Raw genomic sequence first — 127,355 nt, 5'->3', positions numbered from 1 at the left:
ATGCCATTCACGCGCGTGCGATGGTTTCCAAAAGCGTACTGTTTAGGGCCGTTCTCTTTCAGGGGAAGCACACCTTCACGCAAATTAAAGTCCGCTTTCCTTGAAGCTGCCATAAATTATCCTCTTAGAAAGGTTTTTAAGAGACTCAGGGACACAAGACCGTCCCTGACAAAAGACCGACCCCATTTTTAAATCACCGAGGTGCGGAAAAGCCCGTTTTCGAAAACCAGTGGAGGCCGCTGCGCGCTGACACCCGCAGGGCGAGCGGCCGGAGGTTTGGGCGCTTTCCCCGCCGCGCACACAGCGCTGGTCCCGGGAAGGACGCGCTCCCCCCGCGGGGCGATGCGGGCCCGGATGGGGCACAAGGAGGAGCCCCGCGGGCCTCAAGGGGTTAAAGCTCGGCGCGCCCCGCAGCGCGCCCCGCGGAGCCGCATCGCCCCGCTGCGGGGAGCCAATCGCCGAGCGGGCCGCTCGGAGGCTGCCCAATGGGAAGGCGGGGGGCCGGCGCTGTCAGCGCGGTGAGCGATGACAGCGCCGCCGGCAGAAAAAGGAGAGGGCGGGCGCGGGGCGGGACAGAGCGGGGCGGAGGCAGCCCCGCGCCTGCAGGGACCCGCGGCGGCGCCCGGCGGAGCGGCGGCCCCGGCGGCCCCGGCCCTATGGGCGGGCGGGCCGGCAGCGGCGCACACAGGCTGCCCCCGCTGGCGCCCGCCCTCCCGGCGGCAGAGAAGGGCCCGGCACCGTCGCGGCCGCGGCCGGCGATGCGGTCGCCCAGCTGAAGGCGCGGCGCGGTCCGCTGCAAGCCCGCGGGGGCCGCCCGCCAGCCGCCGGGCCATGGCCGTCCGCGGCGCCAACGCCCTGACGCCCTTCTCCATCCAGGCCATCCTCAACAAGAAGGAGGAGCGCGCCCGCCACGCCGCGGGGCGGCCGCCGCCACCCGGGCCGGCCGGTGGCTGGAGGCTGTGCGGAGCCGCCGAGGGCCCGCCGCTCCCATCGCCCGCACCCCGCGTCCCGGCACCGCGGACGCCAGCTGGCTGGGACTCGGACTCTGCGCTCAGCGAAGACCCCGAGGGCGAGCGGCGTTCCGAGGAGGAGAGCGCCGGTGCCAGCGCCCGCCCCGCCGAAGTCACAGGCGGCGGGCGGGCGGCGGTGGCAGAGGAGGCGCAACCCCCGGAGGCGGCGGAGCGGGACGCCGGCGGCCTCAGTGACAGCGAGATGTCGGCCGCCGTCTCGGGTAGGGGCAGTCCCGGCAGCGTACTCGCGCGAGGGGAGCGGGAGGGCTCGGGAGGCGTATGAGGGGAGATTTGAGAACGGGAGATGATCGGCAGTTTCCACCAGCCCCGCGGGTTTGTGCGGCGAGCTGTGCCGTGGGAAAGAGCACCCGAAACGTGTCCCGCGGGGAGAGGGAGGGCGGATCGGGGAGAGCCCTTTGCTAGGCCGAGCCCCCAGCCAGAAAGGGCGCCCGGCACTTAACGAAGAGAGGGAAACCCCCACTGCCCTGGCCCGCGGGGCGGTGGGCAGCTCCCCGCCCATCCCGTCGCCTCAGGCTGCCCGGCTGCACGGATGCAGTCCCTCCGAGGAGTGGGGATGCGGGTGTCCCAGTGCCCGCCTGCCCTGACCGCCGTGCTCTCGTCCTGCCTGCAGATCGCAGCCCCCCGGAGGCGGAGGACGGAGCGGGCAAGTGCGGGAATCTGTTGCCAGGAGAGGAGGAGGCAGCTGCGCCGAAGCCGCGGAAGAAGCGCTCCCGCGCAGCCTTTTCCCACGCGCAGGTCTTCGAGCTGGAGCGGCGCTTCAACCACCAGCGGTACCTGTCGGGGCCCGAGCGGGCCGACCTGGCCGCCTCGCTGAAGCTCACCGAGACACAGGTGAAGATCTGGTTCCAGAACCGGCGGTACAAGACCAAGCGGCGGCAGATGGCCGCCGACCTCCTGGCCGCTGCCCCCGCCGCCAAGAAGGTGGCCGTCAAGGTGCTGGTGCGCGACGACCAGAGACAGTACCACCCTGGCGAGGTGCTGCGGCCGCCCTCGCTGCTCTCCTTCCAGCCCTCCTACTACTACCCTTACTACTGCCTGCCCGGGTGGGCTCTGTCCACCTGCGCCGCAGCCGCCGGCACCCAGTGAGGGGCAAGCAAACATAACCCACAGCACCCTCCCCACACACACTGGCAGCCAGGAAACCCATCTCCCCTTCTGCCACCTCCTATCCCTCCATCTGCCTGTTCATCCATCCATCCAGCCAGCTTCTCAAATCCAGAGCCGCAGCTGCAGCTCTCGGTGCCTCGGACAGTATTTATTATTATTTTATTGTTGTTTTTATTGTTAATATTATTTGGATGGTTCCTCACTCTCTCCTCTTCCAACATAGGACTTGCGGGCCATCCCGCCCCGATCCTCACCCCGTCCCCACCCTGCCAGCCGAGGACTTGCGCGATTCGGCACGACTAGTTCATGGTATCCATGTTGTCAGTGTATTTGGTGTAGACTTTTTGTTTGTTTTATTTCACTTCGGATTGGTAGAGACTCGATCTTGTGTGGGACAAAGAGAGAGGAGGAAAAAAAGTAGAGGAGAAAAAAACCTCAAACAAAAGCAACCAACCCGCAAAACCAAACACAGCTCAAAAGAGGAGATCGAGGACTCCCTCGGTGGATTGTAAGGAAGATTATTTTTGACGTCTGTTTGAGTCCTTGGTCTTCCAACTTGTTGCAAACTGATTGCGCCTTGTATGGTGCTGAATGTAAGGAAGCCTCTTTCAGATCCCCCCTGCTCTTGTTGTCCATGTTATTCCTGTACTCCATGAGCCCTGGCAAAGGATAAATATGTCACAAAAGGGTGAGACTTACATTGAAACTCCAGACTTCTTCTTTTCCTTTTTTTTTTTTTTTTTTTTTCCGAGATCTTTCCGTGTTTGGGGAGGGAGCAGTTACGGATTTTTCGCACTTTCCAGTTGTATTAAAGTTGTTATTATTATTTTTATATTCAATGTGAATATTTCTAGTCAGGCTTTTTAAGAAATCGATGTAATGAGAAATCCTAATACCATCAGTGCCTTTTAGAGTTCTTCTGCAGCCCTCTCCTTCAGGGGTGTGGATTTCAGATCTGCTCAGCAATGTAATTACACTCACTCTCTTTCAAGGTAACTCCTTGCTTTCTACTTTTTTCCCTTCTTTTTTTTTTCTTTTTTACCCCCTCCCTTTCTCTTTCAACGACACTGTGCACTCAACTAGATTATTTACTTCAAATGAATTGTGAATGTTTGTAAGCTACCCGCTGTACTTTTGGGGTGGGTTTTTGGGTTTTTTTTTTTCCTTTTTAATTTATAAACTTTAGTTTATCACTTGGCTCTGCCGCTTGTGTCGTTTCTGAGAGTGGGCACGGATTTCCCCAGCGACCTTTTCCCCGCAGCTGACTTCAGGCTCTAGCACAGACCACATCCCTCCTTTCCCACTCGCTCGCAGGCTGGCAGCGGCTCCCCAGGGCCGCCTTGCCCGTCCTCACGGACAGCGCCGGAGCCGGCTCCCGGGTCGGTCCGGGCGCCTGGGGGATTTACTTAACGCGTGTCCGGGATGGAGCCGCAGAGCTGCTGGTATAGTTTGCGGCTGCACGGGTTGCAGTGAGCCGCAGGGACATCGGATCGGTTTTCCCGGTGAGGGCGGCCTCGCTGTGCAGGACGGGCAGTGCCCGCTGCCACGGGCCGTGCCTGTTTAAACACCCTGACGGCTCGAGTAAAGGTGTGCGGATCGGAGAGCGGTTCTCTCGTTGCTGGAGCCCGGGGGGTCGGGGTGGGTCTGAAGGATGGAGCTGCGCAGTCTGCGGAGAAAACGGCCGAAGCCGTTTGTATCCCGACACAACAGCGATAGCCGCTTGGGGCAGCCTCCCCCTTGGACCGAGCCCCTGCGGAGAGACCGGGCCCTCGGCGCGGTGCTGTCAGCGCACCCTGCCGCAGTCCGCTGTCCTCCGGCAGTCCCCGCCGGGGCCAGCGCGGCCATACGAGGAGGGCAGTCTGTGCTGTTGGCAACGGCGCTCGGAGGGACGGGACCCGGTGGTAGCTGTGGTAGGTTCTCCAAGAAGACGGAGCCCTTTCACAGGCAGCAGCGCTGTCCGGCGCCTCCGATCCTCCATCGCTGCCGGCTTCTCTCCCTCCGCAGGGGAAACGTCCCCAGGCTCGGGCTGCCTCTGCTCAGAGGTTGAGATGCCCCCGGCTGCGCTCAGCGGTGGGGAGACGAGTGACTGCGAATCTAGCCCTCGGGGGTGGAGTGGATCGGGGGGAGTACTCAGCTCCTAAAGCCATCAGCCGTCTTGGCACTGCGGGAACGCTTCGGGTTTGGTTTTGTTCCGCCGGCGGGTAGGCGAGAGGAGCACTCCGGGGGCAGACGTCCTGTGCGCTAGAGCCAAGACCTTGGCGGATGCGCAGGACTGATCCTTTTCCTTTTTTTCTTTTCCCTTTCTTTAACTATTTAATATCATCATTCCCCACCTCTTTCTCTGCTGGAAAAATTAAATGTTTGGATGTCAGCAGCACTGGGAAGATGAAGAGGAGTTTCTGCTGCCGCGCAGACAGCTCAGTTTGCTCCTTTTTTTTGTCCTTGGGGAAGTTCCTCTGCCCGCAGCCCCGTGTTCCCTGGTGAGGTTTGCAACCCCACAACAGACACCGGCCGCCGACTCCCATCTCAGCTTCGACGGGACAACTCATGCCAGGAGAGGTGTAGCCCCCGGTGGGGATGGGGAGGCAAGACTGTGGGGTAGCTTTAGGCGAGGCTGGTTACGCTTCCTATCGGGCTTCTCTTTCGAGAGAGAGAGGATTGTTTCGAAGCCTTCTTTTCCCCGTAGGTCGCCGTGTTCTGTTATTTTGCTTTGTGCTCGCTGTCGGATGCAGCGCTGGAGGGAACCGCCTGATATGAAAAGAAAGCGTCTGTCATGAGAACTTCCCCAGGGGGTAACACAGGAGAACAGGCTCAGAATAAAGCCTCGGACTATTTTCCCTTGAACCCGGTAAAACCATGATGCGTTTTACTCAAGATAGAAATTGCTGGAAAAGTTGATCCGAGTGAAGTTACTTGGAATTTTAGGATTGTGTTTAATATCGAATGTTGAAGCATCGAGGGTGTCTTCGTTTGCCGTTGGCGAAATCCAATATTTGAGAAACGGCAGTATTCTAGATCGGGAAAAATTAATCGATAATTTAATGGGATTCTATCGCAATTGGGAGGCGTTTCTATTCCTGTTTTTACTGATAATTTTACTATTTCAAATATAAAGCAAACGCTCTGAGGCTTTTTGTCTTTTATCAGTGACGAAATCCCTCGCAACCCGAGTGGAACTGTACCAAGACCAAAGGAATTAATCTGGATTTTCGAAGTTGAAATCATCAGTAAAACCTGGGCTCTAAAATCCCTTCTTCCACCCATGCTCTCTCACTCCCCTCCCCGAACACGCATTCAGCTCATCGGCACATATGGATGCAACACGAAAACAATGCCCCTAACGATATGTTCCGATTTCAGGCTCTCTCCCAAACCCCAAATCCATACAAAAGCCGTGGGAATAATTTTCCATCCGGACATGGACAAGCTCAAATCTTAAAAAAAAGGAAAAACGGTCGCAATAGAAAGAGCAAGAGAGAGAGAGAGAAACTGCCGTAGCTACGAGCAAGTCGGTTGTTGAAATGTAATGTAAATTGTGTATACCTTTGCATATGTCTCCATAGGCTCTTGTGTTTGTGTATTAAACACTAGCACAGGCGCGGAGACGAACTGCAACAGGGAAGCTGCCTATATTTAGATAGCTCCCGCTCGCTCGCAGGGTAATAAAACAGGAAACCACCGGAGATTTGTGTGCGTCCCTACACACTTGTCAGGTAGGAATCAGCAGCGCTTCCCCGGGAAGAAGGGGAGGAGAAGCGGTAGAAGATGCCGGAGCACAGCCCCCCCCCCCCCCCCCCCAGGCACACAGCACCTGCCCGACTTCCCAGGGGCTCCGGAGAGCAGGGGGCAAAGGTGGCCCGGAGGTTAAGGGCCTCTCCACGGCAGGCCTGGGGCTCTGGCAGCCAGTTTTCCGCTTCTTTTCTCCTGTCAGTGGGGGGAGCGACGCGCCCCGAGGGTGGCCCCCAGGCCGGGGCACGGAGAACCCGGCGGCTCCCCTGGGTCTGCAGCACCCAACCGGAGCGGGAACTTCCCGCGGCTGGGATTGTCCTCCCCGCGCATAGGGGAACACTGGGAATCTGGCGGAGCTGGGCAGCCCCAGAGCTGGGGCCTGAAGAGAAGCCTGAATGTGGTGGCAGTGGTGGCCCCAGCGAGCAGCCCGGGGCCATACTTTTGCTTAAGTGATGGGGAAAATAAAGGGCAGGTCTTTCTTTCTGCCCCGGCAGCACCACCGGGGATGCCACCGCTGCCAGCCTGTCCGAAAGCCTCCCCAAAACGGGCCCTTCCTTCTGCTCGGGGTTAATATGATTGCCTGGGGAGCAAGGTAAACCAGGGAGCAAATGAAACGTCCCAGCCAAGCCTCACACCATCAACCCGGGCACCCCGCACAAGGCTGCGACAGGGCCGCGATCCCAACGCCAGAGGCGAGCGGGGGCGCTGGTAGGTGAAGAGGCTCATCCCAGAGACCCCCGGCCCGGCTCGTCCCCGCGCACCGCTCTGCGGTGTTCCCCCGCTCCGAGACCACTCCGGTGCCTGGCAGAAGGACCGGGGAGCAGGCGGACTCTCATCCGCAGGTGGGACTTGTCGTTTTGTAACTTATGGTTTGTATGTGTATTATTTCGTTTCTTTCAGTCTTATTTTCTTTAAAGGAGGGAGAGAATCCCGGCAATCCCTACACAAACCCCCTCTCCCTCCGGAGGGCGAGTTCACTCCGCGACCGCCCGGGAGGGGGATGCCGCAGTGCCCGGGGCAAGCCAGTGCCGACGGATGCTGCCACAACCCCGGCAGCGAGGCCATCGGCCTGACCGGAGCCCAGCCGGCTCCAGTGGGCCAGAGGGGACAGACCCGGCCGCGGGCTGAGGGTTTTGGCTCCGCTGCCTCGGGGCGGCTGAAGAGCAATCCACACCTCTTTCCCTGGCTGTTTCCCCAGCTCTGTACCGGCTGGTCCCCAGTAATGCTGGGGACGAGCACAATCGCTGGGGAGCTTCTTGGAAAACTAACAGAGGGGAGCTGTGGCTGCAGAGCTTTCAGGTGCGACAGGGGCTTTTCCCCTAAAATCTGGCTCGGTAGAAAAGAGGCCGGGACTCGGGCTCCCCAAAGATGCTGCTGACAGCCAGCACGGACCCTCCACGGGGGCATAACTGCTGGTGACCAGGGGAAGTCTTCTTCTTCTTCTCGGCTCGGGGAGCGCATGCGAGGGGCGGCCGCGGGGCTGCTGGACACGGTGGAAGACGACCTGCAGGGACTGCCTGCTGTCTGCAAAGGGGTGCCACCAGGACTGGTGACTGATGTCCCTCCCACCAGAGTAGGGACACAGCTGTTAATAAAAATACATATCTAGGTAATAGTGCTCATAGGTATTTCAAACTTCCTTTTTTTTTTTTTTTTTCCTTTGTTATTAGAAAAAAAAAAAAAAAAAAAAAAAGGCCTGGGAGCCAAAAAGGCCACACGCAGCCTTTTCATGCACGGCCGACTGACAACCAAAACAGTGCTTCCACATCGAGAGAGAATGGTCAGAAACCCATAAACCGAGCGAAAAGGCACAGGAGGGGCTCATTTTTAGCCTCCCGGGGCTGGACGGCACTGGCGAGTGCCTCGGGGAACCGGCGGCAGGGGCGGTGGGACCGGGGGGACGTCGACACGGGAACATTGCTCGGAGGTCGCTGGTTGCTGTTTTGCTTCCTAAATTGCTCTGTGGGGAAAGTAAGTCCTGCCGGCCGGAGGGGATGGCTCTGAAAGACGCTGCCTACCCTGCCCGGGGCTCCAGAGCCTGCCACAGCCTTTCGGCTCTAGCGGCTTGAGGACCCCGTTCGGCGCCGGTGACCGGGCTCTACTCCCCGTTAAAGCCATCCGAAGGCGAGACACACACACCCCACATCCCCCCGTTTTTTTTCCCGGTAAAGGGTAAAGCACTTTGCTCTTGGATCTGCGCTACGTTGCCCTTAAACCTGCCGGGGAAAGCCTTTTTGTCGCAAAGGACTCGAGTGATAATTAGGGATGAAATGCGCGTGGAGAGGACTAATATTATTTTTGGCTTGTGCGGGAATAATACAGATTTGCAAACCGTACGCATAAAGCAAGGCTGGCTGGGACGGGCGGGAGGCAGTTCTGCCGGCTGCCGGCATTGCTTGGGCTTGTGCCGGCTCTTCTGCTCTGGATAGGGAAACGAAGGAAGGGTCGGGTCCGGGCTTTGCCTGTTTAGCACTGGGTGCCCTGGGAACGGGCGACAGGCTTGGGTCACAGCCGCAAATTCATCGCCGGGGACCCGCGGGGCCGTGAGCGGATTTAGGGTGTCGCGAGCGGATTTACCGAGGTGGCTGAGTGGCCGCTGTACCCTGCACAGGGGCACAGCACTGCAAAATGAACACAGCCAACAAGGGATTTTTATTCGGATGATTAAAAAACATAAAACAAAATAACGATTCGCGGTTCCTTCATTCAGTTAAAAATAAAAAATAATCGCAAACATGAAACTTCTACCGACGTACAACTTAGTTCCAGAGAGCGCAACAAGAAAAGCACATCTGCACTCATTCGCTGGTTGCAGGGGTGCGGACTGTTATTTTGCCAAGTGACTCTGAAGGTTCCTTTTGTTTTCTGAAAATTTACTAATTCATCGGAATAAACCAATAAAATCTCTGGAACAATCGGGTTTCCTTGCCTGCAGGGAAAAGCTTTTACGTTTTGCTTTAAAACCTGCCGTCTGCGCCGCGGATTCGCGGACCCCGGGACGTTGTGCTTAGATGTCCGTGTGAGTCTGTGGCCCGGGACATCACAATGGCATTGCTTTACTGAAAATACCTCCGCAGGACACTGAAATATCCGCTTCGTTTTTGCGAACAATTTCGCTGAAGAAGCATCAGTAACGAAGGAGCAGGGGGAAAAAAATGAAACCCTACCACAAGCCCTCACCGTAAGAGGTGAACTTTGTGAGGAAAACCCGACATTTTATTTTAGGAAAAAATATATGCAACCTTTCCAACGTGGGAATTGCTGGAGAGCTGCTCTCGCCCCGGCAAGAGTATCGTTTTCAGGGCGACGGCACGGTCCGTTCGTCAGGCGGGTTTGGCGGTGCCGGGGCGCTCTGCACCCCCTCGGGAGCAACGGTGGAGCAGGTCCCCGAACGGCCCCTTCTGCCAAAGCCTGGGACAACACGGGAGGGTCAGACTTGTCCCTTACAAAAGAATCACTCCCCACCACTTCTCTCCTCCGCTAGGTGCCTGCTGGCTACTCGGGACAACCGCATGCCGCACGGCTCCCTGCCCCTCTCCTCCCTCTACCAGCAACACATTCTCCCACCGCCCAAGCGCCTCTCCCTGTCTCCCCGACTTGGGCAGGACATGCGGGATCGGGGCAGAGCCCTCGCCCCGGGCCACCCCAGCCCAGCCCCGGCAGCGTGGTCTCCCCGGCGCCTCTCCCAGGCCGCTCCCGGCCTCCCGCGGCCCAGCGGGGAGGGTCTCCTCAATGCCAGGCCTGTGTATTTGTAGTTTGATTTCGCACGTCAAGGATAATTTCTTCATACAACTTAATGGACGCGGCTTGACATCCATAATGATCGCTAATCATTCAAATTATTTTTGCTAGTGCCCAGACATGTTCCAGTTGTTGTGATAGATCGCGTTTCACCCATAATGACGGACAATTACCATTTCTAATTCCCCGGCTTTTGACACCTAAATCCACCCACCATATGTGGCTGAAACGCGCCGGGCTCGGCGGCGAGGCCCTGATGACATTTGCAGCAAGCTCCTCTCCGGAGAGCGGGACACCTGGGGTGACACCCAGACCACCAGCCCCCGGGCCCCTGCTCTGTCCGAGGCCGCCGTTTGCTACCGCAAGTTGGCAACTCCGCAGCTGCGGGCAGACCTGGAGCGAGCCGGCAGGGACAGAAGTGAGCCCTGCGGGTTCGCTGTGCTCGGCTTCGGAGCGGTCACACTCGAAGAAAGCCCCGCTCCCGGGAGAGCGGCCTGAGGCTGTGGACAGAGGCGTCCTGCGGGATGTAAACCGCCCGCTGCCTCACCGCCAGCGCGGCCAGGGAACCCCCGCCTTTACTCGTGCTTTCAGCGCAGGCGAGAAGTCCCGATCATCCTCGACGTGGGGACACATGGCCTTGAACTACCCCATACGGGAGAGACAGAGAAGGGTGGCGGGGAGGTTCAGCTGTTGAAAGTGCCTTTCCATCGTATCCATCGTTTTCCTGGGGCGTTTATCTCCGCGTTTCCCCTGAAAATCCGGTGCACACGATGGAAGGTCTCTGAATGAATCCTACGGACGCAGGACCGGTCCTTCCGACCGCCACTGTCCCAGCCCCAGCCCCACTTGCCCAGACCGGCCCGGCCATAGGGTCTCCCTCCCGCTGCACGGCAAACGCGCCTCGGTGTCCCCGGCCCCTCCGCACCGGGACACGCTTTGCCAAAGCAACCGGGTGTGGATTTACCCTCGGCGATTCCTTTTAAATTTTGAGTGAATGAAGGAACGAAGCCGTAGCGTTTGGGTTTACCTCCCGCACGACGGAAGTGCCGCCGAAACGTCCACGGCACAAAGCTCCTGCCAAGTGCTACAAGGCGAGAAATCCCCCGCTCCCACAGACCAGCAGGCATCGCTTGCTTTTTAGCCCCCCAAATATTTCTGCTGCACTAATGTTTAAAGAACTACATGGAACATTTCCTTCGGCAGGAATGACTGACTGTGGCTATCCCAGTCAGAGCTGCGAGGAAGGGCAGACAGGGAGCAAACAAGGTCCTGCCGCAGTGCTGCAGGGCGCAGCCCAAAGCGTAGTGAGAGCGACTGACAAACACAGGTTCACGCGAAGACATGCAGGTTTCCGCTGGGAAAGGCAGATTGGGCTGGTGATCACCAGTGAGGGTGAGGGTCACACGTCCGAGCTTGTCGCGGTATCATGCGGGGCTTCGTAGCGCGTTCATCCCGTTACTGCACTCCTTGAGAGCCTCTGCAAAACGCACTCATGATCTCCTCATAGAGACCTTCCTCACTGTCTTGGGTATCGTTTCTCTTCATCTCAAATGCTTAAAACCCACCCAAACCCGACAGCTACGGTTTTTATTTTATTTTATTTATTTATTTTAATTATTTTTTTTATTCCCCCCCCCCCCCCCAGCTGTTTCTTCCCTGGGCACCTGCTAAAAAGCTTCCGCCGGCGGCATAGAGAGAGCATACCGTGCCGCGGCCAGGAAGATGCTGCAGGGATGCAGGCAGGGGAGCGGCCGGGCCGGACCTAGCTCAGGGCGGCAAGAGGGAACTATCACTGGCAGGCCAGTGCTGAATTTGGACCGACCGCCGGCCCGGCCCGGCCCCGTTATGACCACAGTGAAATCGCCCTGCAAAGAGCAAAAGACACTGAACCCCGCTTTGGGCATTTGTGAGGCAGGACCTGTGTCTCTCCTAGCCTTTCTAACGGAGAAAGCAGAAGGATTTCTCCGTAGATGTGATTTAAAATAAGGACTAGAGGGATTGCCTGCCTGAGTTTCTCGGTTCCCGGCAGGTATTTTGATTAAAATGTTTATTTCTAGTTAAAGTTTCACTGTATGTCTCTGTTAGCAGTTTCCCCAAGAACTAAACAACTTACTTTCTCAGCCCTCTATTTCGAGGTAAAGACGATGGAAGAGAACATCAGCCCACCACATGTTACAAATGAGGGCACTACGAGTCACCTTTTACAGACTACCAGGGCGAGGGCTGCTCCGAAACGCGCCGGTCCTCAGGCAGATCCAAGCACACCGCAGGGGAAAAGGGAAAGCGAAGGGATGGGCAGGGAGTTTGGGAGCCGAGTCCCTCTCCTGTACCCTCGCTTTCTTCCTTCATGCGGGATTCCAGCCCGGTGTCTTTGCCATCCCCTCCCTGGGTGCTTTATCCCTCCAGCTCGCTCTTTCTGCAGGGCCACCAGCACCTCTAAGCTCTTGGACCTGTATCCGCACCACCTGGATCCTAAAACGCCTTCTTTTCCACCCCCGTCTCGCCCCAGGGGATCTTCCCGGTCCGAGGTCAAAGGGAGAAGGGCTCGACTTCAGTGTCCAAGGACACCCAGCGAAGTTCTGCTTGGTTGCTCGTGGGAGGTTTGGGGTCCAGAGCTGCATCGTTCAGGGGAAGACAGCCACGTCCATCGGAGGGAGCAGGGCTGGGGCTCAGGCGCTCTGAAAGTCATCGAGGACACCCCAGTAAGAACCCCCCCAAAACTCAGCAGGACAATAATTGTTAATGACCTCCCCCCGGGTTTGGACATACTGGCGTGATTAAAGGGTCTTTAAAGAGTATTTCCCCACCGAGGCTCTGCCAGGTGTCTGAACTGCAGATATCTCAATTTCTGCTGGGTTTTGCCTGCAGCTTTTGCAAAGTTTTAGATCACGTTCACACCTTCTCCACTCTGATCTTCACATGCTCACCCTCACGGATTACAGTGAGCTTCCTAAACAAGCAACAGGACAAAGCCATTCTTGAACAGAACTAATAAATGCATTTTCCTGTATGTCTTTGATAATGATTAGGCTTTTAAATATGTGTCACTCTAGCCACTACAGAGACTAGTGATGCATGAACTTGGATAAAAATCTCCCAAACCACGGTCAAACACAATTCTCCCCCCCCCCCCATGTTTCCATTCTCTGTTAGGATAACTCCAGTGGAAGAAAAACAGTGTTTCAGAAGGTCTGTTTTCCTCTGTAACTTTTCAAGTCATACATTATTTTGTGTCTTAAAACACTGTCTTAAACCTGGAGATCTCGGAGATCTGTACGGGAGCAATGCCTGCTCCGCAGGGAGTACCGTTTCTGTATTCCTTCTACAGGACATTTTCTAGGTATTTTTGGAACAGAAAGTTCTCTTATCTTTCTAGCAAGAGTTCCATGGGAGTATCAAGCAAAGCACGAAGCCCCCAGTGCTGTTTGCTTCTGTCCCCCTGCCAAGTGACCCAGTGGAACCGCCTGCAGTCCCCCGCTGGCTTGGTACGTGGTGTCTGACACTGCCATCTTGTGTTCCAGAGTTTCAGCTATTATTTACAAAACCGTTTTAATTTGCACCGAAAAAGGTGTAGCTGGGCCTGCAGAGTTTAACACATGCCTTCAAAGTGCCAGGTGCCCGTTTTATGTAACACGCTAAATTTCAACATTTTAGCTTCTAGCTAAAGAGCAAAATTAAACTGAGCCTGTTGGATCTTCTTGAAGGATAAGCAGGGTTTTTTTGTGTCTGTCAAGGTACAACTCTGGTTTTTCTGATCTCTGAGGTCTCTCCAGCGGCACTTTTCTCCTAGTCATGGTTACCATTCTCTAGGAACAAACTAGTAGAGTTTATTTATCCTTTGTAGACACAAACACGAAGGTCTTGTCAACAGTTTCCTGCAGATTTTCTGTCTTTGCTATCACCACTGTAACCTCAGACAAATGTCTGCAGACTCACCATGAAATTTTGGTGAATGGCAAACTTCATGAGAGGTGAAACTTCATGAAAAGAAAAAAAACTAAGGAAAATAATTCAAATGAGGCAAGACAAGGAAATTTTACCCTAGCTTAATGATTTGAACTGACTGGCACACACATCTGGACAGTGAGGACAGATGGAGGTAAACTTAGGGTGCTGTACCTTTTATACCCACTAATAAACATAAAAACCTTCTGGGGAGCTGTAAAGGGAAGGGTAAAATGGGGACAAAAGAAGTGTCTCTGGAAATGCAGAAAAGCTGTCAAATCACGTCTTTGTGATCTATCTTTTTTTTTTCCTCAGAGAAGGCCTAGTGGCATGTTAAAGATAATGACCCAAAGTTTATTTAATGTTTTCTTTCCCCCCCCACCTATGTTATGACCTAGATTACTTAAACACAGTTTTCTTTCTTAATTAAAATAAGTATAGATTGCAAATTACTGTATCCTTTTAAAAGTATTAAAGTCATATAAGAATGGTGTAGTTAGAGTAAGTGATGAAAACTTTCTGGTCAGGACTTCAAAACATGTCAAATTAATAATGAACAACTCGACTAAGGTGTTGCAAATAATGTTAATTAAAAATGTCCACGTGCAGTCCCTTTGAGGGCATGTGAATAAATATCTAGCAGTTTCTATTAGGGTCTCAGTTTATACTGAAAATGAGGAAGTCTTTATAATTCATAAATATTACAGAGTCTTTATGAATGGTCTTTCTTATATTTCCCACTGGAAACCATTAGATAATCTGTTTTTATTGTAAGAGCCAAACATTTGGCTTAATATTTTTGTTTCAGAACAGACCACAGAATCGTGGGGATATTAACCTTCTCATAATTTCTAGGGGTGCCTTAAAACCATGTGCATTTATTCCTGTCTTGAGAATTTCTTAAAGTTACAAACTTTGATCCTTGTTCTCCTAAAAATGTTACCCAAGATACATATAAAACAGGTATTCAAGGAGTTTCCTACTCCATGTTTCTTCATTAACCATCTACCTTACCACCCACCAATGCTATGGATTTAAGAGTCTGCATAATTGAGTCTGTAAATTAACAAAAAAATCCAGACAGCTGAAGCAACCAAGCTGTAGATGGTACATTGGCCTTAATGTTCTCATATTAGCACATTAAACAAGCAGAAATAGAGCTTTTAATTATGCCTATTTATTATTTTATTTTTAATGGTAACAAGATACATGTCTTTCCCTGACCTTTCAGCAAAGCCAATATGTTTTTGGGGCCAAAGCTGAATTAAGAGAGACAACAAAAGTGTGTGAATTGAAGTATTATTCAAAGTATCTGAAAAAGACTGTAAGTACGAAGCAGTGAACTTCAGGTGCAATCAGGTTCGGTGTTCTAAACTATGAGTTATTCAGTGTTTCAAACTGACAGCTTGTAAATGTAAATTTTGTTAAATGCAGAGCAATAAAATTTTGTAAGTTTCTGTCATTTTTAATTTTAGTGGCTCAGATTGAAGCCTCCAGCCTTTTAAATCACAACTTGTACCAGCACAGCTCTAAAGCATTCACCATTCTTAAACGTGTGCTTTTCAAAGCCTCATTACTGCCTTTGGTCACAAAATGTCCCCGTCAGGATTCAGGTATGCATGTCTCATGTCAGTGACAGGCTGACAGGCTCATGCTCTGTTGTGTTTACAGTGTATATTGTATAAAGCTTTCTTCTCTTCATTCTCACTAGGCAGAAAATGAAACAGGGTTAGCAGTGATTTCACCCTTCAGACAAGTCAGATTTTCTCCTTTGATCTCCTCAAAATTTCTTATGCCTGTGCATGGCAAGAGTCTGGTTGAAGGGTCCTTGTTTTGCATTTGAGACAGACACTGACTGATTCAGGACAAACAAAAACATACTAACACCTACCAGTTCGGGCTGAAATCTAGCAGGGAATATTCTCAGAAAGTTTTTGCGTGACAAAGTGAGGTCAGTGGGGATCTCTGGTAACATTTTAATGGATAACAGAGCCTGAGGAGAAGGCAGTTTTGTGTAGGCAAAGGATTGCAGGAACTTGGCCAAACAGCTCAGACATTTATGAGACCAAATTTTCTTTTCCAAAAGATTACAGCTGTCACTGAAGCACCACAGGGAAGTGACAGAATTGCATAGCATCCAACAGGTTTGGTTTTGCCAGTGGGGATCTAAAATCCAGGCACTTCACTTGATGTGCTTCAGCAGTCACATATACATACATCAGTGTGGGTGGCTGTGGGTGTGAGTGTACATTTGTCCATTTAGAAGGAACACTACTCGAATACTGTGTTTTCTTCTAAAAACGTGTACTTTAGTTGCAAATAACCAAAGAAATTTACTGCAAACATTACATATTGTGTTGCATGGTGAGAAAGATTACAGAGCTAGCACATTTAATTTTAAGTCTGAACCTTGATTCATCTGGTTCTAAGTCTGAATCTCTATTCTCATATGCTCTAGATGTGTATTTTTAATAGTATTTCATCAGGTCCATGCAATAAGCTGTGTAAGATCTTAATTTATTTAACGTATTGCCAAACTGAACATGAATTTTAGTCTATTATTAACCAGCACAAATTTTGCTTGAGTGAAGCAAAACCAACAGGATCTGATCCAATATTACATGCTAAAAAGGGTATGTGATGGTATATCCTTAGTATTAGGTAATCTCTGATTAGTAATAGTTGAATATTCCTTATTCTCAAAACCTTAACTGTAAGATTTCATCTTGATCTACCTGAGTACAGAACTAGACATGTAAACTGTTACAGGTGTTATTTTTATTTTTGCCTGGTGTGCTTCTCCTAACTATTTCTTCCTTACTATTTCCTTTATTCACTGGGTTGCTACTATCTCTATAGTTTAGCTAAACATAGACCTGCGATAATCATGCCATAAAATTACTTCAGATTCCTCAAGAACACCTATAGTTTTGGCAGTGGTAAATGAACTACTCTCAAAGATGTAAAATTTCCTGTGAGGAATTTAGTTTGGGAGCATGTAGGCTAGTGGTGACTGAAAGCATTTTGTGTGAGTCATAACTTTTGATACCACATCAAAAGAAAATCAATACAAATCAGGGTATTGAAAATCAGTTATCCCAGATCTGTAACTCTGCTGGTCATATTCACTTATGGATTATTGACAGTTAGTTCTGATTTTAGTTTGTCATGTGCAGTAAGATAGACAAGAAAAGTATATGAAATTTTAGCCCTTTTTCATTCCAGCTGTGAGTGTTACTGTGCTAAATAATATCAATAATATCCAAAAGAATATGTTTATTAGAGCTACGACAGGCCAGCTGCTGAATCAGATTGTGATGCCCAACTGACCAGCCAGGACATCTGCTCCCCAGTTTGCTGGATGTCCCAGCAGCTGAAGTGGCAGAAGGGATTTGTGCCTGGCCTTGCTGCTTGTATCATGGCTTAAGTCACTGATGAAGGTAAGTTCACATGCAGGCACGAGGCTGTGGTGTGGGTGAGGTCCGGGTGCACATTTGTGGCTCCCAAATCTCTTGCTGTGATGGTAACTGCGGGCAAAGGTGTGGTAGCAAACAACTGAGGGTGTGGGAATGATAACATCATGAACTGCTGCAGCTGTTTGCTCTCTGAACGTGAGTCAGAGCTCTCTGCCACACTGGGTAATGACACAAATGCCTGTCGGGCACATTAGACATTTCGAAGCTGATTATGACATATTACATTCAGTTATCCAAACAGGGATCATTTTCTGGCAAAGTATACTGGGGTGGTTCATGCTTCAGTCATCTTTGCCTTCATTTGCTGACATGCTGCACTGAAATGGCACCGCTGATGAATGGCTGGATAGTTTGTGGGGGTAACAAGGCTTCTTCCTCTCTTGCCCTGTATCTTATATAGACTTTAACAGCTGTATATATCTAAGTAGGAGGCTACTGAATGACAACTTTACAGCCATTTCAAATTCATTTTGGACTAGGATAGTTGCCTACTCAAGAAAATCATGCTTTGGTGTCTGCAGTCAGTGCAAACCTATCTCTCCTGTGAAAGTTTCACAGGGAAGTGTGCATCCAGCTGAGTAATTCCAGACTGAGGTTCACACCTGACTGTACTGCCCGTATATCCACAGCATCTAAAAGCTGTAGCCAACCATGAGGATCTCAGCTCACTAGGTGATGTACACAGGTATAGTCAATATATCATATCTATTCCTTAAAAATGGCAAATTGCAATCTAGGGATAAAGAAAGAAACAAAAACTCGTTGCAGTCATGGGGGAGAACCAAGAAACAATGAGACAATTTCATTCAGTACAACACACAACTGTACTGGATCATCAGTATCTTCCAGTAATTACAAGGAGGTTGAGCAGTGAAGGAGCAGAGGAGTAGTCTCTCGTCTCTTCACATCTGAGTCCTTGTGTAATCAGACTGGTAACGTTTTTTCACATACAGTATGGGAGCTTCTTGAAGAGCTATGTAGATGCATAACTGAAATAATTCAAGATCTAGAGAGATCTTTCTGGAAGAAAAGCTCCTGGAACAGAGATGCAGGTTTTACCAAGTGGATCACAACACAGAATATTTTTTTATGCTATTCAGAGACCCTAAAATAAAGCTTAGAGGTCTGGGGAACTAATTAGGTTTGAACATACTGAAAGCATGGTTGGTATGTGCTGCAGTGAACACAGGCATGTTTTGGTATAACAGTCATGACTATAACATCTGCAGTTTAGTGTTTAAGATAAATGTATTTTTTGAGAGGTTGAGGTAGGAAACCCCGAGCTCTAATCTTACGTTTGAGGCTGACACCACAGATGTCAGGTGAACACTTCCAGGGATAGGGCATCCACAAGTTCTCTGGACAACGTGTTCTAGTGTCTCACCACTCTCTTAGTGAAGAATTTATCCTAATATGTAATCCAAATCTCCTTTCAATTTAAGGCCATTCCCCCTTGTCTGATCACTACTTGCTCTTATAAAATGCCCCTCTCCAGATTTCTTGCGAGCCTCTTTTAGGTAGTGGAAGCTGCTCTAAGGTCTCCCCAGAGCCTTCTCCAGCCTGAACAACCCCAACTCTCTCAGCCTGTCCCCATAGCCCATATTGGACTGGTAACAGGTCAACACTGTGAGAAAGACAGCTTTCTCTTCTTCTAGCAAGCGTGGTGGTTTGGAGGCAAGGAACAGGAGTTCTCAGTGTTTGGGCAGGAAATCTCAAATTTGCACGATGCTCTCAGTAGAAGTTAGATATACTCTGTGTGAATCCCAGTTGCCCATTCTTACAGATTAGTTCTTGTTCTGAAGGTCTCTTTGACCCCTTCTCTTTCTTTAACTGTTGTTATTTACCTGGACTGTTGCTGGGTTTTTCTGCTCTGAGCTGGCTAGCACTTTCCTTCCACAGTGAGAAAAAGTGTTTACCACCACTGAAGATGTGGTGTGGCTTTACTAGTAAATTTGGCTAGTGGAAAGACCAGAGAACTTGTTTGTGCATACACACAACTGGAGAGCAAGTTTCCAGTGTGGGTTTTACATGTTAGCTGTGGCCAGAATTACTGTTCATGCTTTAAAATACTAGCCAGGTGTTGGTTAGCAGGGAAAATTTAGCACCTTACACAAAGGAAAAAGCTACTACTTACTTGACTCTTCTCTCCCCAGCACAGACAGGGTAGAAGGAGATACTTTGCTTGGGACCACCAGCCTTGGTCACTTTTGCGGGAGGGAGGATGCGGTTAGCCTTCTCTTAAACATTTAGCTTGGCCTCCACAGTCCTGTGTTTGGTGAACCTCACTGGTCCTGTTTTACTGGGTAGTTTGTGGAGAACAGCTGGCTAGCGGTTCTTCCCTGTTTTATTAGGCAATGCAGTTCATAAAAGTTGAGGCCTTTGGCTTAACCATATTCATGTGTGGAAAGTCTTGTTCACTGCAGCGTCTGGGCCAGAGGCATTTACATCACTGTAATCAACAAGCATTTAAAGCAGTTATTCCTTAAATGACCTTAGATTAGAAGGAAGCAAGATGGAAGAATGCCCTTCAAAAAGCAAGGATTTCCAACATGAATAGGAACTGTTGTTTTTACATGTATAAAAACAAGTGATTATTTAACATTTCCACTCAGTTGTCAGTCTAGTCCACCACATTAATCACCAAGTCTCACTCAAGCAGTACAGAAGAAAAGACTATCTGGTAAAGACATTAGAGATGGTACTGATGAAGAAGAAACAGTTTGGGTTTTATTTGCAAATCTCTAGTGCAATTAAAAGTAACAGCTGCTTTCTACTCTGCTCCAGGGCTGAGTGGCAAAATCAACACAATAATGCAAGTAAATCTCTTAAAGTTTTTTTTTTTTTAATACACATTCCACTTTTTTTGGCAATAGTTTTGCTTTTCTTTTCCAAGGACACTTTCCTTGTTCAAACGGATGTAACGGCAATTTCCACCCTGAAGAAGAGGAGCATCTATGGATCCCAGCTACAGAGACTTGAAATAAAAAACCTGGTATGAATGAAACACAAAGAGAAATGCATGTGTTTGCATAAGCACAGGGGGAGAAAATGCAGAGCAAAAGTTAAAATAGTGATTTTTATTGGTAACAGAGGACACAGCTCCTGTCAGTCACTCTGAGAAATGTGTTGTTTCCATCAAGCGCTGAAGAGGACAGCAGAGATGCCTCTCTAGCTAACGACCCTGCATTCCTGAAGAGGATGGCAGAAAGGTTGATGGCCCTCACACATGCCATTCCTTTTCCTGTCAGCCCAGAATCCCACATTATTCAGCTTGACTCACACCTTTTCTCAGAGCTCATAAGAAGCATGCGGCTATTTCCTATGTAGGTCATTATTTTTGGATCTTTAATGGACACTTGCATGTAGGAAATTCAACTTTATTCTAGAAAAATCACACACCCACAAAGATCCCACTATCCCTGAGAATATTATCAGCTACCAGTGGATTATTAGTAAAATGTCTTCACAAAAAAATAATCATGAAAAACAAGAGAGCAAATAGCAACTAACTGAATGCTCACTAAATAATATGTTTTGCTTCCTGTGCCATCGAGCGACAGTCATTTTTCAGTGAAAGCTCTATTCAAAGGCCGTGCTTGGGGATTTTTTTCTTAGTATTCTAAAAATGCAGAAGAGCTTAAAATTATCCATGTACTGCCACCAATAGAAAAAAATAAATGACTGCAGTGTGTTCTGTTTGTTAATTCTAGCGCTTTTCAACATGCTTAGTATATTTTCATTACCTGTAAAGTATCAAGCAGTTCATTACTAGCTTCCTTTAATCTATAAAATTAATATTAAGTGTATGAACATATTATACTCATATAGCTATATTCATATATTTACCAAATAACAAACTAGTAAAGACTGTGCTAAAACATTACAGTTTGAAAATCTCTCTAAAGGGGATGTGGTGGTACCAATAATCTGTACCACTGCATGTAAAATAACCACACCATGCTGTTAACGTGCTTGCTGAACACTGATAAATAAGATGTATACAGATTTGCAGTCTGATTGTTTGCTCCGTTGTGCTAGTATAAAGTGAAATAATGGTAGTTTTGATGGTTTTATTGCTAATTAAAGCATTAACTCCACCAGGCAGCTTTAATCTTGTACACTGATTTTTTTACAATTAACAACTGCAAGGAGGCTCTTGGAGGGCTGAGCTGTCTGGTTATGTTACTATGCTGTCTCCTGGGGTATTTTCCATTCACCCTTTTTGGTAGTCAATAGCAAATGTGCATGTTTATCCACAGCAAGTAATCTTTGTATTTCCCAAATTAGGCCTTAATATGTAAGTGCTTATTTAAACAGATCAGCTGCACAGCCTCAAGGCAACTTTAAGCCTGCAAATGCCATATTCAAGATGAAACAGTTCTTTCTATATTGTTCACTCATTTAGATGATTACTTTCTAAACTTTTAATATGCTTGGGTGATTTGTGGAGAAAAAAAATATTATAATCTAAGGAGAAAATTAAGTCTGGGGACGTGTATTATAACTCACACTTTTTTTTTTTGTTGTATTTCAAATGAGAATACATGTGGCCCTGAGACCAGGAGCCCTTGCTCTCTGGTCATCCTGGTTTTGTATGTGCAACCTGAATACTCCTAATTCTTGTTTTGGGGGTTGAATAGAATCCTGATTCTCCCCCAAAGCATTGGGAAGATCTGAATTAATCTTTTATGTTCTTTCTTACTGTGATTGAGGCAGCATTGACAGGAATAGGAACAGTTCCCTCAACAGTGGTTTATCAATCATCAGTCTGCCTAGTGTGAGATGTGGAGCTTTTAAATGTCTAATGCCAATTGTACAACCCTTCAGTATGTCAGAAATCATAAAGGAAAATTCCGTGTTTGCCCTGTTGTAATTCCTTCCAAGAAATGCTGTTCAGCTGAGCCCTGGTGATCTTGTTGAAGTCCCTAGTTAAGAGAACTTGCAGTATAATTAGGCTAGATGATCTTAAGTGGAAAACAGTTGATGAGTAACACATTTAATTTGTTTTGAAGTACGAAGAAAGTTACAAAGATGTGTGTCTGCTTTTCCATTTGAAATTAAGGTATTTTCTGGGTTTTTTTGTTTTCTTTTTTTTCACCCCCCTTTTTTCAGAATGTCATTGGGAAAGCATTTGACCTCAATTCTGCAAACACTTGAATACATGAGTAATAAGGAATCTTGATCCTGCTGAGGATTGAGTGAAACAGTGTACTTGTAATACTGGAAATTTCTGTCACACATTTCAAAAAGAAAACCTGAAGGAGACTGAAACGGGAATTTTTTTTTTTTATTCAGGCATTACACAGAGTTGTTCTACACATTCCTAGCTTGATATTGAACCCATTAAAATACGTCTATACTTTAAAGAGTTCTAGCTGTCTCTTTAGTTCAAACTGTTTAAACTATGCCCAAAGAATTGTTATAACTTGTTGGAAAGATACGTCAAACAGGGGATTGCAGAGATCTGGTACTATTGGATATCTTTATGAATTACTTTGGGACAGAGAATACGGTTCTTAAGGTTGCAGATACAACTGAGTTGGAAGGGATAGCATGCATTTTGGAAGACAAGATTATAAATAAAATTACATTAACGAATTGTGTGAGTAGCCTGAAATATAGTATAAAATTCAATACAGGCACGCAGGAAAATACATTCAATACAGGACTACAGTTGGGCAGGAATAAAACCTGGGAAAGTGTATGAAATTCTGATAACAGGAGGGGATTCAGAGGTGTTTTAGTAAATCAGAAACAGTATGAGTCAGCAATGTCATACTGTGAAGAAAGCAAACATCATACTGGAATATATAAACAAGAGTCTCATATGTAAGACACATGAAGTAATACTTCCACTCTACTCAGTACTCATAAGGCCTCAACCAAAGTACTGTATCCAGTTCTTGGCACACCACTTCAAGTAAATGGAGAGACGCCAAAGGAAAGGAACAAGAATAATCAGAAGTCTAGAAAAGCCAACCTAGGGAAAGACTGAACGAAGAGGAGTTGTTTAGTCTACAGAAAAGACAGACTGAAGCCATGGTAACAGTATTCAAATACGTGGAAGGCTGCTATGAAAGGGGAGGCTACAAGCTGCTCTCCATGGTCAATGTGCATAATAAAATACTGATTTAAAATTCAGTTAGAACTATGTAGACAAGTTTTCTTACTAACTAGATGGATAGAAAGGTTCCGAGTAGACCATGTAAGAAAGCAGCGGCATCCCTATCTGGTGGGGTAGGAGGGTTTAGGAGAAATTTAGCCAAGAACGACTGTGCTACAACACAGGGATATTAGGACTCGGTGCAGTACTTGCCACCGTTATGAGCTTTCAGTGTTAGCTCACTTCTTTAAAAACACTGATGTATTTTGCTGCCGCGCGGAAACGCAGCGATAAACGTGACCTGGTCACGGAGGCGGGTGCAGCTAGCACGGAAATGCAGCCCCCCGGTGAAGCGCCGCAAGCGGCCTGTTCCCTGCTCCCAAAGCACGATCCTAAGGGACCGCCCCGCTCGCAACTCCTCGCCCCAAGCCCTCAGCCACGGGAGGATCACCGCCCGGACAGCCGCGCGGAGATAAACCCTCCGGCAGCCCGCCCCGCGCCCTCTGACCTCCACGCTCCCTAGTTACCGCGCGGGGCGTCACTTCGGGGCTAAACCATCGCTGCGCGCAGCAGACAGCCGGGTTGAACCATTCGCCCAGCCGCTGGGGGGGTGGTGGTGGGGGAACACAGAAGTGAGGGCTTCGGGAGTGCCTCCTGCTTGCGCCCGTAGCGGCTGTTGGACTTGTTGCTATAGCTCTCGCCTCCGAGCTACCCTCTCCCCCTTTTCTCTGGTCTCTCGTTGGTTTCGTCCCGTGCGGGCTATAGCGACGGTGGTGCGCTGAAGGAAGATGGCGGTTTTGGCCTTTGCATTGCTGCCGGTTCTGTGAGGGCTGCGCTCACACCTTTCCCTCTTCTCCTCCTAGCTGTCGCACCCCGTCCCTCCCGGCTGCCCTCCGCCTCTTCTCCTTCCCCGTCGGGGACGTAGGGATCATGTCGGAGTCGGAGGAGGAGGAGAGCCCAGACCACCAGCTCAAGCTAGTGGTGCTGGGGGACGGCACCACTGGCAAGGTCAGTGCCAGCCCCGGCCAGCAGCGCCCCACTCCTCTCCGTAGCCTCGGTGTCCCGCGCCCCTTTCCTGGTATTCCGCCTCAGCGCTCCCTCCGGCTCTCCCGCTGAGGAGTAGCAGCCCGCGGCGGCTTCCATTCTGCCGCGCTGCGTTGTCGCGATACCCGGTGCCGTGATGCCGGCTGACTGCTCCACTTTCACTCCCGGTCCTGTATTCTCCTCCGTGGTCTCCCCCTCGTGTGTGTGGCGGGGAGTAGCGGAGAGCCGGGACGGGTTCCTCGTCGGGGAGCTGCGCCGGGACCGCCTGTGTTCGCTCCGTACTCGGCAGCGAAACCCTCTATCGGCGTTTCGGTACCCTTGCGGGACCCGTCGAGACTTGGTCAACAAATAGATGCATACGGCTTTAATCCCATTTTCTTGAGCCTTAATGAAAGGAGCCGCTAATAACGTAGTGACTGTGATGCTGCTTGGTCCTGTTCTCCGCAGTGATGCTCTGCTGGCAGCGCACTGGCGGCGGATGGTCGCCAGGCTGAGGTACCCGGAGTTCTCCGTGTCTGTCAGTGCCCGGGAGGCGGCCGGGGCAAGGGCCTGCCATGTGAGTTCGACGTTCCCGCCGAAAGGGAGAGCAAGGAAGGTTGCCCAGGTGGATCAGTAGGCTCTCTTCGCTTCGGCCTCAGAGCTGGTTGCCTCTTGAGGTAGACAGACCAGCGTGCATCTGAGTTTCTGTTCAGAGTTTGGAAAGGCACTTCTGAGTCAATTTAGTTTTCGTTTGTGGCTTTTACAAGGTTTTTCTTCTGTCAACATAACGAAGTACTACTTATAAAACTTTGTTTATAAGCAAGTTGCATTTTTAAAAGAGAAATTTTGATAGACCAGAGAAGGCAAAAGAGATACTGCTTTCTTACCCATTAAAATACTGATCTTTGCTATGTAGAAGTGAACATCAGTGCTATATGTAGCCTGAATCCTTTTGCGAGATACACCTGAAAATAGTAATTTTATTGAGTGTTTGAAGGATACAGTTTTTCATTTATCATTTACTTTTGAAAACATGGGGAGGCAGGTCTGCCTGATTCCAGTTCATATGAAAAGTAGAAGTGTACTTAGTACTGGCCTAAATGAACTGCCTGCCATTAGTAGAAATAAGGTCCTGTTGAAAGTATGTGCATGGTTTAGCTCACTTACTTGTGCAGAACCTGTGAAGAAACTAAACTTCTTTCTTTTAGTCTCCAGTGGTTATAAACTCAATATGAAGTGGTACTGTACTCATCTGAGTCAGTAGATAGGCAATTCCAAGTGACTGTGTGATGAGAGCATAATAAATGCAAAGGATTGACAGCTGAAGTCCTGTTTCACTGGTAGTGTTCCCCAGGAGTTTTCCATTCAACCTGAGGAATCCTTTCACTACCGCTATTCAGCACCTTGTGGCAAGACCTCTTGCCAAACATGGATTTTCAAGTGTTCTTCAGTTTTGATGTATATTCCTGCTGGTTCCTACCTCTCGTGAGAGCTGCCACTCACTGAATCTCCTGCTGGCTCTAGGAGTCCTGTGCTTCAAGTGCAGTTTATTTTGCATGAGCAGCAGCTGTATTGTGGTGGGCTGCTTTTCCTCCTGTTCCCCCTAGATGATGCTGTAATAGAGGCTTCTTCCAGCCATCCTGAGGGCCTAGCAGCAAACACTTGCAATAGTAGATTTATTGTAAGGTCTTGTGAAAATAAAGAAGTGATTGGGTCATGGAATGGAAGGATAAAATATACCTAGTGCTATTTCAAGCACCTCAGAAGACTAAATTGTTGAGGTTCCTGTCCTTTGTTGGCTACTCGTTCTGCTTGCTTGTTGAAACATGTATGTCTATATGTTTTTAACTCTAAATAGCCTCTGACATCTGGTTCACAGCTGGTCTTTACACACATGCATACTTAGCCTCTCACTTACTGTGCAAGACGTTTTTTCCTTTTCCTCTGTTGCTGGGATCATTGGACAGGAGGAGTGTAGGGAATAATGAAATATATCTTAGAAATATTGTGTCTGGTGTTTAGTGTGAGATGTTCACATCTGACTTCTTTCTATTGCTCGTCCTCCTGCCAAAAAAAAAAAAAAAAAAGATATATTTTTATTTCTTTCCACTTGGCCATCTGGGGCTCTCTGGTCCTCAGTTCTCCAGGGGGAAAAATTTATGTCTTTGTGAGTTAGCTGGCCAAAGGTGTGAACTTGCTTTCTTTCTCCTCATCCATTGTTTAGAAGCAATGTGATTCAGGTTCTATGCAAGGGTTGGTAGCAGTTTTAAAACGAATCAGTGCCAGTTCAAGTTAAGGGTAATGTTTATGTTTCCACTAGCTGGGAGTTGCTCTATCCATGAGGCAAGGGAGGGTTGTTGTGCTTCTACTAATTTGGTTTGTGGTGGTTGAATGAATAACTGGATACTTAGAGTTTTAAGGGGAGAAAAGCAGAAATGGAAGAAGGAATGAATGGAGGAATGAGACATTATCTCTGAAAAAGTGTTTGAGAGCAATAGAGATGGTAAGGAAAGGGTAAATTGTTAAAAAAAATTGAGGAAGGCAAGGTTGGTTAGTAAGATTAGAATAGCAAAAAATTATTTTAATGAACTAGACAAATTAGGAGAACAGTCCCAAAAGAAATCGTAGGTGGGAACAATGTGAGATGAAATAGACAGCACTTATTAATAACAGTTGGCTCTTTGATTTTGGTTACAGGAAGGACCATATATACACAGAGTAGCCATATGCACCTAGGATTTAAATCAAGCTACTCATCCTGAGCCAGAATGATTTTCTGTTAAAATAAACCAGCAGTACTAGTATGCATTTAAAAAAAATGATGTTATGATTCAGATATTTCTATGCTTGCTATGCACAAATTGGCTTAATGTTGAAGTATATAATGATGCTGATTTAAGCTAGAGCTACTCTGACTTGGTACTGTTGAACAATGTTTTGGGCCTCTGGAAGCAAATCTCCGAGCTAGTCATGGGAAGGGAGGTCCTGAAAAATAGCTGTGCAGGAGGCACAAAGCAGCTGAGGTTCTGTCTTCCTGCCATCTGTTGCAGCTGGGACTGAAGTGTGACAGCAGGAACATCCTACCTTTCTCTTCTCGTCTTAAGAGCTGATTAGGAAGATGAAAGAGCTGATGCTTGACCTGATGTGGGAGCTAAAGCACAGGCTGGAATACAGAGTGGAGCCTTGCTTGCTTTAGTATTTTTTAGGATGCCAGATTTCTAAGCATTGTGCCAATTCTGGATCTTGTTTTTAAACATGAGCTCAAAAATTTCATCAGTGTTTACAAAAAACACTGGTGTTATCGTTGAGTCTTGCAAGTGGAAAATTGCATCAAGTGTCCTGTGCAAATTGGTCTAGCTTCATGGATCCATGGCTAATGTCGAAAAAGTCTTGATAATTTTCTCTTTTAGGGTGAACAAAGTTTCATCAGTAATTAGGAGTGTGGTGGAAAGACACCAGCTTCAGGTGGCAGAACTTCTTTCTTTTTTATGAAATACTTCCCATCTCACCCCAATAAAGCTAGATGGTTCTCAGTGAGAAATTCTCTGTGTTGGACAGTTAACATGTTGTTACGCTAGTTAAAACATTTCATTATTTAGCCTAGTGTTTCTTTTAGTTTGTTTTAAAATTCTTGCCAGTTGTGGTAGGATGTGACTAAGGGGTGAATGTTGCTGTGCTTGGGGAACAACTTTGATGTTCTAGGAGTCAGGGAAGGATTATATAAGTGTTTTTGAAAAGTGGATTCTCAGTTGGCTGGTAAAATTGGTACATGAATGGAAATCCATGGCTTTAGAACTGTGTGCTGGCATCGCATTGAATTTTGATTTTATTTTTTTTTTTTTCTTACAACTGTGATACTACACTTTGACTTTCTAAAAGCTTTCTTCTGTAGGATTTTACTCAGTCATCATTGGTGGAGTTTTCTCTACAAGTTTCTATGCTGTCCTGGTGAGTAGTCAGTGTCAGAGCTGGCTATCATTGCTTGTTCTGTTTGACTTTCAGTTTATTTCCATTTATTTGATAAATAGGGTTTGCCTTTTTTTCTCTTCTATTTATACAGTAGGTAGATGTTTAGGAACAGCATGTCAGCAGTTTGTACTGTGACTTGTTGACATTGACAGATGGAAACAAGAAATTGTCTTGCCTTGCCTGTGAGAATTAATTTCATCTTTGTTTCAAAAAAAAATTCCAAAATATTGCATTGTATTTTGCCCTTAGGGTGCTGTAAATTTGATGTATTATTTTGTTGTTGCTGTGTTTTGAACTTGGACTTTTTATTGTCTGAAAGGAGGGAGTTTGTCACACCAGCCTTCAATAGTGTATTGCTATTCAGAACCTTCTAAATATTTGCTTTGAAGTATTTAAGACAAATGTGTGAACCTGTCAGACTGGGTCTAATGGAAAGTCTGCTGTGAAAGTTGGTGGCCTGGTTGTCTTAGGAGATAGATAAAGGAATAAGGCCTTCTTGATACCATGCTGATATCATACTCATTACTGATCATCATCATCATCATCATGGCTTGACTTCGCGAACGAAGATTTGGGAAGGGCATTTACCCACGCTTACTACAAGCGCGCTGGTGACTAAGAAGGCCAATGTGGGATAGGCAAATCCGGCTACAAAAAGCACAGCAGAAGGTCTCCTTGGGTGGAACAGGTGGGACACGATTCTTCCTGCGTTGTCTTTTCTCCTCGAGACTAGTTCTTCGTGAGCTCTCAAAGGAGTCAGCGGCATTATGTATGGTGTGCCTCCAAGTCTCCCGATTGGAGGCCAAGGTGGACCACTGATGGTAGTCAATATGGCCAAGGCTAAGGTATTGTTTCAGGGAGTCCTTGTATCTCTTCTTTGGGGCACCTCTCTTGCGGCTACCGGTGGCAAGTTCACCGTAAAACACGATCTTGGGGAGGCGGTGATCCTTCATTCTAGAGACGTGCCCTGCCCAGCGCAGCTGCAGTTTCAGCAATGTGGCCTCGATGCTGGTGACCCCTGCCTGTTCGAGGACAGTGACATTAGATACATAGTCAGTCCAATGGATGTTTAGAATTGTACGGAGGCAGCGCTGATGAAAGCGTTCCAGGAGTCGCAGGTGATGACGGTAGATGACCCATGATTCAGACCCATATAAAAGAGTAGACAATACAATGGCTCTGTAGACACTGATCTTTGTACTTTTCTTCAGGTGTTTATTGCACCAGACTCTTTTATGGAGTTTTCCAAAGGCTCTATATGCCTTTGCTATTCTGTTGTCTATCTCTTTGTCGATCGTGGCATCCGAGGAAATGATGCTTCCCAGATAGCTGAACTGCTGAACTGTCTTAAGCTCTGACTCGCCGATGGTAATATGGGGATGGCAATAATCTTCTTGGGGTGCAGGTTGGTAGAGGACTACTGTCTTCTTCAAGCTGACTTCCAGCCCAAAAACCTCAGCCGCCTCCGCAAAGCAAGATGTTAAACTGATCATACTCTGATCTATATATTGGTGGTTGAAATCTTATGAATGTAACATAATCTTTTTCAAAACCAGTCACTGTTCACTACAGTTCTACTGAATGATTATTTAACTTTGGTTATTTTTTTACATGGGTTGCACTCAACATATCCTTACATTGACAGAAAATATTCTGTCATATAGAATCTTTTATGGCAAGCATGGCAGGGAACAATTTTAGGATTGAAGGGAGTATCTGCATTGTAGCGGTACCTAAATATGCATTGACATAACTTTGTTGACTGTTGTGGAGAAATTTGAACTGTTGCTCTTAGTATTTTACAGATAAATATTTGTTCTGTGAATAGAGGAGTCTAGTGTGGTAATCCAATGCCTTGAGCTCTAATATTTATTAGAAAAAAAATTAAAAAGGAGTTAGTCAATGATTTTTTGCTACAAATTCCTTTGCATTCAAGAACGCGATAGAAGAAAACTGTCTGAGAATTTTGCCATGCTGTTGGTTGTTTGCTGCTCTTATTGCTTGCCTGTTAATTGAATGCATGTTGTTTATTTTCACTAACACCCCTAGAGGCCCTCAGGGAATATCAAGTGTCACAGAGTGATAAAGCTAATATTTACGGAGCCCTTAAAACAAGAAGGGAGTGGTTGCTTATTTAATGGGGATCTAAATTAGTGTGTTGGAGAACATAGAATACTATGATATAGTTAGAAGATCTTTTAATCTGTACTCTGGGTACTGGTTACTTTTATGATAAGGAAAATTTGAAGGAGAAGGCTGTATGGTGTATTACTGCAATGTTTTTATTCTTATCTACGTATTTAGGGTCATGACAGATTAATATCTTTGTAGTCTTGACATACTAACTATTGTGATTAAAAGAATAAGTTCTACTGACTTTTTCAGTACAACAGTCTAAATCTGTATTGAATTTCATTTTGTGTATGTTGTTAGTCCTGTCACATAGCTGTAGGCAGAAGAATCTTCTCATGATTCATCCTCTGTGGTCTTCACCCTTTCCACAGTGATACAAATATATAACCCTATTCATGCTATTTCTAGTTTACTTGCCTTTTACCCCCCCCCCCCCCGTTTATTTATTTTTAATCCTCTTGGGGCTTGAGTTCAGTGAAGTATGTGAAAATGTTGCCATAGTCTTTAATTGACTTTTTGGATTACTTCCTAAGTGTATCTTCTGGTATCAAATTATCACTTATTACATATATAGGACAGTGGTAGGAATATAAATGTGATATAGAAACAAGAAAACAGTAAATCTTGTATTTACTTCACAGGTAATTTAATTGCAGAATAAATGTCTATTTTCATATTAGAGCTTTAATGCTGGAGCTCTGGTAACCATGTTTTCATGCAAAAAGAGTAATTTATCTTTTCTTCCTGTCTACATTTGACATTTTTAGCATACTTTATATCTTCATTAGAACCGTTGTATTAACAGAGCTTGCCTGTTCTCATTGTTTCAGAACTATTGGCATTATTTTGCTACTGCATTAATTCTGTGTGCTCTAACAGCTATTTCTAGTAATAATGTGACTCATCTCTTTATGTCTGGATGAATGGAAAGCTGGCAAAAAAAATTCTTCTTGCCCATTTGAGTTTTCTCAGGCAGTGAAAGGGTTTTGTGAGGCCTTTAAGCTTTTTTTCCCCTGTATGTGTAAATGCATATTTAGATTTTTTTTCTGCAATTACTGTGTCTTCGTATTTTCAGATGTCACATCATCAAAATATTTAAGTGCACACCACTAATGTGATGTAGGATGTATTTTATCAGTGTGACATGTTTTTTTAATGTATTTCATTTTTTCACAATAAAAGCGTTTGTATTCTTTAAAATTGCACCTCACCTTTTTTTTTCTTTTGCCCCCCATTTTTTTTGCTTTTTTTAATCTCTGGATTGTGGGACTTTCTTCTTCTTTTCTTTTTTTTTTTTTTTTCCCTTTCCTTTTTTGTTTTCCTTGCATGGAGAACTTAAATTGCTAGGGAAAGTATATAAGTGCCTTGCTTCATTACTTCATGTAGATTAGTTGTATATCCTTTTAGCAGTATGTAGTAATAGCTGATTAGTAGATCAACAGTGTATTGGTCTACTTTCATAAACCCACAAAATATAAATTGAAGAAATATTCCTATTATGTTCTGATCCTGAAACTTTGATATACAGTGGTGGGAATCTGCCACACTTTGGAGCCCCTGAGGGACTCTTCACTGTGCAGATCTCTGTTCCCTCCCAGAAAGTTAGTCTGGGATCTAGGTGTTCTGCACCAGGGAAGGACCCTTGTTTTGGAAATGAATGCTTTTTAAAAATAGTTTCTTCAGGTATGGATATTGTCACTTAGATTTGTTTCAGTTTGAGCATACTAATGATGCCTTATTCAAATCTATGTAATATTTTCTAATATGACTAAACAGTACCTTTGAAATACAAAGGAAATATGCACCTTGCTTCTTTTGCATAAATTAATAGCCTTTTTAAGAAGACAAGTAACCTTCTTTTATTATGTTGAAGCTGGCTGGGATGCTTGTCAGTCCAAATCCATGGACACTGTTGTCATGCAATGATTTAAAAAGCGCTTAACTGTATTTCATACTTCTGGTTTAACATCAAGTTTTTTCCCTGTTTAAAACAATTTAATATTGTTTTGTTTTAGACATCCTTAGCTACACGTTTTGCTCAAGAAACATTTGGAAAACAGTACAAACAAACTATAGGATTGGACTTCTTCTTGAAGAGGATAATATTGCCAGGTAAGAAAATAAAAAGTAACGCTGAAAGACTGGGCAGAAGTAAGGCTTACAGAAACAGATTCTTCAAAGCAATGTATACCAAATAAGCTTAGTACAGTGCTTTTTATGGCAAAGTAAATTAGGTTATTCAAGTAAAATTTTGTTAGTATGTTCTTGACAGGTGACAAAGGGTATGCATTTGCAGCTTGCATCTAAAACACTGAATTCATATAAAAGGAATGCTATCTATATTAATGATTTTTATTATCTCTGCTTGAGTGAACTCGCTGTCCATGTGGATAGTGTAACATGCAACAATGAAATGGAACTTGAAATATGTTCATTCAAAAAGTATATGTGCTTTGAAAGAATTTTTTTAATGAAATACACAACTTGTATTTGAGTTGTCTGAGAGAAGCATAATGCAGCTATGGAATCGCAGTGCTCTAATATGTGAATGCTGTTTTATGCAAGGCAGCATGAAATTGCTGGCATTTAATAGACCACTAAAATTTAGGGTCCCTTGGCACTCATAAAAATACAGTTTGAGCATTCAAGATGTTTCAGTTCACGACTGCAAAGAAACTATTTAGATGCCAGTTGCAGCACACTGCATGGAAAATGAAAAGAAATAATTAAAAGAGAATAGTTGCTGGTAGAAGTTTGTCTCTGAACAATTGGGGATTTGAAATAAGGCTTCATTGATTTGTGTTTGCTCAATTTCTGAGTATGCAAGTATTTCATTAAATGCATTTTCTTCTGGCTTCAAAAATCAGAAGATAAAAGTATGTGTAATTATTAAATCTTGTAGTGAGATTTGATAAAGCTGATGCAAGTTCAGTTCTGTAGTTCTCTTTTTTTGTTGTAGAGGATGAGGAGGGAAGCAAAGCCAGAAATGAAGCATTTTAGCTGTAACCTGAAGTTATAAGAAAATATATACAGTTCTTGAACTTATTTTGTTAAAATTATATTGCCAATAACTTCTTGATTGTGTTTATATATTTTGGTAAGGGAAACAAAATAATCTTTTCAGACTATTCCTGCATTCACTGTTTTGGTTTGGCAATTTTGCTGTACTTTTTTAGTATCTGGTGAGTGATAAAAGTACCAAATTTTAGTGCTTATTTCTCCATAAAATCAACAGAATAATTTTTTTATTGTCCTGCTCATGCCTCTAAAAATACCAGTGTGTATAATACTTAACAGCAGTACTTGCAAGTGGAATGTGTACACAAATCATGCAGTGTGCATGCTGAGAACTTCGTTTTGCAAGTTTTTTTCCAGCTGTTAAGCATACAGGAGCTATTAGTATGTTACCAGGATTCTAAATATTCTTGTGGAGTAAAAATTTGGAAAATTATCAACTATTAATTCATTCACATTTTGCTTTCTTCTAGTTTATTTTGTAATAAAATCAGAATGTTTTATAGCACCATATAACACAAAAACGGCAACATTGTCTGTACATCTATTTTCCTCATTTATCATTCACAAAATAGTAATGTTTGTGTAACGTGTTCATATTCAGAAAGACGCATTTTTCTGCAGATTGTCATTCTGGTTTCGCCTATGTCCGTGTATGTGTTTAGGTATCTAAGGGTTTCTATGTTTTATAGGTAAGCTGAACTGGTGGTGGGGAGGGAGTGAAAGAAGAGGGAGGGAGGTAGTTTCTAAATACTGGAATGGGAAACATTACTTAAGCGGATTTTTCTAATTTCTTGATTACTTCTGGGTTTTCAGAGCTGCTGTGTTTACTTGAAAGGTTAATTCATACCACTGCACAGGAATTATATGTATATCAGTAGGAAAACCCCCTCAATTTTTCCTATTTAGTAGGAGAATTGGTGCATAACTGTGGTTCAGTAGTTGATTTTTTTTCTCGTAAACAAAGTTTTCAGAAGTTAAAATTACTGATTTCTAGAATTGCAGAGATGTTTACATTAGGCCATATTAGGAATGTATGTTAGCTTGTAAAATACTGTTTTTCTGGTTTTGGGGCTTTTTAAAAAATATTGTTATTTGTCTCCAGTTTTAGTAATTGATGCAGTTTTGCAATGAAAATAAGTATTTTATATGCTAAAACAATATGGTTTAATACAAATAGGAAAAAAATTAATTTTGAACAAAGCGACTTTCAGTGTTCAACTGTTGACAAATTCTCTTCATGAAGTTTGTTAAAAATATTTTTTTTTTCAAATGCAAATCAGCTTCAGTGTATTTGTTGATGCGGTGTCTTGTGTAGTCTGGATGCAACCACGGTGTAGATTTTACTGCTTATATAGTGTATCTGTTAGCCAAAGGGTCTGCTGGTAGAGGTTCTTAAGAACCTTAGTCGAATACGTTTAGGAGGGCTGTGGGGTGCAGTCCAATAAACACGATTCTTCTGTTAAAGGGTTTTTTTTTCCCTAAGTCAGTGCAAAAAGTGGGCAGACTCGTGTTTTTAGTTTTATCGTGACTGTGAATCGCTTCAAATAAGCTTAACCAATGCACCAGGTATATTTCTGCAGAATCACTACTGAGTCAGCCCAGTGGATTCAGTTCATACCAGAAGCAATCTAGATGCTTGCATGGTGTTGCCTCAATTAATGTAACTTCTTACTCGTGTGTATGTTCTACAGAGTAAAGAAGTACTAATGTTTTATTGTTCCATGTCAGCATATTGCATATTATTTTTATGGGATTCTTTAGTTCTTTTTATTGGTATGTTACACTTGTTTCTTAAGAACTGTCTTGTTACGCATTTTTTTTTGTTGTTGTAATTTTCCAGCTTATATGTTCCTCCTAAATCTATTGAAACCCAGAAGATTTCAAACTCATTGCAGAAAACTTCATGTACTGTTATCATAGTTAATTAAATATTTGCTAGGCACATTGTTTTTCCTTCTGTCAGAAAAACCCTAATATCATATTTTCACCCATAAAATTGATTTCTGAACACAAAGTAAGTATTATGGCACCTAACTGAAAAAAAAAAGAAAAGAAAGAAAAAGGAAATGAAGGTTTTTTTCACTGGAGATGATCAGCCTGAATTTCAGTAGTTAGTGAGGTCTTAATGAAGAACCACTTCACCTTAAATGAACATTCCAATATTTTTTTTTCCATTTTTTTTTCTGTTGCAGTAAAGGAAAGTAAATAATTCATAACAGTAGATTTTTAAGTTGAACAGTCACTGTTAGACCGTTTAATTTAATGCCTTAAATTTTCTCAGATAATTTCATACAGTTACCCAGATACTAAGCCCATATGCTGTGCATAATTACTACTTTTAGGAAGAAAAATGAAGTTAGAAACTTTTTAAAGCATTTGAACACAAAATTAGGCATTTGAAAATTTGAGTTTGAAAGTGATAATATTTATAAAGCTTTTTTCACGAATAGCTGACATGAATGACATGGTAAATTTCCAGAAGAATACAAACAACCAAGTTAGGGGTAGAACACTGCAGCATGTTAAGCCTTTGAGCATGTTTAGTTTGTTTACCCACTGAGGATGCATAATAATTTCTGACTGCAGATTGGCCAGCTTATCCATGCCAGATGCTATATGGAAGACTTTCCTGCATTGTTTGCAGTCACTTATGTTCTAAACTTTAAAAATAATTAATACATAGTATATACACTGTCAAAAGAAATAAGCTTTTTATTCTCTGAAAGGTTGCCTTTATTGAACTGGAATGTTATGATGTATTTATTGTACTACAAATCTAGTTCTTTATCTTACTGTTAGATAAAACCCAGTGTACCTTAAAAATACTGAGTAGGTAGTCCCACATTCATCTCTATATATTTGAGAGCAAAGAAGCAGTTTAGGAAATCTGCGCTTTTAATTAGATTAAAGCAAGATGCTTCATAAAAATACAATGTGGTATATTTAATACCATGAATAGCATATATTCAGCTATATGGTTCTGATTTGCTGCTTATATTCACTGAGTGCTGGGATATATTTCTATGGAGCACACTTCCTTGCATAACTAATATGAGCGTGTTAGTTATAAATTGATCGTGGAATAGGTCAGACTGTGTAAATTAAAGTTGTTAACAAGATAATTGAATTATCAGTGTACCTTTCTTAGTAGCCAAAAATAATGTGTTCTTTTTCGCTGGACAATCAATTGTTGTGATGTGGAATTTGTTACATTTTTTTAAAATCTAGGAGTAAAATCAATAGGGAGTTATGATTATTTGTGAGTATATAGAATTGCTGTTAACTTGTAAGTCATATGAGTTGTATGTAGGTTAGAAAAATTCTCATCAGACCACACTGTATTAAAGTTTGGTGCTTTCAGGTAATAGTACAGTTTTGAAAAGTTTTCCCCATGCAGCGTGAGCCAAATCATACTTCACTATGTTTGTATGCATGTGTGTGTTTAGTCTGAGTTATTAGCTTGCAGAATATGTGTGATGGTTCTGTATTTTCACTGATCTTTTGTTTCTTTGTTTTTGAAAGCCTGTTAATTGAAAGTGGTAGTGTTTGTGTGTATATATATGTGTATATATATGTAAAAGAAAGTCAGTATAGCTTAAAAACTGTTTAGAGTAGAAAGGAAGATCTATTCTTGGTGTAGATTCTTCAAAGATGAAATTGGACATGTAGATCATGTCCAGTTTAGTTGCCTGCTTTGGGGTAATGGGTGAAGGAAATAATCGTAGTTTTGCATCCTCAAGTTAGATGTGTGTCAGTATTTCCATTTTTCAATCTGTCATCTATGTAATTCTTTAACTGTATATTACTAAGAGCATCCCTACCAAACACAGTTACTGTGAAGATTTTCCTCGCTTCTAGATTTGTAAACTTGGAAGGGGGGAGAGAAGGGCCACAGTGTATGAAATAATGTGGTGAAGTTGGTATTAATTATATATTACCTTTCAATTCCAAGTACTGTGCTTTAGAATGCTCTCTGTAAAGTTGTACAGTTTTCTTCAGCAAAGTATGCTATATTATTTATAGTCAGGAATATTAAACTATGCAATTCCACTTATTTTTCTGTTAATTTTAAATTTGTTAATGTCCAGCATCTTAACTTAGCTGGACACAAGTGAGTTTCTTTCAAATGATTCGTTCATTTTTGTGTTAAATTTATTTAGTTACTATTTATTGTATACTTGTAAAAGCTATTGCTGTTGATATACTAGAGCTGTATTACCTGCTGTGATAATATATCGTTAATTTTATTTGTATTTAAATTTTCCGGGTTACCCAGTATCTGTATCATTTTGTTTTTCAGGAAATTTGAATGTTACTCTTCAAGTGTGGGATGTAGGGGGACAAACAATAGGAGGCAAAATGCTGGACAAATATATTTATGGAGCTCAGGTACAGTATAAATCATGATAATAGTATCTATAGTAATCATATAAAATTCCCTGAAACTTTCTTCTTAAAATTATACATATCTTATAGGTTATTATTTGTAAATCTCAAAAATGTTGAATCACTGCTTAACCTAAACATAATTGATATTAAACATGCACATCTAAGTTTGGTATGCAGTTAATTTTTTAGAGCTGACGTAAAAAGCAAAGCACGAGTATGCATTTGGAGATCTGAATAACTCTTAAGAGCAGATGTATGCATGTTTCCATGCTTTGTGTCTTGAGTTAAGAAAAGCAATCATAGTAAATAAAAGGCTATTTGAATATCCACATGGTAGACATAGAGTGGCTGCTTTTAGAACAGATGCCTCCTGCGGGGAAAAGTAGAAGGAGGAAATTAAGGGCAATCCTACACCATTAAACTCATACATGCAACTGGGGTTATAAGAGGGCAAACAAAAGGAGGCAACCAGGTAGCTAAATATTTTTGCAGAACTCCTATCCAATGAAAATTAATTTTATCTTGAGGTTAACTAAGCAACTTAAAGTGAATAGTAGGATTAATTAAGAGGTAAATATTACAGAAGTATCTAGAGTTATGAGATGATTTTGGAGGATGTAATATACTTCAAAGTTCTTAATATGAGCGATCCCAAAATATGCTCTGTTCTTTAATTTGGAATTTGTAATGAGAACAATAGACATAACATGTTTTATTATTTAATGTTAAATTTATCTGAAAAGAAAATGAATGCACATAATTTTCCCCCAGTACTTTAAGCAATAGGAATATGGAGTCCTGAAACTTTTACTGGACAGAAACTTTGTACTAACAAGTACAGCACAGTAATTAAGGAGATCAGGATTTATTAGTTAGTAGGATAAAGACAAACTTGTCAATTTAACATTCTTTCACTTTCAAAAAATGTCAGAATATTTCTGTTGCATCTGTTTTGTAGTATTTTCTTATTTTTAATAAAAAACACTTTGCTGCCCTGTTAAAGATCTACCAAGCCACAGAAGAAAGTGGCTTCCATGACAGAGAATTTGATTGATTACAAATTGTTGCCATATGCCCAAAGTAAACTTGATGAAGGAAATAAAAGGCTATTAACTTCTTCTGTATTGAATTTGGTGATAAACTTAGGAGTTTCTTATCAGCAATAGCAGGTCAAAAAGTTAATACCAGTGCCCCAAAGTAGTGAAGAAGTGGATATCAGTAAGCCTGAAGTTACAAAAGTTTGATTTTTCAGTCATTCTGAGCACATTAACAGAAAACCCCTGTTTTCTGTTCTTCTTTAATCCTTCCCCAACCCTTATTGTAACCCTATTATTTTTATTTTTTTTATAATGAACTGATAGCTGCTTTCTCTCCCATTGGCGTCATGTATTGCCATTGTTTGTAATAGGCTTCTTGCCATCGAAGCTGACTTGTAATGCACTTTTCTATTAGCTTTGTAACAGCATCATGTTAAGGACACATGAAACTATTTTCATCAATTCACGAAACACCATGAATAATTTGGAAAGGGACTGTGTGCAGTGTACTTCTAGGTAGAAGCTTATTTCATGTTGAAATCTATAGCTTTTTAGAAGAAAAAGAAGTAGGAGTATTTAGAAAGAAAAATCATTATAAGTATGCACAAAACTTCCTGTAAATGGAGAGCAAAACAGCAAGAGAATAACTGGGAAGAGCTAGTGTGTACTTAAGAATATTTAAGTGTTGCCAAACCAACCTGAATGCCTTCTGTGGTTGAATGATTGGCTCTGTGGAGTGGAGAGCAGTTGATGTCCTGTACCTCGACTTCAGCAAGGCCTTTGATATAATTTCCCATAATATTATTACAGGCAACATGTAAAGATATAGACTAGATGGATGGACCATAAGGTGACTGGAAAACTAAATGGACAGCTGGACTTAAAGCGTGATGGTCCACTGCTTAGTGTCCTACTGGTGTGTGGTTGTAAGGTGTATTCCTTAGGGCTTTGTACTGAGGTCATGTCTTATTAATTCTTTGAACAGTGGAACAAATTATTGTTTGAAATTGGCACCAAGTTCGGATGAATGGTTGTGTGCTGGAAGGCAGCTGCTGTTGAGAGAGACTCTTTGCTGTCTTGGAGCAGTCTTTTCCCTACCTGTTTTTAATCTGGTGTTGCTGCATCCTGTTCTTGGTAGCTGAATTTCCTGATGGGTACTCTGTGAATTGGGGGGGGGAGAAAGAGCTCTCTGATCTTTATGAATAAAAGTTACTAATAAACAGCTTTCTGTCAGTGCTGATTAAAACTGACACATTTATCTCAGAATTGAGAGAGGCTAATAGCAATTGTATAGTCAGTTACCATAGCTGAACCTGATAGACAGTAGCTCAATTACAGCTACTTAATCATGTGCATTTGAGTGACCATGTCCTCTGTATCAGCAAAGACAACTGTGGTTAAGTAGACTGTAAGCTGTTTTCACTTGTAAAATTAGCATTTCTGCAGGTGTGCAAGATATCATAATGAAGTTACTCTTCGCTAAAATGAATAATCTGTGACTTGAAAAATATTTTAGAAATTTGGTCTGACATATTTCATAAATATTAATGAAAATTTTAAAGTTAATGTCGTTCCTTCATACTAAAGTCAGTCATAGCATGAGGGCAGCTGAGGATAAACCTGAAGAAGAAAACATGTGGTTTTAATTAGTATTTTCTGTAGCTTTCTTTTATTGTGACAGATCTTGACATAAACTTGACACCTTTTAAATGTTGATTGTCTAGTGTGAATATATTGCCTGGTTACAACACTTCCATAATAGGAGTTCTGCTGTATAATAGTACCATTGCTGTTTGTGTGGCAAATATTTCAGAACCGCTCCCATCTCTTACCTGTAATTGCTGCCCCTACCCGCATATCTCATTTAAAGTATCTTTAAGAGCTGGCATACGCTACCTCATAAATTGGCTTGTTAATAGAGTAATAGTACTGCAGACCCTACCTTCTCCAGAGACCAGCAAATCATTTCTGCAATATTCTCACTTTCCAGTGACCTATTTTTGAAAATACTCTATAATTCCAAAACAAAAAGCACTCACATATGCACTAATACAGGCAGAATGTCTCTCTTACTAGACTGCAATTATGCAAGCAGGGACTATTTACCATGTTGCTGGAGACTAGAGAATTAACGTGCTGTTCTTGGCATGTTGTCCGCCATGTGTTTCAAACCTTTTTCATGGCAGGAAAATGGGCTACTTCTGCGTAAAAAGGCCAGTGTTTGTTTCCTGCCTTAATTGCTCACACATAAGAAGGAAACAACAGCTTTTATAATATTTACTTGTTCTATACTCCATATACTGTGGAAAATGTGTGGGTTTTTTTTTTTTTTTGTGATAGGGTTTCTGTGTTAAATAAAAAAAGCTGAAATAAATTTTAGCTATGAGTTACGACTAGGCCTTCATTAGTTACATATATCATACTAAGTTACTTATAGAGTGCTGTTGTGGCAAAAATCAAAGCAAGAAGTATTCCTTATGACCTGGATGCCATGCTGCCTTTTCTTGCATCTCTGAGATGTCATGTCATGCCTGCCATCTTTGTTTCTTAAGTATAGCAAATATTGACAAGATTAAAAAAGAGAGAGGTTAAGAAAAGAACATGCTTTAGAAGAAATGTTTTAGATCGTGGAGAAAGGGGCCAAAAGGAAGTTAGGTGAGCTCTAATTGCAGACTACGTTCAATTATTTCTTTCACGGTAAATCCGCTGTGAATGCCCTTTCTTCCAAATGTGTAGGTAGGCTGCAGTTGTCTAGTGTATATGTACCAGAGCACCATTTGCTGAAGAATTAGTTAGAAACAGAGCTGGCCAATCTTAAATGCTCAGATTCTGACTTTGTCTTATATCTAATTCTGATACAGCTCTTCAGCGGTGAAGATGGTAGATAGAGGATAGATAGTCTGCTCAGTTTTTCTGCAAGCTGCCGAGAGAACTTGGCTGCTGTTGAAAGAAGCATGCCATCTGCACTTTGTTATTTACAACACTCAACCTTATGTCTGTTTTTTTTTTTAACTTTTAAAATACCTCTCCTTCAGTTTGAGTTTCTTCTTTTCTACTGAGCATTTAACAGCATCAGTATGCCCTTTCTAGAGTAAGTCCTGTGTTATGGAAGACATATATACATGTCCGGGCACTTGGGTAGTTATAAAAACAATCAGGAAAAGTTAACTGAGATGCAAGATAGTGAGGAATAAATTGTACAGAAGTTGGAAGGGGGAACTGGGTGTTTAATATTGAATTTGATTGGTAAAGGAGAAAAGATAGCAAGGAAAAATATGTGAGTTCTTAATTTCTTTGAAGGAACTGGTGAAAGCTGTTTCACAGAAATTAATAGCGGCCATATAAATATAACAAACAAGAACTAATTTTTCCAGCAGTTGATGGTGTTGAAATTAAAAACAGATTTGTATTGCTATCATAGGGAAGTAGGAATTGAAAGGATATGGGCAGGATCTTTTACTGTCTTCTGAAGCTATACATGTACAATGTTTATTTCGTTTTTATCAACCTTCAAAAATCCTTCAGTGTTGCTGACTGTCTCTGAAGGTGGTATATTTCAGAGCTTCACTATTCCTATTGTCTACATGTTTGGTTCCCCCCCCCCCCCCCCATATGTACCCTTGCTATAATCTTGCTGCAGTTGAACTTGTTGCTGCATGCCATATTGATCATAGAATTGTAAGAAAGTTCAAGGTGGAAGGGATCTCCTTCTACCTACATCTAGTCAAACCTCCTGCTCAGTGTATGGTCAGCTGTGAGATGGTACAGGTTGCTCAAGGCTTTAGCCACTTGTTCCTTCTTGAAAACCTCTGAGGATGGAGATGGAGCAACCTCTTTGGGCAATGTATTTGACTGCTTGAATCTCCTCCTGGTGAAAAAGCTCTTCCTTTTATCTATTTTGAATTTCCCTTGTTTCAGTTTATGCCTGTTGGGTGATATGTTTTAGTGCGAGGTGTCCCTGCCCATGGCAGGGGGGTTGGAACTTGATGATCTTAAGGTCCTTTCCAACCCTAACTATTCTATGATTCTATGACATGCACTTCTGTGAAGAGCCTTGCTCCCATCTCCTTGATAGCTTCCTCATGTGTATGGAAAGGCTGCCTTTGGGTTCTCCCAAGGCCACCTCCTCTTCATGCTGAAAAATTCTGGTTCCCTCAGCTTTTCCTTATAGGATAAGTGTCCAGTCTTACAATTTCGGTGGCCCTTCGCTGAACTTACTCCACTTCATTGATGTTATGAGGGGCCTAAGACTGGATGTATTACTTCAGATATGATCTAACAAGTGCTGAGTAGAATGGAATAGATCCCTTGATCTAGTGACTGTACTTATGCTAATACAGCCTAGGGTCATGTTTGCCATCTTGGTGCCAGGGAACACTGTTGCCTATACTTGGCTTGCTGTTCTACCAAGACCTTCAGGTCATTTTCAGTTGCTTCCTAGCTAGTCAGTCCCCCCAGCTTGTGTCGTTTATTCATCCCCAGATGCAGGGCTTTGCATTTGTCCTGGTTGAATGTTGAAAGGTTCATGTTCGTTCATTCCTTAAGCATGTTCCTTAAGCATTTCTTAAGCCTTGCGCCTATTGGCTGGTCTTCCCAAATTAGTGTCATCTTCAAACTATATATAAGAGCATATAAGAAGATAATGGTTATCTTCTCTTGAAACTTTTACCAGTATCATCATACCTGCCATCAGTGTTGCATTAAAATACAAGGTTTTATTAGAACTTCTGATGCCAGTCATGGTTTCTAAGCCTCTAGCACTATTACTGGTCTCTTCTAGTCTACTGTTTTCCTGACATTTAGCATCCAAAGCTGGATGCATTATTTCACATGGAATGTTTCATGCCACTCTGATACTTGCCTTTTTGCTAATAAAATAAGGTTGACATATTCAACTGTGATCTACTGTAACTCCTTGATCTTGTTGTATGGAACCTGCTACAAAGCCAGATGTTTCCTATTTTGCAGGTGATTATTGCTTCCTTTGAACTTGTCATGGGACTTGCTGAATTGCATCCTGTTATTTTTAGCTTGTTTCTCATCACATAATCTAAACTCTCTTCAAATAATCTTGTGGTCTCTACCAGTTTGTTGTCTTCTGTGAAATTCATTTAAAAAGTGTGCATCCTATTTTGTGGTCTAAGACACTGTTCACGAAACTGAGAAGTAAAGCTTGTCCCAGACAAATGCTTGAAAACACTTGACTTGAAAACAATCTCTGCTGTTGATAGTGGCTCATTGAAGCAGCTAATTTTGTATGTGTTACATTGGGGTCTTTTTTTGGGAATATTTGTGCAAATTTTATGTGAGGGACAGTGTGCAGTTGCAGGGATTGTTATTTTTTTTTTCTCAGATGTGAACTTCATGAGGGCAAGTGCAAAAGAAGCCAATTCTGATTTTATTCCTCATCAAGGTAGATACTTTATTGGAGTGAGGTGGAAAGCAGTGGCAGAAGCCTCAGTAATTGAGGGGACAGTGATTTGTTATGAAGGGGAGGAGGTGGGTGTTTGGGCTGTCAGTAGGCATTATAATATTGGACATCAGCTCTGAGGAATCTTCAAAGTAATATCTGCTGTGAATATTAAAGTGTAGCCTGGCACAAAACCTCTGAAATACATGGGATTGCCTTCTGACCACATCTTTAGTTTCTTCTTTGAAAGTTTAAAGTTTGCCAGTGTTTCTTGCTTGTCTCCTAAAATAGTGGCCTTTCTTCTCAAAGGAGAGTAGAGAAACAAGTTGGGCAATGTGCAGAATTGTACAACTGAACTGCCTTTTTTCCTTTTTGCCCTTCAAAAAGAGAACAGTGAAACTACAAATAACATCAGCTAAAATAAAAGTCCTTCTCCAGTGTGTTTTTTGCCTTATCAGTAGTGTGAAGTGCTTTTGGGGTTTTCATAAAGCATATGCAGTTTGGAATATTTCTAATATAACTAATTGTGATCTTTATTGAATTGTCTTTTTTTTTTTTTACTACCATTGTAGTTCTGTCAGCATTTGAATTTGGAACACATGGAATGCTGGAGATATACTGTAATAATGTGTTTATTACAGAGATTTATAATTCCTTTGATTATTCCTGAAAAGATACAATGCCATTATTTGTTAATGCTCTGTTTTATGATAATAGTAATTTAGACAGATGCAAATTTTACCATGGTAAAATTTTTTTTTATGTCAAGTAATATTTTTTATGTATCTTGTTATTTAGGCTGTTCTCTTGGTTTATGATATTACCAATGGCCAGAGTTTTGAAAATTTAGAAGACTGGTATAATGCAGTAAAAAAAGTGAATGAAGAATCGGAAACACGGCCACTTGTGGCCTTGGTTGGAAATAAAAGTAAGTTATTAATATTTAAATATTAATTTAACTGCTCCTGATGTTGCTTTCTATTGAAGAAATGGGACAGGGCATATATCTTAGTAAAATGAAACTAAATACCATCTTGTGTGATGTTGCTGTATAAAGATGACATATTTGGGTGTACCTCAGGATTCTGGTTCTGGGCAGTGTGGTTGAGAGACTTGCTGCATCGTGCTTTACCTAGCCTGCAGCCTCTCTCCTTGTGTTTTCTTTTCTTGGAGAGCAGCACACAGGAGTAGAGATCTCTCTCACCCATGTTTGAATTTGGTAAGGCCTCAGGATATAGCTGTGGCATGCATCTGGAATGAAGAACTGGGAAGCATTTCTGGGTGTAATATTGGATGGTTCTGGATGTCAAGAGACTGCTAAAGTAAGTGCTGGTATATGTATTATTTAAAATAATTACATATATAGTTATAACTGTATATATGTAAATATATATAATATATATAAATAAAATACTCTATATTACCTAAAATAGCTACAATGTTATGCACTAGGTATAATATTTGAGTTGCTTATTAGGCTTTTGTTTTTGTATGCTATCTGTAGTTTTGCACATGAGGTTACTTATTTCCTGTTGTTTTGGGATTTTTTTAGCCTGTCCTCTTTTGATCATGTAAGTATAATACAATGGATTTCTTCTGACCACCAAAATGTGCTATTTTAAATAATCATCACCTAGGTAATTTCCTAATTAGATGCATTCCAGACTCCCCCGTTTCCAGATAAGAAATTTTATATTAACATCCTTATTAGCATATCTCTGGACTTGATCCTGTCTCTCTTACCTTTTTCTTTTTTTTGTTGAAGATGCTAAAAGGAAGATAAAGCAATTTTAGAAGCAAAGTGGTAGAAGCAGATACAGATTTTAATTTTTTTAACAATGTAAATGTATTTATTTGAATAACAAAAAACAGATTTGAATTATTTTTACTTTCCAAGTAATTCATGTCAATGTCACAGTGTCCTTGTGACATGAACAACCCCCCCCAAAAAGCCCCTCATCTAGCAAGTTAGTGTTGTTTAAAAGCATTTGAAAACAATGTAGAAACAAAACTTTCATTCAGAAGCGTTAATTGTAATGTTGCTAGTGTGATGCTGTAACATGATATTAATTATGAAAGACTACTTATTTTCTGGGAAGAAAACAGAATCTCTTAGAGTTACAATATATAAATAGCACTTCTGAAAGTATAACATAGACTGTGTTGTACTCCAGCAGACCAGAGTCAATAATACAGATTCTGTTGAAATTCAGATGAAAAATATTTTTCACTGATTTATATTTTGCCCCAAAATTGGACTTCCTAGCTGGAGTTCTGCAAATCTTATGAAATATCTACAGTAAGATACACTGTAATATGGAATAAATAATGTTCTTTTGCTGGAATCACACCACAGGTGGAAAATCAGACACTTGGTTTCCATTTGAAGGAGTTTCATTTCTGTTATATAACTAGAGTATATATTCTCATATATGTGTCTGCAATTCTTTAATATCCAAGTATTTCCTTAGGAGCATCTGCTGATAGTATCTAGTTTCGTAGGTGAGTTTCCAGATAAAGGCTGACACTTACTACTGTAAGGGCTTTCATTTTATGACAGTAGCAGCTGAAGGACCAGCATGCTTCCTACCTTGTTTTCCTTCATAAACTGTGCCTAAAGAAGGAAAGCAAACTATTGCTTGCATGTGATCCTAAGGATGTTTGATGTTGTTGCACATGTGGAGCATGCAGGGGATGCGGTTCACAGGGGTCACTTTTTAATTTATTTCAGCAGATAAAAATTAAGTTTTTAGAAGTGTATTGCTTTTCTGAATTCTATAATAGTAGAAGAAAAGCTAGGAGGGCTTCCACCCCAATACTTTAATGACCTGTGAGAAGTAACTAGTCAGACTGTTATTGCTTCATAAATAGCAGACAAGGTAAGTGTTTATTTAGAAGCATGGTGTTGACTTCTGCGTATTATGAAAGGATAAAGCTACCAGCACTAACAAGTTCTTTAGGTGGAATCACTGTGTTCAGAACAGCTCAAGTTCTTTACTCAGTAACTGAGAAGACAGTTGCAAGAGCAGTAATAGGTTTAAAGAGTTTTGATGAATTTATTTGACCCCTTCAGATACTGGAAGGCTGCTATGAGGTCTCCACACAGCCTTCTCTTCTCCAGGCTGAACTTTCTCAGCCTATCTTCATATGGGAGGTGCTCCAGTCCTCTGATCATCCTCGTGGCCCTCCTCTGGACTTGTTCCAACAGTTTCATGTCCTTTTAATATGGAGGACACCAAAACTGTGCACAATACTCCAAGTGAAGTCTCAGGAGAGCAGAGTATAGGGGCAGGATCACCTCCTTCGACCTGCTGGTCATGCTTCTTTTGATGCAGCCTAGGATATGGTTGGCTTTCAGGGCTGCGAGTGCACAGTGGAGTCGCCTCATGTTCATTTTCTCATCGGCCAACACCCCCAAGTCCTCTTCTGCAGGGCTGGTCTGAATCTCTTCTCTGCCCAACCTGTAGCTGTGCCTGGAATTGCTCCGACCCAGGTGTAGGACCTTGCACTTGGCTTGGTTAAATTTCATAAGGTTGGCATCAGCCCACCTTACAAGCGTGTCAAGGTCCCTCTGGATGGCATTCCTTCCCTCCAGCGAATCAACCGAACCACACAGCTTGGTGTCATTGGCAAACTTGCTGTGAGGGTGGACTCAATCCCACTGTCCATGTTACCGACAAAGATGTTGAACAAGACCGATCCCAACACTGATCCCTGAGGGACATCAGTAATTACTGGTCTCCAGCTGGACATTGAGCCATTGACCACAATTCTTTGTGTGCAGCTGTCCAGCTAGTTCTTTATCCACCGAGTGGTCCATCTATCAAATTGATGCCTCTTCAATTTAGAGACAAGGATGTCATGCAGGACAGTGTTGAATGCTTTGCACAGGTCCAGATAAATGACATCAGCTCTCTACCGCTGTCCATCAGTTCCATAGCCCCACCATAGAAGGCCACCAAATTGGTCAGGCAGGATTTCTCCTTAGTGAAGCCATGCTGGCTGTCACCAAGCACCTTGTTGTTTTGCATGTGCCTTAGCATGCCTTCCAGGAGAATCTGCTCCAAGATTTTGCCAGGCATGGAGGTGAGACTGACTGGTCTGTAATTCCCCGGGTCATCCATTTTTCCCCTCTTGAAAATGGGGGTTATATTTCACTTTTTCCAGTCATTGGGAACTTCACCTGACTGCCATCTTTTTTCAAATATGATGGACAGTGGCGTAGCAACTTCATTTGCCAGCTCCTTCAGGACCTGTGGATGGATTTCATCAGGTCCTATGGACTTGTGCACGTTCAGGTTCTTGAGTCTTGAACCAGATCCTCTTCTACAGTGGGCTTAGGGTCTTCATTCTCACAGTCCCTGCATCTGCCTTCCAAGACTTGGGTGGTGCGGTCAGAGCCTTTGCCAGTGAAGACCGAGGCAAAGAAGTCATTAAGAACCTCAGCCTTCTTCAAATCCAGGGTAGCCAGTTCTCTTGATAGCTTCTGGAGAGGGGCTACGTTGACCCTAATCTGTCTTTTATTCGCTACATGCCTATAGAATCCCTTCCTGTTATCTTTAACATCCCTAGCCAAGTTTAATTCTAACTGGGCCTTAGCTTTCCTAACCTGGTCCCTAACTTCCCAAACAGCATCCCTGTATTCTTCCCAGGCCGCCTGTCCTTGTTTCCACCTTTTATAATCCTCTTTTTTTCCCCTCAAAGTTTCCTCAGTGGCTCCTTATCCATCCAAGGAGGTCTCCTGGCCCTCCTGCTGCACTTCTTTCTAGTTGGGATAGAACATTCCTGAGCTTTTTGCAGGTGATCCTTGAATATCAACCAACAGTCTTGGGCCTCCCTGCCCTCTAGGGCTGTATCCCATATATTATGTTCTCATTTGTCCATTTTCACTTACTAATACTGTCTGACTGAAATGCATATTTCTCCATTTTGCAGTCCTCCTATGTGAAAGTGGTACTTTATTTAAGGTAACTGTTTTCTTCCTGGGTGCTGAGTTTTATTTTTCATTCTTCTTCCTTCCCATACGTTTTTTTCTTTTCCATAGCCTTTTGGTCAGAAAGAGTGGAAAAGTGATTTGAGTCAAGATCTTACCTAGATTATTAGTTAACTCTATCTTTACATGGATTTTTGTCTATGTGTTTTGTAAACAATGAAAAGAATTGTAACATTTAATGTAGATTTTTTTCATATTAATTTTAAGTCAGAAGATCTTCATAATCCTAAAATATACAGTTGGTACTGAATCTTAAATTTACTTTCCTTGTAACTAACTTTGCAGTATCTTGATATTTATTATGAAGTGTATTTGAAATGTGCTTTTTGTGTATTGTGTGTTGCTAATACCACTTTATTTGCACCAGAAATAGGGGACTAAACCTTATTGTTAAGATTATCAAATTCCTTTGAGTTTCAGTGCAGTATCTTAAAACTTTTATAGATAGGTTGCTGTCAAATACTTTGACTTATATTGAATAATATAAATGAAACAATAGTTACCAAGTGAGTTAATTGTGTTTTGTGCGCTTAGGTTCTTTACTTTAATTTGGTATTGACAGAGTTCAGTAATCAGATAGATCTTCTAGTCATTAGTTTGAATTAGAGAGATTTTACTGTGTTTTGTATAGCTGATGTGTATCTTTCTTTTCTGCCTTGACTCCTTTATATATTTTCCTCTGCACTAATCTCTAAGCAGTCTCCTCAAGTGTCGTACCAACATTTTCAGTGGATATATTGTAAACAAAAATTAACCCAGGTTGCATGGGAGCTACACTCATTTTGATTTATAGCTACCAAGATGGTCCGAGGGCGGTGGTTATCTGTAGCTTATAAAGGGGTAGGAATTATCAGGTACCAGTGTATTGTGGATAGATGAGTGATTTGTATTCTTAGAGATATTAACCAGATCCACTTCTCAATAAAGACTAATAACTCAGATTTTTAAACAGTCTTCATGACAGATGAGGACACAAAGGAGAATGCATCAACGCTAATTAAGAATGTTGACCATTTGTTCGTCTTAGCCATGATTAATTGATCTTGGAGTGCTATCTCTGAACAGGAAGTGGTATGCTGTTACATTGTGAAGTTTAAAGGTTACATTTTAGTGTACCCTTTAGCTTGCCTTTACATACAACTTAAAATGTTTTTGCCTATCTTATCTGAACACAGAAAGAAACATTTTCCAGCACAGATACCAGTGAATGTTTGGTGTACTGTGTACTAACGTGAATCTGGCTGGGAACAGCACATACCCAGTCTACTTTAGGCCACTGACTGCCTTACATACTTAGTTTCCTCAGTTCTACTCAGAAAATTTCTTCATTAATACTCACCTTGAGATTTTTGATTTATTAAAATTCAGAAAAATGCAATCATTCTCTTGTTCCTTCCAGCCTCCCCCAGTTTTCTCTCCATGTTTCTTTTGGGCTTGCCCTTTTTAGGTGTTCACCTGTGATTAAAACAAGTGTTGAGCAGCAAATGCAAAGACCCTGTTCTTTTGAGTCTTATGTCCGATTGAACTAAAGTTCCTGAATGCCTGACAGCAGGTCCAGTCACCTGAGCCTCACACATGCTCCTGGGACTGGAGGGTAAACTACTTACATGTAGAGACTCCTTTAAAAAGAAAACCTTGTCCTATACTACGGTCAATTTACCAACTCATTTGAATAAATGTAGAATGCTGCCCTGTTTTAAAATATGTATAGAATGTTTGTCTTGACAAACTTGTAAGATTAATAGAAAATGGCAGTCTTATGGATTTGTTCGTTTCAATGGTTGGTTAACTTTTTTAAAGATGTTTTTAAGGAGGAACTTTAATGAAAGGGGAAATCACAGGTGAAAATAAATCTTTTATTCGCCATAATAATACGTTTCCAATCCGTTGACTGGATATGCTCTGTATTACTTTAGAGATGGGAGCAATTTAGAAACACACATTTTTGAATCAGAAAATTATGTTGCTTGTCTGAGAGAGAATCTGTCCTGCAAGATTTTGATCCTTAATCATGCTTAGCTTAATAGTAATGGTACTGGCTACCCTCACTGCTGAAGTGATCTATTTAATTATGTCTGTTAAATTCCTGTGTGGGTAAGTCTACTAAACTATGTTATATGTCACACAGAAATATATAATCGGAGCGTGAGCTGCAAGTGTCTTTGTTTAGGAAGTGGCTGAGCTCACAGAAAATTATACAGAACAAAAGAAGGGAGGTTTATTGCTGTTGTGTAGTATTTACTTAAACATATTCCATTGGCTGAGAAGGGAAAGCACCTGACAGCATAGATCACAATGGTTCTGGCCCCAATCTTCATGTATTGTGCTGTGATAAATGTATCTATTGCATCTGGTTGCAAATCAGCTGATTTTTTTTTTTTACTTGGACCCTTCTTTCAGAATCCTTCATAAAATGATCACTTGGATGGGAAGTCACATGGGAACACACAATGGGAAGATTTAGCAGCTGCTAAATCACCTGATTCAAAGAAGATTTTTAGACTTCTGGACTTTCTTCCAGTGCTGTAGCATTTCTGGAGCATGTATACAGGATGGGTTTTGATGGTGGCTGTCAAAAGCCAACTGGCCTGTGCCAGAATACTAACAACAAAAGTAGAGTAGAAAGTGGAAATATTCTGTTGTGCTTCTCAAAAGATAATTAATAGTCATTTTTATAATTTTCTGACCTACCTGTCTAAAGTCTGGTTTCTGATGTTCAACACAGATAGGATTAGTTATTAGTAGTGAGTTTGTTTTTTGTTGTGTTCTGCTGCAGCATGGAATTCAGTATAGGGTGAAACTGAGTAATATGTACATCTTGTACATAGAAGATACATTACTGTTATACCACTTGTCTGAGTTTGAGGTTTGTACAGCTAGACAGAGCTCTGATAGAAACAGGTGTAATTCCATGAAAATCAATGAATTTGCATTCATTTGAACCAGGACAAAGTAGATAATGAGCAAACTGCTGATATTAATGTTTTCTCATTCAGATCGTATGGTGCTTTAAAAAGAAAGTGAGGATAGCCATTAAGAAGTCCAACTGTTAGACAGTTCTTATGTTATGCTTTTACATTTTAGTGACCATGAATTATTTGGTTTCTTCTTCATGCACTTAAGATCTTGAGGCTGCACTTCAGTTTTTTATTTGGGCACATAATTTTTGCCTGCTAAGACCAACCACTAATTAGGACCAAGTTCACGGACCTGGTAGAATATTGTTAACGTAGCTGGAACTCAAATGCCAGTGTGACAGAAGTGCCTAGAAAGAATGTATTCCCATTCACAAACAGTTATGCTTACATTCAGAGAAGAATTTAAAGATGTCATTGAAAAATGGAAGTAGAAGTAAAACATTTAAATACAAAGGTTAGAACAATATATGTATCTTATTTTTATAATAATACACAAATGAAATGCTGAGAGATCTCTTGCTGTTTCCATGGATTTTGTCAGTAGTTTATTTAGCAATGTAGACATACATCTAATGAAAAAGATGCTGCATAAACCATAGTCCAGTCTGAATGTGCTTCTGTTTTTGGTTTAGGTAGAAATGTTTTTTCTGGCTGCGTCCTTCATACTTAGGTCTTCTTACAACAAATGGAAAGCCCTTAATTGTACCTAAGGGAATAGTTAATCTACGGTGGACATATGGTGGACAAAAGTTGAGTCTAGTAAATGAAAAAAATTATAAACAGAAAATGTGTGAATGTCTGCACAGTCTGAGAGTCATGGGAGATACTGTAATGTTGGGTTGTAGCTTATTTAAAGATAATTTGCTATTCTTTTCTGTTAGTATATTAATGGAAGTCACTGCAGCATAAAGTATGTAGTTTTAAAAACCAGTCCATTTCATGTCTGTTTTCTTGGATTGAAAAAAATACCTACTTTTAAGACAGGACAGAATATCTTCTCTTTGCAAGTTGTTCTGCTCCCACCTTTGCCATATGATATAAATGGAATTTGATTTCATAAGTGGAACGGAGCTCTCTGATTTTTTTTAAATTTGTAGCATTTGATTGGAGGCAGTTAATCAGTGTTAACCCTGAGCAGCTCTTGGACTTTATGGATTCAAGCATTATATGTGGTTGCACTGCTCCAGCAAAAGGTTAAGTATTAATGGAAAATGTTCACAGCTCTTTTACTCAAAGAAAACATGTTACTTGTAAGTTTTCTTTTGATTTTACTTTTACAGTTACATTGAATGTCTTCATTCATTTAGCCATCCATAAAGCAAATATTGTTGCACATGCAGTGGATAATAAGTCTTTTTAGGACTACTTGTGTGGTATGTCACAGATCATTAACTGCAAGTAACCACCTGACTTGAGGGAAGTCTGGAAGCATCATTACAGTGAAATAAGCTTTTATTTCAGTATCACTGCAGCACATTGATTTGTAGGAATGTCTCCATTAGCTACTGTGGAAATATATTCTCATTATTATTGAAGGAAGTTGATGAGAGAGGATAACCAAATTTCAAGTGTGAATAGAGCATTAGTTATTAGGACTTTGGACAAATTGGGGAAAGGACAAGTGCTACTGTAGCATTATTTTCTATTTAAAAGCTAGATAAGTCAGTAAAATAATTTTGTAATGCTCCACAGTTTCAGAGTCAGTCTGATAAATACAGTAACAGTTGTACAGTATTTGTGTACACTGCAACTTCAGTGGAAATGCATATGGTAATTGAATGTGTTTACTATTCTGTACAGGAAGAAAGTGTGGAGGAGAAGTTTCTTCCTAATCACCAGAAAAAACGGGCTTTTTCTATTTATTTAAATGAACCATAAACATTTAAGTTTTTTATTGGAAGTAAACAGTAATTATTTCAGCTCAATTTAGAGGATGAAGGGTAGCTTGTATCAATATAGGGAAGAATAATAACAAATAACCACCATTAATATGATCAAGTTTGTAGTGTGAAAAATGCAGTTCTGAAAATGTTAGAAAATTTAAGGTTCTTACAGAGCTTAAAGTTAGGATAATACTGTAGGATTATCTTGCTATGTTTCTGTTTTTCAAAATAATTTGCTGTCAGGTCCTTTAGGAGCACAATAGAAGATGAATAAAAGAGTAAAGTGTTAAATCAGCCTCTCAGTGGCATAGTATGAACTATGTGCATGCAGATGTAAGAATGCATTATATGTATATTTTAAAACTGTGTACTTATCAGGACATTGTCATGTTTATTGGGGATTTGCAAGAGAAGAAGCAGAAATTAATGGTACTGTTTCAAGTTTGGTCCACAAGCTCCAAATACTCGATATAATGAGACATACTGAGTTTATGACGCCCACTTCAGTATAGGAGCATGTATATGCTGCTAAATGTGTGGCTTTCTTGATAGAGCTTTAAGCATATTAATGCCTTCATGACATTAACACCTCTTGTTACGAATTCTTCATTGTTCCAATATTTGAGATGGTACGTCCTGATGAGGTTCTGAATGAGCTGCAATTTTTTCCTCCTGTCTACTTTTTTAGTTTATTTTATACGTCATTTTTTTCTGAGGGGGGGATAAAAAGTTTAGGCTAGAAAGGTTCTGGGTTTTCCTAGAAGTTATTTACTACATTCATTACTTCTTGTCATGCTACAATAAGTTCTTGCTACAGTGACTGTAACTTGCTACAACACTACTGATGTCTATCAGGAACTATTACTGAAAATGTCTGGACTTAATGTTTGAGCTTACATCTTTGTTTTGGGTGTTTTTCTGTGAATATGAAACGTTTTTATTTTTGAAGTTGTCTCAAGCTACACAGTAGAAGTAAAAGAAAATGTAATGAAAGAATAAAGAATAGTCATTGTAGATATCTCTATTGGCAGCTGATACCTCTCCTATTTAATAATTAACAATTTTCTTGGGCTGGATTTTTGAAGGACGTATGTTAAGATGACCTCCTCTTACAACATGAGTTTTGCAGTTTTATTTTGGTAATAGTGTATCCAAAACGTTTCCAGAGAAAAGTTACTGGTGTAGTTGCATGTTTAAGTGGTTGATCACTAGGGCAATAATGCTGGTGTCTGAGCACAGCCAGTACTTTTTCCAGCTGCTTTATAGTGATATCTTGAAGCTTAAAATGTAATCTATATGGGTAAGCCACAAAAGCCACTATATATTAAAGCAGACTCTGACAGTAAATCAAAATTGAACAGCTGGCAACACTACTACAGTCATAAACTTATTTATTAAAAAAACTAAACAGAAGAATTATATTAAAAAGAGAGGAATATGTTCTACAGGCCAGTGGATATAGCTTAAAACCTGGAAAGTGCTGCAGATTAAGGGCCCAATTTATGAACATCTGTTCTGGCAGTTTCTTTGAGATTGTCATGTTCTTTACAATAAAAGTGTGAAACATGTTGTGTTCTCCCCCCACCCCCCCCGTACTAATCATGCTTTTCTGCAGTTCATAAAACTTGCATTAAGCCTTATGCAACTGAGTCTGTCTGCTTTACACACTTGCTAGAGTAATTACTATTCATGGAAGAGTAAGTACTATAGCAACATCACAGTTCCATGGTATACACTTACCCTGACTTGTTCCAAGTGGACTCATTGGCTTTCAAAAGCAATGAAAGAGCACTAAAGTTTCCTTCGTATGTTTAATCTTAGAGCGTACCAATGAACTAGCAATAATGGAAATAGGTCACTAGAGAGCAAAATAGACAGAAAAATGTCTTGTATGTGGTTTCTTTAAAATTGAAGCATGCTTACTTATCTGCTGTTTTGCTCTTTAACAGTCACTGAACCAACTGTTAACTCCCCTAATCTCTTAATTTTGAAATAAAAGATGATAGAATGATTAATTGCAATGTTTACACTTAGTACCTTACGTTTTTATCATATTGGCAGGTATGTGAGGATAAGCTTTAGGATATTCTTGATCCGTTTTGAGAGGGAACTGAAAAATCATAAATTTAAAACCGAGTGTCTAGTTCCACTGTACTGTTTTGCCTTTGACGTCAGTGCGATCAAGATTTGTTTTGGAAATTTTAGCCACAAGCCCTGCTTTATAATCAGGCTTGATATGAACAGGACAGGTTGTAATATTTTGCTCTCTAACTCTTGCTTCTTGTCTAGTAATTCAGACTGAACTGGAAGAGGCCGTTGTGAAGGGCTATCGGTTTTTCAAGCAGGGCAGACCCTACTAACATCCCAAGACCTGCTTGCCCTTAGGAGACAAAGTCAATGTCTCAACAAAGTCAGAGGTCAGGAAACCAAGGTGCAAAGGGAGCGCAGAAGAAATATGGAGTAAAACCACTTTCCTTATCCTGAGCAGATAATGTTGCTTTATTGATGAAAATGGTTACATTTGATTTCCATTTGATTAGTTTCACTGTATTATGCCTTTATTTATTAGGTTGCATAACCACATGCTTTTGTACGAAAAGAAAAAAGGATTCTGGTATCCTTTGGACAGAGGAATACCTTACGGGAACAAAGCATTTTCTGTTTCCATGCCATCCATTTCTGAGCATTTTATAGCATGGGTGCATGTCTGTGGTCTTTGTAGTGTGTATCCATTTCTGAGGTTGCTTGGCCTTTCCTCCCCGCAGTGCCCCCAGCCAGCTTGTGGAAAATTAAGGAACTGTATTTCTACCAAGTGCGTATTGGTCATTGATAGTTTCTTTTGTATTTTCATTGGGTGATACTTTTCTAATTTATTTATATATATTTGTATTGCTGAGAGAAGCATTAATAGGCAACTAAACAGAAAGTGACTTAAAACCCCTTCACAGTTACGGAAGTTGAATTTTCTATCTGCTCTAATATGAAATATCTTTTATTAATTAGTGTGCTGTGAATCATTTTATTTGTCAGTGACATACAGTATATTAATCGCAGTTGTTAAAGCATGGTTTTGTTTGTAGAAGGTTCAGAAATGTTAATGCTGCATTTGCTTTATCGGTGTGTTTACTTGTGGGAAACTTTTATTTGTTATGTTTGATGTATTAAAGTACACAAATGTATTTTATATGCACCTGCATAAAGCGTTTTACTTGTGACCTGGGTTTCATTTGTTAAACTGTGCCTTGGATTCAGCAGGAATCAGAAATCAAGGCTTTATTTCATCAAAGACAATATCAAGTTATGTCCCAGAGGAACCCCAGGCAGGGATCCAGGTTGTAGTGTTTTTTATTGGACCTGACTAGAACATTCTGGATTCCTGGTTTTGATTAGCTCAGATTTTCGTACTTGTTACGAATGCTTTGTTTCTCATCCTTGAGTCTCTTATGTGTGGGTAGATGAGGGAGGCAAGCAAATGACTGCATCAGTAAAATTTTCCACCTGCCTCCCTCTATAGGCTCTGCTGTTCAGACTGGATTACATATGTCTCTTGCACTTTTTATCCTCTCCATTCTCTTTACACCTTGTCTCTTGCGCTTGGTGCAAAGGGAATGCTGTTAATGTTGTTGGTTTTCTGTTTTGTTTTGAGAAATGTTGGTTAGTTTGCATGGTTTTTTAGTCTATTAGACATCTGCTAAATATTCTAGCAGGTTCTTTGACAGAATAAACTTGATGGATGAACTACTAAGGTCTTTTGGTTTAAATAGTAGACTGTACTAGTGCAGTGGAAAAGATTTCTTTTGGAGCTGTTACAGACTACAGGGTATATAATCCATGTGGATTAATGTGGCGTTTCCTTCATAATCCTCTGAATTTTCTGCCTTAAAAATACTTTTATGTTTTTTCTAAGAGTTTTAGTAGAAAAGACCCTTTAAATATGTGGTGCTATCTAGAATTATTACATTGTCATTGTGTGCTTTTATACTTAAGGTGTACAAGTAGAAATAAAATGTAGCATTTTTATTCTCTTTTCTTTCTGTGGGTTTTTTGTTTGTTTGAATTTAGTATCTAGTGCTATGCATTAAGTCTTTAGGCCAAGAGGGCAGATTTTTTGTGAGTATGCTGGTGCTTAAAAATGTAGACTGCTGTCTGGTGGGATTTTCAGATGTGGTTAAAGCATTGCCTGGTTGCCCAGTAGTTGATTTGGTACTTTGAAAAGTCTCTCTAGGAATGCCCGCCTGCCTCTTGATGTATCTCAGTACTGTTGCAAATCTGATTCCAAATGTTTAATTATTCCAAGAAGACATCTAAATGCAGGGGAAGTTAAATTCTTTTGGGTTCTAAACCAGTAAGTATATGACAATACTAGTGAGCTAGTTCTGAGTTGTCTGTCTGAGTTTTATGAGTTCCTAAATGTATTTGGGAATAATATTGGAACCTAGGGAGCCACTTCATTCTGGAATTAATTTTAGGATTACTTTGTGGGAAGAGCATAATAGCCAAATTCTATTATATTTGCAAAACATAATTTAATTTAATTTTGGAAAACATTTCTGAAGAAGCATAGAGTTAACATCCCATCAGCTAATAAAATCACTTAAGTGTGGTGTGCACTTAGTTTTGTGAAACTTACTTTGTGTGTTTATTCTACCTCACTTCTTGTTCTGGAATTCTTTTCCCTAGCATCAGCACAGCTGCATCATCCATTTCCACGGTCCTTTTAACCTCCACTTTTAATTAAAAAAAAATTAAATCAGATGCTGTTTAAAGCTTCCCGTTTAGTTTTGGGAAAATAAAAGTTCACATCTAGCTTAGGCGTGTGTGAACAGCTGTTAAAAGCCACAAGCAAAACGATACTTATAAAAGTGGTGGGGGAAATTTTAAGAGCAAGCTGCCAGTTTGACTGTACTTTTCAATAGCTCTTCGCTTTCAGCCAAATGGTTTTAACAATAATTCTCTTTGAAAAAAAACCCTGTATTTTATAGAAGCAGCAGCCCTAGCAGTTAGGCCAGTGGTAATAGAAGGCAACTTGCCACGTCTCTTTAACTTTTTATGAAATTTTTCTTTGAATCTGGGGAAATTGCTCATTAGAGAGGTTGGAGGGGCTGATGTCCCTCTGTGCCCACCCACCATGTAGGTACATCTGTCCCCATCTGATTCTAATGAGGGATCTTGTGCATTGAAATTCCCAAATTCCAAGACTAAAGTAAAAGGATAATACTTCCCTTGCGCCCTGTTTTGCAGGCATTATAGTCCTGCTCATGACTTAAGCATTTTGAGGTAATCATAGGATTTTATTTTTGAGTCTGAGTTTCCTAATCTGACTAATCAGTTGGACAGAAACCTGCAGGGAATTTATCAGATGCTAAGATTTAAGTGAAAAGGGAAAGGTTTGGACTTTTTCTTGTTTATTTTACCTTCTGTAAACAGGTGTGACCTGTCTCACTATGTTACCTGGTTGTAGGGGACAATAGGTTCGCTTAGCTTAAAGCTTACTGTGTCGGTGTACACAGGTATTCAGATGACACATCTGGATGTGGATTGTCTTCATACAGTTTGGAAGCCTGGCAGATATATGGCTGTAGCACAGACCTGGGCTACATGTGGCATATAGATACAACCTTGTGTGTGTGAATGTGAGACAAAATGAGCTTTGAATCCTAACTTGTGTTGATCCACTGAAATAAGATGTCCCGAGCCACACTTTCTAATAAGTCTCTTAACTTTATGTGGGCCAGCAGAATGATAATGATCATAAATGCTTTTGAAGCTGTATTCTTTCTTTTAAATTTATGTTGAGGTATCTGTAATATCTTAATCTTGGCAAATTACAGCCTGTGTTAACTGGTGCCACCATTAAAATGGTCTGTCTTGGTATTTGTTGCTTTGTTACACTTCTGACTGCCGTGCTGGGGTTTCTGCACTTGTATTGCACTTCCAGTATCACTTTTGCCCCCAGAAATATAGTCTGCAGTGTGCAGCCTAATTTGGGGGGGTCTGAAAGTTTGGTATGGCTTCCGTTTAACACATCTGTCTTTGCAATATGCCCATGGTTTTTTTGCATGCGCAGCTAGTAAAGGAGAGTAGTGTGGCAATTCCTTTATTTTATAATTGTTTTCTGCTTACATCCCTAAATATATTTAACTTCATATTATTAGCAAGCAAGAACCAAAAAGATTGTTAATCACTTCTGGTTTTGTGTATGTCTCATATTTGCATTGGTTAGTTAAAATTCCCTAAAAATTTCCTGCTGTCATTTCTGACAGCAAAAGAAGAAACAATTGGGACAAACAAAATGCCAAATGAATTATTTCTTTCTGTCACAATGAGTGTCCCTGGGCGAAGCTGTAAAGCTCTTGCAGGACCGTATGTGCTGGGATGAGAATTTTGAGTGTAATTCATAGAAATATCCTCAAGAATTGGGAAAAAATTAGGTGGTCCCAGTATAGACAGTGTATACAGGAGACCAGTAATGACCAGAGGAATGAAGAAGCTTTTATATGAAGAGGGATGAAATAGACTGAGTTCCTTAGCAGTAGGACAAAAATTTATAAAACCATGGGAAGAGACTAGAGAACAGTTATATAGCATCTTTTCAATACAGGCCCAAGGAAATCACTGCCTTTTTATTAAACAGTATGCTTAAAATAGATGAAATAATTTTTTCATATTGTGGAAAATGAAATTGTGGAAGTCGTTTATTGACTGTTGTAGAAGCCAAAAGTGCACACGGGTTCAGAAAGGAACTGCAGGGACTTGTGAAGGGCTGGTCCACCAGTGGCTGTAAAACGTTTTAGCTGTATTCCTAGCAACCTGGAGTGTCAGGCTGAGCAACGCAGATTGCCTGAGAGTGAGGTGTGTATCAAGTGTGACCGCTGTAGTTGTACAGTTTATTTTCTTGCCTCAGGACCTGCTGTTGGCTGCTCCTTGTGGCAGGTTACTGTCATGGGTTATACCAGACCTTCTAATATCAGATTAAAAAAACAAACCCAATTCTTGTTTTTTGAGCTGTTGCAACTCTTGCTGTCCCATTCCACCCTCCAAAAAACCCCCCTGAACAGTGAACAAAATGACCCTCTTTACCATTTTGCACTCCATGCGTTAGGTTGTGTAGCTGTATTTGTGTGTATTACTTTGTAGCTGATTGGTTGGAACAGTGCAGGTAGAGAAAATGTTACCTGGATTCTGGTGGTTGCTCCACAGTCTCATTTACTTTTCAGTAGAGCAGTATTTGGATAAAGTAATTAAGAGGTCTGCGGGACAGAGAAAGGCGCTGGGTAGCTGAGTAATCCCTGCTGATTAATTTTAGCCCCTTGATCTTTACAGTATCGACAAATTCAGCTGCGTACTCACCCTATTTCTTGCCTAGACTGTGTTAAAGAAGTTTGTTTTTGCTGAAAAGTGCTACAAATCTAACATGTTGTTTATGATATTTTTATAAGCATGTTTTAAATGGAAGCATGAGGGTGATACAGTTTTTCAGAATGAACATGATGTTTAACCATTAACTGAAGTCTCTTTGCTATACTAAACCTGAAAACTTCACCCATTGAAATTATGCCTGTGAAAACTTCACTCCTTCTTAATGTATATCAGAAGACAAGGAGTGTTCTAAGTCACAAAGAAACTAGGTCATCATCAGGGCCATGCTAAAATTTTGGTATATGGTATCTTGTGGCTATTTACGAGGGACTTCCTAACTTCTAGACTTGTATTCTCCCCTTCCTTTTCAAACCTAGCAAAGGAAGTGCTTCTTATCCTTGAGGACTCCTAACTATAAAAAGTAGAGTGGGTTTGTTTAACTGTGTGAGGTCATTACTGACCAACTGATTTGGGAAAATACACTTTCAGCATCTAAATTCTTCTATGAGACAGCTGTAGCTGGTTTCTCGAACTTCAGTAAAAATGGAAGGAAGCAGGAACTATTATAATCATCTTTGGTTTTAGGAAGCTTTAGAAAAACAGTGTAAAAAGTTTACAAAAAGTCCCAGCTGAACCTTAACTTGCTTAATATTTTCAAACTAAATTGAATCCTGAAATAAATTATTAGGAGTGCATACATGTGTCCAAATTCAGCTGTTCTGTGTTGTATTTCCTGCAACACTCAGCCCAATCTGAGGAGGTAGTTTTGCTATTGACTTAACCCATTTTTTTATCAACTGGTAGCAGTTTAGTCCTGGTAGCAATGCACAGGGAGTTGGTTCAGTTCACTGATCGAGCCTGAAGTGAACAGAACAGTGAGAGGAGTTCTTGTGTGAAAGAGCTTGTGGATTTGTTTTATTCTTCAGTGGTGCTATCACATGCAAAGGTTTGGAAGCATAGGGAAAGCCAGGACCATCCATTAGAATTAGTTATGGTAGCTTAAGCTGCTAACAAAGCTACCACTTTTCTAACTTGAATTTCAGGGCAGCCCCTTCCACCGAACCATCAACTTTCCTGATAAAAGTTTCTTTTATGTAAGCTTTTTTGTTTTCTTTGTTTTTTTCCTTTTGTTTTTGTTTCTTTTTTTGTGGTGTGCGTGTCAGAGAGGTAGGACAGGAGGGAATTGGATTCATCAGCACAGCCAGCTGGCCACATTAGCTTTGAGAAGACTTTGGACCCTGCTGTGTTTGATCTGTAACAAGCAAATCATGTACAAAGTACTTTTCTTATTCCTTTGGGTCCTTTATGCACTATGTACCTTTTTAAGTCTTGGATAAAATGTTAATGATTTTTATTCAGTCCCTTGTAGCTAGCCTGGTGAGTTGGTTCCCCTTCCTCCCTGAGACTGTTTAATACTGTAAAATCGCAATATTAGTATATTCTGTCTTAGTATGTCCACTATTTGATGTCTTCAACTTGTTTGGAAAAACAGTAGATATAAATATTGCAGAAGAGCTTTTGTAGCTTTTCCTCGGAATCAATCAACTACAACCTTTTATTAAGTAAATGAAGTTTGGACTGAAGTGTTCACATCATGATATAAACTTATGTCAGGAAGAAGCAAACTATAGGCGAATTCTACGTGAAGATAAGAACAGTTCTTCAGTACAATAATGAACCAGTGTGTGATGTATTCATTAAAATTCAGGGGTTTATTTTGCTTGTGTGACTACTTAGTGGTAATGAAATATGTGAATTGAGAAATGTGAAAGAGGTTTGTGCAGCCCCACTGTTACTGTCTGGTTTGAAATAATTGTGTTGTTGAAACATAAAGAGTTTGAATTCAGTTCTTTGTGGTCTTTGGAATGCTGTGGCGCAATTAAAGAAATACCTGACAAATCTGCTATCAGCAATCTGAGTATGTTTGGGTTTTATTTCTCCTTTTGTAGCTAATCAAAGTATATGTCTTTAGCAAGCAATCTTGCTTTTTTGTTATAAAAAGTAATTTAATATAAAGTTGAGTTGTACTATTAATTTTTTTAACTGCCAGTTGAAAACAGTTTGGCTTAGTAATAATTAGTTACAAAAGCTTCCAAATGGAAGAAAAACTGGGCTGCTGTCAAACAGGATTTGATACACATGGAACAGTTAAGCAGTAATAAATTGCTTAGTAACTGAGTAATTTCACTCAGATATGTGCCAATCTTGCCTCCACACTGAAAAAAAAAAAAATTGGAAGAACTGATGTTTAAAATTGCTTAATGCTGGAGGTTTATTGTAATAACAATAATACTGACTTGGCCTGATCTTTGAACATTTAAAGCTTCTTTTTATATCCTAGTGAATGATTTCATGTTCACTTATAATTTTTGTTGTGGGGGAGCTCCCAGAGGGGTATGTAGGAGAAGCATGAAGCGTCTCCAACTCTTTATTACATCTGCTGGAAGCAACAGTGGAATCAGGGCCCTGCAACTGACCTAGGCTGGCTCTGTCAGAGGCAAGTAATTCAGAGTATTAGATAAAGGCATTGCCCTTGAGAAGACAGCCAGTTTTTAACATAGGTGTTTGGCGTGAAGTCAACAAAAGTATACCTGTGGAAATGGTCTGTGTAGATAGATGCAGCAGCAGCCATCAAGAATGCTGGAGTGAATCCTGTGAGGAATTGTTATTTATTAGGTAAATGCTTTTTATAGGAAGAAGTTCTGTATTAATAGTTAATTAATAGCATTATGACATATATTACTTTGAGATACCTTTCTATGCTACACTAAACAGTGTTCTTTTTAGAACACTGTTTTAGGAACAGCTATGTAAGGATAAATCTTTTTGTTTGATGTTACTGTATGTCCGGATTTACTGTTGTTGGAGGAAATTACTTGTACAGCTGTACCTAGCTTGTAAGGCACTGTAGAATGTTTGAATTATAGGCAGAACTCAAATATGTTTAACATTTTGTGGGTGTTTGGTGGTGGCAAGGTAGGTGGGTTTTGCTTCATATTCTGCCTCTAATGACTGCATCTAATCTATTTATAAGGAGATATCTGCTTTTAATAACAGGAAAATTTCACAAGGAATAGTGAGTCAGACTGTTAATTTGCCTGCCCTTTTGATTGCTGACAGGGAATTCAGCCCTTCTGAGCTGACAAAGGCTGCGGTTCCATGATCCGTTGGTTTTGCGGTGAAGCCAGTTTACAGCTTGAAGTTAGCACCGCTGCCCCGTGGGAAGTCGGATCTGTGACTTGGGTTAAACAGAAGATTGCAAAAAGGAATAGCTATTTTTAGCATGGATCAGCTCACTGAGCTTTGTAAGCTTGTATGAGTTGCATGGCCTCCTAAGTAGGTGAGGAGAGAATAGTGTGCTGTGGCATGGGGGTGAGCATGAATAACCAGGAGTGGGACAGGGTAGTGAGATATTCCAAGTTTTGGTGCTGATAACGATAGGTCTTGAGGCTGTGCCTAGAAACTCTTGCTGTTGACTGCAGAAGACAGATGTGCGTGGCTGGAAGTAGGATCTAAGACCTGTTGTGTGAGTTTACATTAAGAACCCAAGACTTTGAGTCTATGAAATTATAGTGAGCTTTATATTTTATGGCTGCCAATCCAGTAAATCTTTGTGGATTTTAGAATGGTAAATAATTTAGTAGTGTTCTTATTATGTAACTGAAGATAATTGTACTTTGTTCTTGGAATTGTTAAAATCAGTGAGGTAGCGGATACATCAAATTAGAGAAAGGATCTGAGAGAGAGCTAAAAAAGCTGATCCATCCATGGCTTGCAGATATATTGGACTAGCACCATCTTCTGAATGTTTAGTACATTACAGTTTTATGTCTTCACCAAGGTATTAAAGAACATTTGAAAAAAAACTTGCTCAACTTTGAATTTCTGTAATCACAGTACTGTAATATTCTATATACACTCTATTCAGTTTATGAAATTGTTAAATTAAACCAAACCAAAGGACAGCTAGTCAAATTAGTGGGAAATTAAGATTTTTATTTTATACTTTTTTAACCTCTGTCCTAAAAAGTACATTTAATATTGCAAGGAAGGAAATTACTTTGTGAGAAAGCTATTGAGAGTCCAGCAGTTTGTCAGTGGTAGCTCAGCTAAATCAGTTTAAGCAGTTTGAAAAAAAATTTCAGTGATCCTGATAAAAATTGTTTAACGCCGAATCAGAGAAGGGTCTGTTGCTATTTTTCTGTCAGCTAGTCGTGTTTCAGAGCACTTGGGCAGTCATTAAGGTTCAGTATAAGGAAGCTTGGAAACTCCTCTAAAAAACTGTAATCTGTAATTTAAAGGGAAACATATTTTTTGAAATTAGGCTCATAGAGGATAATTTGTTCAGAGGAGTTCATATGAATGTTTTAAATGATGTATTATAGTCATACTGCTGTTAAAAATTTCTTAAAAAAAATTATAAAGCAAGTAATTCTATGTTTCTCATATGTTGCTCTGTAAAGGATAATATTAATGAGAGAAAATACAGGTTCTAAATGGTACAACTTTTGTCGTTACTAGTGCTAAAACATTTGCAAATAGAAGATGACATATCACTTGAATCTTGCTTTTTTATCAATGTGTATATTTAATTATTGTTTTTGTGAAGGATGCTGCATCCAAAACTATTACTACTTGTAGAAACTTGTTTGTTTTTATTTTGCTTTCCCAATGTCATTCATTGAAAACCATCAACTGTGTTCACTGTGACTCCACAGTGCTTTTTATAATTTAATGAATATAGCAAGAAAAATCCATCTGGGGGGTGTTATTATGTCTCAGCCATTTGCTCATTTCTCCTTGTCTCCAGGAGACAGCTATTTATAAGGATGTTTGAGTCCGAGTTAACAGCTTTAACTTAATAAGGAAGTAAAACTAATTGCTGTCAAATTTCTCATTGGCACAAAGGGTAGGAAGCCTGAACACAAGTTTTAAAGAAGATGAAAGAGGATTTAATGCACAAAGTAATAAATAGATGGTTCGGTGAAACTTAATGTGATTGGAGACAAGGCTTAATTTATCTTTTCATTAATGTTTCATTTTTCCCTTTGTAAAAATAAGAATAGTATTTGCCTAATTTACTGGGAAGAGAATCAGTCAGCAAATGATTCGTTAGTAATTGCCGAGTGGTTATAAACTGGCGGTAAGGGCCATGTAAGGATCTGACTGGATAAAAAGCAACAGTGACCAAGCTGTCTTCCTTCCAGGAGGAGCTTGTAATTTTATAATACAGTTCTCTGTGGAAAGTAAGAACTAATTAACCAAAGGTGTGAAATCAGAGAACGTTAAAGTCCTTTGAGATGATTATTTTTTTGAGAGAGTGGCATTTGTTTCCTGAAGCTGGGCTGTTCATTCTCCATACCAGTATGCACAAACGTGTTTCGTGTTCTTTCATTCACATTCCCACTTAATTTGTTAAGCTTACCCTAAGGGTTTGTTTATTTAGGTCTGTACATTGCAGACAGTAAACAGAGATATGTGATAAAGTCTTCTGTACAGGGGTCTGTGCTGCCACATCTAAACTCCATGTGCCAGATTAGTACTTAATTTAGTCATCTCTGCTATGCCACTGTCTGCCACCTAGATGTATCTTCAGTGTACTGAGTCACTTGAGTTGCAGAGTGGGGAGATGACAGTCAACATGTCTTTCATCCTTCTCTCTTACTGTGTCTTTATAATACCCTTCTAAAAAGAAGAAAAAATAAGATAAATAGTTGTTCCAATTATGTTTTAATCCTAAAATAACACTATGAGGTGACTCAGTTGTGTGTAATACCATCTTTTTTGAGTACTTGTTTGCAAACATGTCTCTGTTAGTGGCAGGGGTAAGGAGTATAGGTACCTAAACACAAGGGATCAGACTGTAACAATCATTGTAATCTTAGTCCGTTCAGTCAAATAATAACTGGTTGCAAGGATTTCTGCCAAAAATTTAATAAAAAAATGAAAATGGGAAATGTTTAACTGAGAAAAAAATACAGTCTTTTCAGCTGTCTCTTCACGCTGTGTAAGCCAGTCATCTGTCGTCATAGTCTTGAAAAGAAACTTGGGTGTATTATTTTTTTCTTCATAAGAAATTTCACTCTGATATGAGAAGATGCCTGCTGTTTGTATTTGCAAAAGTTAGCATATCTTGTTAAAAATGACCTGTCATCTGTCAAAACATTATACGTGATTGTTATTAGGTGAGAATCCTGTCACATTGTGTCCTCCATAGTTAGCTGCACTTGGTGTGCTGAGATTGGGACGTTTGCTTCTGGCTGCTCTTCTTGGTTTTTGTTGAAACCTGTTTTAAATGTTAACCTCATTAACCTAAGATGCACAAGAAATACTGGTTTTATAGCTTTAGAAAAAGTGCTGAAATTCTTCATTCATTAACAGTATTTGAAAGTCTCATTTAATATGGGAAGTTTTTATGAGGGAAACTTAAAAAACTATAGCTACTTCCATAAATACAAATCAAAGAGAACTTTTCATGCTAAACCACATTCTTTCTTATTGTTTCCTATGTTAGAACAAAATATTATTATCAACCTGATTTTTATTTTGCGAAGTACCCTTATTCTAAGAAGCCAGATTTTGTGTCTTCAAATGTCTTTCTTTGAGAGGAAAGAGAATTCCACGTAGGCTTTCTAAAAATAAGTTGAAATCCATAAGAGATATGAATAAAACCAGGCAAACCTCACTTCAGAGGCAAGATGCCTTTCTGTTTTTAACTGGAGACCTAAGAAATTGCTCATCTTTCCCATATTAGGCATACATTTTCTTGCCCTATGTCTTTAGGAATTTGTATGTTGGTTTAGAAGGAGCTCAGATAATAGATTTGACATTTACAGAGTTGTCCTTTTAATAATTGAGAAACATATGAGCAGTTAATTTTTTTTTTTTTTGAGGAGAAAGTTTTACTATATTTTGTGTCAATTATAAGTTTTTAAGCTATCAGGTTTGGTTTTCTTTGCTTTCTGAAACCAGTAATTTCCTATTGTAGCTCGAAATGTTAAGTGTAGCTTTTTAAGTAAAAAAGTACAGCAGCAACTATTATTATTGTGCCTTAGCAGCTTTTCTAATACAACATTTGATTTGTTACTATGTCCTCATAGGGAAGCATCAGCAGTAGAGTGTACATGACAGTGAGAAAGTAAACACATGCTTGCAATCAAATTAATGTATTTCATCTGTCTTCAATTAATAACAATCTGTCATGCTATCTATCTGAGAAGCGGCATAAACAGTTTATTTTGTGTTTGGAATAACTTCCTGGAGGTAGTTAATGTGACATGTAGTTTGTCTGACATGAGTATAACCAGATCAACACTCTAGATGTTTTCTTGATAACCTAAAAAAATTACTGAGAAAGTCTGTACTGGAACTATATTTATGTTTTGGTTTGAGCTTCCTTAAATCAGAGCAGTGGCATAGTTTTCAGGACTTCCATGGAAGAGTTTTCTTTACTTGGCAGTTACACAATTTTAGTGTGAGAAAAAAAGATTGAAAACATTAATAAAAATTTAAGTATAAAAAGCTGCAGTTAGCACTCAGACATTCCGGTCTGAATATTTGAGAAGTACGTGCTGTAGTAATTTAAAACTACCAAATCAAAGATGATTTTTAAAAAGCAAGATAATACTCAAAATCTTATAGTAGTGCAGATTTGGTGCTGTTGCTGTCAAATTAATTTATTATTACTTCTTCATAATTCTGGTTACCGTTATTATATAATTATTAGTAACATCAGATACTTGTTCTATCAGATGACTTTATTTGCACAGAAAGACCTTTTCTGTCTAATTAGAAAATGAAAGTGCACATGCTTGAAGTTATAAGTAATCTGGTCAAATATTCTATTAAAAATGAAATAGTTTCATCTTTTTAGTGGGAAAGCAGTAGGTTGCTGCTAAGCTGAGAAATAAAAAGTGAAGGAGGTTTTTTCATTGCCTGGTTGGTATTTTTTTTTTTCCATTTTTTTTGGAGTTATGGCAGAATTAGAATTTAAAGTGGTTAATTACGGCAGAAGAGGCCTGAGAGGGCTTCCTTCTGGCCAGAGAGGTGGGACCTGTTAATCCATGCTCTGCTGAGGTGCTATGGGGCAGAGGTCTGATAAATTGGGCAGTCAATCCTTTTGCCCAGAGTACTGCTCCCAGTGTTCATCGTGATTTCTGTTTTATTCATTAGAATAGTGGATATTTAGCACATCTTGGAGAAATCTGTCTTTGATTCCCTTTTTTGTGCACTTTGCTCATGTATGTGAAAAGCAGAACCTTCACACTCTGAAATTAAGATGATTTGTTGAGCAGTGTCTGCTGCATGAGGATAAACCTGTGTAACAGTATCGTCGTCTTTAGGTTTTTGGGTGCTCAAGCTAGGTTCATTCTTAAGAAATAGGTCTGAAATTATACAAAAAAATGGGGTGAAAGAGAGATCGTCATATACAGCCCCCTTTTTTATGACCCTGGAGTATTTTCAGAAAAGAAAATATGTACATAATTTTAAGCACATGTAAATCAAATTAATAAATTATTAAAGCATTTTACTTGTCATGTCTGTGTGGGCTAATCATGATAGCTCATTATTTAAACATTATGTAATTGTATACCTTGTGTGAACAGCTGCAAATACTTTGCAGAAAGATTTATATTTCATTTTTCACTGCATACTATAAAAGAATATATTTTTGTGTGGTACTATAGATTAAAACAGATGTTTACTCGTAAATTTAAAACTACCCTCAATTATATTAAGATATGAAACAGTTATAATATGCATGATAAAAACGAAACTAGATAGTTGTAAATTCATGTGTTAATAAATTTTTTAATGGAAAATACTGGTATTATCAATAAAAAATTGAGTTTAAACAGCAGAACTGCGCCTTTGTAGCAGAGTCTTTTGCAGTCACTGCAGTTGCAAGGCTTGAAAGTGAAAGATGATCAGATTTGGGTGGAGCAGCCGTCCCTTTATTGAGATTCTCTGAACTATTTCATGTTTCTTTTCATACATGCAGTTTATAAAGTGGTTGGGTTAGTTATCACTGGTATGTAATAATTAAAATGACTGTATAGGGCCTTACAGCTTGCAAGGGTAATCTCATGATCCAGAAGAAGTGGCAACAAACTATTAAACAGTCACAGTTGCTTAACATGCATTATGCATGCTACTCAGCTGTTTATGCCATTCTGAACAAGTACTGTCACTATTTTTTCAGCTGCTTGGAAGCACCTGTGCAAGTTATATATTTGTGTTTCTTTCAGAATTACCTGAAAGGAAGGTTCATGCAAAATGGATGTTCCCAGATTTAAAAAAACCCCTGTGCTTTTACATGGAGTTCTTCTCCAGTGATCTTATGAAAGAGACTGGCAGCCCTGTAGGAAAGGGAGATAAATAGCATGAGTAGCAGCCTTAACATTCTGTATAAATTATGTTCTGCTGTCTTTTTAGAGTATGTGCTTGTGTGATTTTAGAGTTATTTGCTTGTGTGATAATACTTAAATCAAAATATACTATTACATTTTGGCAGTTTGAAAGATTATAAACCCAGAACATTCATCATTGTTCTAACTAGTGAAATAAAATTCCAGCTTTGTTTCTGTGAGTTATATTACTCTGATAAATTGTTATGTATTTTTTATTATTGCCCTAATTTAAAGACAATACAGCTGTGGGATTTGATATCACACTTATTCCTTGAAGCAAACTCTGGTGATCAGATTGCATTTATTCTAGTTCATTTTGGTGAAGCAGGTGAGCTAAAGTAGTATTAAAGATACTTAACTATTGGTTTTCCACATATATATGGTGTAATGGAATGGAAATGATTGTTTTTCCCTGCAACGTGGTGCTATGTGGCTTGTTTCAGGCCTTTTTTTCTTCCCTTATGGAATGGTACATATATGTAAATGGTGTAAAAGAAACAGTTATGGCATTAATTTATTTACCATTAGTGGCACTAGAGTATAAAGTCAAAAGTAGCATTATTATTCAGTCAAGACTGTTGCTGTTGAATGGCTGTGTGTGGGTAGATTTTAAAGCACCCATTTGTGTTTCATCTAATGCCTTTTTTGTGTGTTCCTTGCTACTACCCAATAAAATTTTGGTGACTTAATTTCTCAAGTAAAGTTATATAGAGTTTTGACTTTGAATAGCTATACTCTCAAGTGTTTGCTCAGAGATTTTCTATCATTTGATATCTAGCCTTGCAGACAGTTATTTAAAATAAGGCTTCCTTTTCTGCTTAGAGTTAGTTCTGTCGGCTTTTCACTGCAAATAAGTGATGTATCGCAGCAATTCAGAGGGTAATGAAAATGTCGTTTATATAAATCACCTGAAGATGTGACCTAATCAGTTCTCTCTGGTCCTAACTTAAAGCTACTGTTTTGTCCTTGCCTTCTTTGAAATGTCTTTTGCTCTCCACAGAGGTGACCATGATGGTTTTTAAGTATTTTTTTTAACCTAAATTATGCAGTGTTCTTCTTACCTGTTTTTCTTCTCATGTTGTCAGGAATGCCTTAAAGGGAGTATCCTGGGATTTGGGATGTGGGAGTTCCATACTTCTCTCCTAGATTCTGTTTGATTTTTATTTTTTTTTTTCCTTGGTAGATCTCTGTTTAGTCTCACCTCAAATTAAAACTGAACTCTCCAGAGTTCATGAGAAGCAAGTATTTTAGTAATCCTTGCCTACTTTTGCTGCAGCAGACACTGATCTTTGCTGGTTTCATCTCTGGAGGAAGATTTTCACTTGCATCCATTTGGCTTGGTGGAAGTTATGTCTGAATTCCTGAAGTTTCTGATATATTTTTGTTGTGCTTGTATTTTTGGGGGGTATGTGTACATACAGATGCATACAGATGTGTTATGGAGCAACAGTTTATCTTGCTAGCTTTAATTGAAATGACTCTACACTGAACAGGCTTAAAGGTGAATGTTTAGTTTTTATTTCAGAGAAACAAAAAGTTGGGCTGTTGACTAGGTAGTTAGAAACAGGTTGGCAGGAGAGGAAAAGTGAAGCAATGGAGATATTTTTTGGAGAGTAACTGGCAACCATGGGGTTTTTTTGTACTCATCGTATGAACATTTTTTAGTGTGCATTTTGAGCATAAAAATGAGCAAACTACAGCAACACATATTTTGTATGCCTTTTCTTAGAAAGGGTCTTCAAAATGACTGGTGGCTGATAAGCCCCTTTTTTCGTCCTCAAGTCAATCAGAAAAACAGTGATTTCTTCCTCTCTCACCCATGGCTTGTGATGTCATTCCACTCTCCTCCGTTGCTCCTGATGTCCTCTTGCTTCCCCTGATTCCAGTTTTTATGTGATTTATTTAAGCATTCCATTTAATGCAAGTATACTAAGTGGTTCCTGTATAGTCAAGGAATTCGCAATGTGCTAATTTGACACTATTAACTACTTGAACTACCATTCCTGCCAATTGGTCTTATTTTTAAGATTTTTAGAATTTTACAAATGATAGATGAAAGAAATGTTGGCACTGCATTCTGTAGAGCTTGCGCATCTTGGGGTCGCTTTAGCTTTTTGTGATCAGAAAACATAATTTATTAATGTAGATAGCAGAGTTTATATCCAAGCACTTAAGCAAAGTACTGGTTTGTAACATTTGTGTGCTTTAGAGATTCACTGTTTGCAAATAAATCTCTTCTCACTTTAAAAACTAAAATCCTCCTGTCTCCTTTAGACATCCTATTGTGAATTTCTAGCCATCAGTTTATATTCTACTTGGTAAAAATGGAGCTATTAATTTTCCCTTGTCACTCTTGTCTTTCTCATTCACTTCAGATGAGAAGGATGACTGTACCATCTGGCACATAAACTTCACTTTGGGACTTTCTTTAAATGTTTGTATTTGATGTGTGTCCAAATCTTGCAGATTCTTTCTTTGAAACCTTTGTTAGATAATGGCCTATCATAACCATTACCACAGTTAAAATGTTCTTATTTTGCATCTTCATTTCAGTAATTGCTTTTTCTTGGCCAGTGCGATGTTATCTAGCCATTTAGAGTATTATGCAGGATCATTTTCCTGGTTTGTCAAATCAAGCCGTATTTATGTATCTGATTCTATCCAAAACTTATTTGTCTCTGCCTTTCAACTTTTCATGGCTTAAGTGCATTCTAGTATCATCGTTCATCCTAAGATATCTATTCCTGCTGTTAATTGGCTCATCATACGAGCCCACATTGGCCAGCTGTTTGTTTTCTTTCTATAAAGTCCTTGCATTCCTTATAAGCATCTTTTTAGAAAATCGTTTTTCTCCTCCAAATCCCTCCTTAAAGTCTTTTTGCTGTGATGTCTAAATAAAAGCTGGACAAGACTTATCTCCTGGTGTGCTAAGAATTCTGCCTGTTGAGCTGACCAGTATCAGATGTTCAAAAAAAAAAAAAAAACCCAACAAAAACTGGAGGGTATCTATTCACTGTACTTTAGCTGATCTTCAGTAACTATGTCTTTGCCCTTAGCCTGGGGAAATGAAAAGTAATATGAGTTAGGATAGTCGTCTTTCATTGACTGCAAGCTGCAATTTTGTGTAGGTTAATTTTTATTAACACTTGAAACCTGTTTCTTGTACTAACACTGTGCCCTCTTTCATTGAGAGCTAATGTAACATGAATTGCCTTGCATTTACTGTGGGCTGAGAGTATGCATGTGGACAGTTACCTGGCAGTTATCTAGCATAACAATAATTGTACAGTTCGCAGCAGACTGCCCATAATTCAGAAGGGACAAGGTAAAATACTTCTAAGTGGGGAGGTGAACTGAGAATTACAGAAAATTTGGAAACATATTTTCACTTTGATTTTTCACTTCCAAGTCTGTTAGATTCTAGGATTGTTTGTGCTTTTAGTTTTTCTACTGTAGTAAAGTATATGCTCCAATAGCCATATAATATTCTTGATGTTTCTTCAAATAAAAAATAGGAGGCATTTGAGGATATGATTTCCGATATGGCAATGGCATTTTATTCCTGAAAATTTATCAGTTGTTGTGTTCTTCTACTCCCTAATTCTTTCCATCTTGGGAAAGAGTTTTAAGACAGATTGTAAATTGTGAGCTTGATTTTACATAACATATATATATTACTTACATAATCATGACTGGTATTTTAGAGGGATGGACTGTAAATGCTATCTACCTATCTATTTTTATTGTAATCTTGTGTAGGTTTTTGGAGGTGAGGTATAGCCAAAGACATACAGCGAGTGAAATTTGAAGGTAGGGTTAAGTTTCCTTTAAGGGCTCATCAAATAAAAATAAATATATTTTTATTTTTCCCAAAAGAGTAATCTCACTGTTGCGTTTTCCAAGCTGCACTTAAAGCTAATATGCGAAGAGTAAAAATAATAGTTAATAATTATATGGTTTAGGCAGCATGCTCTATTTTATCCTTAAAAGCGTTTCAACAGAGACTCCCTTCTGGTAGCTATATTTTAGAGAAAAAAATTAAGTAGCTGTTTCATAGACTGCAAAGTCAATAGCAATTTTTTAACAAAATTGGCATTGATTTGGGGCTTTATCTTAGTAAATGTTCTTCCTTTTGAAACTATATATTCTACGTTTAGTATTATGAAAAACTGTGCTACAAGCATTAGTGTTAACAGCCTAGTATTTTAGTCCTTCACAAATTAATGCTTGTGGTAACTGGACGATTTTAGGCCTGTTCTTATAAACAAGGCCTTACTGATGTGCTAGGAACAGTAATATGTGGCAAAAACTCCACATTAACCAAGGTAAGCAGTATAAATGGGGTGTAGGAATCCCCTGCTAGACTAAAAATCTCCAAGAGAAAATCTCCAGAGCCTACAAATTAAAGACCTCCAATGTCATTTTAAAATAAAGCCTTTTATATAGTAGGAGAGCATTTTTTCAGCTGATAATCAAATGACACTATTATGCAGGCTTACTAGATTTGCAAATTTACAAGTTTTTACAAGTCAGTTGGGTCCCTTCCTCAGGAAATCAGTTTAAGTTTTTTTTCCTGTATTGACTCAAAGAGCCTGGTTGTCCTTAAATCCTTCTGAATATATTTGCCTTATAATTTGACGGCATTGAGTCAACACCCTTATAGGAACTGCAATGCAATAAAAAAGAGAAACTGTTCAATATAGTTTCCAGTTACCTTGGGATCAGATTTGGAGAAACTGGAATGCGTACAATAAAACCTGTGCAAGGCTTCCATTTTGCTTTGGAAGCACCTAGTGCTTTTTCAACATAAAATATTAAATTAAAAGCTTTGCTCTGCTTCCAGTGGTTGCAAAATGATAAAAATGAAAATGTGTATGACTCTTGAAATACGCATTTTACTGGTTATAATCTTCTGAACTGTACAGTTATGGAATTGAAAGCTTCATATATGAGTAATGAAGAATCAGTGCTTTTACTGAATTCATTTTTTATTATAGTGTTTTTCTTCTACCATATTCTGCATCTACGTTCTTTATAACTTACTTACATTTTTTAATTAGAAAAAATATGTAGATTCAGATGTGCTTGGTCAACTCTATTTTGTAAAAGTCTTTAGATGACACTGAAGCCTCCAATATGCATCATGCTTGCAAGCAGAATATGCAAAACTTAGTTGTCTCAAGTTTCTGTATGTGGTTAACAGTAAATTTGTTACAAATTGTGTGTATCCAGCAATAAGTTTCTCCTTTATTTTAGATAAGAATTAGTCGCATTTGATCATGCAGTTTTATTTGTGGTTTCATTTTAGTTTGCAAATAATATTAACCTGATGTAATTTGTTATTTTTATTAGGGCAAATGTTTATAGGAAGAAAGAAACCTGCATTTGCATATACCTGTAAAGGAAAAGATTACATCTGATGTGTTTCCAATGAATAATTTCTAAGACAGGTAACTGAATGGGCTCCATTTTAGTAATTTTTCCTTTCTTCAACCTTTTAGTTGACTTGGAGCATATGCGCGCGGTGAAAGTTGACAAGCACCAGCGATTTTGTCAGGAAAACAATTTCAGTAGCCATTTCGTGTCAGCCAAGACAGGAGATTCTGTAAGTAAGAAAAATAAAACCCTTGTAGATGTCTTTTTCATTTTTAAACATGCAGAAGTTTTATTATACTTCGCATATCAAACCGTGGAGAACAATGACTGTTGCAGGTTGTTTTAGCCTGCCTAGTTAAATGAAAAATAGATCTTTGTGTATATTCTTTATTAATTACAGTGATTTCTCATCTGATTTGCAGTTTAATGTATAGTTTTTAATATGATAATGGTCTAGTTTATATGTCAGCATGAGAACAGCTATACCCGTTTGCTGACAGCCTGTAGTTAAATGTATTCTTTCATTCCAGGTGGAGTCCCATCTATAGACCATCAATATAGAAACTTTGAACAGTTGATAGTGTCACAAGACCCTGTTGCAATCAAAGTTTTTAATAGGGGTCCTGAGCCATTGGAGACACTCCTTCTGCAGGTCCATTGAAATTTGAACATTTGGTGTTTTTAATGCTTCGCAGAGTATATTTTTTGAACAACCTTTTGACTCTGAGCTAGCTGGGTTATTTGTTTTAGTTGTAAGTGTATGGAAGAAAAGGTTATTTCTTAGTTGACTGTGTCAGTCAAATCAAATCACATTGTATTATTTTGCTGGATATGTCACATGACTAATGACTGTCATTCCCATAAAACAGTCCTGTATCTCTCTCCTGTGCTACTTATGACGGCATACTTCATTTTTATTATTGAACAGTAAGACTGTGTTCAGTTATATGCAAGTATAACTCTGTAACACAAATAGAATCAGTTTTTAAGATCTTTGATGAAATGTCTGCAATGTACTGCCTAATTTTATAAGATAATAGCTTTTCTTTGAAGTCTAACAATTTTGCTGTTACAGATGCAGTGAGTCCTCATTCTCCTTACAGTTTGTGTTAAATCTTTGGCATAATTTTTTTGTTTAAATTAGGGTTTTTTTTTAAGGTAGAAACAGAAGAAAAAAGATGTATAATACTTCACCCAATGAAGTATGCATCTGATAAAATGTATTCCTTTCTCAGGCAAACAATCTTTTTTTTTTTTTGAGATTTAGCAACAGGAAGAATAAGCAGTTCTTTTTATAAGGTTGATATATTTAACATAGCAAAATATGAAGGAATCTTTATTATGTCTTTTAATTGATTCATGAATTGCAGCAGCATCCTGCTGTATGTACTGATTGTTCTTTTTTTCACTTGCTGTATAAAGACAAAAGTAAATTTAAACGTACCTAGAAAGCATTAACCAGAAATCTGAGTATCTACTAAGAAAAGAAGGTATGAGGTATGGTTTACAGTAGTTCATTTTTTTTGTTTCAGTATAGATTTGAATTACTTCCTCATATTTTTTAGTAGTTGTGCAGGAAAGACAGGGTGCTTACCCTAGACAGTGATTTAAGAAAAGACCTTCAATTGCTGCTTTGGTTATAGGCTTAGTTAAGATAAATGTTTTTTTGTTTACCTCGGATCTTTCCAACTGACTCATTTGCAAAAGATAATTTTGTATTTAAATTTCATTCTTATCATTTTAAAAAAGCCCAAAATTCTCCTCAGAGGAGAAATAAACTTCATGAAAGATTTAGTATAGCTGTCTTACTGTCTATCAAATTGTATACGTAAAGCACTGAACTTGTGCCTGATGTTTTGCACACAAAGCATCCTCATGATAGGTGATCTAGCTCAATACACCGAGAACCTGGTGTGGGTTAAAGTAGGTGACTGGAAAAGAGACCTTGTTCAGGATTTCTTGCTGTGTGGATTCTAGTAGACCAGTACTAGACCAAGTAGTTTAGAGAAAGAGAAATTATTTTGGAAGCTACTATGGTCTGTTGGTTCTTCCACTGATTCGTTGCTGTTTTCCATCTTGGGTGTAAGAAAAGGTTGTATAAATTGTCTGGTTTTGAATTTTCACTGAAAATTACTAAAATCACACAGGGTCTTTGGAGTCCAGCTGCCTGATGAAAAGCAATGTTTGTTAGTAGTTTAGATTGTGAGCTCAGTCGAATAACCATGTAGATGAAATATAATATGGGGTTCAGCAACAGTGCAAACTTAAGCTGCTTCTCTTTAACATCTGTTCTTTGATTTAAAATGCAGCTGCCTAAAGATTGGTGGACTGGATTGAGATGAAGTAAAGCATTGCCATCCAGTGCTATCTGTCCAAACATGTCCAAATTCTAACTGCCAGGCTGCTGCATCATCTTGCTTGTTTTCTAGATACTCACTTTCGTTATAACATCCATAATATTTTGTAAGACTTCAGAACAAACAGAGCATTGCATGGCTTTCATATTGACAATGTTTTTTAAACATGTGCAGTATAGCTTTTGGTGATGTTGATGCACAGTTCTGTTGTTTTCAATTTCAGAAACCTGTAGGTTTGTCTATTGCAGAATACACTGGTAATATATTTTTTGTGTTAAACATCAGTGAATACCCTTATTCATATTTTATAGCACTGAGAGTAGTATTTTAGAGGCGAGTTGTGTAAAAGCTTGTTTAAACTTAAGTCTCTGGAGGCAGGGTAGAAGTGTTGCTTAGCAATCCGGCATACTGTTCATTCCTTGTACCATTGTTGAGTTATTTTCTCCTGATTTTTAAACAAAATTGAATGTACCAGATGAGATTGTTTTCAGGTCTCTCTTGCACAGATCATAATTTAATATATCTAATTGTTTAACAGTATTTTTTATATATTTGAAAGAAATTCATGAATGTCTGTTTTTAATCTTTTAAGTGCAATTTAATTTTTTTTCCATAGGTCTTCTTGTGTTTTCAGAGAATTGCTGCTGACATACTTGGCATCAAACTAAACAAAGCAGAATTGGAGCAATCACAGGTGACTTTTCCACAAATACATGTTTTTTTTATTTCCTGGTATTTTATTTATTGTTAAAAAAATCATTGGAAATTAGTAAGTGTCCTTTAAAGCATGTAAATATAGGGAGAAAGGTCAAATTTAGAGCTTTGCTTAAAAACAGTGCATAAAATTGGTTTAGAAATTAAATCCTCTCTATATGTATTCATATGCAGGTAGCATGGAAGATTTTTTTTATACACTTTAAATACTGTACATTGGTGTCAGATATGGTTTTTATGACAATTGTTCTTTTTTAATTCTTTACATATTTAAAAAACAATTTCATTTTAAAACTACAAATTTAAGTCATAAAAGGCATAAGCTTCTGTGGGTAGAAGTGTTCTAAATCAACCTTAATTGTAGTAATACAGGAAAAAGTAGTATTTTTTCAGTCTGAGAGTTGGGAATTAACCGTGTTAAATCCTACGTTTGGTTAATCTCAGATTTTCATCGTCTTTGTGTGCCTGTATAATACAGGACCTCAGAAGTGACTCTGCCTTGGGGAAGGAATATTGGCTTTGTAAGGTCACTATTTCCCATTTTATTCTGATTTGCAAATGAAAAATAAATCCTGTTCTGGTTCAGTATACCCATTCTCAATGGCAGGCAGAGCTGTGGAATTGCTTGTTTGGGTAGCTATTATGGCTACCTGGCATCTGCAGTTATTTTTCTCACTGTACCAGTCCCAGATGGTCTCCCCCTAAAGGAGCTGCATGGTTTATGTCCTTGCATTTTGTATTTTGTTCTTTGAGTTATGAGTATTGGGGATTTTCTGTCATTTCCTCTGCAGTGAGAAAGGGCTGAGAGGGGAGACTGTTTCCCAGCAATAGGTGGAAGGTCATCGAGAAGGTTGTCCACCATTCCCTTACGTTGGTTAGCCATGAGTTAGGGATGTGAATGTAGTGATTTTGTAGTGAACACGTGGCAGAACCCTGCTGCATGTCATGCTCTTAACTGTAGTAGAGCTTTGTTGCAAGTTCATCCTATGCATTAATTGCTATATGCAGAATGGCTCTATTGAGGGTATTCTTTTAGGACCTTGTGAATTTATTGGAAAAAGATATTTTTACCATTTAAAAAAATTAGAACTGTAACTATATTAATTAAAATGTGAGTACTTGCTTCACTATCTACAAGAGTTGGAAGTCAGTTTTTGCCAGTGAAAGGTCAAAAATGTGTTAATTGTTCAAATAAGCAATCAAGCAAGTGGTTTTCTAGTATAACCTCTTTTCCCTTTTCCTTCCCTTTCCTTCCTTCTTCCTAGCTCCTGCTTCTAAAAATAGTTTTCCTGCCTGTAAGACTGTGTGCATAGGTTTAAACCAAAAAGATTTTATACAAACCTTGTTTCAGAATCCTCAGAAACAAAGATTATACTACTGAATATAATCTTACACGTACACATACGTAGTATGACCTTACTATACAATGATGTTAGAGATTACACTGCACTTATTTTAAATTTACTTACTGAACTGAAAGTAGTTGTTTCAGTGGTTTAATATCCTGGAACTGCTAGTTACTACCAACGTCAAGCAAGTACCACAACGCAAGTCAGCAAGTTTCTCAAGAAAAGAAGAAAATGCCCAAAACATTTTTTACCTACAGCTTGGCCTCCTGCTTTTTGAAATATACAATAAATATGTAATTTCTGAAAGCGCTTTGCCACGGTGGTGTTTACAATCTGTGTTGAAGTGGTTAGCTAGAAAACTGTATTGCAAACAGTAAAATGGTAAAATATACTTACAGTGCATACCTAATGAGCAAGGCTGAGGTTCTGAAAAGCTGTAATTTATGGCTAAAGAACTATTGAGTTTGTTCATTCAATGGTTTTTACTACTAAGGCACTATCCACCTGTTGTTCTGAGCTCTATGATTATTTGCATATAAATAATTCAGCACATTAAGAGCTCCTCAGTTTTTATTCAGTTGTTTAGCTAGAACTGGAACTTCAGTCTTAGACCTCTCTGTGCTTAGTGATTTTGTGTTCCAGTAAGCTTGTAGATCGTTAGGCAAATACCTTAGGTTAAAAAGAGAATATGATCAATGGAGTTATACAGAAAATTGTAGCTTTCTAGATAAGGTGTCTATTTTTAGGTTAAAATAAGAACCTTTACATTGCCCTGACTCAAGAGTGCATAACTTTCTGTGTCAAATTGGTATTTGCCTTAAGTAGGCTTCCTCCTGCCTTAGTATTGTAATTACAGTTTTTAATTTTGTTGAGCAGATCAATGGAACATGCAGTTGTGGATCAGAGTAAATAGTCTGCAAATTGCATTAGCAATAGCTTGTAAATAGTTAATAACACATAAACTACTCCCTGTGGCCCACCCATTACTGATCATGTGAATCCACGCTATAGTGATTAAAAAAAAAAAAACAAACCAGAAAAAAGATAAAGACCCCTGAAAAAACAAGAACAAGAAAAAACAAAAGAAGAAGCTGAGAAACAAAACCAGTCAACAGAGCTGGATAAAAAAGAAACTTCAGTGTTGCCATTCAGATACAGCACAAGTCACTGTGGTGCTACGCTGTGCATGCAGAGTAAGAGCAACTGCCTGACTTTGCAAAGTTCTACTAATTGAGCATAGTTTCAGTCTACTCTGAAGAATCACACAAAGTGAATCACAAATTCTTTGTTACAAGTAGAACATTTACTTCCTTTGAGTGGGCTGTAGGTACTACTGTTTAAGTCAGTGAGAAACCAGTGGGAATTGTATTTGAGTGTATGTTAGCTGTATCTTAAGGTTCATTATTGTATAGAACTGACTACCCTGGTTCCTTCTAAAGATAGAAAAGGAGAATTCTCTACATAAAACTGGAGAAGGAGAACTCTGACCTCAGGGAGATGAATAGAATGACATGTTTGGAGAGAAATTTATGAGTCTGCGGTGGAAAAGCCTAAGTAATATGTAGGTGCTGTTTCCCAGGAGCATGGATCTGGCCTCTTAGCTGGAAGGAGGTGGTGTTACATGTTTTTGCCATCACTAGGTTTCTGGTTTAGCACAGACTTTATAACGGGTACAGGTTCCTAAGTGTGGTGGTGATGTTTGGACTTTTTTTTTTTTTCTCCTTGTTTTGTTTTGTTTTTTCTTTTCACCTGTAAAATGGGCACAGAGCTTCTTTAAATTAAGAAACAGCTATATGAATGCATTCCCTTAAACTTTTAGCCATTTAATACTCTAGCTGTTGAACTATAAAAGCAGACAGAAAAATAGATAGATGTATGCTACATAAATGTTATAAAGAAACAAAAAACTAATCTAATAGTAGGTGCGACTCATCCTTGAATCAGTAAGTATGAAAATGTTGACTTGGATTTAATCTTTAAACAAAGAGTAAAATACATTGTAGTTTTTACAAATGTGAACTAGTCAGATAATGGATCATATGTTTGAATTCCTCATATTTTGTGTAATGTGAGTTTTCCTCATTTTGAAAAACGAGAAGGTTGCTGCTTGAAAGTATTTGTTTGAGAACATCAGATGTCTTCATTCAGTCTAGGTGGTAACGAAGGGGAAGACGAAATACTGAGTTTGTGTAAAATGCCAACAGTGATATGCTCTATGTATGGTTTATTATGTATTTCTTCGTTATAACTAATTGTCTAATGTAGAGAATGCTCTTTAAAGCATATTTCTAGTGCTTTTGATTTTATGCCTGACGATGTATTTCTTGTGTTTAAGATCAGTTATAATTGCCACACTGACTAGGAGGATCTTAGAAGTGGCTCACAGGTGGTTAGAAATAAATAATAGGAACCTCAAACATGTTACTTATATGAATTTGTGGTACTTGACTCTTGACGTTAGAGCTGTGATGACTGGCAGAAGCTTTTGTGAAAAGTGGATGGGTGTTCTTGGTCCATTTAGAGTTAACAGCACCAATTCTGTTAATGAACCTCAAGAACAAGTCTTAAAAGAGTTATTTACCATGCATTTTTAGAAAACAGCTGCACCACTTTAAGATATTAATGCAACCCAAGCTATTTGTTACTGCCGTTTTGCTGGAATTTATCACTCCCACAGCAGAATCAGAAAATGGAAGGTGATCATGTGCCTTGGCCACATCAGGGTGAAGTTGAGCAGTTTAGTTTAAACTGCTGCTGAAAGTTGTTTTTAAGTGAAGCTGCCAGACTTTGTGCTGAAGCGGATGAGGTGCAAGTACATGTTACATTCCACCAGCTCTCCTTTGGCGGCAGTGATCTCCAGCAGAGGAATAGGACAGACATTTGGGGGTGGTAAGTTTTTAAACTATCTCAGCTAGAGCTACTAAACCTTGTCTGTTAACATGCTGAGATGACTGTTAATCAAACCTTTATTTGGACAAAACTGTGGTGAAACAAAGAACTAGATTACTCCTTATGCGTGACTGGAAAGTAGAGCATGTTTTTGAAATGGAACAGTTCCAAAGTAAGAAAATTGCAGATTCTGACTTATTTTCAGTCCTCAAAATGCTCTTCCTTTTAAATCACAAGGGTCTGATGAAATTTGAGGAAATAGCTCCTTTACTAATCAGATGTTTTTCTTTCTGTATTTTTGACTTTCAACTGTAGTGTAAAAACTGCATGGGGTACAGCTTTGTTCCTTGGCATTGGCAAGAGCTAGCATTTTTGTAAGTGATGTGTAGTTTTCTATTTAACTAAATGCCTGTTCAGCAAATCAGGGTGTGTGTGCCAGGTTTGTACAACAAAATGTTTGGCAGATAAGTTTGATCTGGAATTCAGAGCACCTGCACCAAGAAAGGTTCTCCTTATTGAGAGTGGTTTGAACCATGGCAGTGATACGCTTAACATAGAAACTGATACAAAGAAACCTAAGTTTTTAATTGCCATGAAGCTAATAGAAGAAATATTGTAGTGGTTTTTTTTTTTCACTCCTATTTACATGAAATTCCTTTAGAAAATCCAAGTCATTTATGATAGTCAGTTTCTTGCTACATTGTGCCTAAGCACGGGTCGCTAACCTGCCTGTGTTTACAGGATGGGATTTAGACCAATGTTCTGAGGAACAATTAATTGCCTACTGATTGCAAGACCTTTTTTTTTTTTTCTTTTTCTTTCCTCTCAGCTGTAGTCAAAAGATTGGTATGAAGAAATTAGGTCCTGTGAGGCCAGATAACACTGTTTAGTGCTAAACCTCCTACTACCACCTTATATGGGATTTGGCGACCTTTCTCTTGATAACATCAGGCCAGAAGTTGAGTAAATCATGAGTGGTGTCCACTAGATAAGATAATATGAATGTGATCAATTAAACTCTAGGCGAGTACATCAGCAGCTAATAAATCCAGATCCCTTACCAGCCAATTCAACTGTTGCTGCTTGTTTGACATTCAGGTTTTGTTTACAGAGGTAATCTTTAACATATATACTGTTTATATATTCACATAATCCAGTTAATAGTTTCCTTTAAAATAATAGTATTTATTCATGAATTCATACATTTTAACCTTGAAAATATGTTGTGTAAAGCTGAAGTATTTCAGAAAAAATTATTAAACTGGTTTCAGGTAGTTATTGTAACTGACCGACCTCTTCTGTTACTTTTTTATTCTGTGAATTATTCTCCCCTTTGCATGAGCACTGTACTAATAGTAAGAAAACTTCCAACAATTTTGTTTGACTTTAGCAGGGAAAAATGAGAGCCTTTTATTTTTGCATTATGTAGAGCAAAGTCAAAGGTTGCAGCACTTGGATGTGAGGTTGTTAATTTATGTCAGTTTCAAAATTATATACTTAGTTATAATGCAGTAGTTATGTAATGGAAAACATGTATGTGTATGTCTAATGCACTTGCTACAGTTGCTGATAGGAGGTTGAATGATGTAATATTTAAGTGCCTTAAAGGAATAGGCTGTTGCCACCTTCTCTTTCACTGATTCGCTTTTCTTTTTATTCTGTCCCTTCTCTTGCTTTAATACACGTTCATTGTTTGCATGTATAAATATTTCATTTTGGTGCTTTGATGGGCATGTCCTTGAAGGAGCTCAAGAAGCAGCCCTAATGCTGATGATGCTTTCAGCTAGACATGTTGCTCCTGCATTGTCATAAAGCTTGAGAAGAAATGCACTTTTGTTTTGCTTCTGCATAGTCTTCTTATTTCATTCATTCATTCATTCTTTTCAACTACTGATCAATCTCTCCATTTCTCTTTGTTCTCTTTTTACATTCTTCTCCTTGCCCTCTCTCCATTATGCTGATAACATGCTGATTAACAGCATGTTGTCAGGGCAGAACTAGTGAAATATCCTGAAGAAGATAGCCAACATCACAACACTTCCAAATGCCAGAGCAAAGTCTGCTCAATGCAGTAGTTCAGGTATTGGTGGAAAACTTGGTTTGTTTGTGTTTTTTTTTCCCAAGCTGCATTGCTTTTACATGAAGTAACAACTGTTACAGTAAGTTCTATTGGGAAAATGTTTTCTATAGTAGGTGCTTGTAATACTTAATGTATGAATTTGGAACTCTGTACAATTGCATGTTGATTCTAATAACAAGGTATTTCATAGAAATTAAATGCTTCATGCTGCTGTATTAAGGAGGTCCTTCAGTGCTGTGTATTCAAAATGTTGCATAGCTGCCTCAGGTAGAAATAGATTTATTTGGAAATTGGCATCTCATTTCCTCCTCCTCATATGGGAGAGACCAACAGTCTGATCAAATGCTTTTAAATAGAATGAGTAATACCTGTTGGATCTGTATTAATAAATAAATATGGTATGCAGAGGTTCTTTTTATGTTAATTTAATCTTTAGTGAGTCTGCCTATCAAAGATTTTGAAATATGATTGTATTTAAAATTTCCTTTTGAGTTCTATCTGCGTTCTTGTGCAGTGCTTGGAGTGAAGACTGAAAGACAAACTTATGTACAATTTCAAATTACAGTGTAGGCAGTTATTCTTAAAGAATACATACCATAGACTTTGTAAGCAAGTATTGTTTTATTTCCATTCAAAGCCTTTTTCATGAAAATAAAACTGTATTAATTGCTTTTGAAAAGAGCATGATCCATTTGTAGTGTTGTGAAAATCTACCAAGGCACTTCCTTCTGCTTAGGATGGATAAACTGTTATTTAGAATGAGAATTAGCACCTAGTAAGACTTCCTGTAAGGTAGTGGAAAAACCCCTAAATGGTACCTGTTTTGCCTAATATTTCATATACTTTTACAGCAGAATATCTGTTGATTTTTTTTTTTGCCAGCATGAAGGTTATATTTCCTAATTGTTAACTGTGTTTTCTTTTATGACAGAGGGTGGTGAAAGCAGATATTGTCAACTACAGTCAGGAGCCTGTGACAAGAACCATTAATTCTCCTAGAAGCTCAATGTGTGCAGTGCAATGACTGTGCTATTCTCTGTTTTGATACGTTCGGCAATTGTCCTACCTTGACACAGGCTCTGGGATTACCAGGAACTTTAACAGTGACTGTCACAACAATGAAGTTAGAGGCTTCACAAATGTGTTACACCACTGTACGCTGAGAAGCAGCAGGCAGGAAGTTTTTGTACTGGCTGAAATTCAAACCTGAGACCACACACTTTGAAAGATTAAGGTCTATATTCTTTAAAATTATATTTAAATAAAACAGTATAACTGTGTTTATATATTTCTTCTGATCTATTTGACTGATACTGGAATAAAAATGGATGAAGAAGTCCGGCATTCAAAATACTTTAAAGACATCACCATGGAAGGGTATTTTGCCAAAGCATTTTAAAATTTTTTCCTTTTCTTTCCCCTGTGATCTGAACTAACATTCAGTGAAATGTAACTTGGAAAAGCTATTGCTGGAATAATTTCCAGCACATAATGTATTTTATGTAGGGGTAATTTGGGAAGTATTCCATTAATATATGTACATAGTGCAAAATGTATAAATTGTATCCACTAAGACACAGTGCTTGAAATAAATCCATAATTATAAAAACAGTCACTGAAGTCTCCAGTTGTTTCCACAGATGCTCTGAAAAATGCTAGTGCTTTTGTGTATTTTTATTACGACATCAGCATTACTTCTTGCAGTAGTAGATATGCTCATATGTCTTCATGAATATGGATGAACCTCAGTTGACAGTTTGGGCTGTAAATGTTGAGTGATATATTCAACATGCATTAGAAACTGTTGATAGATCAATTAGGATCAGTCATTTTTAATAACTAAATGAATTACCTTTGGCCTGATATTCTTTTCTTTCTAGTTCAGAGTAAATGACAAAAAGCTGTATGTTCTGTGATCAGCACATTTCTCCTCTGTTCCTTTGCTAGCAGTCTCTTTTAGGTGTGCAGTTCTCTGCTGGCATATCTGAATAGAAAGCTAAGAAGAAAAAAATATTAAGCCAACTTGATTCCAAACTAGAAATCTTTCTCATGTTTTAACTCTAGAATGTGTTTTCTTATAAAGTACAACAAAGCATTTCGAGATTTAGAGAATTAGTGAGGCTGAGTGAAGGAAGCTTATATATCACAAGTGAAAATGGTGAGTTTCTTCATAGAAGTTCTCCTACTAAGCTGTTCAAGCAAGTGCTTAATAGTTGGAACTACTAAACTATTAGTTTAATAAAATAGTTGACCTATCAAGTTTAAAAAAAAAAGAAGATTGCAGATGGCAAGAATGTGCTTTTTGTTATTATTGTGGTATATTCCAAGTTCATTGGAAAGCTAAGTTCATTTTTACCCCATGCAAATGCAGCTTGTCACAGTTTTATAGCTGTGCGAGAATGACTTACTCATGATACTGTATCATTCAAATGTGGAATATTCTAAGAAACAAGCTGAGATACTGAGAAATTATTCTACACTAAGGTAGGTGTGAATTTGCAGTAAAGTATTCATTGTAGGGTTACAGTTTGTGTTCTTGTTCCTCTTCTGTGGAGCTTGTATCCCATTGCATAGTATTACCTTATAGTTAAACACAACTGAATGGTGAACTGTCTTCCACTACGACCAGATGAGAAGTTCTGTTCAGTTTCTCTGAAGTAGCTGGGAAGTTTACAAGGTTATGCCCTCCAAAGCATGTGGTGTAAGGTTCTTTGAACCATCGGATTTCTCAGTGTGTTTGTGTCCTGAACTCTGCCCAATATGCTCAAATATTCATGAGAACTTCCCTTTCCCTGAGGAGCTGAGCACAACCTGGCTCAGCTGCATGGCTAGAGCCATCTTTGTCTCATGCATGTGAGCCAGCTTCATAGTTCTGCTTTCCAAGTAATATGTAGCATGGTCTTAAAAACTGAACAGTGCTTTTCTCTTAAAAACTTCTGTAATCTTACATTTCAGAAGAAAATGCTTTTTCATAACTTGTAACACAAAGTCCATTATTACCCTGAATGATGAAGAAGTTTTGCTTTTATACTTGGGGTAATCTTGCAGTATGAAGGCTGTGATATGTGTCCCAGTGCAAAGTATTTTACAGATGGATTTTACGTCTCTGTCTCAGCATGATGTTTTATTCTCATGCCTCTTTCTCTAGCTGCCTGTGACTTGTACATCCTTTTGTGGTTTATTCACATTGATCTTTGCACCATTTTCTGTTAAAGGCCATACCTCCTCTGGAGATATTATTGTTTACATTCCCAAACTGCTCTCATTCTTCCTCCCTAGCATACGTGTATATTATTTACGCTAACCCAGAATCTCTTGTCTTCTGTGCTTCCAGCCCCTCCTTTTGCTGCCCCTCTTAACCTCCTCAGCTTTTTTGTATTGTATACTGACTTCCATTCTCCCTCCCTTTCCCTGCCCTTCCTGCCCCGTTTAGATCCATTACCTGTCCATGTTTTAATCCTTACAAATGAGCTTTGCTCTTTTTGCTCAGCCCCAGGAGACCCACCTTGAGCCTTTGGATTCCAGCTGCAGCCTAAATCCATAGCTGTGGTAGCTGCCTTTGAAGTGCTGCAGCAGCTGTGGCTGAAGGTTCAGGGGTACCTTTGCCATTGCTACGGCCCAAGTTCCACCAGGCAGAGCAGAAAGGTCAGAGACAATTCTGGAGGATTAAGCAACGCGGAGCGAGGGAGTAGATAGACATGTTGTGCAGGGATGGCAAGGGATCTCTGGTCACTGGAAGGACAGAAACAAATCTGGTGAGAGAGGTGTGTAGGGGGAGGCAAGCTAGACACTAGCCTGTACCCGGTCTCCTTGTCACTGCTGATCTACACAATTCACATCTGGTAGAGTTAAAGCATGTGCCATATATATGCACTTTAAAATTTTTTGCAAGGTGAGAACTGGTTGAAAGTAATTCAACGAGCAATGATAAAGTTAAATAATGCAAGGCTTTCCAAAAGTGAGGCGGCATATGCTTAATGTCCATTGACATGGGGAGTGGGCTAGGGCAGAGGGAAGCATGTTTTCCTCTGAAGCTGAGGCCAGATGAGGGGAAGAAACATGTTCAAGCCCTGAGCTTACACAGATCCACACTGGTGAAGTGATCTATCTGCGCAGAGCTGTTGTAACTAATCATTTCAGTAACAGCTCCACAGCTAAAAATTGTTTCTAAGTTCAGCTCCTTGCTAGGGTCAGCCTTGTGTGATGTGGTGGATACCAATACGCACATTGTGTCTGGCTGTGCATTATATTAACAGTGATTTTAAAACATGTATTTGAACTGTTACTAAGCTCATGTAACTTCTTACCTTTTGTGGCTCTAAAGTTTGGTAGGGTCAAATGGAATCTCTCTCACGAACAATGGTGTGGTTCCCTTATGACCAAATGCTGTGAGCACCAGAGCCTGCCACGAGTTCATGATCTTTCTGAGTACATGGTTCTTTTGACAGTTTGTAAGAAACTTCCGTAGAGTACTATTGGGGTTTCACTGGAACTAAAGGGCTTTTGAATCAGGTGGCTTCAAATGCAGAGATAATTTGCTAGTCAGAGTAGATGCTGGCAAATGCACCTGATAATGAACCCAGTAGCCCAAATTTTATAATAATTTTTCAATGAAAAATTATAGCAATACTTAAATTGTCTATTCTTTTGCATTTTTTTGTTTGTTTTTGTGATTACAACAATTTAAATAAGTCAAAATCTTATATTTTCTTTTTACATTAAATTTATGTAAGGAATATAATTGTTTCTTCACAAAAGAATGTTTGTAATCTTTGTTTCATGGTGATCATGACCTTTTCATACAATTTCTAATAGAGACTGCTGTTTAGAAGGTGTCGCTATTCCATGCATTGATCTGAAACCAAGGATTTGAGAGTCACTGGGAAGAGAAGTGGAGCTGAAGCCTTGTCGCTATGTACCTGTGCTGTACTGGGATCACTGCTCTGGGCTGGCCCAACAGCTCTAACTGACTGAAAGCAAAATAAAATCCCCCATAACTTGATGTCTTTAACCCTTTCAAAGTAAAACTTGATATATTTAATTAGCACTTTACTGTTCTGTGTGAATTTTGGCATTGACAGAAGACTAAATTACTGTGCCTTAATTAACAATTTTATAATAATGGGAAATTTTCGGCAGGAGAATTTTTCCTGTTTTGGATACTTGCATTCATTTCTGATGTAGCTTAAGGGTTTGTATGAAGGGCCTGATAGATACATTTAAAGCTGCACTGGCTTTTATAGAAGTTACAGTTACAAAGCTGACATGATGAACTACTTTTCCTTCTGGAATTTGAGTATTATTTCTCAAGCAAAGAGGTCATTCCACAATGTTGTGTTCTTTTCTTTCTTAGTTCAAGTACTACTGCTTAACATATCATCTGATTTCTTTAGGCTGTCTTCACTTAAACTCATAACCACTTAAAATGTCAAAATAGCTGAATGCTACTGAAGGGAAAAAGCCCGAATTTATCCATGTTTGCATAGGGGTAATGGCATACATATGAGATTAAAACTCCAGTCCAGATAATTATCCATAGGGAGCAAATACATACTCTGATTTCAGATGCTATGAATAGAATATGATTAGAATTTAATGTGCTACAGTTTTATTTGCAAAATACACAGGTCTTATATAAAACCTCTTTTTATAAAGTACTCTCCATAAGCCTTGGGGATCCCTGTTTAACTTGCAAATGCCGAAGTTTGATCTTCCCCAAATAGAAGATAGTGAAGCTCCTGAGTTCCATGAACTGATTTCTATTTTCAGTTTCCCATAGAGAGCTGACTGTTCAGCCAATGCAAACTCTTTTTTTTCTACTCCACTTCATCTTCGTTCATTTTGGCACCATTTTGAACTGGAAAACTTCCAGTTAGCTAATTGGCTATTTGCCTTGTTTTATGTGGGGGTGATGTCAAGTGCTGAAATAACCAATTGACTGAAAGCAATCTTGTTTCAAAGGTTGGTCAGAATCAAACCTCAGAAGGTACCAATTTCAGGTTTGTTTTGTATTTAACCGCTACACAGCATTCCTTATCCTAGTGGATGAACCTCAGAGAAGAATATAGATTTGAGGTCAAGAGCCTGTGTTTGCTCAGATACCACATTTAGAGCACTGAGTTCTGGAGGAAATAGGAATCCAGGTATTTTTTTTAATTTCACTTCAGGACTTTCTCTGCCTCTACTTTCTAATGTCCTGTTGGCAATCAGTGTTTTTAAAATACATTAATGTCCTCATTTATAAAAAAGATGTGGTAATTATACCATACAAAAGTTTTTCTCTTAAGGATGAATGGAAAAAGCTGCTTTTGTTGCATGAGATATCACTGGCATAGGTGAAGGTGTTCATTAATAATCAACTTTACTTTCTATGATCTGCTAAATATCATATATTCTGCTTTCTGCTTTGCTAGTTTAAAATACACTTCAGAATTATAATAATTATAAATACAAAATACCAAACTGGTTTTAACTAATTTGTGCCTCAGAAAACTGGTCCTGCAAACTGCTGCAGGCAAACATTTTTTCTTTGCTAGCTAAACTCCATTTCTGTCCTTTCCTGGGCTGATCCATACCAGGTAGCTTGCAGGATCATGACCTACTAATCCTTTTTGATTTCTGGTGAGCTTTTAAAAACAAAGTAGACCAAGAAACATCAAAGGAGGATTTAAAAGACACACACCGTGCTCTGAGAAGTAAATGTTTCTTCGGAAAGCATTCTCTCCTTTACAGAGAAGTGAATGCTGTGGTTCAGTACTATTCACCAAAAGTACTTAAGCATATGCTCAAAATTAAGCGCATATTTAAGTCCCCTTGAAGTCTATGTGATTTAAGTACATACTTGAAGCTAAATACATTCTGGCATACTTTGCTGACACAGAAATTCTGGTTCCATTGAAATAAATGCCTTTGAGGCTAAAGTTCTTTGAGGAATTTCGGTGTTGTTTCTTAAGTTCCTACCCATTGTGAAGGGTGTAGACTACAGCCACTCCCAAGTTAAAATGAAAAAAAGGTGTTTCTCATCTATTTAGTTGCTTTTCCGATACTTTTGCCTAGCAAGAATGATACAGAAGTTGCAAAAAAACCCAACCAAACCCCAAACAACTAACAAACCATAAGTAGAAACTGGGTTCAATTGTGTGATCAGGGCATTTACTTGACATGGGACAAGTTGCTGGTCTTGGAACAAATGTTCCTCAAATCCATAATGAAACACAAAGAAAGGAATCTGGAGCTGTGTGGCAACTCTTATTGCAACCTGAATACTGACTGATGGTGCAGGAAAACATATCAAGCTTCTATTTCTAGTGTCTGAATTGCAGATCTGACATGGTGGATAAGCAAGAATCGGTACTTCTTGCTCAGATTTGGGAACGTATTTGATCCCATCTTGGAAAAAATGAAGTGTGATCTCTGGATATGTTCCAGTATATGTCAAAGAATGGTGAGGCAATGTTTAACTGCATAATGGAAACTGGAAAGAAATTTTGACATCCCACTCATCAATCCAATTGCTTTTTTATCTCCCCACTGTCTTGGAAAGAAAGCAAAGTGTAAACCAACATTTGGCACAAATGGGCTGTCTGTGCCATTTAGCAGCAATTTCTGTGTAATTGGGAACAATTATACAGACAACTCATTTATAACAGTGAGTGAGCTCACAACCTAGCGTAAACTACACAGAAACTAATCATATCCCCCAGGAATCACACACTGATGTAAGAAAAGCAATGGAAGTTTTCCAGTTGAACCTCTTTCTTGGTTTTATCACCCAGAAATTCAAACAGGTTGCACATTCTCAAATTGAAAGCACAATTTGTGTTTGTGCCAGTTAATCTTGAATATAATCAGGAGTCTAAGAGAGTGCTCGTTATCTTTCATTATGGTTCTGCTAATCTTTCTGACTAAATGGCCAGTTGTTGAAAGTCAGAATTTAACTCTGTCTCCATGCAGCCATCAGGTGAGTTGTCCAGGTGGCTTTCCATTCTCCTCTGTTCAGGGCACCTGATGGCCAGCCAGGTCCAGGGCAAAAGAGATGATGGCCAGTGGTGATGCTGAACCACAACTGAGCATGTTCGAAGAAGGCGCAGCCATATTTTGCAACCTCAGAATTGTAAGTTAATTGATTGAGATACAATCATTTGGATTTGTACACATCAGCAGCAGTTGAATTCTTCCATTGTCTTTTGGATAAGAAACAAACTTCCTTTATTATATTTTTAGGGAAGTGTAAATTTATAGTAGCTATTTAGTTGTGACAACAGGTTGTGGATGTTTCTGCATCCTCCTGGATATGGGCATAGTCTTTTACTCTTTGGTTGAGAAGCTTGTTTCAGTGCAGACTGAAACTAACCATTTCATTACCCATACTGACCATACTAACCATTTCACTAACCATACTGATTCAGGTTGGATGCTGTCCAGGTTGTGGAATTCTAGAAATAACAAGTGCATGTTCCCATTCCATGTGCAGAGCAAATCCAGTTTCTTGCATCTGTTATATAGATACTTGCATGACATCTTTGCTGTTGTATTATGCCTAATGCTGTTGCTATTGTTGCTCTCTGTATAAAAAAGATGTATTTGAGTTCATATAATTTAGCATTGTTAATAGAGTTTCATTAAAATAAATACAGGGGAAAACCTCAGATTGACTGATACTGGGGAGTGGGAAATCCATGCCCTCCAGAGCCAAAACAGGCTCAGAGAAAACGCAGCAATTTCAAGATGAAGGTGGGTTTGTGCACATATGTTCATCTCCATCGTAGCATAAGTCATGCACATGAAGGCTGCAGTCAGGGTTCATACAGGAAAGTTTCTGTGTCACAAAAGTCCTACACTGATTTGTGGAGTGGCCATGTGGAAAGGTAGAGAAATGCTAGATGGGATCAGCAGCAGAACTGGGCTGTTGACTCTTGTGTTTTTTTATATGATAAAATCCTATAACCCCTTTTGTACCCAGAAACTTCAAAGTGACTGCTCATAAATTACTACTACCCTTTGTGCACATGAACCTCCATTATTTGGTAGCTGTTTCTCAGGGCGCATTTTGAGGCTTTTGTTCAGGTTTTCTGAATTCTCAGTGTTTTCCAGTTTCCAAGGCTGGAATGGCAAGGATGAGGTCAAACATCACCCCAAAAGAGCGTATATTCCCAGTATCTGTTGGTCATGTGAGGCGGAAATTGTTTGTTTGGAGATATTTGTCTGAATAAGTAAATACAACAACTTTCAGTGTTTTCTAACAGCTAACTTGACACCAGTGTAAGAGTCACAAACCTACTAAATCATGGCAGAGATGTCTGCAACCATGGATTTGCCTATTCTGGCAAAATGTTTATTTGCCAACAGAAATATGGTAGATTATGGCAACTGTAGGGGTTGTGAAGATCACCAAATCATTAACAATTAACTGCTGATAAAAATCCTTTGTCATTCAGCATATGAAAAATAACTTTCCTGTTGGATTGCGGAGGGCTATGTGCAACCTAAGTTCTTAGAAGCATCATTTTTTGTTTCTGAGTATGAAATTAATCAAAGCTGTGTGCTGTACCTGGTTTGAATCATCAGCAGGGAGCTTAACTGGAAAGAAAGAAGGAGGGTAAAGGTGCTTGTCAGAGATCAGTTTATGTTTGGGAACTGCTTGCCATTTACCTACGTATTTCTTTGGAATTCTACAGAGCCTGTAGAAGATCTGTTACCAGGTTTGTCAGACATTAAAAGATTTCATGCAGAGGAATGGGAAGATGGCTGGAGAGTAGGTATGCAAATCAGCTCTTGTCCTTCCACCAAAGCGCTTGGATGTTCCCAGCAGTATCAGCCTTCAGTGTTTCAGTGTTTCAAATCCACCCTCCACTCCTCTTTCACTAAGGCAGTACAATGACTTTATGGCCATGTTGTAATCTGGAGTTGGAAAATGATCCAGTTTATAAAATGTGGAAGAGGAGCATAGGAGAATCAGTTTTAATTAGAAGACAGGATTGATGTGGCCTGGGACATGCTCTAGGCACAGCTGAGGTGGCAGTAAGCTAAGGCACAAACACACCACTAGAGAGCGTTTAGGTGAAAACGGATTCTTCTGGAATCACAGATCTGGGAAAATTTATAGCTTTTTATGACCTGCATTCCTCAGGCCATGCAAAAGATCTAAAGAGAAGTGATATTTTTCTCATCCTTCTCACTACTGTCTGACCTCCTCTTGACATCAGTTGCACCTGCAGAACGTGAGTCTGCAAACTCGTCCTTTCCTGTGCTCCCAGATACTCAATTCACTTTGTTTTCGTCACATGTTGCTATTAATGGCAGAAACACAGTAGGAATTTTTTTTCAAGAATTTCCTTTTTTTCTCCCAGCCAGCTGCTTCATCAAAGGACATCTGGCACCAAAAGTCATCCCCTCCCATTCAGATGCGGAAACAAATGATGGTATTGCCCTAAAAAGCTGTGCAGGAGTCAGTAGGAGTCAGGAGCCAAACATGGGTGCAGAAAGATAAGGGTAAAGTGAGGCACAGGTGCACCTTTAAAGGTGGAACTGAGAAGCTGCCTAGATTGGATTTTGACGAAGGCAACAGCCTACTCTTTCCAATGTCTGTGATGTTTGGTGACACTGATTTTGCTCACTGAAATTACTTATCTGACTGGGAAAGGCTAAGTAGCCTTTCTCTTTCCACCTCTCAAGGCAGAGGCCAAATGAGGCCTCTTGGATTCCCAGGAGACCAAGGAAAGTCTGTCCTCAAATTCCTACTATTCACAATGATGCTTTCATATGTAGCGTAAATGGCAATATCCACAATATATATATTCAATATGAAGAAGCTGCATGGTGGTGTTGCAACACCATCCAAGTAGGAGGCAAGAGATGGGAACACAACTTGCATGTCTGACATCTTTGCATGTTGAGCCATCACTGGTAGGATCAGAGGACGTGTTAAGTATCCAGAACTTGTGTTATTGACTGAAAAATTTCCACTTCAGAGCTAAATGGTGACATCTAAGCAGATACCCAATTGGAAAGCAATTCTGGTCAAATGCTGTCAACCAAACATTTAAAAAGAGAGTCGCTTCCATGGGTGGAGCCCTCTGATCAGGGCCAGGAGACCTGTAATTCTTTCCCTCTGCTGCAGACATGCAATGGCAGCTCAGGGATTCCATACCTGTAGAGTGGTGAGATTACAAGGTTTCTTTTCCTTCAGATCATAAAATCATAGAATCAGTGAGCCTGGAAAAGACCTTTAAGATCATCAAGTCCAACCGTGATCCCAGCACTGCCAAGTCCACCACTAAACAACATCATCTACATGTTTTTTGAACACTTCCAGGGACAGTGATTCCACCACTGCCCTGAGAAGCCTGTTCCAATGCCTGATCACCCTCTCAGTACCTCACAAACCAAGGAGATGGCTGTCACCATGTTGAGTGTTCACATGCCTCACCTGAAGAGTGCCATGTTTAGAAAGTGTTAAAGCTATGAGGCGTGCAAGTAATTATGACCAAAAAGCAGAGGCCCCTTGATTCAAGATTGGTTCTACGTGAAGCTGGTGTGGTCTTCAAAACATTTGCTAAATTTTAATAAATGATAGAATGCGTAAAGGACAAAGGGTTTATCCATGCAGCGACACAGTACTTAATCTCCTATTTAATAGAGTCAGGAGATGGATTTCATAATAGTTGGATTTCTGCCCTTGATTACTTCTTGGTTACCAATTACTCAAAGAGTCATTGACCTTTCAATTTGTAATTTATGAGAGAGTCTTACATCTGATGATACTTCAGAATATTTTATGTCTTACTTTTTATCCAGACCAGCTGAATAAATGTTCTGAAAAGTCACTGAGATTTGAAAAAGCTGAAATAAACCCAAGCCCTTGGTGGGTTTTTTGTGTGTTTGTTTTAGGTTGTTTTGTTTTTTTTTTTTGTTGTTTTTGTTTTCAATGGGCTGTTATTTAATTAATTAATTAATTAATTTATGTTTTAAACTTGAGACATTTTACTTGGTCTTATAGTTGCAATTAAGGAAAAATGATCTGCCTTGTTCTCTAGCATTAGGAGGTGGGGAAGGTTCCTGTGAAGACTGAGTTCTCCTGGTTGCTGCGAGGTCTTTAGAAGCTGACATTGCAGGGGCAATTCTTGTCTGAGTTGTTTGATAGAAGTTAATTTTGCCTCACAACTCTAACAGAGGTTTGCTACAAGAGCTGAGACTGCACAGTGGAAGGCCAGAACCTCTGAACTGTCATGGTGGTGTTTGGTTTATGGAAATGAAACTGCTTTGCTGTTGATCATGTGAGTGCTTACAAGAAACTTGGCTGCACTGCTATCATGAGAAGAGGGCCTTCGAGGGGACAACAGTGACCGAAAGAGTGCAGACAGGCCTCCAGTCTAAGCACTGGATCAAATACCACCAGTCTTGGCCCCGAGCATCTACACTCGTACTGTGAACTCTCAGGTATAGAGAGAGTGCTGGGATTTTCTTGACTCCAAGGTTTAAAGTAGCTGCTGGGGACTCGGTATTTGAGAAGCATCTGTTCAGAAGCCAACAGAGAGCAGAGTGCTAGGTTTTAGGACAGCAAAGTTTTAAATTAACACAGTATTCCCCACATGACTTTATGGTTTCCCTTTAGGAGCTGATGTAGTTTGTGCTCAGAGATAACACAGAAGAGATGTATTTGACCCAATGCATGCACCCACAGGTGATTTGTCTGAGTTATCCAGATTGTGCCCTGTTAATGTTGGGTTGAGAAGAAACTGCAGACAGGGATGCAGAGGAACACAACCTTTATAAAAGGTATCTGGTCTTGAGTTTGTGAATGACATGCAGGAGTGTATTGAATTGACCATCAAAATGTGTGTTAATGGGAGAAAATTTCCAAGAATACTTTAACCAGTGACTGTAAAGACAAGAAGTTTTAACATTTTGTTTAAGCTTAACCCCCCCAAAAAACCTCAGTCTTGAGGTGTGATTTTGTATTACTGTCATTTAAAAAGAAATAAAAATTCAAATCTGCAAAGAGATTGAATTAATTCAGAATATGTAATATATTTTGGTTTTTGAGCTAGAAAATACATATAAACACTTTTCACTACAACTGTTAACACTGCCTGCTTTCCATACAGTTACCTTTCTTGCCTTGGCACGTTTTTCTGGGAACTGGCTCTTAAAGGGATGGAAAATGAAGCACCCCTAACCTACAAAGTGGCCTTCACAAGTCAGTGCTTCTCTCTGTTTCAGGGGTTGGTTTTAACCCCATGTGCCTTTTGTGTTCTCACTTCAAATTCTGTTTCCACAGAAGCTGGCGTCCTCTTTTATAAAAGCTATTGGCAGAGCTGCTGCAACTTCTTCTGCAGAGATTTACCACGTTATATTATCCTTTCCAGTTCCCTGCCTTCAGTTTGTGAAAACTCTGCTAGACTCTGGGCGTTTGGGCTGGTGTTTCTTCTCTTGAGCAGGTCTGCAGGAGGTGGAGAGGATTTTCATCACACAGGCTTCAAAGAAGTCAGGATTAAACCCCACTTTAGACCCTTTTTTTTTGCTGGAGCTGTGACTTGGATGTAAACCCCATTCTGTAGGTGTGGCTGAGACCAAGATTACATGAGGAATTGGGTGCCCGGAGTGTGAAACTCTGGAAGGCAACAGCCTGCCAAAGGGATTGGGACCAAGTGGAGTGGCGGAGGATGGAGACAGGGATGTTGTGAATATACATGCATGACTGAAGCGCTCGGTTACTACGGGGCTGTGCAATGCCACATTCACCACTGAGGAAATGAATCCTGCCCTCATGGCAAGGCTTGTATGCAGTAAATAACCAAATGTGCTGCACCATTCTGGGTGAGAAAGGGAGAAAATGCGCAGTATCTGGGGGAGAGTCTCTTCAGGGAAAAGAATAAGCGGTCACGTAATGAAAGATGGTGTCAAAATGCATGTGCATGAGCAGGCAGTGCTAGGGTGGAACAGGCAACTTGAACTCTGCTTTTTGCAGGCTTTTCAGTGTTTGGCTTTGGATTCTTAATGTTCTTCCATCTGTGGTTTTTTTTTTACATATAATATACATGTATAAATAAATATCCTATGGTGGCGTGAAGCTGCCATGCTAAGTTTAGTAGACTTTAAAGCAAATTATCTTACATTTTATTGGATTTTCAGTTAGATTGTACGAGCAAGATTGTAAAAAAGGACCTTTGCAGATTCTTAAAGTATGTTCCTGAAGATTATTGCAAGTTACTGCAAACGGATTCTGCTGGGAATGCGTTCATTTTCCCGAAGTTCAATCAGTAATCTGTGAAAAATTATTTTAGACTGGTTTTTTTTCTATACTGGTCGCTGCAAGTTATTCATGCCATAAGACCATTCATTGGTTTTGCACATTATTCTTTTTGTTTCCTTATGGAAAGCTTGAAGACTGAAACGTGCTATCTTGTTCTCTGTTTCCAAGTTGCTTAAGGATGCGTAATGGTTATTCCTATGCTGTGAAATAAGAGCTACTTTTTTCCTGTAAATGCAAAGCTTGACTGCCTGTATCCATGGTATGAGACAGCTTTAAATTCTTGCATAGTCCCATTGGTTTGGCTCCGTGTGAGTAGTAAGTTCTGAACATAAGCACTAAGCAGGATCCAAGGCCTAAGTAAACAAGCAGGGTGCGAAGACCAGTGCAATGAATCAGCAGGAGAAATAATCAACAAGGGAATAGTATTTGCAAATAAATGTTGATGTATTTGCCTAGCACTGTTAAATGAAATATCTGGAAAAATTAACTGCTGTGATTATCTGACAAGTAGCAAAATTGCCAATAGTCACTACCAGTTAGGCTTGGAATTAGTTAGTCATAGCAGACTGAGGGGTGAAAAAATTAAGTACTAATATGAAATGCCAAAAATAACTTCAGATAAAACAGAATGTTAATATTTTTTTTGCTTTCTCTGGCCTCATTGCTCCTCCCCATCTGGTATTAATTTTGATTTGATTTGATTTTAAGTAACCTTTAAGACATCAAGGGCATTAGGGCTTTGTAGCTTTAGAGCACTAGGTCTGCTTTTCACATTGAAGTGAAAAGTGTGGACCTTTGAAGTACTCTCATGGTTCATAAAGGAATACCCCACCCCCTCTTTTAGAGCAGGGTGAACCTCAGATGTGTTTAAATATTGGCTCGATATGTTCAGTCTGAAAATGTTCTGGAGCGTTCTGTTTCCTCTTGAGCTTTGTATCAGCCTTGAGGGGGACGCTGCTGACTCAGAGACACATGGAAAGATGTATTTAACAAGTGGAAGATTTAAATTCATTTCTTACTCCCACCCAGTTCTACACCGCATAGTCTGGATTGCGCTGCATGTTGTCGGCTCCTTAATCATTGTCAAAACTCCTATTCTCAGAGTGCAGAATGATGCAGGTCACAAACAAGAGACTGTGTTTTTATGCCAGACAAACTTTCTTCCTATTGTTTGTCACTCGTGGTGCTTTAGAGAGTAAGAAGTACTACTTGTCACTCAAAGATACCTAATCTTAAAGGGTACTCTGACAGCAGCATGGTAGCGTGATAGCTGCTAGTGGATAGGATCTTGTTTTAAAGGGTGCCTAAATAGTGAATAGATAGGGCATTCCATTTAGATATAGCGCCCATTCTCATAGCAGGGCAGAGGTGCAAATTTTATTCTTTCCTTTTGCTGAAGCTGTTTGTAGGAAGCTGGTCTATGTGCCGGTCTCTAGGAAGATGCCATTATTCAGCTCATCAGCAACATCTGTGTACCAGGTAGCAGCTCTGGCCATCTCTGTAAGACTTGCAGGAACTCAGCTAGTCTTCCTTTGTAAGACCAGAAGTTTGTCAGGCCTCTCACACCTCCCGGGGAGGATGGCAGGGAGTTCCTGCAGGTGTTGTGAATGTCTGTACTTGGCCAAGTGGCCATTCTCAGCACTGCAGAGAGTAAGATAGCAATAAAACAGCAACCTGCTGCAGAACATTGCGCTTCAGCTGCCGTGTATTTTGATTACTGGGGGGAGTAAAGCAGTAAGTTTACTTTTCCTTCTGAGGGAAGCCCGGAAGGCCCGGGCTGGTCTAAACTGGGAGGCTTTCAGCTGATACACCCAGAGCTGTTCTTAGATAGCCAGCTAGGTGTGCTGAGCTGGTTTAATGGTATCAATGCTCATGAGACTGTGAAGCAATACAGACTTTCTGGCTGGGGCTGCCAGGTGCTGCCTCAACGGGCAGGCAGTAGTGCAGTGCCGTCTGTAACATGGGGGGTCAGCAGTGACATAATCCTCTCTCCTGTACAGCACAAATCATCTATTAGAGCCTTTTCTAGAATAATACCACCTCCCTGGGGCAGATTTTGTTTTCATATCACAATTTTTTTTCACTTTTTGTCAATGTTAATGGAAAACATGAAATCAGGCATGTGTCTCTGCTTTGATAATGTGCTGTGATATTAGATGGTAACTGTGTTGTCTGCCTGTGGGGCAATTTCACTATTTGGTCATCAGTGTTAATGTGAATTAATTTGCAGGGCTGTGAAGTTCTTCACATGAATAAAAGGAAATACTTAACAAGAATAATACATATTTTAAACCTGCCCTTTCTTTGTCATGATTAGGAATGCTACATCATTAATATTCTCTATGTAGTAGACAGTTTTATGAGGAAAGGAGCTATTGTAAGTGCAAGGTTTACAATTCCTTTGTCTAACTTTGTGAAACAATATTAATTTTTCAAGCTGCTGCCTGAAAGAAAATGTCACAGTTGATTTATAGCCTTTGGTCAAATACTTGCATAGAGTTTGATCCATTTGCTACACTGTACAAATTTTTAGAACGAGGAATTGAAGCATGTAAATTACATCTTGTTGAGGTATGTCTCGCATGTGTCTGTCAAATAGATAATTACACTGGTTAAATTTGTCAAAGAAAAGGAATTCTAACCAGATGTATGGATAAATGTTTTGTGCTGTTATAGCAATTAAAATCTTCAGTTAAGGCAACAACTTAAGGAAGCATTGAATTTATTAAACTTAATAGAAAGGGGGTGTTTCCATAAAACCACTTATGAGATTTTGCAGCAATGAAAATATTGAAGGTATTTGTTACATTTCATTTTTTCATTTTTTCCTGGATGTTTCTCTCAGCACATATAGAAATACAGTGCTTTGAACAAAAATTGTTCACCTGTTTTTGGTAATCACATGTCAGATGGGCAATGTCAGACTTGTGGTACTACATATGTTATACAGTGGTGAGTTTATGGATTGAATTGCTGTATTTATTTAGGAAGCAATAAAGTCCTTAACTAATAACAGAGTATGAAACTATAGGAATCTCTTAGGCTCTCATACCCCATGGAAAGCAGATGGGCCTCATAGTCTTTGCATAGTCTTTCCATAGTGAGCTAAGCTTCTCAGCAAATGTTTAATATGTCCTGTATTTTTTACCATGACATAATTTGCTTATCAGACAAATATTAGCGCGTGTTGGTTATGAGTGAGGACAGAGTAAATGCTCTTAAGTAGGGTTCACAAAGACTAAAAACTTATGTGCATAATTTTACCATTTACAGAGTTGTATTGGGCAGCAGATGACTGGGAAAAAGTGTGGGAATGTAACTGGTATGTGGAGACCAAGAAACTTAAATGTGTGAGACGCTTTTGTCTTAAGTAAGAGAAAATACCCTGGATCTGCTATCACATCATAAGTAGTACAACTGATAGAGGAGTTAGGATTGCTTTTGTTGAACTTTGTTTATTTGTGCTAATCAGAAGTACATCTTTACATTTACTTACTGTGGTCAAGAATATCTTGCCAAAAGGAGTTTTATTTTATATATGAATGTAATAAAAAAAGAGTAAAATGTGATTTGATTGAATAGCGAGAAGGTGAGAGAATAAAGTGTAAGATGACAATTGTTCTGACTTCATACGTGGATGTGAATTGTTCCAGTAACTGCAGTGAGACTGCTTATGGTAGTGAAGTGTTTGCCTGCATATTGTGGCCGTGTTCATTCATTATGTTGCCATGCTTTTACAGCTATATGAGACACAGGAAATATATATTAGACACAGGAAATGTAAACCTATCCACTGTATATTCTCAGTCTTCTGAAGTTGGTTGTGTTGGCTTCCCCTCTGCCTCCCAACAAACTTGTACTGAAAAAGTACATTTAAGGTTTTTAGCTGTAAAATTCTAGATTCACCATGAACACAGTTTGGCTAATTCAAAACCTGTGTGTTTCTGTTGGATGCCTCCAGAAAGTGAGAACAAAACTGTAGTCTTGAGCAGACATGAGAAGCTCGGCAGAATCTAACAATTTCTAAGGATCTAGAAGTAATTAATCTCCAAATTTTAGTGGGAATTGGCATGAAAATTTGTATATGAGCAGATATAAACCCTTGTGGAACCATTCCTGACTGAATTTCAGAGAAATAACTAAAACAGCATGTGCAAACACAACAGATTGTTAGGTATCCTCAGCTGACTACATGCATAGCATAAGAGCTCAAAAAGAAAAATAGGCTTAGAAATAGATTATTCAGTTGATTATTGTGATTTAAAAATAGCATACTTATGGTTTTGACTGTGTACACTGGGTGAGTTTTAGAGAATTGATCCAAACACTATAACTCCTGAATCGTTCTAGAAGAATATACGATCCTGCTGTTTGGGTGCTCAGAAAGCTGAGGAAAATATTTATTGCTTTTACTGTAATTCAGCACTGGGAATGGAATTCTGTGTTTAGTCTTACAACTGGTTTTCGTCAAAACGACTTTAAATCATGTAGCTATATCCTTTTAAGGGAAGTGCTCTTTTGGGTGCTAGATTTGCCAGAATTTATTTCAGCACTGCGTTAACTCCACCTTTAATACTCTAATGATTTGTTGTAATCTATCTTCATCTTTTGAGAAAAATGAAATTTTATAGAAAGTCTGTATCAGGCGTTTGTATCACCCAGTGTTTATCTTACATTTGTGTGTGCTGGATAATAGTAGTTCCTAGCTGTTACTTTATTATATAGGATTTAGGGGTTTGAAGTCCACTTGCTTGTAATTCATGGCATGGTGCAATTTAGTCTTGCTGAAGTGCTCAACGCTATTTCTGAATAGAAGAACAGAAGAATTAGAGTCAATTGGGTTTTTATGGTAAACTGGAGAAACACTCAGCTTCTAATAGTAGAGTAACTACAACTAGGTGATTTTGGTGTGCCTAACAGTACATTTAAGACAAATTGGCTGTTTTTAGTCCTGTCTATCATAAGGAATTTTACATGACAGCTGGCTGATGAGGCATAAATTGGCATTCTTCAGTGTAACTGAGATGACCCTTTCTTGCTTCCAGTCTTTGCAGTCCCTCTGCTAATCTGACAGCTCACAAAGGTGACTGGTGTATTTGACTTTTAAAAGAGTTCAGGTGATCTAAGCCCAACAGCTGTGTGTTTTCTCCCGTGAACATCTGGCACTCATCGTGGTATGTATTGTTATATGCTTTGTTTTACATGTGCCAATAATGCCTTAAAGCTACTAGAAGGCCAAAGTTTATTTTGGATGAGTAGTCAAGTATTTGGAATACACAATAATATAAAACTGCTCATTTCCCTCCAAACTCCTACAGCTGCTTTGATAAGCTATAAAGTGAAGAGGAAAAACTAGACATGACTGTAACTATAAGATGGATTCTCTGGTGCATCTGCAGTGGGCTCACAGCTTGGGTGGTTGTAGGTCAGATATATAAAGGAAAAGGGATCATTTCACACTGGTATCCATCATTAGTAGTAACTTAGGGCAAATATTAATATTAGTGAAATCAAAGCTCCTTGATTTTTAAATGGGCTAGTTACATGTAATAAACTACTTAAAACATGATGAATAGCTTTAAAATTGTAGCCTCTTCAGCAGTTAAATGTCCATTAAATAAATTTCTGTATCTTTTTAATCACCAGAATGAATTATTTGAAATTCAGGATATTAAGATGAAACCACTGATGGCAGTAAAGGTAAACCTGCCACTGGTGAAAATGTAGGTTTTCCTAAGCAATGTGTGTCAGAAAGATGATTCTGAGGTATCCTTTTATTATAATGATTTCTAAATAATTTGTGACCATAATAGCTTCTCTAATAGGGGAAGAAAAGATAAAAGTTTTAAAATGAGTAAGAATCTCCACCAAGATCATAAATTTATGGAACTTTAATCAATGAGGTAAATCTTCTAAATATAAAAGAAAAAAGATTAAGTCACAAAAGGTCTGTTAGTGGGTCAGGAAGGAGAAACTATCCTGGGCTGTTTTGCAGAAATTCATAGTTAATGTCTGGGTACAAATTTACTCAGTTGTCTGCAATGGAAACTTCAGGTGGTACGTTCCCTTGTTCACTTTCACATATTCATCACAAATTGCAGAACTACTCAATTCTGTGTGAGGCGGAAAATGGAAAGAGTGCCTTGCTCATTGAGTTTAGTGCTTAAAGGTGGAAAGAGAATATGCACTGGGAAACCCACTGGAAGGATTAGTTTTCAAGCTATATTTTCAGGCAGAAGGAGATGGAATTAATTCAGAACTGAAGGTGGCATCATATTTATCATGAACCCCAGTTTTATTTCTCTTTTATGTCAAGCTGTCTGTTGGACCAGCCATTTTAGAGTTACAGCACTTTAGGACCTGTCATCTTTGGCTATAAGACAAAAAAGGCAATTTAGTGTAGTACAGCAACTTGTTAGCAATTGAATGTCATAAGGAGAAAATAGTTTGGGACAGAAGTATTTTTAAGGGGATTCTGCCCTGTCTAGTTGGAAGTTCCATTAGCTTTATGGTGGTGTGGAAAAAAACCACAGTCAGAAATGGGGCAGCTAAAAGGTACTGCTTTCTGGGTAAAGGAATGGGATGACTGTTAAGTGGTCACTTGAAGGTAAAGACAAGCTGTTTTTTGTTGGAAATGCTTAACATAAAGGTGTTAGGAGGTAGTGGGTATTTGTGTTAAATAGATTGCAAGGGAGAGGCATGAGAAAGTTGGGTGTGTTTTAAGTGTTTCTGTGTTCTACTTATACTTTCAAAGCTGTTATCCTGCCTCTTGGGTAAATAATATTTAGAAAATATTTATAATGTATACAGTCAGCTTGATATTTAGGTCTTTTAGAGCCTAGGAAAAAAAGAATAGCAGTAGTGTTAACATGGTTCAACCCTTGTGTACTTAAATTGTAAACTCATGGAGGAAGAATTACACAGGGATATACTTGCACAGTGCTTGATACAGTGGGTTCTTGGCTTCTGTGTCTTATACTACAAATAGCAGACAAGAAACATAACTACATTACAGTCACTGTATTTTAGAATTATAGTTCAGACAGTAGTGATCAAACCAGTGGTAAAATGGGATTTCAGTCTCGTTTTGCACATGTATAATTTGAAATTAAATCCTCAAATAAGTCAGGAGAACTATAGCTGTAGGGGGAGCAGATGATCAGAGTTCAGAGGACAGACAGTGGAAGGAAAAATAGGCTCTAGGGTTTCCTTTGTTTCACCCATATATATCTGTAACCCATACAGCTGCAAAATTGTCTAAGTTGGCCAACCACTGCCTCCCTCTTCTCTCTCTCAACACATGGCTTCTTTCTACTCACACAAGCTACAACTGTAGAGCAAGTAGCACACAACACTGAGGCTAGTATTACACTAGGATTGTCATTCCTATCCTTATTCTTTTCAGTACCTGCATGTCGCCCTCATCCCTGGAAGTAAAGGCATTATCTGCTTTTAGATGGTTTTGGGTGCTGTTAATGAACATATCACAGACATTATTTTGAAAAACACAGGACAGTATATTTTGTTATGCAGCAAAAATGTTGTGTTTTGTTTAATTTTTAATGATAACATGAGCAGATAAAATCCTGGTGGGGCAATGCAGTCCAGCTATGAAATTCATTCACAAGCTTTTCTTCTTCTTCTATGTGTACAACTGGAACAGGGGTACCTGCATTTTTGATGCTGTAGAGAGGTGAATATTTCAATGATACTATCCACTCTGGTCTTCCTTGCAGTCTTGTTAAAATGAAACTTCTTCCCTGCAGGAATCACACATTAGATCTCAGCTCTGCTATTCTGCCTCATCTGCTCAGGTAGTAACCCCACTGCTCTGCCCACAGAAGGAGAGCAAACAGCAGCAGAGATGAAAACCAGCATGGATGTGAAAGAAGAGAATTTTGCTTAAGGCATCTGAAGTATCATGGGGGGCTTAAGATAAAAGTTGTTTTTGTGTTTGGAGTGCAGCTGTGGAGTATCTGACCTCAGGCTCAATAGCTACCAGGACTTTTAGTTTCATCATTTGATGGTATAAAGTTTCAAGAACCTTGATTCTGCACTTCGAACATTTTAGATGCAGTGGGTGCTGCCTCTGGTTCTTTAGATGAATTTGCTGGAGGGCATGAACACAAGAATTTTTCTCCGTGTTTCCTTGGGTAGGAGAGACTGACACTAGCTTTACGTGCAGGTGAATTCTGAGTATCACTTCCTAAAATTCTGTTTGCCAGAAAGCCTACAAAAACAGTAGCAGGCACCTGGCATTCTGAGACTGCTGCCCTTCAGGGTGCCTTCTTCAGTTCTCTTCATACTTTCCCATCTGCTTTTGTCTGTACCTTCTTGTCTGGTAGTGGAACTGCAATGTTTCTGTTGCAGGGGTCATTCTGCTCAGGGTCAGACTAAACTTAACACACTGATGTCCATATCCAGCACTTGTTTTCCCTGCAGCTAATTCAAATACAAACAAAAATATGTTTCACAACACTTCAGGAACTGCAGTCAGCACCTCTCACTCTGCGGATGCCTGTGATTGCTGTCGCTTACACTGGGAGGTTAAATCCTCAGGGTATAATTTCTCTTGTATGCATATTTATGCTCAGATTACTTGACCACAATGCTTTATGTTACTGAAGAATTGGGACTATATTCTTCTCGGAGGAGAGAAAAATATATTCCCTGTTTCAGTGGGATGCACAGCCCAAAGAGACACATTATGCCAAACCAGGCCAAACTGAAAAGTGGTACTTGTGTTATTTTGTCTGAGGCTTCACTTCTTTGTAGCCACCATGCAGGGGTGATATCATCTGGAAGACTGATTGCTTAAAGAAATGGCTATGTTCTCTAAAAGTCACAGATGAAGTATGAGCTCTGTATGAGGTCTCTCAACACTGGACACTTTCTCTGCAGTAGGGTACAAAATCCTTCTGCAATGACTCAGAATCCCAAGTGCTGCACACATTGCTTGTAAAAACATTCTGTAGTGTTTGAATATGTAAGTCATCCCCCATATCTCTGTAAACAGGTTGATGTCTTTTCTCAAGCAGTTGAATGAGGGGAGAACTTGTTTTGTCTAATTTTAAACCCACTCAGGTATCATCACTTTCAAGGTTCAGCTCAAGCTTGAACGTTAGTAGCATAATGTGATATATCGCAATTCCAGTGCTACTTGTTACATTTCTTTCATAAAACAAATAGTTTGCAGTATGTTTTGCTTGCTTGCTTGCAGTATGTATGTTGCTCTTATTATTTACTTGCGGAAATTAGTTATGATCTGTTGCTTACACTATGGAAGCTCTTGGAAAAGACTGGGAAATCCAGGGATTGATGCCTAAATGAATGCACCCATTTCTTCTCTCTCTCTCTCTGGACCTTAATGACTTCTCCATTTTGTAGAGCAAACTGGTTGGGTATGGTTATCATTTTGTGTCTGTATCTACTGAGTCTGCATAAGTGTCAGCCTGGCAGGATAGTTGACAAGAACCATGCTTTTTAACTTCCACTGTTAAAACCTCATAAGGTTCATTAATCTTTTCATCCCACAGCTCTAGATTTTACTTTCGTGTTATATTTTAACCAACTTGTAATATAACTACACCCGTCTCTCTGAATGGGCCCTGATACTATAATCCTGTAACAGCATTTAGGGGCAACGATGTTCTGATTAGCTTCCAGTGGTGATTAATCCTTCTTTTCCCCCAAATGGCAGTTGTTTGTATCATTGGTAGCACTCTCAATTCTTAGCAGCTTTTTCTTATCAGTCAAGCCCTTTTTCAACACCTGGACTGGCAATGAATTTCATGCATCAATGCCTAAGAGCTATTTTAGAGCCATTAACCATACCAGTGCTTACAAATATAAACATTACACTTGCCAAGCAGCATCCTGCTTCCCAGTCCCCATATCCCTCTTCCTTCCCCTCCTCACCCTGTCCTTATCCCCTCAAATTATTTAGAAGTAACTCTGATTGAGGCTAGCCCTGGACCTTTGTCAGTCTGTCCTCACTTTCCAGTTTCCAACCAAACATTGACTTTCAATACAGAAAAAAAGAGGCATTTTTTACTTTACTGAAGCTAGTTTAAATATCTGCCTCCTCTTGGCATTGTCTCAACCTGTGCATCTAACAATGCTGTACTTGAGTTGGCCAGTAGGTGTCAAAATAACCTGTCATTTAAACAACTGCGGTGTGTTACTGATAGGAAACTGATAATCTTTTGTCTTGTCTAGAGTTTATGAAGAGTGGGCTCTCCGAGTATCTTGTGTCTTCACCCAAGAATAGAGTTGATGTTGCAGCAACTTACTGAGAGTTTGATACTGCTGTAAATAATAGTATTACAGATGTCTTGAATCTAGTGAAACCAGCAGATACTGGAAATTTACCCAGGTTGGTAATGCTGTAGAAAGCAATATGCTTCTCTGACTGCCTTTCCCTCTCCAGTTAACAAACTGGACATATGCTTTGTAATAGTCTATGTGTAGTGGTGGCATACATTGAGATGAGCACTTCATTTTACTGGTTGCCTTACCTTTGTCCTCAGTCCTTTTGTCCTGCCACGTTTGACCTTAAACCTGATTTTTCTGAGAGTCTTCTGCCCAAGAGCAGACACGAGTTTTGCCCTCAGGGGTGCAAGGTGGCTCCTGTTGGTGTGACTCTCTGAAGTGAAACAGTTTAGCCATTGTGTTCAGTGTCTCACTGAAAAGTTAGAGAGCCCCTGTGTGTATTCAGGGCATTTGGATAATGACCAATTCTCATGTTCTTTGAGCACTTCAGGTTAGAAAACAAGTTAATTGATGTTTTCATGCTGTTTTCAAAACCAGCAGTTTACGTAACATTCATATATGCGTTTACTGAACCAAACAGGCTATAAAGAATAGAATCAAACTTGTTAATGTGTATGGGTGCATTCTGAGGTCTCTGTTTACCAGGATGAATAACAGGTTTGCTGCACTAAAACTTCATATGCTTGTACAATTCTAGCTTAGTAGTGTGAAGGAAAAAGTTTACCGGGGTCTGTAATTGCATATTTTATAAACATTTTTTTTGTGTTTCAGTTTACTGATGAACAGACTGAAAACATAAGCAATGAACAGAGATTTAGCCTATCATCTCTTCGGGGAATGCAGTTTTATCTGATTTGTATGTATATGTGTGTCTGTGTATGGATAACCTGATCTTTGTGAAGGGTGCTGTTATTGATTATTTTCAGTTTATTTCAAGTTTGGTCACCAGCATGTGGCAAGACACACAGCCCTTTGGCTTCAATGGCATTTCCAGGCACAGTTCCGGCTGGAATACCGCTCTCCTGAAAATCAGTCCCTTGCATCTGTTTGTGATGGTGATGCATTGAGGTAGCTACAGTAAGTCAGAGAACTATGAATTAGTGAAGGCTTCACAGAGGAAAAAAACCAACCCTGCTTTTTTTTTGGATTTTCACTGAAAGAGAAGTTAAAAGCCGAGAACTGCAGTGACAGGAACAACAGAAAGATATAAATTGATCGTAGAACCGCAGCCAGTCAGGCTGCAACTGAGACGGCTTCCACCCCTCAGAGCGGTGAATTTCTACCAAACAGTCTTCTACCAAGACAAATATGAGAAAAACCCCATAAAAACAAAACAAGCCACAGAGTATTTGAGGTGAATTATATAAAATCAGTTACCTTAATTGGTGTTTGTGAGAGCCAGGGCTGGGTCTGATAACATGAAGGGTCCTTCCAAGCTTGTTTCCCTTGAAAATAATGTCTGATGCCACATGTTCCCTCTCTGATACTACAGAAGAGCCTGAATTCATGTCACAGAATTCCTGTGCTGGGTACCATGTGGGCTTAGATGAGCAGTTGTTTGAAGTCTTTTGTTTTCTCTGTCAGTGTGTTCAATGCTGAAATATCTCACCCAGCAGCGGACAACTTATCAAAAACAGGGCTTGTTATTGTTGGTTTTACCTGTGTCACCCGTTGGTGTCAGTGAGCTGATGGCCCGAGCGGGCCACCTTATGCTTTCATGGCTCCTCACACTGTGGGTTCCTCCTTACTGCTTTATGTCCATGAGTGACTGTGGTGGAAAACTTGTTTTCAATTAGTATGAGACCAAAACCAGTAGAAAATAGTAAAGCATGGGGGGGAAAGTCAACCCTAAATGAGTCCAGAAAGTGCCTTGGGTAGGAGGTGAACCAAAGCCCCAGGGAGAGTCAAAGTGAGTCTCTTCAACTGAGCAGAGTGATCAGGCAGCACTTGATTTGAACTGGAGAGCTCTAACTGATGAGATCTTAGAAGGCATCATGCACCTGTGGGACCTGTTGGTTCTTTGACCCGCTGAGTAAATGTAATTAATTTTAATAATATTTTAAATTGAAATGCAGTGTAAATTGGCTGCTGCCCTTTCACCTTTCACTTAGAAACTCTGATGATTTTCTGATCCTTAATGCCACACTACAGTAACAATAAAAATAAGTCTTTTTAATACCTTCTTGTATCTGCCAGTAATAACACTGGTTTATAATGAAGCCAACAAATACTGAAATTTGAACAATTTGTGAAGTCAGTAGAAAATCTGTAACCACATACTCAGGCAAATAGGCTTTTCTTATATAATAATCACCCTACTCTTATAAAAAACAGATGCAATTTCAAAGCAACAGAAAATATGTGTGCTGCATGCTGCAATATGCTTGTTTAAGAAATCGTCTCTTAAAAAGTCAATGTCTTTGAGTTTATGGTCTGTGTCTCTTTTTTCTCACTGAGATTGTTTTCTGGTCCCCTTTGGCCCCCTATGGAAGGTGCACACCACCCACCACGATCATGCTCCATTAAGGTCTTATGCTAAACAAAAACGTTCCACGGAGCTTTCATTTATCAGCCTTCCCCCAAAGTGTTTTATGCATTTCATCAGGGATTTGCAAAACTATTCAGAGCTTCGGAAGCACAGCACTGGAGCGCCATGATCGATGGGAGAGGAATTCAATAACCGCCCAATGCTACTGAGCAATCCTGGGTAGTGGTTTGGGACAGGAAGTGAATGAGCAGGAGATAATGTGCTGAGGTAGTTGATTAGGTCCCTGTTTAAAATGGTCTGGGATTTTTAAGTGTTCTTGGCAGTTAGAACCTCACTTTTAAGGCTCATTCAGAGAATGTTATTTCTGAGAAAAAACATTGTTTAACACAGCTACAGATGGATTCAGGCCTGTCCCAAGTTGGTATTTTACCTTGCAGAGAGGTGAAGTGAAAAAATATTTCATTATCACAAAATATCTCATCTATATGCACTGATTTTATAAAGATGATATTTCACTGATGAACAGTGATAAATACACATGTAAAATTTTGCACAAGATGTATAGTATTGCTGCGAGGCAGAATGGTGCCCTGTACAGAGAGCCTTGTTATCTGGATTTACCTTAGTGCTCTCCATCTAAATACAGTCACATCTTAGCACTGCTTATCTTAGCTATCCTATTAATTAAAATAGAAATACCTTCATAGTCAACATTTCCCCTTCTCTCCTTCAAAGCCAGGACTGGTGTAGTGTGATGTGATCTTGTGAATACAACGGCTTGCTTTTGCAAACAGCTTCAGAGCGTGTCAGCGTGAGCTCTTTTATTCTGCACTGTAGATGTCTGGAAAATTGCTGCATCTCCTCAGCTGGGTATTCTCATTGCTTAGCACATTCCCTGCAGCCCTTGACAAGAACGTTACTGTGGGAAGAGGGGAATGTCCAAAGCACACGATGTTCTGGCAAATCCCAGCTGGCAGGCAGCGCTCTGGGGTCACAGCTAGCCAGATGTGATGTGGGCTGCTCTAAATCAGACCATTGGCAAGCTTGAAGGGCCAAGAAATTTTTTGCTGCATCCACTTACCCCCAGCAGATACTGGGGCAGCTGAGGTTAGAGGCTAACACAGTGCTTCTCAGCAATTTTGAGGTGAAACATCGATCACTGGTTTCCATGAAGAATTAAATGGTACATTCAGTTTATTGACGTGAGGAGATATATAAAAATATGTTCTTCTGTACTTGAGAGAGAAAATTACGATGCTTAAAACATTCATTTAATCCACAGGTTCTATCACAAAAAACAAGGGGTTGACAGCAGTGTTGTTTAGTTTTATTTAACCCGGAGTTAAATGAGACTGTGTTTGTGGCCAGCTAGAAATAACGGAAGTCACTATAAATAGAAGTTGATTTATTTCTGAATCTTGTAAGCAGGACTGGGGTCCTGTCATGCTAGGTGATTCATAAACATGGAGTAGAAAATTCTTTCTGAGCATTTAATGGCAAAAAAAGGGCAAGACACGACTTGGACAAATAACCAAACAAAAAGTGGAATAACTAAATAAAAGCAATCATATGAATGAAGGATATGATTGTCACAGCCCTTCACTAATGCTCTTATTCACAATCATAGGTGAAATTGTAATTACTGTGAACAATTCATAGCTAGGTTTTAAAATGACTATACATTGTATTTAAATAAAATATTGTTGAAGACTGCAGAATTTTGTAAATTTCTTTCATTACAGTTAATTCTTATGCAGACAGTATTTGTCTTATGTTCTTAATAGCTATTTGCCATGTATTCTCTCATTTCATTAAAGCAGCCATGATTTTTAATGTCTTTTAAGTTTCTTTGAGTTGTTTAGTTTAGTTGTGTTTTAATCACAACCTAGTCAAGTGGTGAAGAATAAATAGTAGATAACAATGATGAATGAAGTTGAGTATCACAGAAAATAGGTGTCTGATCCAGCTTCTGCTGAAATACAGGAATAGGCTCCCATTGAACGTCGTGAAAACGAAAGGAAAAATGGTCTTTTGATTCAAGTTGCACGCTTTATGAAAAATTAGTCTGCATAGTTAAACCTACATAAACCCAGCCATGAGGCCCAATAGTACTATAATTTTTAGACCTGAGAGGGGTTATTATTTGAAAAGCAGTTTTATTTGTCTGAGAACAGAAGAGGTGTCCTTTCATATTATTGATTATGGGTAATTTAGAAAGACCTGGGTGGTCCTATGAAGGGGAAATAAATTATGACAGAGTATAAGTATGTTGTAGATGAGGTATGACTAGGGCATACCATCTAACAGTGGCATATGTCAGTGAATTATATATTACTTTTTTTTACTATTGCCTAAAAATACTAGAACAGTTTTCAGACAATAATTTTATATAAGAGAACAAGAACAGAAACAAAGGGGAAAAAGGAATGGTTCTGTGTCCTGTGCAGTCCAAGAATGTTGCTTATTTACAGAATGTAATGCTACTTATTTTGAAAGTTGGTGACTTCACCTCTTTCATGCACAGCTGATAAAATCATTCTACTTGAGAACTTTGTATGGATTGCAAACATAACTGAAGTTGCATTCTTCTGTTTCCTGAAAAAATTGTAATTTAATACTATTTTTTTCTTCACCAATCTCTCTGAAACATGTTTATTTCTGGCTGTGTATATTTATTGGCTATACAAAATTCTTGAAGTTCAGTTTGACAGGAACCAGAATTTTTATATAACTGGCCTGTTTTCATGCTGAAGACTGCACCAACTCTTGGAGAGAAACTGAGGTAAGTGTTGACCAAAGGCTCTTTGATAAATGGCAGAAAATCAGTGGAAACAGCAAAGACATGAAGTGATGGACACTCGAAGGAAGCTCTTGATGAATCAAAACCCAAATGATGTAAGAAAGCAAGAGGAATACTTTAGACACATACATTAGATGTATAACTTAGCCACAGTCAAACTTAGTCCTGTGATCAAGTGGAGGACATGGAAACTTGATAGAGACACCGGATTATGCTAAATTTATGATTTCACACAGAGGAAGGCCACCCAATATGTGTTTTTGGACAGCTTAAGGTAATTCTGCAATGGGACTGTAGACTGGAGAGAAACTGGAGATAAAAATGACAGATAAAAAGAAGTATGTGAACAGAAGGAAAAATGGCATAGGCAGACGATGGAGTCTTGGGATCCTTTGTTGAAAGTGGGAAAGAAAAGGGAGGAGAAATAAGTTGTATCTATAAATGTCGGCTGTTTGAAAGACAGTGTTATGTCAGTGTGGGCAGAAAACACATGTAGCACTAAGACTCCTTTGCTGAGTTTGTTCCAGGCCATTGACATGGTCCAGTAAGATGCGCTGCTTATTTTATGCACAAGCAGTTGGTATAGTTCTTTTGTTTTAACGTAGCAAGCATATTTAGCACTATTAGGTATATGGTTGGACTTGATGATCTTAAAGGTCTTTTCCAACCTAAATGATTCTGTGATTCTGTGAGAGACATGGAACAACGTTGAATGCCTAATCAGAATGCAAAAAACAAAGGATGGCTGGATGTAAAGAGGAGGAGTGTGACAAAGAGTTTGCAAAAGCAGGCAGAAAATTGAGGGACAGTGAAGTTTTAGCAAGAACACCTGGTTTCAGGTAAGAAGTGTGCTTCACTGTTCCTAGGACATAATTTCAAGGGAGAAGTCAGGCTGGACTGAGTGAAGAATGAGGTCAGTGGTGAGGAACTCAGTATGACTGTTCATGGCAACTGTTGAAAAGGCAGCATAAAAAGATGGAAGCCAGAGAGGGTTTTGTGTCTTTCTTCTTCACATGGTGTAAAAGAGAAAGGCACATTTCTGTCAAAAGTGTGAGGAAACTAATGGGAGTGAAAGGCTGAAGAAAGGCAGGGAGAGTAACAGGACAGCAGGAAGGATGGACTGGATCGCTGTCTGGTGGTGGGAGTTAGAGGGGTAGTAACAAGCCCTGCAGTTACTGCAGCACAGTGAAAAAGGAATAACTTTAATATTTATAGTTTTCCTTTCAAATGTGCTCCATTTATTAAATGGGTTTGCGTTATGTCACTGCTGATAGCCTCATGACTCTTCCTGAAGTCCAGACAAATCTATGCATAGGATGCAGGACCTTCTTCTGTTATGCTTATGATGCAGCTTGTGTTCCAGTGTTGTGTCCAATGCTAATGTTAAAAGAAGGCTCTGCTTTTTATTTTCAAGGATTCAGGCTTTCAAGGCTTTGGACTTAGTGCCAAAAACAATTCATCAGGAATGCTTTGCAGCTTGGTGATACAAAACCTGTTAGGATACAGATCACCCGCAAGACAGAGTTTGAGGAGGAAATATGTGAAGCACTGGTTGACCTCAGCATGATTTATGTATTTTAACACATTGAACTCTGTTTCTTACATTGTGAGTTTTATGCTGGCTCACCCATGGTTGTTTATTTTTATTTATTGAAGGAGGGGGAACCTCCATTTGTGAAACTTTCATTCATTCAGAAGATAATGACAGTCTATGTATAACAGCAAAGTATTTATATTGAGACACAACTGTCCCAGCCGATTCTACTTCTCCTCAGCAGTTTGTTTCCTTCAAAACCAGCCTTTAAAAATTACAGACTTTGCAGAGTTTGTGTCACTCATGTCTGTCGTGAAAGGGTCATTTACGGGATGTGAAACTCTTTTACTGGTCTAGAGCAATGAACAGGATCTCTTCTATAACTACGAAGCCACCCAGTCCCAGCTTGTTGGTTTAAGAATATCCTGAGCTGGAAGGGACACCTGATGATCATCAAGCCCAAATCCTGTCTCCACACGTGGCAATCTAAAAATTAAACCATATTTCTAAGAGCATTGTCCAAACACTTTGTGAACACTGACAGGCTTGAGGCCTTGATTACTTCCCTGGGGAGCTTTTTCCTGTGCTTCACCACTCACCCAGTGAAGAACCTTTTCCTAAAGAAAACAATTTTGTTTTCCTGGGGTAGCACAGGCCCAGCAATGCTCAGTAGGCCTGATTAGGCCAGTGGGACTCATAGAGCCCCTTGTTTGTGCCTCAAAAAAGTGAAAGAAAACTGGTTATTAAAGCTGCATTTGGTGCCTTGCATCTGAATGACATCTAGTGTACCTGTCTCTTGCTAGGTGCTTATAGCGGTGGGCTCCATCTGTTTGTATGTAGTAAGTGAAGACACACTTCCTCCTGAGCCTGCCTACACCCAGGAGCTTGATCTGTCAGCTGCTGTGTTCATATGGCGTGCAAGAAGTCACCAAACAGCAGCAAGTGCTCCATGAGGAAGAGATTTGCCATCTTGCCTAATCCAGTCATCCCTTTTACTCAGTGTTGCTGAGTACTGCCTGACACATGGGACATATTTTCCAATTACAGACAGCACTGCCTTTTGGATGCAGCAGGTCCTACATTCAGAGGCACTTGGACACCTGTACCAAGTGCATGGGATTTGCTCCAGATATGCTGTAGCTGAACTAAACAGGGCTGAGATCATTTCTGCTGTCAGTGAATGGGATCCTGCTTTTCACATGTCCTTTTGGGATGAGGCTGGGCAGCAGCTGGCAGAATGAGAGCTTCCAGCCTGAGTCCAGCACTTCAAAGCTGCCCTGGACCATGTACCAGCCATGTCCCAGTCCAAGCAGAGCAGTCCAGGACACACTGCACGTTGGAGGGAAAGCCACTACTTACACCTTCTGAGTTCATTCATCATCGTCTTTACAGGACTTACAAACTTTCAAAGCCAAAGGATTCCTTGCCTTGTCTTAGTTTCAAGGAGGCCAAAGACGTTACAATTCTTTCTGGGCTTAGCTGCAAAGGGAATATGTCCTCTTTCTTAGCAATACTAGGAAGGGAGTAAAAAAAGGGGAGAGTTGCTGCTAAACCAGGGGAGAGTTGCTAACTGGAAATCATGCACGCAGTCACTGGAGGGCCAGTTCTCATCCAGGGGTTTCTGCATCAAGTTAAAGAGTTAAGTCTTCATCCTTGTTCAAGTCACTTCAGTGCAAAACAGCAGCAGACAAAAAACCCTACTGTGTTAGAAATGCTCTGGTACTAGGAGAAAAGTGGCACCTGTTTCATGTACCTTTAACCTAAGCTGCAGCTTTTGTCTGGTTGACCCCTTATATAAGCAAAAAGTACAGACCTGTTTCTCTAAGCTTGTACTATCCATTCATCTCCCAATAAGACAGTCTTCATATTTCACCCTTGCTCTGACTAGTGTTACTTGTTAATCCTGAGCTAAGTTTAGAAGAATGAAAATATTACACAGGGATTACACCAGCTAGTTGAAGTTCCTTTAGCATTTGGTAACTTTGTCAATTCACTTAAAAAAAAAGAGAGAAAAAAAGAATGTTGACCATTCTTACTACTTTTTTCTTTTCAAGTGTTAGACTCCAACACCTTTCTTCATATATACATTAACATTTATCATAATTCTTAAGTTAAAACTCAAGAGTTACACATTTAAGCCCCTTAGAAACAAAGATGTTTTTAGAAACATTACCTAACATCTTCGAAGTTTATTGCATGCTCTTTTTCTGATGGAAATTATGCGGTTGAAATTTGAAAAGTGTTACCCACAGGAGTATCCACTTGCTATTTTGAGGTGGTGATTTGGAGTCATGCCATTATGACACAGTATTGAAAATACTAACATTAATGTAGAAAAGATTACTGACAGTTCTTCAAGCAGTTAATGCCGCCATCATCAATGTAGCATTTCATACCTGCTTTCTACATAAACCATCCTAACCTACATTTTAAACATCAGGCATGGTCCAGGAAAAAATGCTATTATACAGAAATATTTATATGTTTTTAGCTGGCCAAGGCCAACAAATAATAGTGTCTCATCAGACTTACAGCAAATTGTTTTACCTGGAAGCAAGAAGAACCATGCAAGAGCCCCCAAGCCCCTGAGTTTTACCTCATCTTCTGCCTTTCTTTCTGAAGATTTCCCTGGACTGCATGTTCACGAATAAATGTGAGGTTAATGTTTAAAAAAACCCATGGAGCATGCCCCTGGACACAAGGGAAATTGGGAAGCAAAGAAAATAATGGAGGTACTGAAATGAAAGGTCCTGCTTCAGATGAGGTAACTGCCTTACAATGTCAGTGCTCAGTGGCATGGTTTTGGGGATGGTGGGGAAGGAGTGAACAAAATGCAGGGGTGATGCCTTGAGGCTTATTTCAGGAGTTAGTGGCTGGTTAAGGTAAATCACTGCTCTCTTGGGGTCTCACAACCAATCAGATATCTAGGTCCTTCTCTTATCTGTTCTGGAAATCAATTACAACTCTTTATTTAGATTCTGATTACACATTTATTGTTGGAAAACAATAGAATAGAATGGAAAACAAATGACTTTGTCTAAAGAATAAGGTTACTCTGAACAGTGTAAATAAAAAATAAATAAATCCCTGTTTACTCATTTTCTAAATAAAAGGGTTTTTTCTTTTGCTTCTGATGCAAAGTAGGTTTGTTTTGAAACTTCGGTTGAGTTGTGAGGGGAAAATATTCTATCTGTTTAACAGGTCAAACGGTAAACAGCACGAACAATTCGACTGATCTGTATGCTATTATTTGTTTTCAGTGTCATAGCTTTTAATCCTATTTTGGATTTGGTAGCTGTTTTGTTGTCTATATGAAGCACTTTTAGAAGATCAGTCACTGTTTAGAGAGATTCTGTTCTATTTGTGCTTAGAGCTCCTGCTTTGTACGTATTTGCTGTTTTCTGAAGCAAAGTAAATTAAAAGGTTCATCTTTTCTTTGAGTTACGTGCTTGAATGGGCTAAAGATGTGACAGTTATTATAGGTGGACATCTTGAATACAAGAATAGCCCTTGTTTTTGTTAAAGCCATCAGAACATACAAAACCATAGTTTGGTTTCGGGTGTCCATTGGTAAATGGAAGGTAGACACAGTGCCAAAATAAAGATAACATTTTTTCTGCTGTTAACAGAATGCCATAGTTGACACCTGATACAAATCCTGTCTACTTCTGGTTCAAATCTGGCACTGCAATGCTGTGTGTCTGTTTCCCTCCTCCATGTTTCATAGTCCGAAGTAACTCGAATTCAGGCTCTGGATACTGCTGAGCCCTTGCAAAAAGGGTAGGTTACTGGTTGACACCAGACTCATAAGTGTTGTGCAAAAAGGGTTTCTCTCAAGAGTCTGATTGTGAACCGTGAAAACTCATGGAATTAGATTTCAGCCCCGGTTTACAGCTGTAATTTCTCCAAAACACTGGCCTTTCTTTCCTGGTAAGTCTCCCATCTTAAGGTTGATCACTTTAGCTATTAATTCAAAATGAAATTCTGGCCTCCTATGTCTGCTTTTGGAAAAGGAAAGGAAAAAGGAAAATAACTGAAACCTCAAATAGAGGATTCACTTCCATTATTGAATTTTATAAGGTGATATGTGGCATATAAAAGTCTGTATTGGTAGCTCTGGATCACATGCTTGTGTTTCTGCTCTCTCTCATCCGGAATGTGCTTGGACTATCTGTGTTATGGTTTGGACTGGAGATGGTTTTTCCCTTTCTCTTAAATTGGTGACTACAGGATGTGGCAGTTCTGATTATACTGAAAATTGCTGTAATTGTTATCAGGCAATAAACATTCAATATATTTTTGTAAGATGTAGAGCTTACTGGAAGTTTTCCAGTATTTGAGAAAATAACTGGAAGCAAATTGGTAAGGATACAAATTGAATTTGGACTTTGAATACTGAGAAAGTTGGCCTGCCTTATTCCGCTAAGAAACTGAGGATTACTGTAACATTCCCAGCAATGCAGAGATGTTCTCTGCTAAGAATGAATAAGAATGTCTTTTTTTTGTATAAAAACACATTGTAAGTAGTGCAGGAATGCATACCTGTCATAAACGTAACTGCTGTACAGAAAGCAGAACAAGAATGTGAATTAAATGTTCTTACAAAGGACATAATTTTCCTCGTTGGTTCTTTCATAGGGCATTTATGGGCAACTGCTATCAAATAAGTCTGCAGTAAAAAAATCTGTATTGTGAGTACACCTTTAAAGCAACCAAAAGATAATGCCCCCATAATTTAGGTGAGAGCTCTTATTTATTACTCTGAAATTACAGTACTTTTTGAAGTACTCTGTATGTGTAGATGGGAGTGAAGATTCTTAAGTTGTTAACATTTGATCTCCTGTTATAATTAATCAGACCCAGAATGTAACTTAAATAATGTGTTTATACAGTTTTGTCTAAGAGTTTTACTTACAGTCTTGCTTTGAAACTGTCTGCATTGAATGGGACTAAATGTACGTGCACTCTTTTTCCTTTTGAGAAAACACATTTCCACCGGATATTCCTCTTACTTCATTTTAAGAATTGATGAATTTAGAAAAGGAAAGGCTAATTCAGAAATCCTGTAAGTATTTTATTGGCCTAGTAATGCCCATAACTCACTCACTTGAAACATTGCAGGATGGGAATTAGTTTCTTGGATTAAAAAGCTCCCTTTAAAAATAAACAGGAGGGAACATAGGGGAGAGACAGAAGAGCGTAACATGTTTAATATTTAATAAGCCTTTTGATCCATTTCCTAGACCAGTTGCCATGCTTTTGAAGGTAGAAGTAATTACATTAGATATGGGGGTGTTTTTCATGCGCTGGGGCTGGAGAGAATTTTTGTTCTTTACAGAAGCAGGAATGTGAATGCTTGGCTCTGCCTCTAGGGTGACTGTTCGTTCATTTTTCTGAGTACATCTGGGAGAAATCCAGACCTCACTGAGACCAGTGGGACTTTGCTTATTGCCTTTAACAGGGCCAGGATTTTGTCTATGAATGTTCAAGCTTTCAGTCACTGGCCAGCTCCAGTGGAGCTACATTTAAGCTTCTCTTTTTTACTACTGCAAGTTGCCTCATCCTGGCCCTAGACTGCAAAATGACTCCCAAGAAATTTTCTTTCTGGAAAGTACATTGCTGATGATCTTAGCATGGTCTCTTTAGCTGAGGCACACCAATATTTTGATGAAAGACTGGGGGCTCAATTATAAAGTCTGAATGTTTTCTAGGCGATGGATTCTATTAGGCTAAGTTGGGTGAAAGCACTGTCTTGTAAGTCTTGGCCAACCAGTGAGAAGGTTATGTGTGGGACTCAAATGTTAAACAGAGGGCCTTGGTCTGTACTGGGATCTCTGACAATGCTGTAACAAAACTAGCAATGATAATGGATTGTGCAGGCAAGTAGATTTGAAATCTGTGGGTCTCTAACAGAATGAGGGTTTGCTTTCTGCTACCTCTGCAGAGTGAGAGGCACACCCACAGCTGATATAAATTTTCTTAGTTTGGTCCTCTGACACGTGCTTCTGTCCAAAATGGTTTGAATGGAACAATTTACAGAAGTCAGCTCAGAGATGTAGGAACTTAAGACGTGCTTCTCAAAGTCTCAGTGGTATTTAGACATAACCTTATTGCAGATCTTGAGGTCCTTGATGCCTAATTTGTGTCTGAAAACATGGAGCTGACACCAAAGTCATTGTTCTACTGGTAAGCAAAAGTAAGAGGCAGTTCAGTGCTCCTGTGTAATATCTGTGCTTGACTTCTGAACTGTGCTTTTCGGAAGAGAAATTTTCAAACCCACAGTAATTGCCAGAAGCTACCGCAGACACTGAATAAGGGTGCCAAAGAATGGGTTTGCAGAAGGTGACTGAAAGATGAATGTTACCATTTGCCTAACAATTTGTTGTTTGGTCCCTAACAGAGACTTGGATGTGGGATTTCTAGTCGCAAGGTCTTTGATGAGGTTATACATAGGAGGCTGGTGCTGGAGGTACTCAGGAAGCCAAGGTGACCTGACTGCTCACAGCACTCCTGCCAGTGTGGTGTCCCAGTTCAGTTTGCATTCCCTCTACTTACCATTGGCCTGCTCTCTTTTCAGGTCTGACCTGGAGTATGTGCATTGCTTTCTCTGGATTGCTTTAAGGAAAACTGGGGTTAAATGAAAAGTGAATGCCATAAATCTTTCCCCTGTGATGTATCTTCAGTGGAAGAGGAAACTTTCTTCCGAGACAACTCAAATATCATCATTCATCACAATGGTTATATTCAGATTTCATATTACCCTCCTAATACAGTTATAAATCTGTTGCACAGGCATCTGGTGGTTGCATATTAGAGTAATGCTTCTCAGAAGTTTCCACTAGTCACAGTGTGTTCCATAATTTTGCAGGGGTATGTAAAATTCTGAGATTGGCTGTGATCTCATTTTGTTACCTTGCATAGCTAGTGGAGAGCATACAGAAGCAGGTGTAGTATGCTGTCTTTGATAGTATGGGACAGTTGAAATGATAATTTGAAGTTTTACTGAGTGCAGAGTGAGGTAAAATACATTGAAAGGGTTTTCTCTGTTTGTTTTTTAAAGTGCAGAGCTCTACAGTCGGCACTATCTAACCTCTGGTTTTAGTTACTTGAAGATAAGCAAAGATTTAGAGTTCTGAATATTCTGTGTATATGAAATTGTATGTTTAAAATATAAGCCTTCAAGAAAGTGCATAATTTGCCTCTACTAGCTGCCTGTCAAAATTAGTGATGTGCTTTCAATGAAACATATTAAAATAATTTATGTATCTACCAAAAATACTCCAGTCCTCACTATGTGTGACCAGTTTGCCACTCTGCCTTTCAAGTCTCAGGTCTGATGCAGTAAATAAAAATGTTATTTTTACTTAGTCTCTGTGCAGTTTGTCAGTCTGCTGTGTGTTAGCCATGCAAGTAACCATGTGGCAGTTCAAAAGGAAAGCAACTCTACAGCCAGGACACCTCTCTGCAAACAACATAGGCTATTCCCATGTCTTTCCTTGGTGGCACTGGAGTTTCCAGGTCCTTGTGACTCTGGTGGCTTTTTTCATTCTCTGCTGACTCTTTGCCTGTGCCTTGGGCTTCTTGGTTCTTCTGCTCCTTTACCTACAAGCAGCTGCTAGGGACAGGTCTGCGAGGGAAGGCAAAGCACTGCTTGGGAGTGGACAGTGTGTTTCCGATAAAGGAGTGAAGGGTGTGAGGTGGCTGAATATATTACTCCAGGAGGGGTTTGCTGAAGCCAGGAAAATCCAGCTCGTCCAGACTGGCTTTGCTTTCCTTTCCTTTCACCCCCTCCTGTGAGTAATGTGAGTTGTTTATTTCTTCATCCCTGCCCTTGCAGAGAACAACTAGGCGTTCATTTCTCTTCCCACCTCCTCCTCTCCTAGGCCTCTCTTTGTTCCTTGAAAAAGCTGGAAGGGACAGGGGAAGGGAAAATACTGAAGGAACACCACTTTCACTCCTTTTCCTTGCTGGATCACAAGCCAGCAGGGTCAGAACCAGGTGAATTGCTGGTGCATGGAAAGAGAAGGACGCTGTGACATGTAAATGTCTTCCTGGTTGGTGCATGCAGCCCACCCCAGGTCCTCTCCTCCTTCCAGACCCTGAGCAGTGACAGCCTCTTTGCTGCTGGGTTAGATTCCTTTGCTGCTGCCTGTGTGTTTCCATACAGTATCCTCTTGGAGATTTCAGCTAGGATGAATTTTAAAATGGGTTAGATCCTTAACTTCCTCTTCCTTTAATAGTTATCTCTAGTAATTTCATCCTCCTGCTTTTAAATGTCTAAGTAATTGCTGAAATAGATGTTTATTTGGTAATTTACAGTTTAAAGAGGAGTTTGAAAAGAAATTAATCTCATTAAATGGGAAGACACTATGTAATCTTCCCAGACATTCCAAGTTTCCTCTTAATATTTTACAGTCTTTTTTAATATTTACTTTGTATCTCTTTTCTTGAAAGTGTTTATTTTGGGATGGTCAAAACAAAATTCTCCCTATGTCTCTCATCAGCTGTAAGATGAATGCCTACAGTTGGAACAAGTTTCATTGAAGCTCTCATGCAGGATAAACAAAGTCCTGACCAAAGGCTTGACTCATGATAGGTCTTTAATGACTATTGTCATGAAAAAGTAGTTAACATATTACCCACCAAAAAAAGGGTGTACCTTCGCTGCGGAGTCAGCAACTTATCAAAATAGGGGTAATCAAGAGAGAGATTGAAAGGACAAGGTTGATATGGAGCCAATGGGCATTGGGAAGAACATTTGCAGCTGTGTGTTCATTAAGAACAATGCAAGTGTACAGGGGAGGTCAGGTATGTCATGAGGAATTTCTGATGTTATGGGGTCAGGCTCTTCCGATGAAATCAGCCTACAGAAATGGGTATTAGAGTAGGGTGGTGTAAGTGTGTAGTCACCACTTAAGCTTTTGTAGGCTGTATCATACTACCCTGTGGTAAAGCCTCAAATATTCCTGTACTCTGTGGGGAATCTTGGGGATTATTTTGAGAAGGGAATAGTTATTTCTATAGATGGAGCTAGAGAGCAGGGAGATGCCTATGAAATTACCGCACAACCTTAAACAAAGCAGATGTTTCCATTGCCTTTCCTACTCGTGTGACAGTTAGTGTAACACTTGGCAGTCAACAAACGCTGCATGCTGCTCTTGTCATCATGCGGTGGGGCAGAAAAACTGCTGACATGGAAAAGTGCAGACAAAATCAAACAAAATGATTCATGGCTTGGAAGGCTCCGTGTCCTGGGGAAGGATTAATCAAAACTGGCCCAGAGAGCTCAGGGATAGTAATATGCGTGCATACTATAGTTACTGGGTGATAGAAAAATATCTTTGGATGATTTGGGCTGGATTACAGATGCTTTTTTAGGAGGTGCATTTATTATTTTTGCTGTTAAGAAAGGTCTCTCTTGTAAAAGTCTAATCTCTCTCTGAGTGAGGCTCTAGGAAACCGGTGTTGTATCGCTTACAGACCTATGACATTCACAAACAGTCCTAAGGAGGACTGAGTGGAAAGTCCCAGAAAATTACACTTTCAGGCCATTGCTTAGTGAAGGAAAGATGCTATGAGAGCTGTGGGACAAGCTTATCAAAAGGAAATAAAACACTTTGGTCCTTGAAGAGTTCAAGTATCTGAGAGTGGCTCAGACTGTGATCTCATTTTAATTTTAGGGCTATATGACAATCAACACATTTTGGAAGGTGTGCATTTATCTTTCTGTAGCCTTAATTACTTTTGAGACGAAGATGATGGTGATTGGAATGTTCTCAAAGATTCGGTACTAGTTAGAAGAGTAAGAGAGAAAGTATCCTAGTGGGAAAAGTAGTGGGAAAAGGTGCATGGATGATTTGAGAGGAAGGAATGTATTAGATTACTTTTCTAAGGGAAAATATCTAATAAAATCATTCACTGAGTATGAGCAGAGAATTTTTTTCTAAAGAAATTTCTGAACTCATTGGCCAATTTTGGCTTAATTTACATGCCTCTGTATTACTGAAGTCCTTGTTTACTGTGAAGCAACTACAGCTAGAAAAGACATTAGTCCACCTATGGAAGGAAAAGTTTCATCACATGTATCCTGACCAAGCAACCAGCACATATACTGTTCAGAAACAAGCATGGTGTGTGCTGCCTCTTGCTTGACCTGAAGCTGATGGATATGGGAGGGATGGGGGCAGTGTGAATGGATTGCAGGGAGGGGAATTTATCAAAGGATTATGGAAAAGGGGCTTGGGCTGTTGCAGTATGGAGGGGGGAATGATGCAAGCCACAAATCTGTAGGAAACCAGGCTTTATTAGTTCCACTGCTTTTGGAACAACTTGTTTAAACTTCCCCTGTAGGTAATTAACTTTCTAATGGCACTGTGAGATAGGCCACCTGCAGAACCCTTGGGCAGGGGGATTCACAAGCATGTACCGTTCAAAATAGGGCCTCATGGAAAACTAGGCAAAAGTGTGTTAGAATAATATTTACATTCAGTAGCATTAAGTACATCTGTTTGTTATTAGTGGGAGGCTGAACTGGCTAAAAACCTTTCACAAGAGAGTGACCCAGCAGC

At 39.8% G+C, this 127,355-nt stretch overlaps 2 protein-coding genes across 4 annotated transcripts; both read left to right on the top strand.

Annotated features, from left to right (window-relative positions):
- Nucleotides 1-831: 831 nt before the first annotated feature.
- NKX3-2 (NK3 homeobox 2) lies at nucleotides 832-3,333 on the top strand. Its single transcript, XM_061379956.1, has 2 exons — nucleotides 832-1,231; nucleotides 1,642-3,333. The coding sequence occupies exons 1-2, from the start codon at nucleotides 832-834 to the stop codon at nucleotides 2,115-2,117; spliced, it is 876 nt and encodes a 291-aa protein (XP_061235940.1). The 3' UTR covers nucleotides 2,118-3,333.
- A 20,416-nt stretch (nucleotides 3,334-23,749) lies between these two features.
- Nucleotides 23,750-87,050, top strand: RAB28 (RAB28, member RAS oncogene family). Of its 3 annotated transcripts, none has more exons than XR_009729497.1 (8): nucleotides 23,750-24,140; nucleotides 32,273-32,369; nucleotides 37,576-37,664; nucleotides 44,910-45,039; nucleotides 76,176-76,279; nucleotides 79,024-79,101; nucleotides 83,148-83,359; nucleotides 85,339-85,439. XR_009729497.1 is itself a non-coding variant. In XM_061379943.1 (8 exons), the coding sequence occupies exons 1-7, from the start codon at nucleotides 24,063-24,065 to the stop codon at nucleotides 85,432-85,434; spliced, it is 672 nt and encodes a 223-aa protein (XP_061235927.1). In that variant the 5' UTR covers nucleotides 23,750-24,062; the 3' UTR covers nucleotides 85,435-85,439; nucleotides 86,371-87,050. The 3 variants fall into 3 exon arrangements, 2 of the variants coding, with proteins under 2 accessions (XP_061235927.1, XP_061235928.1); XM_061379943.1 differs by lacking the exon at nucleotides 83,148-83,359 and adding an exon at nucleotides 86,371-87,050; XM_061379944.1 differs by lacking the exons at nucleotides 83,148-83,359; nucleotides 85,339-85,439 and adding an exon at nucleotides 86,371-87,050.
- Nucleotides 87,051-127,355: the final 40,305 nt, after the last annotated feature.

The sequence above is a fragment of the Neopsephotus bourkii genome, unplaced genomic scaffold (genome assembly GCF_033783945.1).
Source record: "Neopsephotus bourkii isolate Nb327-2 ecotype Australia unplaced genomic scaffold, CSIRO-AGI_Nbou_v1 NB_1780, whole genome shotgun sequence".
Taxonomy (NCBI): Eukaryota; Metazoa; Chordata; class Aves; order Psittaciformes; family Psittacidae; genus Neopsephotus; species Neopsephotus bourkii.
Note: the sequence above shows the minus strand (reverse complement) of the source record. Positions and strands in the feature narration are given on the sequence as shown.

Coding starts and splice junctions, on each gene's coding strand:
- RAB28 (XM_061379943.1), top strand. CDS start 24,063: ATGTCGGAGTCGGAGGAGGAGGAGAGCCCAGACCACCAGCTCAAGCTA. Junction 24,141..32,272: donor GGGACGGCACCACTGGCAAG/GTCAGTGCCAGC, acceptor GTTTTGTTTTAG/ACATCCTTAGCTACACGTTT. Junction 45,040..76,175: donor GGCCTTGGTTGGAAATAAAA/GTAAGTTATTAA, acceptor TCAACCTTTTAG/TTGACTTGGAGCATATGCGC.
- NKX3-2 (XM_061379956.1), top strand. CDS start 832: ATGGCCGTCCGCGGCGCCAACGCCCTGACGCCCTTCTCCATCCAGGCC. Junction 1,232..1,641: donor GATGTCGGCCGCCGTCTCGG/GTAGGGGCAGTC, acceptor TCCTGCCTGCAG/ATCGCAGCCCCCCGGAGGCG.